The 119,932-nt window shown below is 28.7% G+C and overlaps 5 protein-coding genes and 1 long non-coding RNA gene across 8 annotated transcripts; 4 read left to right on the top strand and 2 right to left on the bottom strand.

The window, feature by feature from the left end:
• The first annotated feature begins 30,106 nt into the window (after positions 1–30,106).
• Positions 30,107–40,195, top strand: LOC135929428 (uncharacterized). Of its 3 annotated transcripts, none has more exons than XM_065466005.1 (9): positions 30,107–30,219; positions 30,440–30,563; positions 31,017–32,871; positions 33,116–33,218; positions 34,367–34,537; positions 35,103–35,279; positions 35,426–35,602; positions 38,587–38,751; positions 39,326–40,195. In XM_065466005.1, exons 1-9 carry the CDS (start codon positions 30,150–30,152, stop codon positions 39,997–39,999), a joined length of 3,516 nt encoding a protein of 1,171 aa, XP_065322077.1. In that variant the 5' UTR covers positions 30,107–30,149; the 3' UTR covers positions 40,000–40,195. The 3 variants fall into 3 exon arrangements, with proteins under 3 accessions (XP_065322077.1, XP_065322078.1, XP_065322076.1); XM_065466006.1 differs by having other exon boundaries at positions 34,367–34,555; positions 38,587–38,706; XM_065466004.1 differs by having other exon boundaries at positions 34,367–34,555.
• An 8,589-nt stretch (positions 40,196–48,784) lies between these two features.
• LOC135930322 (glycine dehydrogenase (decarboxylating)-like) lies at positions 48,785–68,448 on the top strand. Its single transcript, XM_065467104.1, has 25 exons — positions 48,785–48,834; positions 49,062–49,258; positions 50,307–50,442; positions 50,869–51,033; positions 51,231–51,308; positions 52,540–52,696; positions 53,140–53,336; positions 53,483–53,579; positions 56,470–56,575; positions 56,875–57,014; positions 57,230–57,310; positions 57,834–57,922; positions 58,831–58,915; positions 59,767–59,808; positions 59,967–60,109; positions 60,234–60,318; positions 60,770–60,895; positions 62,930–63,009; positions 63,622–63,691; positions 64,517–64,629; positions 64,997–65,268; positions 65,659–65,862; positions 66,668–66,732; positions 67,346–67,426; positions 68,192–68,448. The coding sequence occupies exons 1-25, from the start codon at positions 48,785–48,787 to the stop codon at positions 68,273–68,275; spliced, it is 2,943 nt and encodes a 980-aa protein (XP_065323176.1). The 3' UTR covers positions 68,276–68,448.
• On the bottom strand, positions 68,358–76,404 carry LOC135929288 (BOS complex subunit TMEM147-like). Its single transcript, XM_065465799.1, has 5 exons — positions 76,314–76,404; positions 76,127–76,271; positions 75,855–76,076; positions 75,580–75,701; positions 68,358–68,590 (listed from the first exon to the last, which is right to left on the bottom strand). The coding sequence occupies exons 1-5, from the start codon at positions 76,388–76,390 to the stop codon at positions 68,467–68,469; spliced, it is 690 nt and encodes a 229-aa protein (XP_065321871.1). The 5' UTR covers positions 76,391–76,404; the 3' UTR covers positions 68,358–68,466.
• A 9,447-nt stretch (positions 76,405–85,851) lies between these two features.
• LOC135929488 (uncharacterized) lies at positions 85,852–86,270 on the top strand. The gene is made up of 3 exons (XR_010572599.1): positions 85,852–85,955; positions 86,004–86,136; positions 86,178–86,270. It is a non-coding gene; the product is annotated as an uncharacterized LOC135929488 (long non-coding RNA).
• Positions 86,271–86,449: 179 nt separating this feature from the next.
• LOC135929838 (uncharacterized) lies at positions 86,450–92,438 on the top strand. The gene is made up of 4 exons (XM_065466566.1): positions 86,450–86,606; positions 89,596–89,965; positions 90,768–91,072; positions 92,171–92,438. The coding sequence occupies exons 2-4, from the start codon at positions 89,772–89,774 to the stop codon at positions 92,347–92,349; spliced, it is 678 nt and encodes a 225-aa protein (XP_065322638.1). The 5' UTR covers positions 86,450–86,606; positions 89,596–89,771; the 3' UTR covers positions 92,350–92,438.
• Positions 92,439–93,969: 1,531 nt separating this feature from the next.
• On the bottom strand, positions 93,970–110,541 carry LOC135929562 (aspartyl aminopeptidase-like). The gene is made up of 11 exons (XM_065466206.1): positions 110,383–110,541; positions 110,136–110,338; positions 109,971–110,096; positions 109,802–109,923; positions 104,412–104,640; positions 101,012–101,089; positions 99,839–99,922; positions 97,963–98,159; positions 97,301–97,442; positions 96,331–96,498; positions 93,970–94,365 (listed from the first exon to the last, which is right to left on the bottom strand). Exons 1-11 carry the CDS (start codon positions 110,507–110,509, stop codon positions 94,318–94,320), a joined length of 1,524 nt encoding a protein of 507 aa, XP_065322278.1. The 5' UTR covers positions 110,510–110,541; the 3' UTR covers positions 93,970–94,317.
• Positions 110,542–119,932: the final 9,391 nt, after the last annotated feature.

The raw sequence follows: 119,932 nt of genomic DNA, 5'->3' as shown, positions 1-119,932 counted from the left end.
GTGTTATCGTAATGCTCCAAAGAAGCGATTTAACAACAACCCGGTTCGGGTCTCATAAATTGGCCCATATCCGGGTACGAGTCGAATAAAACCGGAAACAGAATTGGGTGAGCACAAGCGAACACCTCGGGCGGACCGGTTAGGAAATGAGCCAGACCCAGAGTTTTGAGCTCTGTTTAATATTGTAAACAGCGGACCAAGACCCAAAGCCCTGTCGGTAAAAAATTTTTATTAAAAATAATGAAAGCCGGAATAATTAGGGAAAAATTTGGAAAATCGAAATTATATTTTAATTAAATTACAATTTTTTTTTGACTATCAGATGTTAGTGTCGTTAAAAGGCTGGTTGAAGATTTTCTCGTAGAAGGAACAAAGGTGTAGTAGACATATTATTATCGAAATCTCCATACTTGGGCAATATTCTTCTGGCGAAAATATTGAGTTAGCCGTTTTAAAAAATCATCGGCTAAAAAAAATTAGATTTAGCAGAGGGTCTTAGAGGCATTCTTTTCTAAAAAATATTACTGAAATTATTTTGAAATATCTGCCTCCACTACCTGCCGATTATTAATAAAAGATGAGGGAGAAAATAAAGAAATATTAATTGTTAACTTCGCTATTGGTTTCTAATTTTTTTTAAAAAAAAATTAGCACAGATTTAAGCCAAAGTAAATAATATATATATGTATTTTTTTTTTCATGTTTAAAAATAAAATTAATGCAAAATTTTTAATAATTTTCGATATTTTTTAATGAATGATATAAAAATGATAGAATAAAAAGTGTGATTGTATTGAATAAGTTACTTAATAAAATGTGTGATTGTATTGAATAAGTTACGGAAGAATTCACAATATGAAATTATAGTCTTGAAGATTAAATTTGGAACGATTTTTATTCAAGTAATTTACAATATTTTTTATGTATCAAAAAAAAAAGAAAACAAAACAAGTATCTATCATAAAAGAAAAACATGTAATTTCTAAATGAAAATATATCTCAATATATATATATATATATTTAATTGCCTTGAGATATACAAATAAATTTCACTTAACTTTAAATATACAATTGAATTACTTAAGTATACAATGGCGCATATGCAACATTTTTAAATTTTAAAATAATTTTTTTAAATACCTTACCTCAATGCCCCGGTCTGGTTTCGGACCGGGTTAATATACCCGCAGCTGGAACAAATCAGCTGTGGTCGAAATCAAATCAAGGCTAGCCCAAACAAGTATTAGTTTCGGGTTCAAATGGGATAAATAAATAACAACTTCGCGATTCGAATTCACAAGAGCACAGCCGGCTTAGGAACACTCAACAAAGTTTAAGCCGCCATTTTCTTACGACACTTCAATTTCGAGGTTCACACCCTTAACCGTCCGCCCACCCATTAGTTTAACCCGGCCACCCATTATTTATAAAAATTTTTTTAACCCAAGTCCACTTATAAAATTTAAATAATGGGCATTCTTTCAATCTTTTAAGTGTCTAATAAAAAATATTTCAGCATTACACCTCTTCACAAAAAAGTTTATAATTTAGGAAAATTAATTCAAGCGTAAAAAAAATATTCAATTTAAATATATGAAACAATTTTATTTGATCAAAATAAAATATTTATGAAATAAATATAAAATATAAAATATATTATTATATATAAATTATAATGCAAAAATTAATAACGAATCGACATTTTCTGGATTCAAACACGTTCTTCTTTGTTCTAAAAACCTTCCAGCAATGCTAAATCTTCGTTCAGAAGAAGCACTAGTTGCAGGAATTGCCAATATTTTTCTTGCTAATCTTGATAGCTTTGGCAAATCTCTTGTCGTTTCCACCAAAGTAGGATATCCGTCTGAAGTATATCCTCTTCCTCAAGTGAGATCCGGATGTCCTGTATGCAATATATGTAAAACTCTTTGTTGAAGTGAGTACGAAGATTAATCTGCCATTCAAAAATAGAATACCGTGCTATTTTCGTAATCGTTTCATGCTATTCGGAATAGTAACAGAACAAAATACTATACAGTTTTATAAACCAGACCTCGAGTTAATATTAGAAACAGATGCATCTAAGCTGTTGCAAAAATTTGATAAAGGTAACGAATTTCTAATAGCCTACACCTCAAGAACTTTACAAGATGCCGAAAAGAATTATCCTAGAATAGACAAAGAAGCAAAAACAATAATAAACGGCGTAGAAAAATCTCACAACCATTTGTATGGACGTAAATTTAAAATTTGAACAAACCACAAACCTTTAATAAAGATATATGGTAATAACAGAGATTTTAGCTCATTAACAAACCAAAGATTATTGGGCTGGGTTTATAAATTATCTGCATATGATTATAATATAATGTACAAGAATGGCGCTAATAATTGTAATTGCAGATGCCCTATCGCGAAACCCACTAGAGAAAAATGATGATAGAATAACAAGCGAAAATAAAACAGTGAAATACATAAGAAACCTTACTTATGGCACAATGACTCTATCAACAAAAGTAATGGTACAAAATATACAATCATATTTCCAAAGCTTTTAGAACAAGAATAGATGAAATAGAAAATTTTTGGAATTGGCAGATTAATCATTCCGTACTCACTTTCAAAAAAGAGTTTTGCATATATTGCATACGGGACATCCGGGTAATTACTACAATGTAATCCCCTTACGAGACATTATATATGGCGGGGAAAAATTAAATAAACATGTCGAAAAACTAGTAAAGTGTTCTTCACTTAAAGAAAGAAAAAAAACTATTGGTACAATTAAAAAAAAAAGGAAATATTGTTATTGATCATAATTTAATTATGATTTTCTTTACTTTGTTTTTTGAACAAAAATTTTAAATTTCCTTAATCCGCCCGTCCGTCCGCTTACTTAGATGGGTGTGGGCTGGCGGGGACCTCTAGTTCACGCACGCGAAGAGATTTTTAGAAAAATAAAAAATGTGAATTATTATTTCGCAATAAATTTTTCTATTTTAAACTTCTTTTCTTTTCCATATATCAAATTGTTTTTTTTTTTTAATGAAAAGTATTTCTCTATATTTAAAAAAAAAAAGAAAAGATAAAAATAAATATCCATGAATTATGAAGCCTCCTTTTCCCTTTGTCTGTCTCGGTAATTTATGGAGGCTTTTAAAGGGCTTCTCTTCTGGCATGTGCAGAAACAGGTGATTTTGAAATTCAACGAGTTGTTTTTTATTTATCCCATTTGAACCCAAACTAGTACTCATTTGGGCTATCATTGATTCGATTTCGACCACAGCTAATTAAATACGAAACCAGAAAGGGCATCGATGTAAGGTAATTTAGAAGAAAAAAAACTATTTAAAAAAACCACTTTTCGCAAATTCTAACATTTCGTTGTTTTTTTTTGTCACCGCCTCTGGCACTCTCTCTTAATGCCCGAAAAATGATGTATTATGATCTAAAATTTTTTTTTTTTAAAATATAAATAATTATGATTTTTTTAAAAAAACCCTATCCAAGCCGAGACCGGTTTAAAAAAATTTCAAAATTAAAAAAATCTGGACCTGGACAGGGGCTAATTTTTCGGCCCTATAATAAAAAAAAATAAATCATTAAGCCCAGCCGATACAAAAACCTAAATACATTATTTTATATTTTATCTTTCTAATTTCTCCTTTATGTTAATTTATAATTTTAAATATTAATTAAATCAAGTTATATATATATGCAGAGTTGTTAAAAGATACTTTTTAAATGGATCTAGATACAGATACACTGTCTAAAATAATATCTAGATACAGATATTTTAATCAAAAATCTATCTAGATACAGATACCACATTTTTATATCTAGATACTTGTATCTAGATCCTTTAAAAACTCTGTATATATGTATATATATAGAAATGTTAGAAAATAGTTATGATGGAGCATTTAAATCTTCATTTACTGTTAATAATTTAAAAAAATTTTTATTTTAGAACTTATATTTTGCTGAAAAAAATACAGCCAATTTATTAACAATAATAACAAAAATTTTAAGAATTTCCAAGGTGGATGGGAGCTGAAAAATTATGAAATGACAGTGAAAATTTTTTCTAATCTGGTGCTGGACCTAATATTTTGACATCTACAGAGGTCTCTGTATTTAGTTATTTATTATAGTATATCACTATTAATATATGTATATAGATTTTATCTATAGGTAACATATCTTATAGATTATAATTAATAAGAAAATGAATTCAAATATATATATATATACACTACTTAATTTCTTCAACAAAAAAGAAAAAAATTTTTTCTTTAACAACTTGGTTAGAAAAATCATTAAAGTCTATTTTATAATTAAATTTTTTTTCTTTCTCTGGAATGTAAAACTTTATTTGGTATCTAATATTAATATCATTATATAATAATATTAATAATAAGAAGAAAAAAAAGGTATCTGAATTATTTTAATTAATTTTAAATTAAATATTGATTTTTGAAAAATTTAAACCTTTTGCAAGTATTACTCTAATAAATACGTGAACATTTGTATTTATATATAAATATAAATAAATTTCTAATATTGTTAGTATTTTATATACCAATAATCTTCACTATATAATATTTTCACACTTTTTTTTTAAACTTAATGATTATAATTATATCTTTTAAAAAAATCTTTTTAAATTTAACCTACCAAAAGCAGTATTAACCAATCTTTAAAAATCATCAAAATTAAGTTTAATAAAACCAGACTTCATACCTCTCCTTCCAACCCTTCCCCCTAACAATCCTACCATTTCCTCATCTCCATTTCCACTCTTGTATTTTAACGACGAATTTACTTAGTATCCTCCATAGCTATTCCGAGATTTACATTAGACTTTTTGGGGCATTTCTAAGAATAAGTAATTTCAAAATGGTTTTAATAATCTAGAACGATCATGACAAACGTAAACGGTATAAGTGTGTGCCAATATTTAACTGAAAATACAATAAATTTCTGTGCCCCGAGAAATTCTTACTCCACAAATTTGCCATTTTGCCTCTTGTCGTATTACCCCAGGGATTATGAGTTAGTCTAGCTCGACTCTAAAAAAGTCATTTCTCAAGTTTTATTTCGAAAAAAATATATCTTATAAATTTCATAAAAATTCCCAAAGGACATAATTTTGGACTCAAAAAAAAAATGATTTTTCCAACAATATTATTTGAATGCCGAGCTCCCACTACTAATCGAACATATGGTAGAATAATCTCTGTATACGTTAGCTTCCGGCAATGTGTTATATATTTTTTTTTTTCAAATTTAAATCAATTTTTTTGAGCGCTAAAATTTTAAAAAATCGGATCTAACCGGAAATGTAATTCCAGCGGATAACATATCACTCAATATTTCATCTAGAATAATATTAGGCAAGCCTGAAGATTCTGCTCACAGAAGGAGGAACAAAGGTCTTGAAATATATTGAGTTACTCTAGTAGGTGGCAGAGTTGTTAAAAGATACCTTTTTAAATGGATCTTGATACAGATACATCGTCTAAAAATAATATCTAGATACCGATATTTTATTCAAAAAATCTATCTAGATACAGATACCACATTTTTTATATCTAGATACAGGATCTAGATACTTTTATCTAGATCCTTCAAAAACTCTGGTAGGTGGTATTCCAAACATGATAGAAAACATTATGGGTAAGAATCAAAATTTTTATGATTTAAAGTTGAAAAAAAAATAACAAATCACCGGAGCACATTTATAGATAAAAACGTTTATTTTTTTTCAAACCGCCCGCGGCCATCAAGCCCCGGTCTATTTAAAACTCGTATAGGTGTCATTCTAAACTGGAAGTATATAATGTAATCGATTCAAACTTGCAATATTTCCCATGTTCGCGATTTTACTCTAATCTAACGTATCTCATTGTAAATTTAATAAAAATAAAAAAAATGATATGCAACAAATTTTGCATGTAAAATTTAAAATTACAACTTTACAAGTTTAAAATGATACATTTTTAAAACTTGTAATCGCATCACTTCTCTCCAAGATAAAAATGATACATAATAAAAAACGTTATGCGTAATTATTTGTATTTTACATTTATTGAAAAAACATAATATTATAGAATAAATTCAAAAGTTCACGTTAAAATCGTCTTAAAACTCATGGTCTTTTACTCCTAAGTGGAATACATTTCTGGCTTCATGTTTTTTTTATATTTGAGTGATTCCCAATTCCCCATGAATAAGTTTCTTATCCATTTAAAGTAAAAAATTTCTTATATATTTCAAAATTCCTTGCTAATTTTTCAATATAATAATATATATTTTTTTAAAAAAATCTAATATCAGAATCGTTGTATTTAATTCTTAATTCCTTAATTCCTATTTTTAAGCGTTATTTTCGCCATATTATTAAATTCTCCTGATAAATCTTGAAAATTCGCATTCTCAGCTTGGAGTGATACACCCCCATAAGCTATACTCCTAGTAAAAATATATTTCTAAAGCCTGTTAGTCAAAAAACTATGCTAGGCTATCAGGCTAAGATTCTGACGGCTAAATAATACTGACCAGTATTTCTTCCCCTCAAGATCGTGGGATACTTTTTATCAAACTTTACTCTGTAAAAGTTAAGAAATTCATCAGGAAGTTTGTATGGTTTGCCGAAAAGCCAAATTTTCAATTTGCAAATTATCTTAAAAAATATGCACAAAAAAAAATGACAGAATAAATAACCAATGAAAGTTCAAAAATAGTAATTTAATATTTTTATCTTTTTATATTTACGCACTTACACAGTTTAAATGTAAATGTTAAAATATTATATTATAATTTAAAATAAAAAATAAAAATTTAATAAAAAAATGTTTTAAATATAAGCAATTTACTTAAAAATGACAAAATTTTCAACTTTTTAAAATATTTTATTAAATATATTCTTTGAATTTAATTAAATGAAGTATTTTTATGGCCAAGGTGGGAAAATTACTTTCCATATAAATTTAAGATATTTTTCACAAAAAAATATTTTAATTAATTAAAATTATAAATGTGGGTTTATAAATTTATATTGGAGAAATGAGTGATATAGATTGACTGACTGACTATTATTATTACTTACCTATTCAAATTTCAAAAAATTTTTACGAAAAAAAGAAAGAAAGAAAGAAAGAAAGAAAGAAAGAAAGAAAGAAAGAAAGAAAGAAAGAAAGAAAGAAAGAAAGAAAAGAAAGAAAATAAAATCCGTTATAAATTTTAATTTTTTTAAAATATTTAAATATTAGATCAATTTTTAAGTCAAAAGCTTGTTTTAAGCAGCGATAGAGCTGGTAGTAGCTATTGAATTTAATTTTCAAATCGAATCTTGACAAATTCGACAAATTTGACAAATCAAATCGAATAGTATATTTATCATTCCCGCGAAATGGCGAATAAGGAATTATTCGATTCGACATTCACGAATCAAATATTACGAACAAATGAAAAATATTCAATTTTGATTTCGTGTTTTTTGATAGGTGTTAACCTAGAGGAAAGGATGGTGCGAAAAATCTTTCCGAAGAAATTTTCAACGAATGGAATTTAATCCTCCTCTCTTCTTACCCCCCCCCCCCTTACTACCCCTCCCCCAAAGAAATAACAATTTTTTTCTAAAAATAATATAAATATAGGTTTCACTTAAAATGACTTTTGACTGTATCCCTAGCTGAAGCCCTTCTGAATAATATAATTTTTAGATATTAAATAAAAAAAAGAAGAGGAAGAGGTTAGGGGAAGATAGGGGTTATTTTGATCACTATTTTCACACTTTGCAATAAACGAAAAAAATTCCGAAAGATCCTTTATTAGGGTAGATTTTAAAAAAACCGACCCGCTTAAGGTTATAACCGAAAATTAACATCGCGTTAAGCCCTAAAGATTTTGAGAGTAGCTGACAGAAATGCTTGTACATCTTATCTGCCAAACCTCGATGCTTAACATGATATCATTTTAGCTAAAATCTTAATCGGGCCGATTTGGAAAAAATTGACCCAAGTCCTCGTAGTTTAGTTAGTTCTCAATAGGTGAAAGATGTAAAATTTCTCTAAGTGGCCCCTTACCTGTAGTGAGAAGACAGTTAGATCAGGAATGACATATTTCTAGATGAATTTTCTAACAAACTTTTAACATCTATAGCAGTATCAATAAGAGAATCTCCCAGAAAAGTCTTGAAGTTTTTTATGAATTGTTTTTAACAAATAATTAAATTTGAAACGCAAAAATTCTTAACTTCGCTAATAATATCTCTTGGTTTGGGGAAGTTCTGTATCCTGGGTACATGTGGTAAATATCCCTTTCAAACCAAATATGAGTTATTTAGCGCCCCAAAACGGTTAAAATTATTTGATTGACGTTGCGCTTGCGCCCCGGTATACCCTTCACCTATCAGCATATTTCTAAGGCATCACTACCCTTACATTCAAGTCTAACCCCCCCCCCCCCTTCCCCCAAACATAACTGCCCAAGGACTATTCTCTTTACTAGATAGAAAGCTCTATTCAACCAATGGGAGACGAGACAAAAATTCCCGGAAAATCTTTCTCAGGGGAAAAAAAAAATCTTGGTTCCGACAATCGCACCGTAAAACAAAAAAAAAAGTATCGGTAACGAGGAATTCGCTTATAGAAATAAATTGCCAATTTTTTTTATAGGCTAAGCCGAGCCTGGCCCGATCTAATGTTTTAAGTTTTAAAAATAAAATGAAAATAAATTAACGCACCTTTTATAAAGAAGTTATAATAAAGTTACCGAACGTTATCCTATAATTAAAATAGTAAACAAATAACTAATATCGGATATGCATATTTAGCCTTATTATCCTGGGGGGACAAAGAATTTTTGGCAGGACCTTTAAAGATCTACAATCTGGAATTGATAATAACATTTTTTTTTAAAAAATATTCATTTTAAATGGCTCAACTATAATAACGGGACTGCTTCTAATGTGACTTTATTATTTTTTTTCACCGAATAATTACTATTTTTTATATTTAAGTCCTATATATACTTTTAAAATACCATTAAAACTTAAAAAAAAAACAAAAACACGTAGGTTATAATTTTTTTTATTATAATAGGAGATTATAGAAACTACTATTTTTTTTAAAATATATAAGATAATTTAAATCCTAATTATTGCGACAGATTATATAAAAAAAAATTCAACTTGTTCATAATGTATAATATAATAAAGTGGTAATCTGATTTATAAAAAAAAATTTCAAATACGTTTATTCACCTAAGCATAGTGTGTTAATTGGTTGGTTGTGTCAAACCTGGAACCCAGAGTTTGTGTTCTAAAAATCGGCCAGGCCAGATATGAGCGCGAACCCTGAGCACAGACCTTGTATCCAGACCAGGGGTCAAAATAATATTTTACCAAAAATATAGAAACAGCGATTCGGCTTAGAGTTAGAAAAATTTTAATCGGGACCACTTAGGGGCTGAGAATTACCCCAAAAACATAGGATTAAGATGAGTTATTATGTTGGTTAGCCGAACAATTATTTCCAGATATACCATCCTATAGTTCAGAATTAGATGCGAACTTTCTGGCCGGATTATTTTAAATGTATATTAGACAAATCCCTTTGATTACATTAGTTTTCTAAATTCGTCGAGATTAAGCATGAACGGGATATTTAGAATACTTTTGGATCGTTTTTATTTAAGGGGAGGAAGGGTTTTTTTTTTGTCCTGACCTATTCTGAAGTCAAAATATACAAAAAAATTCTTCAATTTACACCTTTTTTTTTTAAAAATAAAGTTAGTGTAATTGAATATAATTGGGTGATGGCTAAATACGAGCTAACTAGAAGGCATTTGCCGAAGAAAATCCGTTAATATCGAGGCGTTTTTATTTATATTATTATCTTTCCAAATTTGAGCCCTCTATCTTTTTAAGATTAACCCCGAAAGGCCTGAGTGAGTGATAGTTTTAGGCTAAAAAGCACTTGGTCTTGCCGAATTTTTTTTAGCCGACTTAAAATGTATTTGGTTTGAAAGAAGTTTAAAATTTAAAATTGGCTTTAACCCTAACCCTAACCCTTTAAAATAAATAATGATGTTTTAAATTATTTTTTTTGTTAAACAAAATAATTTTTATTTAATTAAATTTAATGGTAAAACACGATGCCCTATCGCATTTCAGTGTTGTTGTGAATGTGACGAGGAGATAGCATAAATAAAAGCAAAATTGGGATACACATTGAGGGCGACGCGTAGGCGTAGTTGTTTTCCATCTTCCAGATTCGGAAAATTTGAGTAGAGAATTATTACACGCAAACTGCTAGATTTGGACCGATTTTTTTTTTTTTTAAAAAAATGGCGGCAAACTCAACGTTTTATCGAGAAAAATATTATGCATGTCTAAAGTTCTTGATCATAGATGACACAAGGACATCTGTTAGGGAAATCTCAAGGTCCAGGCAATATTTTTCTGGCTAAAATAGTTTAGCAACACTAGTGTCCATAGCTCGTGCAACCTTTAAAAAAAAATAATACTTACTTTCCCAATTGAAATTTATGCGAACATTTATGGGATAGAAAGATTATTTCGATTAATAGTTGGAATTTAGTATATTAGTGATACTGGGGGGGGGGGGTTTATTTTATTATCATAAGTAGGGAAAATGATATTTGGGACTCTAGATTTATATATATACTTTGAAAATGAAGCATTTTGGAGCCTGTATTTTTATATTATTATTATCTTATAAGAATTGTATAAGAAATTAGGCAAGTAAAAGTATCGGGATGCCATAAACCAATACCAATATAATTTTTTTTATTATATAAATTCTAAATAAAACTAATATATATAAAAAAAAAAATAGTTTAAAAAAAGTTTGTGGTAAATATCTTAAAATTTATGGTGATCTGAATATCTGCAAAATTATGTTAAATTTTCCATCTAAAACCTATCATGATTTTGACTTCAATGCAAGGGGGGGGAGCCTGGGGATACATTTTTATAATAAATTAAAGTGCTAGAAGAACCAAATAAATCTAACATATTTAAGCGTAGTTTTATTCATAATCTCTCTACATTGGAAATTAATATTTTAAGATTCAAAAATGAAATAACATAATTTTGAGAATTATAAATACATTGTCAAACGTGTTACATTTACCAGTTTCAACCATATTGTATATATCAGCCCGAAAAAACTTATTGCGACATTAACGGTCCAAAGATTTACAAAATAATATATATGTCAGTCGTTCGTGAACTATTTTCAATTCTATGCATGATAAAAATACTCCCCCTACTTGATTTATTAGCTAAGAAATGTTGGCGTTAACTTAAAATATACTGCTCACGAACTTGTACCGAAGTGTAATATAGTTATAACCCCGCGAGTCGCGACACCAACCCAAAGTTCGGGTCGGTTTTATTGACCTCCGCCAGAGTCGAAGAACGACCTCGACCCAAAATCTGGGTCGTTTTTTTAAAATAAGATTATATAGTTAGTCGGAACATTATAATTAAAGGAAATGTTTGTTTAACTTTCCCACCCATAATATTAATATCTAACTATTATTTAATATTATATTTATTGAAGTCAGCCCTAGTCGTCGACTTTTGGTCGTATGAAATGACATAGATATCGGTTCGGGTCAAAAAAACGGCCCAAACCTTATGTAGTCTTTAATAAAACACCGACCACAAATATGGGACTTGGGGTCGAAGCCCGTAAAAAAACGACCCGAACTTTGAGTCGGAGTCGAAAAAGAACAATCCATGTTTTGGATCGGAGTCGAGCAATAGCCAAAATTTGGATCAGCTCTGTTTGGACCGACTTGGTTTAGTCCGATTAAAACAACACTACCGGAATGGGAGGGTTTATAAAATCACCGAAATTGAAGAGAGGTAAAGTGTAAAGAAGATGTTGGGTATTTATTTTGATTTTGGTTAGGAGGTAGTTATTAGAGTGTAATATCATCAGTGGCCTTAAATGAAAGACGAGATTTAGGGGCTGGGGACCATTTATTCCACCCCCCCCCCCCCCCCCCCCCAACGAAAAATTGAAACGTTTATCGTCCTTGTCATATACATGGGAGTCAATTTTAATATTACATAAATTATCATTAATATTATATAAATGATGCTTATACTCACATAAATCATTAATATTATTGCCTAATTTAATGCTAATTAGCATATATTTATATTTTATTACCTAATAACCATAGAAATGACAATACCTTCCCCCAGTGATCTCTAATAAATAATTTATGGTTATTTTTTTTATTAGTTTATTATGAATAGCGTTCATATGTGTGCTTGATAAGTATAATAAAATATCAGGACGAAAGTTCTATTCTAGCAAGTTCATAGAAATCATCTGAAACAGCTTTTATTTTTTGGCCAAGGTTTGTTTAACAACTCCACCCTCTTCAACCAGTTCAGAAAGTTCCTTTTGATGGGCGCTGCTACACTAGTCAACATAGGCGTGTCCAGGATTTTACTAAAGGGATGGGGGAAGCACATTAGACCAATTTTTTCCCCATGAATTTTATTGGAAATCTTTAGGTCTACGTATTATAGGTCTTTGTCTATATTAGATTTTTATAAAAACAATTTTGGGTTTTCACTTTTTTTGATTAAAATCCTTTTTTTCCCATTGGTTACCGCCCCTGCATATTAACTATGTTCATTAGGTGATCATACAATTCAAACCTATCTATGTCTCAAAAAGTTTGAGTGATAGATATAACTATATAATCATGTTTTCTTATCAAAATATATTTATTGAAATATAAATATTTTTGAAATGATTTGACGTTAAATTATCACATCTACAATATTTTTGTTTTAAAATTAAAAAGTTTTAAAGTGTGTATATATACATTTTTTGCTTTCTCATTTTATAATGGTGTTTTTTTTATATAAATGAATAAAATCAATTCTCGTTTCCATATCACTTTTAAATCTTCTTACTTTACGTATATGCTCAGCTCAAAAATATAATAAAGGGTTAGGGATAATATTTAAAATTTTAAACCAATATCAATATAAATCGTATAAGAGAAACTTATATTGGGGGTGGGGTACAAATATGACAACATTATTTTTAAAAAGCTGAGTATTTCGATTACACTCTTTCAGGAATCTTTTTTTCTCACAATTTTTTTAAATACGATTCGTGAATAGGGGCCAGCGTAGAATATAAATTGATTAATATTTATAAAATAAAATCTTTATAAAAAAATATATGGAGATTAAAATACAAATATAAAATAAAATAATATATTTAAGTTTGGAAGGCGGGGGCTTAATGACCCATGTATAGATATTCTTTGTTCGTAGATAGAAGTCTTCTTTTGGATAACCTGTAATTAAACGTATAACCTTTTATAAATAAAATATAAATAATTTGTAATAAATGTCAAAATTAGAGAATAATGCCCCCCCCCCCCTGCTTTGTCTAATATAGATGCATATGATAAATTACAATTATCGCGGGCTAGATGTATGTTAGAAGGGCATAAATTGCAAAGAAAAATCAAATTTCTCAAAACTTTACTTTTGGATGGCCAGAAATCCTTTAACCATAAAATGATAAAGTATTTATAGCAATATCATGAAATCGATACCTAATAACAATTGGTATTTCTTGGTTTATTTTAAACACCTTACTGGTCCTTTCTTCTTCTCTTTCATCGGAGACCTCTGGTTTAGGGCCGGGCCGTATTTTAATTTTTTATAATATACGCGGGTCTGGCCAAGCAGGGCCTAAATTTTTTTTTAAAAAAAAAAAATCAAGGTTGGGCCGGCCGGGCCGGTTATTGTAAAATCGAATATTTAAAACCGTCATTATTAGCTATAAAAATCAAAAATAAATATAATATATTCTAAAAAAAAATCCGAGTCCGACCTTGCAAATGGTGCCTCTGCGAATCTAATTTTTGGATTTATTTGCTTAGCAATCGAATTTTTTCTACGAAATTTTGAAAAATATGACAAATATACCCTTATAATTGATTTCGATAAAAAAATTTTTTTATGTCAATTGGATTATTATCCTTTGAATCCTTAATATTTTTAAAATAATAAAAATTGTAAAAATAAATGCAAAAATTAACAGATAAATAAAACAAAATTGGAATTTTCGGAGCGCTGTCAAATATTTAATAAAGGGGTCAAGCTAAAAAAAAAATTCCTCAAATTTTACAGCATTTTATGGCTTAAATATATTTCTTTTTTTCGAAAATTTGCACAAAGTAGCCTCATTAAATTTGCTGTATGTTTAAGTTGGCGTTTCTATCTTTTATTGCTTAGATATATACTTTCACATCTAAGTTGCTTATACAAATTGTATTTGCGATTCTCTAGGGCTTTCTCAGTAAGACTGGTTATGAATGGGAGAGTTCCCAATTATATTCGATATAATAGTCTCCAAATGTTCTTATAAACTCTTTTCATGTTGAATTTTTTTTTCTTCTTCTTTTCTTTCATGCCATTGACAGAGTAAATCTTAGGCTCAAGATCTAGGTGTTCCGGCAAATATAAAAAAGACCAATAAAATGGTCGTAATTTTAGGCCATTATATTTTTTCACCTAATTTAACACATCGTTGTCACAGGTCTAGATTTCATATAATCTTTCTCATCGGAAGGGACTTCACCATTTCACCGATTAAAGCAGAATAAATTTATCTAAAATTCGCTTTACATTTCTACTTTTGAAAAGTTTATACTTTATACATTTATATATATTTTCTATTTTTTTTTATACCAATTAGTATTCGGGAAATTTTTATGAAAGCATTTAAACATGTTAAAATATTAAAAAAAAAAAATTGAATATGCACTTTTAACTCCTCATAAATGAATAGCGAATTTTTGTTTAAAAATATTTATATCATTTTTTTAAAAATGATATCATCACAAAAATATTTTCAAACGATGTTTCAAAATTATTATAAATTATTTATCAAAAGTTTTACACTTTTCATAAATTAATTAATTTAAAATTTTATTTTTAACGTTTTTATTTTAAAAGTTAGCCATAATTTTAATTTTAAAGAGCAGCAAAAGAAGGGATAAAAGTAAGTTTCTCTAAATGATGGGTAGAAGAACTCTATCTGAATATTTCTCGGAGGGAGGGGGGGATAGGATTCTGATAATTTGGTGAGTATAGTAAATATTTTTTTTTAGAATAGGGGATAGACGACTAATAGTTGCCCTTTAAGTTATTATTTTTTCCCGTGAAGTGGCTTGATTCACATGTCGCATTTATCCTTATTCCAAATGACAAATAATGACTACCTACACTGACGATTGCTTCATCAAGATGCTGTTATTTTAAAGTGCCTTTGAACAGCCAGCTGAGGTCAGATTTTGGTTTCCCGCAAAGAATTTATTTGGAAAATTAAAAATGTCGGGTTACTAGATGATTTTTATTTATACAAATGTAAATGAACGATCAGACTGGGTTAATATTTTTATTGATTATCGAGAATAGTTTTAACAAACCTATATGAATTTTTTTAATATTTATTCTAAAAATATTTTAACATATTAGATATATTTACAATAAAGAAATTGAACGTCAAATTATATGTCATTATCTTGTACACTCATATCTACCCTGGTGACGTTATTTGACAAAAAGGTAGAGATTTAATAATATTTTTTTTAAAATACTAAAATATTAAAACATGATTATAAAAATATATAAAATTACTAAATATAAAAAAAAAAATATATATATTATAAGTATCGGAGGATCTAAAAAGAGCTTAATATAATAATGAATATGTGCCCTAAAAAACAAGTATTAAAAAATTTCTAGTTGAAGTTTTTGTTTAAGAAATATGGATTCGCGACTTTCGTTTGTAATGTTAAAAAATTTTTCGCGTTAAAGTTTTTTTTAAAAAAAATAAATATCTAGACTGTAAAAAATTGTCGTTCTTATAGATCTCTAAACATCATTAAACAATTTTTAATTTAAACTAGAATGGTTACTAATGAGGAACCAATATTTCAGGGATGTTCAGATGTAAATGTATTTTTTTTTGTTATATATCATTTTGATTTTTATAATTTTCTGATTGTTGAACGAAAACTGCAAATCATCATATTACAATCTTTTGCGTTAACAATCATTTTCTTTGCTATTTAGTATATATATATATATATTATCTCAACAACAATTTCTTTTATACAATTATGATGAATTAGTGAGAATAGATTGTGAATAAATTAGTTAGGACGAATAATTTCGGTAACAAACAAATAAAACCTTCTTGGGAAGCGGTCTTTTCTCAGATCCATCTTTCTAATTCTCAAAAATTGAACTTGCTATGGAAAAATGTTGTAGTAGAGGATCCGAGTATGAATGTATAAAAGGCATCGACGGAACTTTATGTTTATTTTCCGAGATTAATTGAGCGCATCAACTATACGGTAAGATAGGGTATTATGATGAATGCAGGGAAATTCCTAAATTATAATGAATCTGACACCTTGACCACGGAGTCAAAAATATTAGTTCTCGTCGTTTTACTGGTTTTACAGTGTTCCCATTGTAAGACAAAACATGTATGCAGTTAAGAGATAGTTTAATAGAGATTCTTAGCCTGAATAGATGAGCAAATCGAGATTATTAGATGTGTAGGGATTTTAGCTCAGAATTAGGAATATCGGTAATGTTTTATTTTGGCTAAATTATAAGTAAAACGGGTAAATAATAATATATAATTGTCCAAATATAATTTAGCGTTTTTTTTTATCATAAGAAAAATAATTATGTATGTCGTATATGTCCGCAGAATTAATATATATCTTTTTAATGATATCTCTTTTTCTGTTGTTAAATAAATAAGCATACTAACTATTAAATAAACATATTATATCAAATATATACATGCATCGGTTAAAAAAAATGACCACAAAAAATTTACATTACGCGCAAAAGGGGTAAGATAATTCTAATGATTAATTACATTATATTGGGTAAGGAGATTGATATGTTAGTTGCAATAATGTTGTTTCCTTAAAATAAATTATAGCATCTTTTTGGGGAAAGGGATGGAATTATTGTAATAATGTTGTTTCCTTATAAATGGAATTCAATCAATTAATGCATTATAATGGGAAAGGAAATAGATTATCGTATTTATAATCGTAAGTTATAAAAGGTATACTTATATTACAAAATATCGGTTAATACTCAATAATATCTTATGATTTCTATGCTATAGTAATTGGAAATTATATAAATATCAACGATCTCTAATTTGATTTCCCACATGACATTACTGATCCTCCGAATGACAGTTCACTCATGCCAATCTTGATTTGTGCCCACTTTCACAAAAACATAGTTACCTTTTCTTTTAAATCAGACTCCACATGACAATCATTACTCTCTAACAAACTCCATTTCCAATGCAATTCCCCATCTTGCTACCGAATGCTCAGAATTGCGAAAATTTAACAAAATATCTGTTAACATTAGCTCATCCCAACCCCCCTTAATCTATAAATCACATGTTTTGCTGTGCGTAGAGTCCTTTCCGCCTTTCAATAGGAGGCGAGTGAAGCGCAGTAAAAATATAAATAATACCCTTACCTTGCAAAAAAATTTTTAAATTTATAAGGCCTAAAAGCTGGTCCATTATCTGATACCAATTCTACTGGATAACCGATTCTAGAAAAACACTTTATTTAATATTATAATAGTAACGGTATTAACGTTTTAACCGTGAATCTCCAGCCTCCGAGATTATTCTTCAATAATCACCCTTAAAGGATTTTAATAGGTCCAAAGAAATCAATGAAAGTTCGCTAGAGTATGGCTGCACTCAACGACTTTGCCCAACTCTTGGTAATATAGATGCATTAACCATACAAGTATACACCTAAACACAATTTCTTTAATGCCTTTAATAACTCCTGGCGGTCAAAAAATATCTATTCATCATATCTTACAGCCTTAATACCCCAAAGTACCCTTCATGTAACTCATTAAGCAAATATTTTCTTAGTTCTTGCGTAATAATAATTTTACTTCCTAAAACATTTTTACGTATATACTCCTTAACTTATGAATAATTACCATATTTTTACAATAATATTCTTTAACTTTAATGTGTGTCTACCAATGCTTTTTTTAAAATTATATCCAATTCACTAATGATTATTTGATCATTATATTATCCACATTAAAAAAAAGCAAATGAATTATTAATTAATCTAGATAAACCATCAGGAATTATTTGATCTTTTCCCATTCTATAATTTATATTAAGATCATATCCGACTAAGCCCATTTTTGTGACCTTGGTGACATATCATATAGGTTCACCGGATGTGCCCCAAATAAATTGACAAGTGGTTTATGAACTGTATAAATCTCAAACATCCTACCAACTAAATATTCTCTCCATTTTCTTAACTGCTAAAACTATAGCTCTTTCTTTCACAACAATCGTATATTTTTATTTACAGCACTTCCATACTTTGGACATAAATTCATTCTTCAACATAGAACATCTGATCCCATTCCTATTAGAAGCATCAGAAATGTACAACGTCCTACCTCTTTCATAATGTGCTAAAATAGGCGCATTACACAATCTTCTTCTAATCTCACAAAATCTCTTTCATTAATCCTCCAATAAATTCTTTTCCATTCTTAAGCATATCATATAAATTATATGCCAATTTCGAAAAATCTATGATAAACCTGGAATAATAATTCACCAGTCCCAAACAGGATTGTAACTCATCCTTGTCTTTAGGTTTAGTCATCACTAATCGGTTCATTTTTTAATTTAATTGGCTGTATCCCTTTACTGCTTATCAGAGTTGTTAAAAGATACTTTTTAAATGGATCTAGATATAGATACATCTTCTAAAATAATATCTATATACCGATATCTTAATCAAAAATCTATCTAGAATCAGATACAGATACCACATTTTTATATCTAGATACTTGTATCTAGATCCTTTAACAACTCTGCTGCTTATTAAGTAACCCAAATATTTAATGTTATCTTTATCTAATTACTTTTTTTAATATTTCCTATTAAGCCAAATTCTACCATTCTTTTAAAAACCTTTTTCAATTTGTTGAAGTAATCCTTAGCATCCTTACTAAAAATTAATAAATCATCTAAATAATATATGAATCCAATTATCTCGGAAAATGCTTCATCCATAGTTTTTTTTGGAATTACACAATTGAAACTTTCAGTCCAACAGGTAACCTATTAAATTGAAACAGACCTTTGTTAGTAGATATCGTAAGAAATTTTGATGTTTCTTTAGAAGCCGGTATTTGCAAAGAAGCTGATGAATGTCACTTATCCTTGGCTTATTCATACCTTTCTATTAAATTTACTGTAATTCTAAAATCATATCTTTTTTTTAAACCAAAACCAACGGTCTAGCCCATTGCAAAAATCTGACACAAGTCTAATTATTTTTCCAATTCAAATGACACTCGCCTTAAAAATATTAGGTCTTATAATTACCCTTTAATAGAATGTTTATTATAAAAAAATTTAACTCTTCCTATTTCATCATCGAAAACACTACCGAATTCTTTAATTAAATTATTAATTTTATTTTAGTTTCTAGATTCTCTTTACTACAAATTGGAAGAATTAAAATATTCCCTTTACTGTGGCTTAAAAAAAATTAGCATATTTATTATCTTTATATGTAGAAGGATTGTTAAAAGTTAATAAATTTACTTTATCCACAATTTTTGGTATGTTTATATCAAAATAACATTTGATTAACTTCCTATTCCAATCCTGGTCATATAAGGATGATTCATCCCCATCCAATACATAACAATTGATAAATTTCCCAACGATTGTGATGGGTGAGCCTTCATAAGAGAATACCTATCATAGACAAAAAGTTGAGATTATTTAATTGAATATCAATGAAAATCATTAATATAATTGAATCTCAGTTCGTGGCCTTAAATAATAAGGAGTCTGTATAAATTTATTGTTTCTTACTGTTGTTGCTGCCTTTTGTCAACCCATTTATATATGTTTGTTGTCTCCATTCCATATTTCCTTGCAATTTCGCTCCATTGTCTCTTCAATCCTTCTCTGCACAGATTTTTTTTATCTGCAACTTCCATAGATTGACATTTAACCATTATATCATCAATAATGTGAAAATTCGTCGTATTTTCCTATATAAGTATTACTTCAAATTTCATTACGCAGCCCAGAGCCACAGCCTTTAAGTCTATCAAAATATTCTGGAAGACCCCATTCTATTTGGTTTGAGATTAAAAAGTTCAAATATTTTAGTAATCATATTCTTTTCAACTTTTATTTGAATGAAGTCTTTCATTTGCTAATAGGATAAATTATTCAAAATTGACAAAATACCTACCGCCGTATCTTTTTATCAATTATCTTGTAAAGTTTATATTTTATGGTGGCCTCATGCACAATATTTTTACCTAAGAACTTAAGGTCCATAGACTTTAAGAGCACTTTGATTTTGATGTAATTTCTATCTTCCACCATGTAGGATGAAATATGTAATGGATATGTAAATCGAATAATTCCGAATTATCATGTTTTGCTTTAATCAATTTATTTTAATTTTAAATATCAAATATTCAGCGACAGTTTTATTAAGAATTAATTCTTCCTTTTTATATCAACAATTCATCGTCTTTTATATGAGATAATCATCTAATATGAAATAAAAGAATAATCATTTTACTATGTTAATCATCTTAGCAGCCGCTCGCAGCGTTAATAATATTATATAGCAAACAAATAAGTTAATGAATATAATTTGACAAAAGAAATTAAATCAGTCAACGGTTATATTAAAATTTCTTAATTTTTTTATGTTATTATTTTTTTAATATTATTATCATTTATAGTTTAGAGAAAGAAAAAAACAGTAAATTAATTAAATAGTGGCATAGGCATGGGGGGGGGGGTCTTTTTTAAAAAAATAAAATTATTTTAATTTACTATTTTTATTCCTATTATGAATTAGCAAAACCTTAGAGAAAATTAGACCTTTCTTTATAAATTCAAATCAAAAATAGCAATATGATAATATTAGTTATAAATAAAATTTATTTTTGTAAAATAAATTCTTAGTTATAACATTTATATAATTTTTGTATTAATTCTTAAAATTTATGGAAATACTATTTTAATCAAAGTACAGTGTATTATTTATATATTTTTTTAAATTTATATTTTATGTAATTGTTAAATTACATTTTTTTAAATAGTTTTTATATAATAAAAATTTTAAAATAATCTATATAAAATATCTACATTTTAAAATTTATTTTAAATATTTGCATAATATAAAATATAACAAATAATTAGAAAGTATTTCATTATAGATTTTATTTAATATATAAAAATACTTTAGTAGCATAAATTTCCTTTATTTAATTATTAATATAATTTTTAGAGGTGATTATGACAATGTAATAGAGGATGAAGATGTTATAATGCAATATCTGTATTGGATGTCTTTAAAATTTGCCAAAAATAAATTTACTCAATGGAAAAAGGATTTTCCTAATCAAATAATAAGAACTAGTCAAAAATTTAGTTATTTATCTGCCAGGAGCTCGAGAATATGAGAAAGAGGCACCCTCTATGTTTTGACTTGTTCATAACATCAAAAATGATTAAAGAGAAATAATCAAGCTTTTCCTTTTCTTCCATTAAACTTTTTCAGCAAATATAACTTGTTATGATTTGATATTTGATAATAGGAAATAAAATAAAAAAGTCAAAAAACTATTATTTAATATTTTTAAATGATAATTTGATTTGGAAAATTAAAAGAAATGATATCCACTAGGAAAATTTAATTACTTCTTTTTATTTTACTTGCAATAAAATATTTGCGAATAATTACGGAATATACGAATAATTTTCCTCATTATTCATATTCGATTCGAAATTTCAAATCGAATAATTGTGTTATTCGTATTCGTAAAATACGAATCGAATCGAATATCAAATAACAAATATTTTAGGCCTACTTGAGTTACAGGTTCTATGATGTTTTCTTTGGCCAGAGGTCCAACTCACGAGTTATTGAGTCAATCCTGGCATATGGCACTCTCCTAGGGAGTATGTCTAGGTACAGCGTCATGCTTCAAGTGAATCTTCACTTGCCTGATCCTTTGGGTTTGTTGGAACGTGTTGACTGAAGGCCTTTTTTCATTGTCAAAATCACCTTCTCGGGATCATCGTCTACGTTACCTATAATGAATGTTCTTAATATATTATCGAAGGCGTGGAGCCATACACGTCCTAACAGGGGGCACTTATCACTCTCCACCACTATGGCTTCAAGCGTTTGTGTGTTTCCTTCAAACGTCACGTTAGATAGCGCTGCCGTCATATCCTGTCAGCCTCATATCGTTCTTGCGTGTAGTGGCCATCCCTATAGCCTTAGCGGTAATATCGTGTACCTGGTGCCAATGTCTACTTGCATCAACTTAAGTATACCGTTAATGTTCAACGTGATGTTGTATGCATCATATATGGTGTCATTGACCCCCAGATTGTTCACCTCCAGATTCTGATGACTGTACTCTTCAACGTCGGTGTTTGTGACATCTTCATCGATTTCTTCGATGTTCATACTACTGTTGATGTTCGATTGTAAAGAACGATTTTTATAATCACGAGATCTGTTACTGGTATAGTTGTCATTGTTGTAATGGTTAATCCTATGCAAATATTTTGAAAAATTATTGCTGTTTTGAGGGTTATGTCTAAAATGACTTGAATAGTTGTTTCGATTATATTTCTAAAGTAGTCATCGCGTTCACCATAGCTTTGACAATGGTCACAACGACAGTCATGGTGGTTTTCATAATATTTGCACCCGCGATTGTCGTATCTATCGTCGTTATAATTGTCAAAACGGTTGCGGTTGTAATGACGATTATTGTAGCGTTGATCAAAATAGTTGCCGTTGTGCATATCATAGCTTACATTAAAATGTTTGTCGCGGCAGTAGTCGTAGCGTGTATCGTAACTTCATCAAAATGTTTGTGACGGCAGTTGTCGTATGGGAGCTGAGGTTGTTTGGTGAAAGCATCATATTTCATAAGAGATTTACCAGCATATTATAATCCTGAATAGGTTTTACGGTCTCGTGGCTGTTTTGCCCATAATATTAACCTCTTGTATTTCAGGTGTTCATTAAAATGTATGGCTTCTACTTTCAAATTTGACTCCCTGATATCTTCCTCATATCTTCTATGGACATAAGCTCCAAACTGCTCTTCTGATCTCTTTGGAAATGGTAGCCACTCTGACCTTCTCGATGATGCGTTGAATGCCGCCAAATTTGCATTCTTTCTTAAGTCTAGCTAAGCATGTAACCCATGCCGTGAATGTGTCCTTCTTGCCTTAGGTGGCAGCATAAAATACGGAGAGTTTGGCATTCTCGGTCTTCGCAGGATGTTAACTAGAATTTTCCAAGTAAAGCGATTGGGTCCGGAAGATCTGCCTCCGTACAAATTGCTCCAATGTTGTTAAATTTGTTGTCAAATAAACTTCGAAGAAACAAAGCGGCCTTTTCCTCGATGAAAATCTTGCTTGTATCGATGAAACTTTGAATTTACTTATGTATGCTCTGTCATCGCTACTAAATTAAGGAAAATTCAATCTGACAAATTCGGTCATATATGTGGGAGAAGTCGTCTTGGCCTCCAGGAAATATGTGATGGATATGTAAATCGAATAATTCCGAATATTGATGTTTTGCTGTATTATTCGATGCATCCATTGTTAAGAAATTTTATTTGTAGAGCGTTATATTTACTTCACGCAAGAATGATGATAAATAACAGTAAGCGAATAATAATATATAATTGCCCAAATATAATTTAACGTTTTATTTATCACATAAAAAATAATTATGTATGTCGCATAAATCCGCAGAACAGTAAAAAGTAACTTTGTGATATATTCCCTTTTTGTTGTTGTTAAATAAATAAACATACTATGTATTAAATAAACATATTTTATCAAAGAGGTTATGGTTTCATAACTCTTAACCAATCCCATGGTAAAAAACTATGAGAGCGTTGTCATGAAAGCGCAATTTTCGGTATGCGACGTTGAAGTATCCCGGTCTTACACTAGAAATGTAATAGGTTTTGGGAAAAAAGTAATCGTCTCATATATTCTGGACTTCTGTTAACAAGGGGTATTCTAGACTTCTGCTAACAAGGGGCCAATACTAAGGGAAAACTCGGCTGAGAGACGGTACGTGATTACAGATGACGCTAAGAGCAGATATGTAACGCTTGTAGTCGTGAGTTATGATTTAATGAGCGATGAAGAATTTTTTTGACTTGAGATTTTATGATTTAAAAATTTCATAAAATCAGGAAATTTGAACTTATAGGTGAATAAAATGGCGCAAACAATTTATTTATGTATAGTGAAAAAAAACAAAAAAAATAAGAATATTATTATTAATTCATAATTAGATTAGGTAACTGATAGAAAAATCAAAGACCAGTCATATTGGAGTTGCATTCACTTTTAATTTTATTTCGTTGGAAAACAGTATTAAATATATATTGTGCAATTAGACCATAACAATTCTTTTCGAAACATGCTATATTTGGAGTAATAAGCTATAGTAAGCCTGCCCAATTACTAATCTTTTTGAGTATTATTTTATCTATCAAGAATTTTGTTCTATCGGCTGATGCAGCTTCTCAAAGATCAATGTTTTTCTTAAATTTTTGTATATTGAAAATTTGCGCAATTATGGTTAGACTACCTCGTACAACCAGTCAGCCCGAGTTGCCTATTATCCCGCACCAAGAGCTGACCCCGAAATACTCTTTGGAGGGACCCCCTAGCGACCCTACGATTGCTGCCATAGTTACGGCGATGCAAGCCATATCGACACAGATGGCCTAACTGACTAGGGAAAGTAGAAACAGGGAAAGACGAGACAAGTCTCCGTTTCCCCACATTTCGACACCAAGACGAAGAGAATCGCGCGCACCCCCGCCACCGCCACCGACTCTAGTAGCCATTTTCGTCGTGCCGGCTGAGAAACATGGGAAACTCAGTAAAGTATGGGCGGGATTACATCACGACCTCCTCGAGCCTAAGTGCAAAGCCAGTGTCCGCTATAGACACGAGATAAAGCACATCGCCAATGTGCTGGAAATAATTGATGTCACCACGGATCATAGGCGAAGCCAGGGGGGGGGCAAGGGGAAATTCCCCCCCTTCAGAAATTTATCACTTTTTGTAAATATCATTTTTAACTAATAAAAAATATCCCCCTTAGTCCTCCCCCCACTCCCTGACCCTCAAATATGTATGCATATATCTTAAATAATAATTTAAAAGAAAGAATGTAAAAGTTGATATTTTTTTATAAAACTATTCATCATAATTCATAGATTTTTGGGAAAATAAATTTATAAATATATAAAATGAACCAAAAATATTTTTTAATAAAATGAATATAAGCCAAAGATAAGTCTTAAGACAGAAGTGAAATGTATTATAATTATTAATAATAGATCCATAAAATTACTAAATAATATAATATACCAAATATATTTTTTTATAAAGTGAGTATTTTAATTTATTTATCTTAGTAAAAGTAAAATATAATTATAAAACTATTGATAAAATTAAATCATAAATTAAATAAAAAAAATTAAAGCACAATACAAACAGTGGAATATATTTTATATAAACTAATAAAAATATATTTCATATTTGTTCCAGGCTTATTTTTTTTATTAAAATTTGTAAAAATATTTTATGACCATATATAAACTAAAGTAACCCGGCCGAAGGCCGGGGAAAAGCGGGCCGAAGGCCCGCCCAAAAGGGGGTCTGGGAGCGAAGCCCCCAGTAATTTTTTAATTCCCCCCCCCTTATGAAAATCCTGGCTACGCCTATGCCACGGATCTTAGGCTTATGGAAGAAATGACCAAAAGGATCCGAGTTCTAGCATTAGCCATACATTGGAATTGGCAAACCGCTATAAACAACGATGCGTCATATCAGGAGAAGTTCCTCGGAGGAGAAGAGATTAAGATATACGGCGATTCACGGCCCTTGGCCCCTCTACATCGGGATCCTATAGAAGGACAAAGGAAGGAACCGGCCTCCTCCAGGGGCAAGAAAAGGAAATAGTCCCATACCAGCTATTCCCGTCTCTTCTACTAATTCTCTCCCTTCTTCTTCAAATATTCTATATATTCCTACCTCTTCTATTTATCCAAACATAGCCCCTTCGAAGGAGGTTATGGGCGACGGACTTCCGGCCCAAGTGGGGCGAACAGCTCAACTCTCGCCATGGATAGTGCAAGTGAATAAATTTCTAAGAGAGTTGAGGCATCAGCTGTTCTCGCCCAATGATTACGATTTGGACACGGGCACCAGCGTAGTTTCAATACCCGAAGACAATAATCAAACTCCCCCGCGCAACCGTCCGATCACTAGCGCTGCCGATGAATCGGACACTCTGTCCCTTTTATCCGAAGACTCGGAAATTCCAGAATAGTGGACCCACAGTCCACTTACGGCATTCCTACCTTCAAGCAGCTCGGGAAGCAACAATTCGAGCGCGTCCATCATTTCGGAACTGGAGGAATCCATATTCTCAGATGATTCTGCTATGCCTCAAGTAAGGTCCACAGCTGCTCCGGACTTAGGCGGTATTCTTACGGGTATCGACAGGCCTGGAACTAGGGGATCTTCACGGACAATCAGCTCGAATCGCTCCTGATATTGAACATCAGCAACGCTCGTTTAACCAGCGGTCCGCTAATGTCACCCTTTACAAGAAAAGTAGCAACAAGAGTTCAACCTAGACTGACCACACAAAAATCAACAATAAAAATAACACATTCTTTCGACACAGGGTACAGTCAGGGTCCACAGCAAATATCGAGATATTATCCGACAACATCTCGCAGCAGATATTATAGAGGAATCCGCGGCGCCTAATCAAATCTGTTCCCCTCTTTACATTATCCCGAAATCGGATGGATCGACGCGTGTCATCAGTGACTTTTCGAGGTATCTAAGAACTTTCTTCATTATCCGATCAAACTAAAATCAATACCTCTAATGTCCTCCTGAGCTTCTCATGTTTCTCAGCTGGCGTGAGCGGGACGGCCGGCACGACAAGAGTGGCTACTAGAGTCGGTGGCGGAGGAGTGGGTGCGCGCGATTCTATTCGTCTTGGTGTAGAAGTGTGCGGAGACGAAGACCTGTCTCGTCTTTCCCTGTTTCTACTCACCCTAGTCAGTTCGGCCTGTGTCGATATGGCTTGCACCGCCGTAACTATGGCATAGGATCGCTAGGGGGTCCCTCCAAAGAGTTGTTCGGGGTCAGCTCTTGGTGCGGGATAATAGGTAACTCGGGCTGACTGGTTGTACGAGGTGGTCTAACCATAATTGCGTAGTAGAATTTTCAATAAATTTAAGAAAATCTGATATTTTAGATTTGGATGATAATGATCCTTTTATGAAGATCGTTTCGGATTTGATGATCATAATGTAAATCAAAAATATGATTAGAGAAAAAACATTAAATCTTAAAATTAAATGTGCCTACTAGTTAGCATAATATTTTAATAATGCTGGAAAGTGTAAGTGCCAATAACAATAATCCTATAAATATTCTATTAAATATATTGGAGAAATCGGATCTCAAATTATTACGCTCCGATTGGGACTTGGTGCTTGAACTTTCAAATTTTCTTAAAATCTTCAAAAAAACTGTTGAATTTTATCCGCCCAAAAAGGATTTACTATAAATTTATCCTTATTATTTCGTAGTTTAGATTAAAAATCATATAATCGTAAAAGAAAGGATAATCCTCCCATAGCATCCCTTAAACAAAATATGTTTACTAAATTTGATCATAGATTTCCAATAACCGATCTTCGAGTATTATTTTTCAATACATAAATTAGTTTTTTTAAATATTATTTATCTTTGTTTTATATTTTTACTTATGTTAGGAGTACTTTTGGATCCTCATTTTCAATCTAATAACATAAATGAATATTTAAAGGAAAAAAATATCTCTCCGGTGCAATTTTCGCTCTGTTGCCTTACACGGCCGAAATAACCAAATGTGAAACGACGGAAGTTGCTTCAGAATTCGATTATCTTATTCATTACGTAACATTCATCTATTCATGAAAATAATCTGGAACAAAATAACTATTTAACTACTCTAGAAAAATAGTGTTATTCCCTTATAATTTAAAGATGAAGGGTGTGTTAGATTTTTGGAAAATAAGAGCATTGGATCTTCCTAAACTTTCAATATTAGCTAGAAGGATCCTGTGCCTTTTAGCTACGAGCACACCCAGCGAGCGTGTATTTTCCATAGCCCGGCACTCTGAACTCTAAAAGATCATTATTATGAAATATCGGGAGTATTTTGATGAGGTGTTTCATTTGTGGAATAAATCAGATGGAATAATGTGAGATGTACTACGGCCTATCCGCCTGGCGGCCGGGCAGGAAACCCGACCAATGCAGACCTCTAGTTCAGATAGCGTTTTTTCTCATTAATAAATAAATAAAATTATTTGAGGAAGGAGAAGGATGTCAAATGTACAGTTGAAACTCTCTTAAATACCCCAAAGTTTTGATTCAGATTCCTATCCTTAATTTGTTTTATGAAATCAATTTTTTAGACTAGGTTAAGGTAAGCCCAAAAGTGAATATGGGCTGAAGTAGGAGATAAGTATCTAACACCAGGGGATTTATAGTATTTTTTAAAAATATTATATCTTGTCATTATTATATTTATTATTAGTATCATTTAATACTATTTTTTTTTAAAAAAAAAATAATTATTTGACAAAGAAAATATTTAAAAATAAAAAATATGATATTAACCTAATTTTAGTTCTTTTTGCAGGTTTTTAGGCGATTATATAAAATAAAAATTATTTATCCATGTAAAGAATGATTAAGGTTTTAAAATTAAAAAAAATTAATGGTTGCTATTACGTTTTTGATTCGTAATTATTTTCATTTTTTTAAAAAATTCATTGATAAACTATTAAAACCCCCATACAGTATTTTTATACTCTCGTAATATATGTATTTCTATCCCTTTTTAATACATGTTGTATTGACCTCTTTCTCGTCTTAAAAAAAAATACGAAGGATTGTAAAATATTTTATTTGTTCCTTACACCATATTTTTAATATAAAATATTATATCTTAAAAAAAATACTAGATCATGTAACATAAATCATACATAATATTATTAATGGATTATTTATGTGATCTTGTCCTGGATACAAATACCAAAGAATCAATTTGGTTCATTATAAATATTCTAAAATTAACAATTTTTAGAAGCAAATTTATACTTTATATAAGTAAAAAAAAATACTTCGAAATATAGAAAGCTTATGTATATGCAGGATTTTTGTAGGGAGGAGGAAAATTTTAGGTGTTTTTTTTGCAATATATTTCCTATTTTTCATTCCCTTCTTTGAAGGTTTTTGGCTAGAATACATTATCAAATATATAAATTTTGGTATTTTTTTTATAAAAAAGTGCATTTCTCAAAAATCACAATTATAAAATTTATTAACTTTTACTTGTACTTATTTAAATTTTTTTTAATAACATATCGTACTCATTCATTTATTAGGGGGCGGAGGGGGGATTTTACTAATTCAAAATTATATTTAGGAAAATATTTAGTTAATTGAAAAAATAAATCTATCATATAAAATTTAATATTATATATTTAACTATGATTTTTTTCCTTCTCTATCATTTTTGGCCTTTTCATTTGTATTTTAAATAAAAAAAAATTGCTTATGTTTTATTCATATAAATAATGCATATAATAATAAAGATAAAAATTATTTTACTGTTTTTTTTTAAATATGAAATTTAAAAAAAATTATTTGTCAGAATTGAAATATAATTTATTAATTTCTAAGATTATTCACTATAAGATGTGAGGAAATGGAAAGAACTTTATTCTCCACAAACAACAATTCTTATAATATTATAGATATATGGAGTTTTTAAAAGAATTCACAATTAAGAGCCATCGAGACACAAATAGTATAATTAAAAATAATTGTTAAATGATCTTAATAATGAAGGCAAATCAAATGTTCTGGATCCTTATCAGCTTACTATTGAACATTTACTTTGGTATATTTATATATATATATAAATGATTCGATATTTAACAAATGTTTAATTACAACTGCAGTATAATTATACAAGCGACTCCTAAATGTGAAAATATTATTTTAAAAAAAAAGCCAAATGGATACCACTCGTTTATATTTTTTCTTGTATTAAATAATTGATAATATTTAACAAAAAATAAAATTTATTTATACTTATATATAACTATATTTCAAATTAGTTTACACTCAATCAAAAGTAAAAATATACAACACCTTACAACACAAACAAATCCAATGCAAAAGTTACTTCGGAAAATATTCAGAATGTTTGGTTGGAGGTCCTATTAAATTTATATATTTTAGGTTTGTAAAAAAAAGTTTTGTTTATTAAAGAATAAAATAAATAAGTCTCATAATACTTTTTACAATATTTTATTCAGTAGAAAGCAATATAGGCTTGGGGGGGAGGGGCAAAGATCTTTTCCATTTCTCATAAATATTATGCCCTTTAATATTTAGTATTAACTTTTAGTTTATTTGAATAACATTTCTATTGATAAAATACTTATATCTTTAGACAATATTTTTAAAGAAAGTTTATTAACCTATAGTGTTTATTTTATTCAATTTTTTACTGATCCACTATATTTTAATTTTGATAAGAAAAATTTCCCATCCATTTTTAGATTCTCTTTAATAGTAAAAAAAATGTTTGCATCCCTTTGCCCTCCTTTGATTTTGGTCTATTATGCCAGTGATTTAATTACTTATTCTTCACAACACACACACATATGTATATACATATATATGGTAAAGAAAACAAATGAATCGGAATGAATGCAAAGTCAATCAAACTTATGGCTCAATTCAAGACCGAGGTATAGTATGGGTTAATAAAGACTGTTCCGCTGTTTTTGATGTGTACTATCAAACACCCAACCACGAATCTCCTTTCGGTTTTATCGATAAATTTTCAGCAAATGCTGATTCAATCCAATCATTGCTTACAAGTCCTAGGATTCCTACATCACAAACTTTTTCGAACGAATACAAGAGTGCTACTTGTGAAAGTGCCGGCGCTCTAAACGAATGCGAATTTTTTCGAAATCTTTCCTCTATTCGCTTGCTAAAACAACTATCCTTCGCCGAATGTTCTCGCAAAAGACGCTCTTACGGGTATGTCAATAACAGAATATGGGTCGACAAAGGGTGTAAGGCCACATTCGAGGTCAAATTTAAACAGGAAGAGGAACAGTACAACTATCTACATTCTCTTTTGGCTGGAAAGCTTTTAGGAACATATCCGGAAAGAAGACCCTTTGATGATTTTATGTTCTGCGCTAGTCCACCGGCTACCAAAACATACTGGGAATGTCCATTGGGTGTTAATTTTGGGGTTTCCCCAAAAGTGGAAAATTCAACTTTCAAAGTTTTGGAACCATATGATTCCGATGGTTTTGCCACAAATCTTTATAGACATTACTCTAAAAATTATGGAAGAGATTTCAGATTTAGAAATCATGAAAAGAAGAAGAACGTTGGCAATTCTAAAATGATAGTTGTGGAAAAGTTTAAGCTACTTAAATCAATAGATGAGAATAAATTTCCTTGCAAATTTAACAAAACCTATGGTATTGACATTAGAAGTGTTGACCCTGAAGACGAAGTCATTTATGAGACATTGATGAAAAAGGTTCATAATCCTGAAGCCCTTCCTGTACCAATTAAATCCGCTTCCTACATATGGGTGGACAAAGGATGCGCTGGTATATTTCAGATTCGAATTAAAATCATGAGCTCATTAGGATTTTTGGCCTCTGATTTTCCGTATTCTCGTTATATACCACAGAATAGTAAATATCATTATCAAGGAAGAGACGATTTAATCAACGAAAATGAACGACCGCATAGTATACTTGAAAGGCAACATCACCAAAATAATATTCAATATACAACTTTTTCATCCGAAATTCATAAATTACAAGAGATTTTAAGTACAACAATCAAAAGCAGAACGACAATAAAAGGTAAGGGAATCTATCGAGATATACATAAGCCTAACATTTACACTTCTAGGTACATTCCGCATAGAACATTCACGGCTATTGCGGGGGTATACGGTCGATGGAGTGTGCTTAATAACACAGAACAATATTCATTGGTAAACCCCATTAACAGTAGTATTACTACATCGCTACCAAATACATCCAATTACACTCAACTATGGCCTCATAAATACTTAAATGAAGTCAATAATCTTTTCACATTAAATGAATTTCACACTATTCCAGGCGTAAATAACGAAGAAAATGAACATTTTAGAACTAAAGAGCCCGTCTTGCTTAGGGAATATGTGACATTCTGTGGCAGTGGCTGGTCTGAATATAGAGAATGTAATATAGGTAAGCCCATTCATGGAATTCAATTACAACGGCAAATGGCACACGATTTTGAACCTAACTATAAGGAACTCAATTATAATAATGATACTAGGATAGGTAGTGAAACAGAGGCTGATTCTAATAAATGCCAATATCAAAAGACGTTTGGATATAGGGATCAAAATATATGGGTGTCAAATGGGTGTCAAGCTATTTTCACTGTTTTCCTGCCAGATTATAACCAGACTTCAAGTCCCGTAGAGACTGATAATCGCGAAGAGACGGCAGAAGTTATTTTTTTTATCACAATATTTAAATTAACTTAATTAACCCTTAATGATAAAAGTATATTAAAACATTTAGCATACTAATACTACAGCAACTACCTAGCTCTTAACTACTTTAAACAATAAATTTCTTTATAGTGATTATTTTTTAATAGCCCATGGAAGAACTTGGTGATAATTTCACCTTATCTTCATTAGCGAAATATTTGATATTTTTGATAAAATAATAATATTTAATATATTATAGTTAGCCTGTCAAAGTCTAAAAGGACGAAACCAATGTCAGGCTCCGGGGAATATAACTAACATTGCTTTGTTGGAAGAATTTTCGAAAAATAAATGTGTATTTGGTAAGTTCTTCTATTAAATATATACACGAAAGTTAACAGAAAATAAATAACAAATATAAAATTAAATTAGCAAATATTCGTTTATTGTCCATGATATTCATTAGGAAAATATATTTAAAACACTTACCACTCCAACCTAAGTCTTAAATAAATTTTTCTAAAGTGCTTACAAATTTTGTTAAAATATACTGTAACTTGTTACATTTTTTGAGTTATCTTGCATAAATATAACGGCAACTAGTTATGTTTGGCAAATATAACTAGTTACATTTTATGGGCAAAAGTAACAAATTTTCTGGTTAATTTTTTGCTAACTAATATATTCAATACAAATGCATTTATTATCTTTATATAATGATTTGCGAAATTTTAAATAACTAATTATTAAATATCTCTCACTTGCATCAAGCGCTCCAGTCGAGCGGTTGTTTAGTTTAGAAAAACTTATTTCTGGAAAAAACATACATACCTTTTATGAATATTATATATTTTTCAGTGTAATTATTTCCTATTTTAATTTTATTTTCATTTAAAATATCTTTGATTAAAATTTTTAAATGGCAAAATTATTTGAATAATAAATAAATTATATTAAAAATAATTGGTTAGATATATATTTTATAAAGAAATTGTTTTTAAAAATAATATAATTATAAACAATTATTTACCTTTTCAATAATATATAGCTATTAACTTTGATAGTTACTTTTTTAGAAGTAACTTTTAAAAATACTATTGTGTACTTACTAGCCAATATGATAATTTTCCGACGGTAATATAACAAGCATTCAAATAATCTCTATAAAGTCTTATATTTATTTTAACTAACCTAAAGCATAAATTGAATCCTATAACTATAATTACAAATTAATTTTCTCCCATTATTTTTAAAATTTTTTATCTCTGAACTAAAATCTTGCATTGACCTATTGAATAATCCAATCCGAGTTTATTTTTGAAGATGTGAATTCCGATCCAAAATTATATTTTAAGTATAGGTCTGAGTATACGATTCGATCAAAAATTTCCTCGATTGAACTGTTGAAAAATCGACCCTAATATGTTCGGATAAGATTCGACTCTTATTGTAACAATAGAACTTAAAACTAAACTATAATTACATTTTATCTTACAATTTTATTCTGCAGGAGAATCGTACGGGCATGCGTATAATTACGTTTGGGTCGATGATGGTTGCAAAGCTGGATTTTTGGTTACTTATCTCGAAATTTTTAACACGTTCCCACATTCCACTTACAATGTAAAACGCACTTTATACGCCGAGCCTGACAAAAATTTCTATTCAGAAACAGAAACTGGTATTGATCATCGTTGGGGTTTTTATCAAAAAATATTTTTTGTGCTTTCATTTTGTTTTGCATTTTATAAATATATTTATTTTTAAAAAACAAAAGGATTCGCCAATGTATATGTATATTTTTTTAAAATAGGGTCAGTCAGATGTTAGGTTAAGATTGAATCGGTATAAGCATGGGCGTCACTATCCTTTACAATCTCAGGGAGCTCGAAAAATTTTTTTAAATACTTTTTTTTAAGTTAACAATATTCAAAATTATCTTCCTTTTTTTTATAGCAAATATTCTTAAAATTACCTTCTTTTTTTTAGCTAACATTATCAAAATTACCATAATTATCTTTTTTTTAGCTATCATTATTCTACTTTTAGTGGTATAAAAAAAATTCAAAATTTTGAAAGGGGCTCTTCAAATTTTCAGAGGGCTCAACCCCCCCCCCCCCTTTTCGCCCCCACTTCCACCAATGACCCTACTGGATATAAGCATTAAATAATTCAATATTTTTAATTTTACAAAAGCTAATTAAAATATGCAATACATTATATTTGAATTTCTTTTAATATCTAAGCCAAGCTGCCATACATTTGTAATCTGCCATTATCGATAGGGAACTGTATTCAAAACTTAACTCGTTATTTTTTCGATAGTTCTAAAGGAAAATGTTTAGGGTTTTACTATACCGGTTGCAACGGGAATGCCAACAACTTTTTATACAATGATCACTGTGAGAGGACTTGTCGAACAGGTTATGGTTAGAGGAAGGAAGGAAGGAAGGAAGGAAGGAAGGAAGGAAGGAAGGAAGGAAGGAAGGAAGGAAGGAAGGAAGGAAGGAAGGAAGGAAAAAATGAAATGATGACCGGTTTAGATTATAATAAATTTATAAATATAAAGACTCTTTCTTTCCATGCCTTTTGCCCGTGGAAATTGGTAATTGTTCCCACTATGAGACCAAATATTTTTTTAGTCCCATAACTTCAAGATGCGAAGGTTTTATATATTCTGGTTGCTCTGGAAATGCCAATAGATTTTCAACGCTCGAAGAATGTGCCTCACTTTGTGACGTTTTAGGTAGATAAATTTAAACATTTTATAATTTAATTATATTTATATATATATATTAAAATTTAACAAAAAAGTTTCTATTTTCAAATAACTCTTTTATAATAATATAAATTAATATAAACTAATCATCTTTCTTTATTGAAATTTTACATTTATTAAGGATTTTTGACATATCCAATTCTCCTTAATTTTATTAATAGAATATTTTTATATGACGATTAATAACATATTTCATCTCACAATAAATTATAAGATGTGAAAGGCACGTAGAGTTCGGTTGGGGTAGGGGGAAAATCCCCCCCACCCCTCACCTCCTCCCCTCTAAAGTCAAAAAATTTAGATGTCGGTTAAAATTTTTAAAAATATTATTTCTGTTTCTACCTCATTATTTACCACATTCACAGCAGGAAATAAATAAGCTACTGATGTGTTCTATCAATTATTATTGATTATAATCCTACTAAACTATTTATAATTAATTTTACTGCAAAACTAAAGTGAAATACTTCAAAAATGAAATCGATTTATTTGATTGAGACGATGAGATGGCTGAAAAGGATTCTTAAGGAAATTAGGGAAAATGTAGATGATGGATGAATTGCATAAATTATACGTCATTGTTGAGTCAAAGGTAGAGCTCTTTGAATTTAATATTTGTTTACTTAGATTCGCAGCATGGCAAGATACTATATAAATCTCTATCTTCCTTTTGGAAATTTTTATAACGGTTCCACGTCAATTCGGCGCGCTACAATTCGGCACGGCGGCAATTCGGCGAAGCGTCAATTCGGCGCGTATCTATTACAGTTGCAATTTATTATAAATTACTTAGTATAAAAATATAAGGATGATTAAATAGAAGTCATTTTGAATTTTGGTATTGTTAATTATTTCTTCACATTTATTTTTTTCAAAAATCTCAATTTTATTTACTAAATGTGTAATATCGAGACAAATTAACTATACCTATTACTTTAATGGACCGATTTACCACATTATAAGGTATGATGATTAGTAGCCAATATTATGTAAGCCTGGATATTTTGCGCATAGAAGGAAGAAAGAAAAAGAAAGATTTGACCTCTATCTCTAATCTTATTTATTATTTTGGCTACAATCTTAATCAACCGTTTTTAAAAATAGACCTAAAATACCCCCCGATAAGTACTATAATGTTAAATCTTACCCCTGATAAGTAATATGCCCAAAATCTCGGCTCACATAACATTGGCTACTAATCCACATACCTTATGTGGCAAATTGGTCAACCAAAGAAATAGGTATAAACATTGGTTATTAATTTTTTTTGAAATTACACATTTAATTTTTGATTTATATAATTTAAAAAATTAGCCTAAGCATAATATATTTTTTTTAAAAGGATTAATAGAATTTAAGGATTTTTAAAGTCAGTCTAAATTTGATTTTATTTGGATCATGGCTGGGTCTATTTTTAAAAACGATCGATTTAAATTCTAACCAAAATAATATGTAAGATTCGAGATATAGGTCCAAACCTTTCCTTTTCTTTCTTTCTTCTATGCCCAAAATCTCGGCTCACATAACATTGACTACTAATCAACATACCTTATGTGGTAAATTGGTGACCCAAAGAAATAGGTATAAATATTGGTTGTTAATTTTTTTTGGATATTACACATTTAGTAAATAAATTGAGATTTTTGTAAAAATAAATATGAAGAAATGATTAATAGGACCAACATTCAAAATGATTTCTATTTAATCATCCTTATTTTTTTATACTAAGTAATATTAAATTGCAACTGTAATATATACGCGCTGAATTGTCGCCGAGCCGAATTGTCACCGCGTCGAATATTCCGCACCGAATTGACGTTATACCTTTTATAACTGAAATGAATAAAAGGTTTTAATTAATCAGGCAGCACATCAAATTCGCAAACATTATTATCGCAGAATCTTTCCTAATCTATTTCAAATCTTGAAGATAAAAAATTAAATATTTGACAGATTTTTATTGTTGAGGATATTAAAGTATCCCATTTTTTATTACTAGTTATACAAACTATGGTATAAAACGTTAAAAATGGTTGATAATATCTCAAAACATTTTATAGATGCTTCGCATAATTTCAAACACATTTTAGACTATTTTCCTACTATACATAAAATTATATATTTTGGCAAGTTTACCCATTAGTACTTCAATGAAGAACATTTTATCTTTATAACAAAATATGTGAGAGTGAGAGAGAGAGAGACGAAAAGTACTAAGTCTGAAAATAGATTGAGTGGGCGTTAGCTATTCTTAATATACACAATGACTTGACCCCAATCACTGTTAAAATCATTGACAATCACAAAGAAGATTAAATTTTACTTTATAAATTTATAATATATATCTTAATTATATTAATACAACACAGTAAGTTTATCTATGTGCACTAATTCTCAAAAATATTTCTGTGTATTACTATATTCCCAATTTTTTTTTAAGAAAAATCAAATTCTTAAAAAAAAATTTTTAAATTTATTTTTAATTATTATAAAATTAATATTTTCATTTAATTTATAATTGAATTTGTGTATAAGAAATTGTCAATAATTTAAAATCACTAGGCCTAATTGATTTCTGAATATATTTATAAATAATTTCTAGAAAAATTTCCCTTTTTAATTTAGTTATCCCCCCCCCCTTAGCGTATTCCTGCGTAGGTGACTGAGATGATCTTGTAATGCTACCTTATCAGACATTTTTATTTAAATTATTATAGAGTTATATACATATACTATATATTATTAGCCTTTTCTAACTGATATTAATAAGGTACATAAAAATTATAAGCTTTAATTTTACAATATTTCTCTAGCTCGTTTTTCTTCTGCAAATCTCTCAATAAAATATCAATCTCTTGCTAAATATAAATATAAACTGCCGAAAGAGTTGGTGTATGCTCTATTATATAATATTTGTAATAAAATTACATCATTAAAATGCCTAATATAAGAAAGTGTCTGCACATTACCTCCCGACCCTGGTAACGGAAGTTCAATTCACATCCGATACTTTTACAATCCAGCAACCAAAAGGTGTCAACAATTTATTTATACCGGTGATAATGGGAATGGTAACAAATTCAAATCTGAGATTGAATGCATGAAAAGATGCTCAAGCAAGACTATTTTTGTTTTGTCGCATTTATTATAAAAGTGGTTGAATCTTAATTATGTTAATTTGTAGTGCTAATTTGGCATAAAGTAACGTGAAAATAATATAAAAAGTTGGTGATATGCTATGAAGCAAATTTGATAAAATATCTTTGATTACCATTTTTTTTTTATAAGTGCCAAAAAACAATAAATTAAAATACGAACTCGTTACAAAGAGAATCAAGGCTTCTTTAATATACATGAAATAGGTAAGGAAATTTAGGTAACATGAACTGAATTACATAAATATTTTTTTTTAATTTCAACAATTAATATTTTAAAAAAAATTTTTAACCATAAAACGGATATAAAAGATAAATAAAAACTTCAAAAAAGTTCAACAAACCAAATATTTTTAAAAATTGCCATTTTTGCTGCTCATCAAATAATTTTATAAAAATCTTTATTAAAGAAGGCAAAAAATATTAACCCTAAAAAATTAAGATTTTCTCGCTTTTAATATTTATAATTTTTTATAAATGCTCTAATATTTTTTTTTGAAATGAAAAATTAATTTTTACAAATACTATGATCTAGGCAACTTGGCCCAGCATGGTGAAATTTCGATCATTTGTGCTAGCTATGATTTCACTCACAAGGAATGCGATTTAGGTATACCTGTAGTTGATTTACTAGTCGAAAAACAATTATCAATCTTTCCTTGTAAAATGGACTCTACATATGGTATGATAGGTAGCAAGGTGTGGGTCTTTCAAGGTTGCACTGCCAGATTCAAGGTTAAGACTTTAGGTATAATGCCGCTTTACAACCCATCCTTTAGTCATTTTCAATACGAAATTAGCTGGAAAGATAAAAATGATGACTCTTCCCCAAATCACTTACATGTTAACGATACGTATAATACAGATACATATATCCAAACAGGCAATGATATAACCACAGATTATTATTCGAAAAATAGTTATAAAAAATCTTCAACATGGCCCTCTCAACCGAATGATGTATTGTGGTACAATGGAATCGGTTTTAATCCTGATCCAATTCCTACTAGTTACGAGTTAGTGACTTGCTCCAGTTCTGGCAATGATCAGCTACAAATATGTCCCCTTACTGGATCTGTGGTCAAAATTTCTCTGTATTCAGAAATTTCAAAAGATGTATGTGTCGAAGGGAAAACATATGGAAGACAAACCTCGAATTTATGGGTCTTTAATGGATGTCAAGCTCAATTCTTGGTGTGGAAACAATAAAACATGTTTTAAATTAAAAGCATATTGTCAATTTGATTCCAAAATATTATATCTATAAAAAATTTATCATAAGTTAATTATATTCATATCGAAAATTATTTAAAGTAATCATAGAATATAATTTGTACCTATCTTCATTGTACATTTTTACCTTAAATGATATTAAAAAAATGTTCCCCAATACATTATTTATTGTATAAAGGCAATAATTATATAAACTGAAAATATGATTATAAAATTATTTTAATATAAAGAAAATATTTGCAGAATAATCATACAAGTTATTTTATATATAATTATAAATAACTAATCACAAAAAATGTTCCTTTCAATATATTCCTTAAAAAAAAAGGAAATTATGTGCATAAAAAGCTACACATGTATCAATTCCCTAAAATTTTATATGCAACCAAATGATATACAAGTTAGGCCGGGGAACATGCGAGCCCTAAAGATAAACCTCAATAAAAATAAACAACTTGATAATATTAAATAAATAATATCTCATTTTATTCCACTTATTTACTTTTATGCTATAAATAAAAATAATTTTGTAAAAAATATAGTTTCTTATCAGTATTAATTTTTCCGAAAAAAAATTCGGGAAAGTATGAGCTACTGCCGGGAAAGCTTTCCCCGCTATTGAACTGCATAATATTGATCATTTTTAAATATTGAAACAATATATATTGCAATACTTTTTTGTAAAAATATGCCATAATAAATAAATAAATATAAAAAATTAGTGAAATTTATTGACAATTTAAACAAATAGAATGGATTAAAAATGCATAAGATCCAAGTGCCCCAAAAAAGATTTCAAATGGGATAAACCACAAACATTTTAGATTCATTTATTAGATAATGGATTTCTTGATGACTTGATGTAAATAATTTAAAATCTTGTGTTCAATTAATCTTGATTTATATCTTTTTACTGTTGCATAACCTAAATGTGTTTCACCATAGCGACTAGCAAGGATGGATATTCATTAAATATATACATGATTTTATCATTTGTTAATTGTTTCTTTTTTTCTCGAATTATAATTACCATACTTAAATTTCAATAATAAAAATAACTAATGACTCAAAAACCTCGTATGAACCTCTAAGTATAATAGCCCCAGCCACTATCAATAGCTTTAAAATTTAATTATATGATAGTTTAATCATATCTTTTGTTCAAATAAGGAATAATTTTATGCAGGGTTTAATCATTTATATAAGAGAATTGTTGGATAACTGAAATTTTTATTATTTTTTTTGATAAATTGCAGTGCATTTAAAAAAGTAACTCTTGAGGGGATAAATTATATATTATGTTATTAAAATTTTTATATGTGATCCGTTATTAAAAGAATTATAGTCGCTTATGAATATTGAGGCTATATGCATTGGGTTAAAAAATTAACCAATTACTCTAAAAAAAATCCCAAAGTTCGCAAGAATCTCGTACTCATCAGATCCCCGGTCTCCCCTACTATATATAAATATTCGATTTATGTAGAATCACCAAATACTATAAATACTATATATGCATGCTATTAAGAAATTGCAGACATTAACATATTTATTATAAAAATGAATATGATATAAAAATTGATTGATTCCATATAAAAAAAGAGGGAAATATTTTGTCAACGAGTTTCACTCTATTAGTAAGTTATCTATATATATATACATATACTTATTTTAATACTCAAATAATGTATTGAATGATCAAAATCTAAAATTTGCTCGAGTAGTCTTTCACTGAGGAGAAGAGTAAGAGAAGAATGATCATTCATATTGGTTTTTGTTAGTTAAAGTCTAAATATTTTGTTTTGGAATCTTTAAAATATACATTTAATCTCAGCATCTCTAGTGTTCTTAAACACCGCGTTTTTAGCCAATTTTTAAAAACGGTTAATTAAATAATCTAGCCTGAAAATATTGCCTAAAAATCATTTTTAAGAGAATTATCTTATATTTAAAAATATTTTTTATATAATAGTTATATTTTTTAAAAAATTTTATTAATTTGAAGTACATATAAAAATAATAAATATATTTAGCATGTAATTCGGAAAAATTTTATATTTAATATGTGATAGATAGGTTTTAGTCAAAGTTATTATGTTATTTAACCTTGAAGGAATTTTAAGGATCGAGTTAGACAAGAATTAAAGTTATTTATTTAAGTAATAAAATAATTATTATTTTCACAATTTATCAATATATTTTTTTTTGGTAAAAGTTAATTGTATATGATATGTAATGTATTAAATTGTTCTTAGTGTTATTTTTTGTAAAATGTTTAATTTTATTATTATATAATTTGATATGAATTTGAATAATAAATTATGATGATTATTTTGGATATTAAATAAAAAAATGAAAGAATTCTATTACTACTAAAAATACATTACAAAAATGTCGCAATCTATAAAAAGTCTAACGGTTTCAAACCTGTGTTACAAAGATTGGTACAACTTATTTTAAGAATTTATAAGCACACAACCAAGTTTAACATCATCACAAGAAAAATCTCTGTTATTAACAACAATAAAGTGTTATACTTGCAAAATACTGGTAAATTTATGTGCACCTGATACTCCGGGAAACAAAGAGGTATTAGAAATACATAATATTTTAATCAAACATTTTCATCTCAAACCTAATATATTAGTAGTGAGATATAATTTTTATCAATATAATCAACAAAATGATGAAAAACTAATAGACTATATATAAAATGTACGGAAATTAGCAACGACTTGTGATTTTGGGGAATATTTACATACTGCATTAAGAGATAAATTTATATTCGGAATAAAATATCCAAAATTTTTACAAAGATTACTATCCGAAGACGATATAGACATAAATAAAGCTATTCAGATAGCTACTGCAGTAGAGACAGCAATAAAAAATAAAAAATTAATACAAAATGATGAAACTAAAATCGATCATATAGAAGAGGAACATAATGATAATGTAAATAAAATTAAAAAAGTTAATAATGATAATGACAAACAATCAAAATCATATAATAATGCGAGCTACAAAAAACCAAATCCATGAAACACCTGTGACGGAAACCATAGAAGGGAAAATTGTCTTTTCAAGAATGTCACGTGTTATACAACAAAATTGGGCACATTGATCCAGTCTGTAGAAAAAAAATTGTGAATTTTATTAATAATAAAACAAACGAATATAATCCAGAATTTTGGGTGGATGTCAAAATTAACAACAGTGATATCAGAATGGAATTAGATACTGGAGCTGGGGTAAGCATAATTAACGAAATAGATTGGAAAAATAAATTTAATCGACCTGAAATAACAAATTGCTTGCTAAAACTTAAAAACTATACAGGAATCGATATACAACTATTAGGTCAGACTGTAGTAAAAGTACAATATAAAGGGCGAACATTAGAACTACCTCTCATAATTACAAAAGGATATACAAAAATCTTATTGGAAAATTTCCCAAAATGACTGAATTACCTGAAAGGACCATACAAATAAATAATATTAATATACAAAATGAATCTCCTCAATTATTTACCGAAGAATTAGGCTGCTTGAAAGATTTTAAGGCACAAATATATATGAAAAATGAGAAACCAATTTTCTGTAAATCACGTCCCGTACCATACGCTCTAAAAGATAAAGTTGAAGAAGATTTAGATAGATTGCAAAAAAATAGGAGTAATAGAGAAAATTAATCATTCACTTTATGCATCACCCATAGTAATTGTTCAAAAGAAAGATAAAACATTAAGAATTTACGGGGATTTTAAAAGAACTATAAATCAAAATATTAATTGATTCATATCCAATACCAAGAATCCAAGATTTATTAGCCAATTAGGGAAAAGGAGAGGAATTTTCAGATCTCTCAGATGCCTATTTTCAAATTAAAGTGGGGAAGAGTCTCAAAAATATCTTGTAATCAATACGCATAAAGGATTATTTAAATATACAAGACTACCTTTTATAATGTCTTCTCCAGCAATATTTCAACGAGCCATCGAGAATTTATTATAAGGTTTTGAAGGAGTAGCTTGTTATTTAGATGATATTATAATAACCGGGAAAAATAGAGAGAAACACGAAACAAATTTAAATAAGGTACGTAAATGTCTAGACAAAAATGGAATCAAGCTATAAATAGGAAAATGTAAATTGGACAACAACATTTAATATAAACGGAATCACAACTACCGAAAAAATACTGAGGCAGTTAAAAAAGCACCAGAACCAACGAATTTGAAACAATTACAGTCATTTCTAGGGTCAGTAACATACTATTCAAAATTTATTTCAAACTTAGCAGTCAGAGCCAAACCATTATACAAATTATTATAAAAGGCAGTTGTTTGGAGATGGACTAATGAATGCAAAGACGCGTATAAAAAAAAAGCAAGAAATTAGTAGTACTTCAATATTACAACATCATGATCCAAAATTACCCATTATATTAGCAACAAATGCATCAGCCATAGGAATTGGGGCAGTAATATCACATATAGAAGGGGGTAAGGAGAGACCAATTTTATTCGCCTCAAGAACGCTAAATGCAGCTGAAAAAATTATAGCCAAATAGAAAGAGAAGCTCTTGCCATCATAATTGGGGTTACAAAATTCAAAGAATTTATATATGGAAAAAAGTTCACATTACAAACAGACCACAAGCCATTAATGAGTTTATTTTATCCAAGAAAAGATATACCAATAACATCTACTGCCAGAATACAGAGATGTGCTTTATTATTAGCAGGTTACCAATATGAAATAGAAGTCAAAAGTAGTAAACAAATAGCAAATGCTGACATGCTATCTAGATTACCTATAAAGGGAACTCCAATTTCAAAAGAAGAAACGCTATATCAAATACAGGTGGGAGAAGCACCTTTAAATGCAAGTGAAATTGAAAGAGAAACAATGCGAGATGATATAATTTCTAAAGTATACAGATATACAATAGATTGATGGCCAATAAACTATGATGCATGTTTAAAGGAGTATAGCCAAAGGAGAGAACAGAGAGAGGTTGTTTATTATGGAGAACTAAAATGATAATACCACAACAATACCGAAACAACGTGTTTGACATGATACATCAAGGACATATCGGAATGGTAAAAATGAAGATGAGAGCATGACAATACGCGTGGTGGGCTAATTTAAATCAAGATATAAAAACATGGGTAGAAAAACGTAGAGAATGCCAGGAACAACACGATATGCCTCAAAAGACAGCAATTTAAAATTGGCCAAAACCACCAAAACATGGCACCGAGTACATAATAATTATGCTGAACCATTTCAAAATCATTATGGTTGGTAGAGATAGATGCCAGCAGTCGCTGGCCAGAAATAGTTCCCATGATTAACACTACAACCGAAAGCACAATAAAAATATTTAGAAATATTTTTGCAAGATTCGGATTTCCCGAGATAATCGTTTCTGATTACGGACCCCAATTCAGCAGCAAAGATTTCAATAATTTTTGTGAAAAAACGGGATTCAATTAGTGCATGGAAGTCCTTACTATACTCAGACAAACGGCATGGCTGAACGTTTAGTTCGAACTTTTAAACAGGGTATGAATAAAAGAAACGAGAGGGATTTAGAAACCAGTCTAGCTATTTTTCTCTACAATTACAGAAATACACCAGGGACAGAAACTGAACAAAGTCCCACTGAAATACTACCTATATTTAAAGAATATAGGATTGTCAAATATTCGAACGGGGGAACAAAAAGGAGAAGTTAGAATATCACAATCAAAAATTCCAGATAAATGAAAAAGTTTGATCACGCCTTTACAATAATAAAGAAATAAAATGGGAAGAAGCCATTATTAAAGGCATACTCGGATCACAACGTTATGAAGTAAGTATAGCGGGTAATACGATTATACGTCCTACTGACCAATTAAGAAAAACCGAAAATATATTGATTGAAGAATACGAATTAGAAGAGAGAACTGAAGTAGAGAAAACCGAAGAGATAGTAAACAAAGAGAATGTAATAAAAAATAACGAAGAAATGAATCAAAAGAGAGGGAGGAAGAAGATACAAGTCAAGATCGATATCCCAAAAGGATACGATCGAAACACCAGATAGATTAAGGATAAATGATATGTATTAAATTGTTGTTTTTGTTATTTTTTGTAAAATGTTTATTTTTCTTATTATATTTATTTGATATGAATTTGAATAATAAATTATGATGATTATTTTGGATACTTAATAAAAAAAAATGAAAGATTTCTATTACTACTAAAAATACAATAAAAAAAGAAAAACATTTGAATATTATTTTTAACAAGAAAATAAATTATATTAAATCAATTTAATATATATTATATACGTTAGCGGCAATGTGTTACTTTTTCAACTTTAAAAAAATTTTTTAGCGCGTTTTTTTAAATTTAAAAATCTGATTTTACCGCAAATGTATTCTATCATTGGAATACCTACCCTAAGATAATTTTATCATGAGCTTTTGAACCTAATATAATTTATATTATTTCTTCCATAGATTTTTCATATAAATTATAATTAACTCAAAATTTAAAGGTAAAATTATCTACAATTCATAAGATGGGTATTGCAAACATGCTGGAATTCATTTCCGGTAAAATCAGATTTTTAAATTTAAAAAAACGCGCTAAAAAATTGTTTTAAAGTTGAAAAGGTAACACATTGCCGGAAAAAAACACATTGCCGCTAACATATATATTATTATTTAACCAAAAGAAAGTTAATATAAAAATTTCCCCCTTATGTTAACATATAGCCGTAACACGAGGGATGAGAACGGCGAAATTTTTCCAGGGTTCGGTTTAAGGTTAAAAAATAGGTTGGTTCGGGTTCGGTTTAGGGAAATATTTGTGAACCCGGGGTTGGTACCGGGTTTAGTTCGGGTTTAAGAATTTTTGAATTGATAAAAAAAAATATCCCATATTTAAATCATAATTAAAAAAACTAGACATAAATTTAGTATAAAAAATAGATTTTTTTATTCTATTTATAGGCAAAATATAGTTAAAAATACAAAGCATAGTCATGTATAGATTTAATAATTTTTTTATTTAGACATATTTTTTTAAATTAACAATATCTAATATAATAATTTTTTACTTTGACTTGTTCACTTTCATTTTCCTCTAATGAATAATCTTTGAGAATAAGTTAAAAATTAAAAATAAATGGCGTAAATGAATTTAATTGTTTAAAATTTATTAACAATCTAATAGGAATCTTTGAGAATAAATTTAAAAAAAATTTAAAAAATGGCGTAAATGAATTTAGTCGTTTAAAATTTATTAACACTTCACCTAAATGAAAATCTAAAAATATTCTAAAATGTCGAGTAAATTATTTGTATTTGTATTTACAACTATACAAATATCTTATATTAATTTAAACAATGCACTGAACCCGGACTCAAATAAAATTCTCATGTTCGGTTCGGGTTCAAATTTTTTCCCCAAAAACCTAGATTTTCTTTTCCGGGTTCGGGGTTGGTTCGAACCCCTGCGAAAAATAATATACAAAAAGATAAATATGTACTTCAAATGTATAAAGCTTCATTTTAAACTTCATATCGTAACCAGGATTTTGTTATGAGGGCACTATTATCCGGCGGTTTTCCCCGCAAATTTTATTGGAGTTCTTTAAGTCCATTTATTGTAGGCCTTTGGCCATATTAGATTTTTATAAAAATAATGATGAGTTTAACCTTTTTTTATTATAAAAATGCTTTTTAAATTTTTTTAAAATATTATAACTGTTATTCATTGGAGAGTTATCTCTTAAATTATTAGATGTGCTGCAAAAAAATTATTCAATACTTCTATTATAGGCTTATCGTAATAATACAATGATATTTGTTACAATTCCTTATTAAATTGTAATCAAGTTGTCGAAGAGCTCGTGGGAGAGACTTTAATGAACTTAATGGAACCTAGTATTAATAAAAAAGAATATATAAAAAATTAAATAATTCTGTGAATAAAACTTACGACTCCTGTTTTTCACTAAACCAAATTTTATATCTTAAATTTTTTACAACAATACTAATTTTCTTCAAATTATAAAACCAGATAACTAACTTTTATTTTAAAAATTTTTTCATTTATATACATTTTTTTAAATATGCAAAAAAAATTACAAGTACATTAGAAATTCATAAAAAATAATAAAAATTACAAGTATATTAAAGTTCATAAAAAAAAAAATTCCTAGACTGCATATTCAAATTAATACTTAACAATCGTCGATAGCATATTCACCAACTAACTAATTATATAAAAATATAATTTATATTATTCAAATGATTTACGTGAATATAATACCAACCACCCAAGACTAACCTTCCACTGCATCTTTCGTTGGTTCCCCATTCTCCCGCACCGAAAAAGCTGTATTGTTACTTGAGGTCTCTACTGCTATTGGACAGAACCTCAACTTGCGCATCTCTCCGCACGACCAACATTCTAGACGGTTTTTCTTAACCCAATATGGTTGTTCAATTCTTCGTTCGAATCGTTGTCTTTTGGGTATTTCCTGCAGGAGTTCTCCATATCTTTATTGCGCTTCCGTTCTCGCAGCTTCCATCTATCTGTTAGATTCTACTGATACGTTCACCTCTCTAATTTCCATCTTTATAATCTTAATTCCTAAGCGGAAGTATGACGCCATCTACAAAAGTTATTATAAAAATATATACATATTCCATAATCTTCTAATGATCTACAATACATTGTATTCTATTCACATGAAAATTCTCTTAACCGTTTTAACCCTTATAAATTATGATTCTCATAAGTAGTCTATCATCAATTTTATTTCACCAAGAATTATAATTCTCCTAATCAAGTCTATCATCAATTTATCTCTTTATAAATTATGATTCTCACCATTATGTTTATCATCAATATGATTCTCATAATAATATTGTAAGCGGCCTGATGGTATGATTCCTTTAAAGAGGGGGGAATTCCTAACCTGGATTTTTTATGCATCGATTTTCTTGCCCCTTCCAATATAAATAGAGATGCTCTAATAGACAGCGAGAAGAATAAACTAGCTAAATATTCGCCATCGATTCTTGCCAACTTTACATTCCTACCATTAGTCGCCACGACTCTAACTTTGTGTGGCCCACATACCCTGGCCTTCTTTAAAGGCTGGGAAAAAGGATATCTGCTAGGACCGAGGATCCCAATGAGGGATTCTACCTACGTCAAAGGTTAGCCCTTAAACATAATAAAATGCTACTATCACATCTTTATATTCTCAATGACGAAAACCCCCTAATTGAATATCCTATTTATAAGATAGAATTAGGGTATTTTGCACCCAATAATAACGTTGACGCTAAAAGGAAACTTGGATCTCGGTCAATAAAAGACAGCAAAATTAAAAACTTTATATAATTATGATTTACTTACTAATATTATATATTTTTCCCAATAATCTTAAAATTATAACTTATTTTGTAATTTTATAATATTTTTGACTTTATTTACTAAGTTTTTCTATTAATTTGAATAAATATTGTGTAAAAGCGAAAAATTATTTTACAAAATAACCCTTTTTTTATAAACTAATATTTTCAAAATGCTTCTTTTCTAAGGGTATATAAAAACTTTCAGGAGGCTCCTTAGAGCCAAGCCCCTATTTTCCCACTCTAGTGACGGTACTGTTTATTTTATCCAATTTCATAAAAAATTTATGCTGTATATTTTTAATTTTAAATAAGTAAAATTCAGGAGAATTATTCTACTAATCATAAGATAAATAAAATTTATAATATGTTGCTAATTAAATACTTAAAATTTTTTTTACAAATCTTGAGTAAGACCAATTTTTAAAAATTTATGTTTTCAATTATTTCTGCGGATTATAAGGCTGCTATTAAAAACATATGTTTACACCCGCCGATTTCAAAAAGAAAGAACATGGGAAAATTCAATATTTCAAAATTTGTTAATAAACACATAGGCCCTAGCCAAAATGAGATTTCAGTAATGTTGAATTATCTAGGAATTAAAGTAATGTATGGCTTTATAATTTTATCATTAATTTTCCATTCCCTTTATTATAAATCCCACTTTTTATATTTTAATAATGAGATGTTAACATTTATATTTAATCATAACATGTAGAATTTAAACCAATTGATTGATCAAATAATTCCTAAAAATATACAATTAAATAGAGATCTAAATTTATCTGATGCTATTGGTAAGTAAAACAAAAATACCTTTGACCATATTATTTTAAATTTTACAAAGGAGAACATAAAATATTAAAAAAATGTTTGGAGATTGGAAATTTGAATAAAATATGGAGAAATTATATAGGACTTGGATTTTACAATTGCCTGATACCTGCTCCGATTGTTCGTAATGTCTTTGAGAATCCAGGATGGTTATGACTTCTATTATTTAAAATATTTTAAAACTAAAAATTTAGATAGTTTTATGTCAGACTTTGGAATAAATTATTCCCATAGTGCATTTGTTTATAGTTGTTAAGTTACATTTGAGCCAATTTTTAAAAATGGCAACTCTATATTTTATCCAGAAATATATTAAACAAGCTTGAAGGTTTTGCTCTTAGATTGCAAAAAGGTTTGGACATCTATTAGTGAAATCTTGAGGCTTGGGCAATATTTTTCAGGGTAACATACTGAGTTAGCTATTTATAAAATTGACTCAAATTGAGCTGTTTAACAACATTACATTTGTTATTTTATTTTATTGTTTAATGCTAAACTTAATAAGATGCTTTTATTTATATTATATTGTGGTGTGATTTAAATTTTAGTTTTTTTAAAAAAATCATAAATATTAGGTACACATCTTATACTCCATACCAATCTGAAATATCACAAGGAAGATTGGAATGCCTGTTTAATTTTCAAACCTTGATCAGTGAACTGACTGGTTTGCCAATCGCTAATGCCTCCCTTTTAGATGAAGCATCAGCTGGGGCTGAAGCCCTAACAATGTCATATAGGTATTTATTATACAATTGTAATTTTTTTTAAAAAATTACAAATTATTATCCATGAAATTGATTTTTATATTTCATTGATAAAATTTAGGTTTTGTTATAATTTTTAAACCTGTTATTTATAATAAATTCATTTCATGATATTATTTTTTTATCAATTTATAATATATAAATTTCTTATACCTTTCCTTTATTTAAAGAATAAATAAAAGGAAAAAATATGTCATTTACGCAAAATGTCATCCCCAAACTCTGGCAGTCGTTAAAACGCGGGCCAAGTAATAAAAAATCATAGTTTAATTAATTTATTAAATTACTCAATTTTTTAATATAAAATGAGAAAACAAATATTTGTATTCTAATTTTTTTTTTAAGTTAGAAATAGTTGAAGGTTGATTTTATGATTTTTTTTTTTATAAAAATAAAATATAATTGGTTAACAAATAATTCAAGGTCTTCATTTAAATAGCAAAATTTATCATCTTTAAATCACAACTATATATTTCGAAAAAGAAAAAATAAATATTTTTTTTGAGATAATGGAGACACGTGGACCTTTGATCTTAATCATCAATGCCGAATTGTCTGTTTATTTTATCTTATTTTACTTTGCTAAGCGCACATCTTACTTTTCTTTTGATATAAATCAATTTTTTTTAGCTACCAATTTAATCCATGTCAACAAATAAAATATATGTTGAAATATAATTTAGAATAATCTATCTTGAACTTTCAGCCACCTTGGCGCTTTAGGCAAATCCTTAAATTTGGGACTTCACGTTCATCTCTTACTATTTCGACAAAAAATATTTATTAAAATTCAAATCCCAGTGTTGATATTTCCAAGAGATCAAACTTATGACTAATCATGTTTTTGAACCAATCGTTTTCAGTGGCTATGAACCCTCTCTCAAAATGATTGGGTTTGGGTTCGGTGAAAATCTCTGAACCCTGATGGGGTTGGGTTCAGGGTTCGGAGACCAGAGAAATGGAATGTCGATATAGACTTGTTGTAAGGCTGTGTCCCCAAAATATCGAAAAATTAGATTGGCAAACTTCTGAAATCTTATCGAAAGAGAATAAATAATCTTCTTTTTAAAAAAATATAAAAATAAAAAACATGTCTAGAAATATAATTTTAGAAAATTTTTAAAACTTAACACACACGAATTCATTAAAATTTTAAAACTTCAAAAGTTTTAGAACTTTTTGCAAACGTAGCTTAAGGTTAAATTATTATAAGGATACGTTAGAACCGCTCTAAAAAATTTAAAAACGCAGCGAATCGCTAGAATAGAACAGCGTCTAAAACCGATCCAAAACATAGACCGGTTTTATTTGACGATAATGATCCCTTCTAAATTTTTGTTGTTATTGTTTGGATATAACTAATTATAAAGTTTTTGTTAACATTTCCACCAGTATGAAATTAAATACCAGAAAAAAATAAAGGAAATGTGTAAAATTATATATTTAATAATCAGTTTTTTAAACAATAAAAACTTAAAGATTTTTAGACATCGAAATATTGGAAGTGGAAAACAACATGGACCTCGCCAAGCGCTTGAACGAAACCGTCAGCGGAATCATGTTTCAATACCCTAACACGGAGGGAGAAATCATTCCTAACATGGCCGAACTATCCGAAATCGCTCATAAAAATGGGGTTTTTTTATTTTTACTTCCGTTCCTCGCGAAAATATTTTTTTTTACTTCCGTTTATCGTAAGAAAATTTTTTCTTAAATCTCTGAGGAATTTGAAAAAGGAATGGCAAAATAAGGACGCATAATTTTAAAAATATAAATTTTTTATGATGACTTGAGTTCCTTTTTAAAAGATAATATTATACCATAATTTGGGTGAATTTTAGTAACTGTAAAATTACCGTTGTAGAAAGTAACACCACTCACGACTACGTTATTTGGGAGACCAAGTTAGGGCAGGTAACGCGATACTTTTTAGTAAATCGCGGAATAACTTGTCGCGTTACTTTTTTTGACAAATCAACCAACTTGTAACGCGTTATTTCTTTTTAAAGTAATGTTTATTACATCCATACATATACTATGTTTATAATTAAAATCATTCTATATATATATACAAAAAAGTGTGTAGTTTCTGTTGCCACCGATCTTTTATCACTCTGTTCCTTGGCTCCACCTTCCCATTTTGACTGCGATATCACTTTCGGTTCTTGCCAAAGACTGGGAACCTTCATGGCATTCGGGGGCCCTCATGCTGCGTTTTTTGCCGCCAAATCAGCATACCTGAGGCTCATGCCGGGAAGGATAGTAGGATTGACAAAGTTAAATTTCACCATTTCTCTTTTGAAAGGGAATGTTGGGATTTTGAAAATCAGATTAGAAACACTTGATTATTAAATACTCATATAAACGTTTTGGATATAAGATATCAAAATTAGCATTTCCTTTTATTTACGATTTTTTTTAGAGACTCTTCTGGAAATCGAGCTTTTAGACTAATGCTACAGACCAGGGAACAGCACATTAAAAGGGAAAAGGCCACCAGTAATATCTGCACTGCTCAAGTTTTTCTTTTTTTTATAAAAAAATATAAAATAAATTTATGAATAAAGAAAGAAAGACTAAAGTAACGGGGAGTGAGCATGTTTGAGATAAGTACGCAGTGCTAAACAATCCTCCTGCAAAATATAACCAAATAAAATGTTTAATCTTAAGAAAAGGGTTAAATATGTATATATATATCAGTGTTGTTAAAATAGCGCGCTTTTTTCAGTAGCGGTAGCTTTAGCGGACTACTTTTTTTTAGAAAATAGCGATAGCTGTAGCTCGCTACTAATTTAGAAAGTAGCGAAGTAGCCAATTTTACATAATAAATACATCTAAAAATTATTAAAATATATTTTTTATTAAATCTAGAACTATAATCCTTTTATTTAATTTTGAAATTTAAATTTATGTTTAAAAATATATATTATAAATCTAGTTAGCATTATAAATCTAGTTATTAAAAATGTGTGAGATTGTTGAAGATAGCGAAATTTCTTTGGAAAATGAGAAAAATATAGATTATCCTTTCTATAATATTAATATATAGTATTAATACAAAATTCAATATTAATATATTAATTACCTTGTGTATAATAATTATATTTTTAAAATCTTTATTTACCATAATTTAATGCTATTTTAATATTTTTTTATGAATGAATCTAAATCTCAGATAAATTTAAATTTTGAAAATTAAAAAGGTATTCTTCTTTTTTTATAATAAATACAATCACTTTATATAAATTAGATTTCCAGATCTGTATGAGGATGATAATGTAATAGCTGCTATCGTTCATCCTAGTTTCCAGTTAAATTGGCCATACATTAATTTGACTGAATCTAAAGGGCAACTTGATAGGCTGATGGTAACGTTAAAAAATGTCATGCCTAACCACGATACTAATACTATAGCAAGATCGAAACCGCGGCCTTCCATAGACGATTTTTTTGAAATAAATAATAATAATAATATTATTTATTGAACCTCTAGATGCTTTTTTTAAATCTAAAAATACTCATTTACATATTTTTGATGATTTTTTTCATATAAAAAGTGTGTTTGTTAAATTTAATACTGCGTTGCCCTCAAGTGCTAGTGCTGAACGATTATTTAGTATGGCAAAGCTTATACTTTCTGATCGTCGTTCTAGACTTGGGTTGGGGGTGACAGTACCGAAATGTTATTATTATTAAAGTGCAATAATAAATAAATTATATATATGGTGAATTCCATATGAAATCAACAAAAAAAAGTCGATTTTCAACCCGAACCACTTCAATTTTTCTTAAATTTTGTATACTGGTAGTTTATACTATAACTAAGAAAAAATGAAATTTTACCTTCCAACACTGTTTACCCGCTAAGATATGGCCGTTTAAAGCGCGGAAAAATGGTACATTTTTGACAAATTGCACCTCATTTATTTTCAAATATCTCGAGAAATAATTATGTTAGAATAATAATTTAAATTTTATTTTGTAGCTTAATAAAAGTTCTTTAAAATGACATAAAAATAAATATGATAGACATTTGATTTATCGAAAACCGGATGTGTAAAACCAGAAAGTAGATAGATATCACACTGCTTTATATTTGTACAAAATCCTAGACTGGGATGAACATTTTTTGAAACCGCACAAAATAAAAGTCCATGCGACATTTTAGGGGCCGTTACTAAACAGTTAGCAGCTCGAGCAAGCTTGCAACGTCCATATGAACATCACTTATTGACAACAATAGATTTATTTAACTATGCAAGAAATAATATCTATGGGATAAATTATATATTTCTGAGTAATAATGAATATATGGACATAGAAAGTCTAAAAACAGATTTTTGAGAGCAAAGAGAATTTCTGGAACACAAAGTTCCAAGCTTTTATTCCCCTAGACGAAAGCAAAAGTCATAAGTTATTAAAATTCCTTGGATGATTTTAATATATGATATATTTTAATTATAAATTTTTGATTGTATTATATGTAATGCAATTTGAGGCAAATAAAGTTATAAATATGTTTAGAATTATTTTGTCAAGTAACTTCTAGACAAAATTTAACTAAAGTGTTAAACAAAGCTCATTATTCCAGCCACTTCTCAAAAATTTTGATAAAGATAAAAAAAAAAAGTAAGGGCCTGTCATTTAGACATAATTTTTAAATTAACATTATTTCCTAACTATTCATTAAATTAAAATATGATGATATTAATGTTAAATTTGTTCAATTTTAGCAATATAAAGAGTGATAACTCCTAAACCCATGTTCATCCCAGTCTAGGATTTTGTACAAATATAAAGCAGTGTGATGGTTTTACACATTCGATTTCCAATATTAATCAAATGTCTATTATATTTATTTTCATGTCATTTGAAAGAACTTTTATTAAGCTACAAAATAAAATTTAAATTATTTTTCTAACTTAATTATTTCTCGAGATATTTGAAAATAAATGAAGTGCGTTATGTCAAAAATGTACCCTTTTTCCGCGCTTTAAACGGCCATATCTTAGCGGGTAAACAGTGATGGAAGGTAAAATTTCATTTTTTCTTAGTTATAGTATATACTACCAGTATACAAAATTTAAGAAAAATTGAAGGGGTCGGGTTGAAACCTTGCTTGATTTGATATGGAATTCACCATATATATGTAACAAATTATAGTCATGTTTTTATACCAATATTTTATTTGTGGAAATAAAGTTACGTAAAAAATATTTTTAAAAAAAATCAGCGCGCTACTCATTTGAAAACGATAGCAGTAGCGGTAACGATAGCGCACTACTTTTAAAAGTAGCGTTTAACAACATGATATATATATAAGGTTTTCATTCGACTTGTTATACATATTTATGTTATTGTATGAATCAAATTTATTCTTATTTTCTTTCTTTTACATACGAATTGAAGGCTTTGTTAGCCAACATGACAGCCCTTTACGCCATATACCATGGACCTGATGATCTGAGGGGCATATCGGCCACGGTTCATCAAAACGCGGATATTCTGAGACACTGTAAGAGTTGGAAAATAAATGCCTTGATATTTTATGTTTCAACACAATGGTGGATCGATTTTCTTCTTTTTTTTAAAAAAAACACGTGGTGCTCTAAGCACCACTTGAGTTTGGGGGGGGGGTGTACGGCCATATTGGAACCTCGCTTTTGAATGAAAACAATCTATTCGGGCTTCAACCGTTTAACAACGCAGCCAGTTGGTCTTCACTAAATTTGGTGATAATTCTATGGAAATCTGTTTTATGATATATATATATAATATACATTAGTGGAATTATTAATGATTTCCACTTTGAAGGTCTTATCAGCGCTGGCCACACTGTCAAGCATTCTAAGTATTTCGATACCCTCAAAATTTATCCCAAGATCGGAATGGATTTAGTGAAGGCCAGAGCAGCTCACGCTAAAATCAATCTCAGATATTTCGCCGATAATTCTGTAAAATTTAGAAACGTTTTTGCATATATATTTTTTTTTGTTCTGTCTAAGTGTGTATACTAGATTATACAGAGTTTCAGGGATCACTGAGAGTCACGATCGACTTGACATGATGATAGCCTTAGAAAAAAATGCTTAATCGCTTTTTATTAAAATTGTTGGAACTCAAATTAAACTCTAATAATCTGTTATATTACATTAATTATATTGAAAAGGTCGGTATATCGTTGGACGAAACAGCGGGAACGGATGATGTTCGGGATATTTTAAAAATTTTCGACGAAAAGCCGATTCCAGTTTTACTTCATTTGAAATATTATTATTTTTCTTTTTCTTTTTTAATACTTATAGGAAATAAGAAAAGTATAATAAAAAGTTAAAATTACAAGCATTTTTTTTTATCCTTATAAATGAATGAGGATTTAGCCAGAATTTTGACGAATAAATCTTTAGGGTTAGCCATTTTGTTTTCGATATTTTATTTTCGCAAATTACACTGCCATCAGCGTCTTCCGGGCGTAAGGCTGAGCGAAATCGAATAATCCTCAGCCCCAGATTTTCGTGCCTTCTTTTGTTAGGTCGCCATTTTAGACGTTTAATTTTACAATTTTCAAAACGTGGCTATTGATCTAAATTAAATATAACTGTCGTTCCTTTTTTTTAAAAAACTCAAACATCATATGGTTTGAATCTAGGGCGGAACTTTAATTCGTTCTGCCCCTATTCGGCAAGCTTTGAAAGAGCCGGGGTAATTCGGGCCTACATTTCTATTATTATAATTTAATCTAAATTTACAAAAAAAAATATATAAATAAAAAGTTGGATAAAATTGGAACGGACTTGGAAACACAAAATAGTCTATTGTACCCCAGATCAACACCTTTCCTTGCCCAGTCCGTCTTTAACGAGTAACAATATAATTTCCTAACTTAGCTCAACTTGACCCCCCCCCCCCCTCTCCCAACATAATTTACTATGATTTCTAAAATGTCCATTTGTATTTATTTGAACTCATAAATCATAAGTAAATCGACTTTTAAAATATGAATAATCTATGAATTTATCGGTATATATATATATAAGAGACCTCTAGGCCCAGCCATACGCCCGACCCGGGTAAAATCCGGGCCGTACCCGAAAATATAAAACCCGGGCCGTACCCGAAAATATAAAACCCGGGCCCGGTCGTGCAAATGGTTACCTCTGTATCTATATATTTATAGCGAGGTTAAAATCACATAAATTATTTAAATAATAATAATGTTGAAACTTATTTAATTTTTTTTATCTACAATTTAATTTGCATAATATTTTATAATCAAAGATATCTTATCCATTTTTTTTACACAAATAAAAAAGAAAGAACAATTTTTACTTAAAGCGTTACAATCAGCTGATTTTGCGTAATTTCTTATTTGTTTTAAGCAATAACTCGTACTCAATTTTATTTTTTTTAAAAAATGCGTTATAATCAGCTGATTTTGAGTAATTCCTATTGTTTCTTCGCAATAATTAATTAATGCCAACCCCCATAAAATGTTAGTTTTGAATAAAATATTATTTTTGGTTTTGAACTCAAAAGACATTGTTAAATTTAAAAATAAATATTTATATATATATATATGAATCACAATTTATATTTTAAATAAGTAACTCTTAAAATTAACGCCGTTACTAATCTCGTTTACTTTCTTTGACGTTACTTTTATACTTTACAGCGCCACACTTATTTAATTACAACAATTTAATTTGAAAAGTTTTTCCACCTCTTTTTTTTAAAAAAATTTTAAACTATTTTATTTTATTTTATGACAAGCTATCATTCCGAAACCGAATTTGTGAGATATTTAAAAAGGCTCGAAAACAAGGACTTATCGCTCACGAATTCCATGATTCCTTTGGTAAATTAGATAAATTGACTCAATCTTTAATCTCAATCCTCAATCTCAACTTAGAAAATTTAAGTCAATTCTATAGGCTAAAAAGCTTAGCTAAGACATATTGGAAGTGGACAAATTTAGGCTTTTTTAACTATAAAAATTAATTTAAAAAAAGTAGTGTTATTAAACGGCTCGATTTAAAAAAAGGATGAATCCAACATTTTAGCCTAAATGACTCAGTCTTTTAAGCTCAGTCTCAACTTAGAAATCTTAAGTCAATTCTACAGGCTAAAGAAGCTTAGCTAAGACATATTGGTCAAATTGAGGCCTTTTTAACTATAAAAATTAAGTGAAAAAAAAGTAATTTCTTAAAAAGAGTCCAAAATTTTAGCCTAGATAAATAGACTCAGTCTTTTAAGCTCAGTCTCAACTTAGAAAATTCAAGTCAATTTTATAGGCTAAAAAAGCTTAGCTAAGACATATTGGAAGTGGGCAAATTTAGGCCTTTTTAAATATAAGAAAGTAATGAAAGAAGGGAAGAAAGAAAAAGTTAGTGTTGCTTAAACGGCTCGTGAATCCAACATTTTAGCCAATAATATCAACGCAAGCCTGGAGATTTTGCTCACAGATGAGCAGAAAGCTTCGGATATCTGTTAACGAAATCTTGAGATCTGCATAATATTAGTTTTGTATAAAATCAATCCTTATTTTAAAAATCGGATAATTCTAGTCATTTAACAACACTAAAATAAAGAAAGAAAGAAAGAAAGAAAGAAAGAAAGAAAGAGGGAAATAAAGAAAGAAAGAAAGAAAGAGGGAAATAAATAAATGTAATTAAAAATTAAATATTCAAAAAATGTAATTTTTTTTAGGGATCCTGTACCATGAAACTGAACGCCACCACAGAATTAATGGTAACAATCGCGTAACTTATATATTTTTTTAAGGATTTTTATCACGTGACTAGATATTTTATATATGTTTATTAAATTTAAAATTTATAACTTTTATCAATTTTACATTATTAAAAAAAATTTGATTTTAATTTAAAATATACATTTAATATGAAAAGCCTTTATCTTGGCCCAATTTTGCGGACATTCACCCATACGCCCCTAGGGAGCAGACGATAGGTTATGACAAGATTATAAAAGAACTAGAATTCGATTTATGCGAAATAACCGGGATGGATGCGGTTTCCTTCCAATCTAATAGGTAAAAAAAAAACTCGAATTATGGAAGAAAGAAAGAAAGGAGGAAAGAAAAGAAAAGAAAGAAAATAATTAAATGAATGAAACGAATACAATAATAAATGAAAAAAATGTATATATATCAAAAGCGGAGCGCAAGGCGAATATTCTGGATTATGTACCATACTCGCTTACCTCAAAAACGAAGCAGGCGGAAACGACGCTGATAGAAATGTTAGCTTTATTTTTTTTTAATTTATAAGTTTTTAACTATAAAATAACCACTTTTATGATGTTTCCTTTAAATAAAAAAAACAATTTTAAAATAACGCGCGGTGAGTCGCCCATTTTTTCATTTCCCTAGCGTGTACGGAAAACGTTTTACGCGAGAGTGTTTTTTTTTACCAAAAAGAATCAACGAAGCGGTACTCTTTCGATAAGCGATTTTAATAAAACTTAAACAAATTAATTAAACCATCTATAAATAAATGGCGCACCCAATATACTAAAAATTAGCAAATCCTTCTTGTTAGAACTTGTTTCCAGTTACAGGATATATTTTAATAACAAAATGGATTCCAAGTTAGATTTTTGTTTACGATTCTGGAACTTTAATAACAAAAATTTAACATATGATTTTACACAACCATTTTGTTTTTTGATTTTGTTTGGGCTGACATTTTAGATTTGTCTCATTCCTAACTCGTCTCACGGCACCAATTTTTCCAGCGCGTCCTTAGCCGGAATGAGAATCGTTCCTGTGAACACCGACAAAAACGGTTACATCATCTACGAACATTTCGAACAATGCGTGAGTAAATTCTTCCCCTTTTTAACTACCCACACGCACATATTTATGGGAAGATTATCGGCCCGACCTTTAAATTCGATTTGGTTTTTAAAAATCGGTATTCATTCCGGTTCTTAAAAATGGGTATTTGGTCCGGTCGGTTTCATTCAAAGAAGACTAACTCTTCTTTTTGAAAAATTAGTGTTAACTTATTTGACGGTTTATTATATATAATATATTTTTTTTTATTAAGGTTGTCTCCTGAATCTGGTTTGAAAATTCGCGATAAAAGAAAAAAACTTTTAAAATTTTTTAAAATCATATATTTGAAAAACTTGATAATTTATAAATAAAATTCCTAAAATTATGTTTAATATAATGTTATTATTTTTATAATTAAAAAAGAATTCTTCTTTTTTTTAATCGTTTTGAAGTTTCGAAAGTATACGAATTTATTTAGGACACAACCTTAAAATAAGGTTATGTAATCTTCAATTTTTTCTGGTCTCTCTTTTCTTCCGTTTAAATTTCTCTAATTTTGAAAAGTATTCTTTTGGGATTGAAGAGCAATCAATCAATTAATATTTTAAATTTTTAAATATCCATATGTTAGGAAAATCCGGGTCTAAGTTTAAAATATGTTTTGGCCAACTCCCCGATACCTTGTTTTTTTAAGCCAATTTGGGCTGAAAAAATTTATAAAATTAATCTGAAATGAGAAATTAAAAAATATACGAGAACACAAATCTTATGTTTTCTTTTATTATATGATTTTCAACTGGTTTTATTTAAATTGACCCTGATTTTTGGTATATTTTGTTCTGAAATATACATATATTATTCTAATGGATCATTCATCCCGAGCCCAGGATTGCGTCATTGACGTTTCGTGGAAGGGGGGAAGTTCCTATTGGTCAAAATATTTACGTATTTCGGTTATCCATTTATAATTAAATTCCAGGAATTAAGAGGGCTCTGACCCAAACCCCCAGGTCTCGGATAACGTGTCGCATAATTTATTCCTTTCCAAGTTGAAACCTTTTTGGCCAAACCGATCACGAGCCTAAAAAAAATGTTAAAGGTTCTTCGAAAGAAATTTCAAAGATTTTTAATCTCCAAAGTTTTAACAATGGAGGATCGAAATCTTTTATAATTTTTATGCATAAAAAATCTTTCATGATTGTTAAAAATCTTGATGCTTCTTTAATAGTTCGCACAAATTTAGCGTTTACGTGTTGCCGTAATTTTTTAATAAAAATAAACGTTGAGGTTGTCATTTTATTAATATCCGTCATTTTAAAAATTTTAAACAAGTTTCTTCAAAAAAAAAGGATTTGTCTTTCAAAATTATATTATCGCCTGCGTTCTTATTTCTTTAATCTGAGGTTGTCTTTTTTATTAATATCCGTCGATTTTTAAATTTTAAACAAGTTTCTACAAAAAAAAAGGATTTGTCTTTCAAAATTATATTATCGTCTGCCTTCTTATTTCTTCAAATTTTCTAAATATTCCTTTTTTTAGGATTATAAGTAAGGTATTTATATAATATTACAAAGCGAAATAATAAGAAAAAGTAACGAGAAAACAAAACCTATTTGCGTTTTTTTAAATAGTTTGCTAACGCCTAACTCATAATTTTTACCAATTGGTGGACATTTGAAATGCGTTATTTGCGCTTGCAAAGCGGCGTTTGAAACGCTCAATTTGTGCGTACTATAAGGCTATGTCCAAACCCTGTAAACTTTTGCAAATTTTATATTTTAATGAAAATCGTATATTTATTTCTTTTTTTAAAAAAGGACATGTTTACATTTATATCGATTAAAATAGCTTATTTATTTTATTTTAATTAAAGTTTTTTAAAGTTTGTGAATTTATATATTCTTTTAATATTTTGGACAGTGCATTAAAAACATGATCTTCTGAAGATTTTTCTGCTCAAAATTTTGAGAGCATGCGGGGAAAATCTTTCGGAGAATTTTTTTTCGAGACACTTCGCAAAAATAAAATGGACGATTATTTGTAAATTTGGTAATTATAACATTTTTTTTTAAGATTCAAGAAAATGGCAAAGAATTGGCCTGCCTCATGATAACGTACCCCTCAACTCACGGCTGCTTTGATCCAAATATTAGGTATATTTTTTTAAAAAAAATTTCGTTATTCCCAATCCATTTTTATAGGAACTGTCCTACGAACAATTCTGGAAAAAACATAATATTGCATATTTTTTTTAATAAGTTTAAAAAGTATTGGTATAATAAAAAATAAAATAAATTAATAAACTACCAAATCAATCAATCAAAAAATGTTTAAACATTCGGCGGGTGAGGCTAAACATGTTTTTTTAAAAATAATAAACCATTAGCAAAAAGGTTTTTTTTTAAAAATTTTTTAATCAATGAACGGGGTAAAAAAGACCGGCACCCATCGCGACCTAAGGACAGATTATCAAAAATAGATTAACCCCCTCATTCACAGTTAGCGCGAGTTTGCGACGAAGTACATTAAAATACACAAAAAAAATACAGCACATATTAATTCGTGCTAACTCGTAAATTCAAGGGTAAGGCTAACGAAAATTAAACGGTTTAGAATAAAAAAAAAACATATTAAGTTTTTATATTAAAAATATATTCAAATTATCTCCACCTACCCCCCATCCCACCCTACCCCGCTAAAGAAGCAATAATAAATTATTTTATTTTTTTTCATCCCCCCCCCCCAAAAAAAATAAAAATTTTGAGAAAAATTTGCGACAAGATACACGAAAGTGGAGGCTTAGTTTATATGGACGGTGCTAACATGAATGCCCAGGTAATTAAATCATATGTTTTATAATATCAAAATATATTATCAAAGTGTTTGTTTATTTATATCCGTAGCGTTTGTTAATCGGCTCGATTTGATCCGGCTTTTAAAAAACGGCTAACTCAATATTTTATCCGAAAATAAAATATCATGCGGCCCCGCAAATTTTTTCCTAACGATGGCATAAAAAGGTTTAGACATCTATTAGCGAAATCTCGACATTTTTTTTCAGGCTAAAATATTGAGTTAGTAATTTTTATGGCTTGCTTGTTTTTCTCCAAAAATAAGTTCTTTCTTATACTAAACAAACGTTCTACTAGAAGGCTTGATGTAAATGAGTGTTATTTATATCCGAAGCGTTGTTATTGTAGCAATGTTTTTACAATCGGATGCCCTTCCTGACATTTAACCCCCCTTTAGGTGGTTTTTACGCTCCGCCGAGGAAACGAGGATCTTATTCTAAACTCAGACCACAGGGAACCTTTTAGACCTCGATTAGCCGCCAAAAGACGTTGCTACTCCCCCGCCACTATGAGGCTGAAGGTAGGATTTTGGGAGAGGGCTAACTCAATATTTTTATCCGAAATATAAATATTATGCGACCCTGAAAATTTTTGCCCAACCATGGCATAAAAGGCTTGAACATCTAGTAGCGAAAGCTCGAGGCTTAGACGACATTTTTCTGGCAAAAATATTGAGTATGGCCTAAAAATCGGCTCAAATCGAGCCATTTAACAACACTATTATATCACTTTGTTAATTCGATGCTATTAAACATTTAAATAAGATGATTCGTTTAAAAATAAATATAATTAAAAACATTTAAATCAGATAGGACTTTGTAGACCTGGCGATTTTGGGGCGGATGTTTGTCATTTGAATCTCCATAAAACGTTTTGCATTCCCCACGGTGGTGGCGGTCCCGGCATGGGACCTATAGCAGTGTTAATTTTTTTTTCTTATAAATTTGATTGTATTTTATTATTCTCATCTCTTTAACCGCAATTTGGGTTTTATTAACACCCCCCCCTTCCAAACCCATCTATGTGGTCTTTTAATTCAAACCGCGTCTAATTTATTTATTTCAAAAATATCGTTTCACTAGGAAAATGAACCATTTTTAAAAAAAAATATTGTTTCCGCCGGAAACTGAAACATTTTTTAAAAAAATATTGTTTCCGCCGGAAACTGAAACATTTTTTAAAAAAATATTGTTTCCGCCGGAAACTGAACCTTTTTTTAAAATATTGTTTCCGCCGGAAACTCGATTATTTTTAAAAATAAAAATAAAATTTAATATTATATCAAAAGGAAATCCAAATTAGCACCGTATCTTCCAAACCTAAACATTCGGTCCACCTTGCAGGAGCGCGAAAATCTTTCGGATAAATCATTTGGCGCCATTTCAGCTTCCCAATATGGATCTGCAATCTTGTTGTTGATCTCCTGGATGTACATCAAGCTGATGGGACCCCAAGGGATCAAATTGGCCTCCCAAATCGCCATTTTGAATGCCAACTATATATGTAAAAGGCTCGAGGGTCATTACGATATCCATAGGAACGACGCCAACGCCAAAGATTGTAAATTTTAATAAATTTCCCTGCCCCCTCCCCCTAACCATTTTTTAAAATATAATTTCGTTACAATTACCTTTGCCTAAATGTGATAATCACCTATCCCCCAATTTTATATATTTAAAACTTGATTGATTGGGTACACTAAAATAAATGGATAATAATAATATAGCTATAAAACAGAAATTTTTAAAATATTTTATGGGTAATCTCAGCTGATTAGATGATAAAGTTTACTTCAGTTTTATAATTTGTAGTGGGGAAAACAGAATTTTTTACAATTTGATCGAAAATTTATGATTTTTTAAAATCAACCAAGTTCTAAAAAAGTGCGTCTAGAGTAATAATTCCAATTTCTAAAAATACGATCTGATTCTAAGTTTAATTTTTTTTTAGTTAGGTGCGGTCACGAGTTTTTGTTAGACCTGAGGACTCTGAAGCAAAGTCATGGTATCGAGCCCATGGATATCGCGAAACGCCTACAAGACTTCAATTACCACGCCCCTACAGTTTCGTTTCCGGTTTCCACTTGCCTCATGATAGAACCGACGGAAAGCGAAAATAAACGCGAATTAGATAACTTTTGCGAGGCTATGATAAGTTAATTTATTAAATTTTTATACATGGAACGTTTTATGACAACATATTTTGTTACAGCTGTTCTAAATTTTTCAATATTACCAATGATGGGTGGACAAATTTTATGTATATTACCTTAAATATATATTTATTAAACATGGGCGGCTGGATCTAGTTTTTAGCCGGAAACAATCACCTTTCATTGAAAATACACCCTAAACTTTCTAGAAAGCGCAAATAAAATAATTCGCGGCCCATAGATTAAGCCGAATTAGCTATATATTTAACCATTTACGATCAGGGTTATGAACCCTAGTATTTTTTAAAAAATATATTTTATAAGCTAATTGCGATATCCTCCAAAAATCTATGTTTAAAATTGAAATGTCAATTTTTTTATGCCAACTTTGACAGTGCTTTATACCGTGTGATTTTTGTTCAGTTTTTTGGTCTTACTTTTTAACAATTCAATAAACAAGGCTCGATTTGAGCTGATTTTTAAAAACGGTTAACTCAATATTTTAGCCAGAAAAATTATTATATTTTTAGTGAGCTAAACCAAGTTTTTAGCCAAAGACTATCACTTAGCTCTCACAGTTTTTTTCTTAAAAAGATAGGAGAATAAACTAATATAAATTAAAATGCCATAGTGTTAACATATTTTTTAGATCCTGAAGATTGAGCCGAATTAGCCGACATTTAACCATTACCCAACTATAATTAGGGCACATATCCTTTTCTTAGATACATTATTACTTTTTTTAAAATAAAAAGGTTTAACGAATTTACGAAGAAACGATTAATTACTTAATGTTTTTCTTTTTAGCCATCAGGGAAGAAATCAATGACATTGCTAAAGGAGTTTACACCAAATTTAACAATCCATTGAAGGTAATTTATCATTTATTTTATCCATTTTGTAAAGAATTTAGGCATATAATATAAGTAAATATTACAATACATATAATATTCTTTCAAACGTTTTTTTATAAAAATATATAATTGTAGTCTTGCATGGGTTTGTCCAATCAAACAACCGGGCGTAGACCCGACTAACTGTAGATTTAAAATTATTGGACCGAACTTGGATTTTCGAAAAAATTTTGATATTTGTTTTCCTTGAAACCCGAATATTTTCTTTTTCGGATAAATTACAGTTTGAATCGGACTCTTAATCTTTCAAAAAGTGTCAAATATTTTCTATCAGATCATGCTAAACCTATAAAAAAAATATTTATATAAAGAATTCTAGTATTATTTTTTTTGTAACCCGTTTTCTTTTTAATTAATAAAGATTAAATAAGTATAAGAGAGTTAATAAATATTTTGACCTGGCTGGATACCGGTTCAAAATTGAATCGATCCGGTAATTCATAAGTAACGAGTGGTACGTTATTTGTATATGGATACTTTAAAAAAAAGTCTTATGGGTTGTGTGGAAAATATTTTAAGTCCTTGAGATTCATTCGGCAAACAATAAAAGTAAAAATTTAATTTTTTTAAGAATGCGCCTCATACGCAAAACACGTTGGTATCCGATGATTGGAAGCTTCCTTACTCCAGGAGAAAAGCTGCTTTTCCTATGGTATTAATTTAAAAAAATTTTTTTATCATTTAAAAAATTAATTATAATATTAAAGGGGTAAATCTATATCCTGGAGGTAAGTGTTGTTAAACGTCTCGATTTTTTTTTAAAAAAACGGTTAATTCAATATTTTAGCCAAATAAATTACGCAAGCTTCGAGATTTCATTTCGTTAATAGATGGATTTCCAGGCTTGGGTTAGCCGTCTAACAACATCAACTGGAGGCCATTTTCTTTTCTTAAAATTTTGTAAAAAGACAAAAGTTAACGTCATTTAAATTGCAGAAAGCTTAAGAAAACAACTTCAGTACTAATGACAGCACATAACACAACTTTTAAATAATATATTCAGCCATATATAAATTTAATATAACATTTCATTTAAAAACACAGTGATCAGAATTTCACATTTAAAAGCCTTTTTTTATAGACATCATTAGACATTTTTTTTAAGGTAATGCATTATCATTGCTATTTTTTTTAGCAAACTATTTACACTACCAATGATGTATATAAATTATTAGATTGGCGATTCATTGATTAAAAGTGTACACATACATAGGAGTCAGCTGTAGAGCCATTTTTGTGATTATTTATCATTTATATCAATGTCATTTAATAGACGTGCCAAACCACAAAATGGCGATAACAGCTGACATGTATGTACACTTCTTTTTTTTAAAGCACGAATCAGTCATTAGTGCGTATCAATGTACACACTTACATATATAAAAATAATATCATTTCAAATTTTTGTATGTATAAGGAAATGAATTTCAAAGTCTGGCCGAGTGTCTCGCGAGTAAACGAAGTGTTGGGTGATAAAAATCCGAAATGCAAATACGATTAAAAAGAAAAAATGCGATAGTTTTCAATTTATTATAATTAATAATGCAAATATTTATTTTTTTACAACATATTAGAGCACATTTATTAACAATATATAAATACATTAAAATATATTCTATATAAAAAAATATAATTGTAATAATATATACAAAAAAAGATTAATAAAAAAATGCTTTCGAAAATATAAATGAATTATTGACGAGATAAGTAGTACCCAACGTATAGCTGAAAGCTGGTCAGCGCAATGAGAGAAGTGTACAAAGCTTTCGAGCCTAGAATCATCCAGGAATCCATGAGAAAATATCTTTGCATTATTCTGTAACAAATGTTTATTTTTTTAAAAAAAATATATATAATAAAATCATTTTAAAATACTTAAAACTTTAGAAATAATGCAAAAATATATCCGGATCCGGCCCAAACAGGCTTAAAGTTGGACTGGGTGGGTCTTAGAATGATTAAGAACTTTATTTTATTCAATGTAAAACTATTGAAAAAAAATCATTCTATATGTAAATATATTCGGCCAGACCAGGCTAACCCATTGATATATTGCTTAAAAACTTTGACAGAGGCTTAAAAAAATTTTCCCTCTATCTTCCATTTTATCCTATGGGCTGTATCTTTTTTCTTCAAAAAGATTTCATTTTACCCGCCATTATTTATTTTCCATATTTTAAATCAATCACCCGACCATATCAGATTTTGCTGAAATTTGGTATATAAGTTAATGAAGTGTTGTAATCGACGAATCCAAAATATTAGCCCCTTAACTCTACTAGAACCGGAGATATAGGGTCTCAAAGTAACTCTGCGAGGTCATTTTTCAAAAAATGATTTTTTTAAATCGGGATAACTTTAATATTAAATTAGTATATTTATCTATCATGGCTCATTTTATAGACCTAAGAAAACTCTTCCACATCCACATATTTTAAATGGAATTAATTTTTAATTTCTAAATTTTTTTAAATGTTAGTATAAATTTTTTTTCTAATTTTCAGATATTTTGTAAAGAGTATCAAAAACTGTTCATATAAAAATTTTGAAAGTCGTAAAAGAAGAAGTAGCAAAAATCCAAAAAATATAAAAACCGCTGATGGCGTTAATAATTAGTTTAAAAATTAAATTTTTGAAGATATAAGTCAATCTACCTTTTATTTATATCCTATAATATAATATTTGTTAAATAAAATCGCATTTTGGCACAAAAATAAAATTTCCGCTAGATAGGGCAAGTTTTTAAAACTCTGATGTAGAAATAAAAGTATCCACTGGGAAAATAAATTTTTTTTAAAAAAATTTTCAGATTTATAGTCGAAAGCTCATCTCATCATTTGATTTAAATCTATGACCAGACTCTTTTAATTGCTTTACGTCAAATCACGCTTACTAGGTTCTTAGTCTAATTTTCATTTAGAATATATGGGAAATAATTTTTTTTAAATAAATAATTTTATTTCAAATAAGTAATTTATTCTCGTTTGAAAAGTTATCCATTACTTTTAGCTGCACGACGCTTTCTAGAAAATTTAAAAATTGTTTAGGAATTTTTACATTTTTAAATAAAAGTAAAATTTCTTAATCGAACTACATTTGTAACTATTTACCCACATACACCGTCTTCATGAGGGGGGGGGTTAGGAGCGATTAGACACCAATTCTTTTGGAGGGGACAGGGATCCAAATGGTGTTTAGGATATAATAATCATAAACACTATTTGTAGATAATAATAATAAGTGATAAAAAAATTTAAATTTATTAATAAATATATTTCTCATTCGTTCACATTATAACATTTCGAGTTTAAAGTTATACGCACTCGTAGCTAAAATTTTGAATACAGTTTAGTAGAAACTAGTTGATTATCACCAACTGATGATTAATTGTAATTCCTGGTCAAAATAATCACGAGATCTGAAAAAGTTTGTTTTGAGGTTATAAATGGTGGCTCACAATATATTTTTAAATTAATATCGTGGGGTTGTTAGAGCATAATTGATAGGGGGGGGGGGGGTTAAAGGTAGATTTCTGAGTGGGTTTGCCTTCAATAAATTTTCTGTCATGTAGATGCTGCCTACATAATTTTAGCCAATAAAAAATCAATATTTTAAATATAATTATATTTAATTAAATTTGATCACAATAAACCTTTAATATAAAGGAATTACAATATATATATATATATATTAATACTTAATCTCAATTTTTTGACATAATTGTTAATCGTATAATTCTAATCTCACAATGTAGTGAGAAATTATTTAGTATTCTAAAAAAATAAATAAATTAGTTTGTTAAATTCAGGGTGAATCTTCCTTCTAAAAAAGGGTTCTAGAAACTCAATATTTTAGCCAGAAAAATATTGTCTAAGCCTCGAGATTTTTATAATATATGTGGAGGCCATATGTTTCCTTCTATGAACAAAATTTCCGGGCTTGCGTAATATATTTCCTGGATAAAATATTGAGTAGGCCGTTTTTAAAAACCGGCTCAAAACGAGCCATTTAACAACACCACCGGTAACCCGGTTCGAGTTTACAGTCCAGAAAAAATAAGGAATTAAAAAATTTATTTTTTTAACTATATTTAGCATTTACCATAAAAATAATTTTACCATTACAAAAAAAAGAATAATAATATAATACAAATTTAAAAAAATTATGTTCTATTTGTTATTTTTAAATAAATTTTTTATAAGAGAATAATCATGATATTTTTTACAAAATCTAGATTTTAAAAATTTTTTAAAAAAATCTATGCCTATCTTTGATAGCGCATTGCAACATTTCATACAATATAATGTAAGTAGAATAAAAAAATTTTTATTGAAAATACTAATTTTAGAAAATAATTTTAACTTCTTATCTGTTATAAGTAATTGTTCATTTTTTTATATATTATTTAAAATGTGTATTTTTTTTTGTTGTTTAATCGGGAAAAAAGAAATTATTATTATATAACATATATTAATAATTGCGATAATTGTAATAATATTTTTAAGTTTGAAAAAGTAAGAAATAAAATAATTGTTTAAATATAACATAAAAAGTCTAAGTATAACATTAAAAGGTCAATAAATACAATAAAGGTGGTGCGTGAAAAAAAGACACTAATAATTAATTCGGCACAACCACTTATTACCATCTATACATTTTAAAAAAAAGGAAAATTCATAATCAAAGGTAAAATATATTTTTTATTATAAAGATTATTATAATAAAATTTTTAATAAGCTTGCTATAAATATACAAAAATTAAATCCTTGAAATAATTTGTAAGGTATAAGTTAAAATATAAAAATCATCGATATGGATAATGCCGTATCTAGTTGGATATCCAAAAATGCGATATTTAAACCAAATTTGGACTTCACGGGTGCAGAAATTCGTGACATGTTTAAGTACGTTTTTTCAAGAGAGTTTTTGGCCGAAACTCACCTTGACTTTATCTATCTACCCAGAGATAAAAAGCGCATATCCAGCAAACAGCTGGCCGGAGACTAAAAAAAAATCATTGGGGACCATCCCATTTTACTCACATACCATTTGATAAAACACTGGATTTCGAATATCATATTGACATAGCAGATTTGTTGGCGGATAAAGTGATTATGCCATCTAAAAGTGAGTGGATACACGAATATGATCACCAGGTCATAGAAGCATGTACGGTTATTTTCCTGTAGGTCCCAAATATTCAAACCGAAGTGCTTTAATAAAATTTATCATTAGAGATAAATTTTGCTCCAAGGTTATAATTGATATGATAGATAGTAACATAATACCAGACTCTCTTATATTTCTAGTGGCTATAGTAAAAACAATAACTTAAAATTAGCAGGAAGGTTTTACGGGAAGATGACACCTGAAATGAGGATTTATCAAGTGTGTACTGAAAAGAATCTCGCAGATTTTATATTACCTTATATCGCTGGGCAAACCATGACTATGTCAGAAGAAAAATTTCAAGGTATCTGTCAGATGACACGAAGATCTCCTAGAATTAGAGATAACTCAAATAGACTACTTAAAAATGTTTATGGATAATTTAGCTGCCAATATCAGCGCAAGCAGGACTGTCCTAGAAAGGTTGGTGTCACAAACTCCGAACGAAAGTTGGTGCCCCATGATGAAAAATCTTTAACGATAAAATGTTTGTTTATGCTGTTATGATCATAAGGAGCTGTCATCTGACAGATTGTACCTTGTAATTTTTCTTCTGACATAGTCATGGTTTGCCCAGCGATATACGGTAATATAAAATCTGCTAGATTCTTTTCAGTACACACCTGATATATCCTCATTTCAGGTGTCATCTTCCCGTAAAACCTTCCTACTAATTTTAACTCGTTGTTTTTTACGATAGCCACTAGAAATTTAAGAGAGTCTGGTATTATGTTACTATCTATCATATCAATTATAACCTTGGCGCAAAATTCATATCTAATGATAAAGTTTATTAAAGCACTTCGATTTGAATATTTGGGACCTACAGGAAAATAACCATACATGCTTCTATGAGCCTGGTGATCAAACTCGTGTATCCACTCACTTTTCGATGGTATAATAGCTTTATCCGCTAACAAATCTGCTATGTGAATGTGATAGTCAAAATCCAGTGTTTTATCAAATGATATGTGAGTAAAATGGGATGGTCCCCAATGATTTTTTTAGTCTCCGGTCAGCTGTTTGCTAGATATGCGCTTTTATCTCTGGGTGGGTAGATGAAGTCAAGGTGAGATTCGGCCACTTTCTATTTTTCTTATAAATCTCTCTTGAAAAAACGTACATCCCGGATAAAAACCCTAAAATTTGTTTTCGAATTTACTTAAGATCTAATAATATCGGAATATTTTCATTTGGATTTAATAAGGTATAGTAAATTAGTATTTTAGAAAAAAATATTATAAAAATATAATTTAATAATAAATTTTTTTAGGCCCCAATTCATTACTTAAAGATTACTCATATTTTTTTCCAGTACCAATTTGAACAGAAGCATTTTTTTTCTTTTTTAAGCACTGCGATTTTGTTTTCGGTGTCCAACTACCTACACGCCATCGTTCAAGTTTGGTTACATCGGCAGCCACTTCGCATTTTATTTTTTTAATCAATAACCCAGATTAATGGGTGTTTATTCCCAACCAGATTAAAACGATGATTCCAACCTTCGCATTGATTAAACGAGCGTTCTTCGTCGGATAGAGTGCTCTCATTCACGTTTCAAGTTTCTGGAGGAAATCGAGGCCCAATTTGAAGTGTCTGGGATTGAGAATTGCTTCTTGTGACCTATCTTGATACTCCATTGATGTAATTTTTATCAGAAATATTCAAAAATATCTTTACCATTGTATCACATTAAGGAACATATGCTAAGCCGTCCATCATGCCACAAAAGAAGCTTAGGGCTTCATCGGTTCTGTATAGTGTTGTTAAACGGCTCATTTTAAGCTGATTTTTAAAAACGGCTAACTTAATATTTTAGCCAAAGAAATATTGTCTAAGGCTCCAGATTTCGCTAATAGATGTCTAGACCTTTGTGCCGACTATGAGCAAAATCTTCAGGCTTGAGTAATATTTTTCTGGATAAAATATTGAGTTAGCCGTTTAATCGATCTGTTTAACAACACTAGTTCTGTATTGGCTTTCCAGACCTAGCTTTTTGAATTTTTCTATGGGTACTTTGACACAAATGGTAAAAGCATCCTCTGGTTATGATGTGATGCTTTAATTGAAAAAATAAATATTAATAATTTAACATATTAATAATCATACCAATGACAGTTTTAACCGTGCTCATAGCAGACTTTTAGAAAAATGACAGTTTTAACCGCGCTCATAGCAGACTTTTAGAAATCCATGTATATATATAATGGATCAGGAAATAAATTGTGTTCTTGACATTTAGACATTATTACTTAGAATATTTTTCCATAAGTATTTTGTGTTTTTTTAGAATTTAATAGCTGTTGATGATTGTGGCATTCGCTTATAAAATTATTTATCATTAATTATTGCTAGGTTACATTAAAAAAAATAAGAAAAATTGAGAAGAAAAAAATTGAGAAAAGATCAGAAAAATAAAGATTAACAATGACTTAAAGCAAAAATGGGAAGAAAAATATAAATTGAGAAAACAATTTAAGAAAAATTGACAAGAAAATTTTTTTAAAAAATAACGATTTTCTTTTTTTTGAATTTTTTTCCGTGAGGTTTTTTTCTGCTGATTTTTTTCCTATTACCACTTATACATGTCACGCTGCACCCATGAAGTCCAAATTTGGTTTAAATATCGACCTTTGGACATCCAACTAGATACAGCATTATCTATATCGATGATTTTTATATCTTAACTTATACCTTATAAATTATTTCAAGGATTTAATTTTTGTATATTTATAGCAAGCTTATCAAAAATTTTATTATAATAATCTTTATAATAAAAAAAATATTTCCCTTGATTATGAATTTTCCTTTTTATTTTAAATTTTAGATTAGCCGTCGTATAGATGGTAATAAGTGGTTATGCTGAATACTCTATTGAAGGCAGGGAAAAAGCTAGCAGGAGGCCAGTTAATGGGGCGTTTGGGGTTAAGCCCCCAAAAATTTCCACCCCCACTCTATAGAAAAATCCAATATATGCCACTAAATCATAACATATAATTCCTCATGTAGGGCACATTTTTTTTAATTTTTGATGATGGGCTTCTGGTTTATTCATTGATATAGTTCGATTTAAAACACCTGACCACTTTGGATATTTAAAAAAAATGGTAAATTTTGGATTTAATGGCTAAAAAAGATATATTTATTTTATATTAAAAGTTAAAATATCCATGACATTGCATATAAAAGGTAAAGCACGTAAATTTGTGTGAGGGTCTCCCCTCTCACTGACAAACTGTAAAAATTCTTCTAATATGTGTATATCCCTATGATATATTTTTTATTATCAATAAAATTTATTTCTAATTGGAAAATTGGTATTCAAATATTTGCAAAATTTTCACTCGAGAGGGGGGAGGGTTAAAATTTTTATTTAGTTAAAAATTATATTTATGAAAACAGTCAAATTTGTGAGCCCCCTCCCCCCCCCCATTTTATGCACTTGTTAAGCTTTTCTTGTTATTGAGACAAATAAAAAAAAATTCTTTTAAGATTGCACTTTGATATCTATAAAGAAAAATTGGGATTCAAAAACAATTTTGCAATGAAATTGCTCATATTAATTATATGTATTTAGTTCATCTTGCATGAATTAATAATTGTTATGGTCAAATATATTAATAATTAATTCTTTACTCCACAATTAATTGCTTGTAGCAGCTGAGCATTATGAGGGCACCTATGACTGATAGAACTGCAACACGGTCTTTGTTTCGCATGGCTAACCATATAAGCATAGCAATTGATATAGCTTGGAGCTAAAATGTATAAAAAAATTAAAATTTTAAATAAAAAATCATAGAGATTTATCTTTATTAAATTTACAAATTTATATCAAAATAATATGGCACTTTAAATAATTAATTCATGTTTAAAGAATATTTTTTTAATAAAGATTTAAATAAATTTACTAAATTTATATTTGATTCTAGACTCATTTGAATATATTTCCAGTCAAATTCAATTCCTTTGGCACCTAACCAAAAGGGCAAAGCTCTTGTCATTATCAATTCAGCTTGGGCCCATCCAATGCTAGTACATAAAAACTTGTATTCTCCCTTGATACTTATCTTAGACATTATCATGTACATACCTAAAAAATCAGCTATATCAATGCTACATTTGATTATTTCCTAAATTCGTTTTTGTCAGAATATAATTGTCTATAATCTAATAGAAATACTTGTTTTATATCAAATTCCGTTTTATTTGATGTAGAATATTCAATTGAAGGGAGAAATGTGGCAATTATTAACATTTTTATTAATTGTGTGAGAATATATGCAACCCCGGCTTGAATACATTTCCAAAATCCGCGATATTCTGATCTAATTAAATATGTAAATATATTCTATAAGAAAAAACTTTACAATCCAGATATTTTATAAGTTAAAAAATAAGGAACATAAGCTAATGCGATACAATTTGCAAAATAAAAAAAAGTCATTTTGGGTAGATTGAACTGACAATGTTAGGTAGATTTAAAACTAAAATAAAATTCTATATATCAATTAGAGTTTATTCGATTTATTCATAGTTTATTATATTTATATCAAACAATGATAAAATTATTTTAGACCTGTATTTATCAACTTTAAATTTTGAATTAAAATATTTTAAAGGTTTTTAAAAATTAGGTAGCTGCGTAGCCAAGCAGGGACCAGGTTTCCCTAAAACTTATTTTAGCTCACCAAGATTGGCCTCCAAATTTTTTTATAGAAAATAAGTCAGCATCCATTAGTTGATAATTGGATGAGAATATGAAATTAATGACATTTTTATCTATGCCTGATCAGATTGATTTAAATGTACCACTTATATTTCTGTTTTCATTTAAATATCGTATATTCCAACAGTCCAATCAAAAAAATTGATGACTATGATTTCAGAGTTAAAAAAATATTTAGATTAGATTGGTCAAATTTTTTTATATATTATCATAAATAAGGTCAGACGTTATTTGGAGAAGAGAAGGCAAGGGCTCTCGTTTAAGAATGTTAAATGTAATTGTAATAAATTAGTAAAGTATTATTTATAGATATTATATATAAAAATAGAATAGAATATTCGAAAATTAATATTATAAATTTGATGTTAAAAATAAATTGAAATATAAATTAGTAGTCGTATTGTTTATAAATTAGTAATTGGTATTACTACAAATGGCGACGAGGATGGGATAAAATAATTCCTTAAATGGAGATAATAATTCCTTAAATGGAGAAAATAATTCCTTAAATGGAGATTCAAAAAAAATAGCGGATTTATCTACGATTAAATTTGATAAATTCGAGTTGGACACTTCAATCCACAGATATTTTTCTCAATGGGAAGCCAGTTTTCGGTTAAAAATGGTAAGCCTATCTGAATGTCAATATATATTTTTTTAACATTTTTTGGCAATAAGAATATTGAGTTGGTGGACCGTTTTTGTTATCCTGATTCGATCGAAACTTTATCTTTTAAGGAAATTAAGTCAATATGTTTTAAACTATTTAAACCGACGTCAACAGCTTTTGCTTCTAGATTTGATTTCGTTAGATTACGGAGAACAACTGAAACCATAACTGAATTTGCAGATAAAATTAGAACAATTGGCAAGCGTTGTCATTATCTTAATGATATAGACGAGCGTTTACGTGATCAGTTTATGGTTGGCATGGAAATACCAGGATTGGAAAGAGATCTTAGAGCTCTATATCCCGACGGTCTTGATAGAGATAATAATGTACTGACTTTTCAATTTATTCTTGATCTGGCATTAGCTTCTGAGCGAGCAGATAAAGAGATGGCAAATAAAAATATGCCTGTTATTAATAAGATAAATGATAATAACAAAAGAAATGATAATGATTATTATAATAATTATAAACATCCAATTAAAACGACGACTACATTTGATAAAGGCTATAATAAAGTCAAGTATAATAATACATTTGATAAAGAGAATAATAAATACAAATATAATAATGATAAAGATTATAATAAACTTAAATGTTATAAATGTGGTTTTATTCATAACCGAGAAGTGAGATGTCCAGCTACAAATGCGGCATGTAATAAATGTAAAAAAATTGGTCATTTTGCAGTTTGCTGTAAATCAAAAATTTAAATTATATAAGAGTGTCATCAAGTGATTATATTCATAATATTTGGAAGATTCAACAAAATCGAGAGAATCGAGCAAAACTAACTGCAGAGATAAATGGGTTAGATGTTGAATTTGATTTTGACACAGGTTCACAAGCGTCATTGATAGGAATTGATATATGGACAAGTATTGGGCGACCAAAAATTAGGTCAACCAGTCCATTGACTGCATATGGTGATCATCCGTTAGACGTTAAGGGCGAGACCCAAGTCAATGTTAGGATTGGATCACAGACAAGGACTCTAACAGTGGTAATAATGAATACAACTGGGGTGCCTCTTTTCGGATTACCATGGATTATAGCATTCAATTTAGAAATGCCTCGTCAGGTTATGATTAAACAAGTACGCAATTTGGTCAACAATATTGAAAAAGAAAAATGTTGCATAACACTAGATTCTAGAATTCAAGATTTGATTAATAAAAAACAAGAAATTTCGGAAGAGAATCAAGATTCTAAACATGCTTTGGATATTCGAAGTATTAATTTGGATGATATACAATTGTCAGAAAATATTCTACGAAGAGAGTCGAAGCAAGATTTAATATTAAAAAAAGTAGAAATACATATTCAGCAAAGTTGGCGAAACTTTGATCGCCATGAAGATAAAGAAATAGTTAATTTTTATAATCGACGGGAAGAGCTTTCTGTCAATCGTAATATTATAGAATGGAATGGGAGATTGGTTATTCCTAATAAATTAAGAAATGCAGTGTTAGGAATGATTCACTAGGGACATCCTGGGGAAAATGTAATGAAATCTATTTTTAGATTGTATTGTTGGTGGCCCAGATGTGATGTTGATATAGAAAATTTTATCAAAATATGTTCTGGATGCCAGAAAAATAGACCATGGTTAGAAGTTGATCTAATGCAGAATACCTCTGCTGATGCTATGATAAAACGACTAAATAAATGGTTTGCTAGGTTTGGAATACCCAAGTCCAGTGTGTCAGACAAAGGACCACAATTCTTATCAGGGGAATTCCGTAGGTATTGTGATTTAAATAATATACGTCATATACGTTCAGCACCCTATCATCCAAAAACTAATGGATTAGCTGAACGTACAGTACGAACTTTAAAAGGTCATGCGACGAGAGATTCAATAAGCGATCCCGAAGAAGCTATGACACAGGTTTTAACAACCTACCGATTGGGAGAGCATAGTTCCACAGGGAGATCTCCTGTTAAAATTATGTTTGGGAGGCAATTGAAAACAAGTCTGGATTGGATCCGACCAAATGCCGAACACGAAATAGTAAGGGCCATTGATAAACAAAGCCTTCATCATGATTTACATTCAAAGGAAAGAGAATTTGAAATCTCACAACCTATATGGTTAAATAATAAAAATACCAATGGTTGGAAGGGGAGTAATTAAAGAAAGAATAGGACTTTATTCTTATATTGTTGAATCTTCCGGGAAAACATTACGGAAGCATGCAGATAAGTTAAAAAATCGTTTAGAGGTTTATTGAAGAAATATAAATTTAAAATGTTTGAAGGAAATGTAATAAATTAGTAAAATATTATTTATAGATATTATATATAAAAATAGAATAGAATATTCGAAAATTAATAATATAAATTTGATGTTAAAAATAAATTGAAATATAAATTAGTAGTCATATTGTTTATAAATTAGTAGTTGGTATTACTACAGTAATATTATGACACAAGTTATCAAATAATAATATTTAACAACAAATACAAAATTACTTCAATTTAATTTTATTTAGACAAAGAAAAGGTAATAATAATTAAATTATGAAATTAACAAAACATTAACAAAGTAAAATATATAACTGAAAAATATTACATTTCAGCCTGTCACCAATAAACAGATTTGGTGTAATGAGCAACTAGATTAGGCAATATTGTACCATAAATTATTATCAATTTATATTTTTTTGTTAAATAATAACGAATTACAAAACTAAAATATTATTGTTATCTTAAAAAAATGTTGTTCTGTATATTTATATAAAATAAGTTATAATAAATAAATTATATTGATATATATTATATTTCCCCGAAATTAAAATAAATCATTTGTCAATTACTATTTTTGGTGTATATGATCAAGGTTGCATTTTAATAATTTCACCGTAGTTTTCTTCGACTACATTCGCGCATTTAAAATATGCAATATTTTATATAATCAAATACTTTTCTATAAATTTTTTATGTACATAAAATGATTTTACGATCATAATTAGGCAATTCTTTTATGCTATCTCTGCTAAATTATAAATGTATTAAACCAGATTATCGAATCACATATTTTATAATTGGCATATTTAATACTTTAGAATCAAAACTTAAATATTAAAAAAGATACTTAAACTTTGAGAATAATTATTCAAAATACTGAATTTTCAAAATATTTCTTAATACTAATATAAGTATTGCCCAACAAATGGATACACAGATTAAAAGATAAATCGCTTAGAAAAAAATATATGAAACAAGAAATATATTTTTCTTAATGCCAAAAATTTAAAGAAAATATTTATTACTAGTCATTATCGCGGTATTGCTTTAGATCGCCGCGGTGGCTTAGTGGTGTATGATGTATGCTTGTAAGAAGGTCGCAGGTTCAATCCTGGTAAGTAACAAAAATTGTGGTTTTTCTTCGGTGACCGATATGTCCAGACATATGTAAAGAAAATTTTCTGTGCTGAGAAATGCCACCCTGGTCATCGACAGGCTTGGACAGCCGGGTGCTAGGATATTTGTCCAATAAACCAAATAAGATGGCCAGATGAACTCGTGGGTAATTCAAGGATGATAACGATCTCTTGGCCAGTGTTAGGATTGTGACCTCGGGGGCCGTTCCGATAGTTCACCGGTGGGATATCTGTCGATATTGATACTTTGGTGTGAGGAAAACGTGAGATATCTGTCGATATTGATACTTCAGTGTAAGACCAAGATACAATGGCCTCGATAGCTATATTCCGTTAGGAGACCCAAATGGAATCGATCAGAAATATAAAAATAGATAGTGCGGGCAGCGTCTACATGAGCGGGAGGGGTAGGAACAGTTTGCATCCTATTTTTTTGAGGGGGTATGGGGTAAGCTGCTTTAATGGGGGTAGGATAATTTTTTTTTTTTTTGGGGGGGGGGGGGGTTATTTATTAAATTTTGAGATGAATTAGGACAAAATTTATTGCTGTAAAAATTAATATTTTTATTATAGTAGTATTATAATACAATTCATCGACCAAATCTATATATTGCAAACAATCATACACATTGTTTTCCAAATAAACTATCCTTTTAAATGTAATTTAAAAGGTTTAGATATTTCAGCAAGCTCATAATGCCAGAATAATAAATTCATTGTAAATAATGGAGGTTTTAATTGAATTTATTATCTAAAAATAAATTCTTTATATTCATAAAATATCGATAGTTGGTAGTAGAGATAGATTAATTTAAGTTATCCTTTATAAATTCTTTAAAAAGAGTATTAATTAATAAATAGGTGAAAATAATAATAAAAAGACACCACCGCCGAAGGCGACGGGAATTTTTAGGGGTGTAGGCAAAGGTTTTTGAAGGAGGTTTGAATCCAGTCAAAATCCTGTCATGTAGACTCTGAGTATGGATGATAAAGTGGAAAGAGATTGAAGGAACTTACCATAAGAAATGGTGATAGCTAAAAAGGGGGAATAAAATCGAGGTATTGTTTTAACACTATTTCCCAATATTGATTATGTTAATTTATACGCTATATATAATTCGAAAATTAGCTTTCTCTATATTGTATTGTCTAACTTCCACGATAATGACAGACGATAAAATTTTAATAATAATATATTCACGATAAAAGTTTCGTTGTATGTATTCGCTCATGAGTTCGCGGTAAAGATTTTGCTATAAAAATTTGCAATATAATCTTCGCTGAATAGTATTTGCTACAAAATCTTTCCGGAAATATTTACGAATGTGGATTTGGGACAAAGGTTTAATTTAAAATTAATTTGCAAAAGGTTCGAATTAGTTAAATTTAAAACTATATTGAGTTGAGTTCAAAGAATATTGTTATTTTATCATAGATAATTTTTTACAAGAATTATTAAAGATTTACTTATTATATGAAAAGATCTTTTACAAAAAATATTCAAAATTTCTATATAAAATTTGATCAAAAATCTTTCTTATTTAAAAAATATATTCAAAGATATTTGCAATCTTATGTAGTGTTGTTAGCTCCATTTGACCAATTAGTAAAAGAGTCTACATCAAGATTTAAAAAATTTTATTATCTAACCTTGAAATTTCGCGAATAGAAACCTAAATATTTATGGTATATTTTCCGGCAAAAAATAAGCTTAATTAATTTACTAACGGCTAAATTCTTGAGTTAACCTTCTTTAAAATTAGCTAAATTGAGCCGTTTAACAACACTAGCTGAATATGACTTAAATATTTTAAAATAATTTTCTTGTTGCAGATTATATAACAAAATGTGGTGTAATATTATTAACTATTTTTTTAAACATTGCAACAAATAAGTTTTTATATTTCATTTTACTTTAAGAAGTCATTCTAAAATTGATGTTTATTATTTTACCTACAAAAACAATTTAAATAAAAATATTTCAAATATTATTATTTTTTATTTTGTATATCAGAAAAGTTATTTTTGCATTAGATTATCATTTTTAATCATTCGATTTATTTTTATTTTACCAATTAACTTATTGTGTTCAAATTGTGTATCTTTATATATTTCATGACTATTATATAATGATTCATCCAGGGGAGTCGCTAGCCTTTACCATTTCAGGGGGCTCAACTAAAAAATTTTTATGGGGGGCGAAGCCCTTCATACTATTTTGCGAGCCTTCGGCCCGTTTTTACCTGGGCGTCGGTCGGGTTTTATATTAATATATTATACTTTTTCCTAAACAATTATTCTGAATTTCATATTTTGTCATTTATTATATTATGCATACAAAATAAACTAACATATAAATAATTAAAACAATACAAGATATTTCTAAAAATAATATTTTTTAATACAAAATCTATTTATTACAGTATAAAATATTTTCGATGGTTGATATAAAAAAACTTTGCGTCTAAAGAATTACAAGTGATAAAAAATGTAAATTAATTCATACATATGCCTCAATTGATTATGGTTTTTAAAAACCACATAGTATATATATATAATTCTTAGCAACTTACATTGACATAAGGCGATGAAACTAATATAACTTTCTGTTACCATTTTAGAATGTTTTATAGAATGGACTGATAAGAAAAAATTTATAGGCCTTACCAAATTAACAATTCTTGAAAGAAGAGAATATAAACGACCAATCCAATCATAAAACTATATGGTAGTTAGAGCTTCCTCTTAGATAACATGGTGGAAGCTAGATAAGTAATCGAGAAAATTATTGTGAGATATTAAATTTCTAAAAGATTATCTTCCATTTTTAATGATATACAAACGACTACACAGTTTACCATGATTTCATATTTTATTGCATATCTAAAATATGAAATCATATGCTCTGAGCAGCTGTAGTAATATTCTTAAATTACATAGCCACACAAATAATAGATGCTGGTTAATTTACAGTCATAGCCATGACACTCACGATGGTAACCCATATCAGAATTTATTATGCTAGAAATGAAACAAAAACAATAAAATTCTATAGAAGAAATTATGCAAATATATTGAAGCCTTGAGTTATTTATACGGCAAGGATGACCAATTAGAAATGAAACATTTTGTAACTGTAAAATAAGAACAGAGTGATATCTTCAAAGCAATTAAAATTTTATATATTATTGTCGCACCATCTCTAGTTGGTATATTATATCTTAAAATTAGTAGTTTGAAATAATATCAAAAATATACTTGTATTTTAAATTTAACACAAAACTGTTTTTCGAAAAATAAAAAAAAATAGCTTTCCTAAAAACACGTAAAATTTATTACCTTTATTGAAAGATGAATAATAAAATGTTTAATTTTTAAAATTATTAATAACTAAATAGATGGCGTTAATTATTTGTATACAAATTGTTACTATATTTAGTATTAAAAGCATTTATTGGTAAAATATATTAGCTGTAATATATTATATAACTGTCAAATACGTCAATAAAAGTGTCATTTTAACTAATATTTTATAAACAACTGCATATAATATAGGATAATAAACTATATGTCTACTTACTTACTTTTTATATAGAAATCTCTTATACTTATTTGGATCTTGAAAATATTTTTAGGAATAGGTATGATAATAAAATTTAGAAATAAATATACAGTAGTTAGTCATTTTAAACTCGGTTAATTACAATATTAAATATTTAGTTTTCAATTAATAATTATATTTATTTAATTAGGGTTATATAAAAATTTAAATAATAAAAGTCAATTAAGATTCAACTGTTAATGCTAAATTAATATTTAGTGAGTGATATTGATATATTTTTAACACAGAATTTGATCGCAAGCTGACATAGTGAAAATATAATATATATGTATTAATCTAATTTAATAATTAAAATAGTATTCATTTAATAAAAATTTTGATGGTCTTATTAATTTTTAAATAATAAAATTAAATCTATAAATTATTCAATAGAATTATAAAAGAAATTGTTCAGGGAGCCATTAAAAAAATTTATTTTTAGTTCAAAGGGATATTAAGGAGTCATTAAAAAAATATTTTACCTCAGGTGGCTATTCAAATTTTTCAGGGGCTCGAGCCCCTTGGCGCCCACTCCCCACCTCCATAGCGACGCCACTGGCTTCATCATCCAAAACATCAATGTGAATGTCCGCGAAAACTATAGTTTAAAAGAAAAAGAGATAATAAATAAGATTTATTAAAATACCAATAATAATTTAATACAATATGATATGATATAAAATAACAGCACATTGGCAATAAATTATTTCACAAATTAAAATTACATTTCATATTATTTAATTAATAACGTTCATTTAATAAAGAAAAGTTGAATAATGTATCAATTTAATCATCAACCGAACCTTGAAATCCTCAAATATTCCCTCCACCCTGGAACCATCCGGCCTCAGCCCTGACAATCAAACCAGACTAGATGGTATGACGCTAGTCGCTTGGAACCAAGGTCTACCTCTCGCTTGGGATTATACTTGCGTGGATCGTTTTGCCCGATCTTTTTCTTCCAACTCTATCACGAAAGCCGAAAACACAAAAACAAACAAATATAGCAAGCTTAATAATGTTTTGTTTGTTCCGGTAGTTTCAGATATCTGTGGATCATTTGGACCCCAAGCCCTAAAATTATTCAAAACAATGCTTAATCACAGATGACCCAAAAGAAGGCTTCTACCTTCGACAGATAATATCAACTGAAATCTGCCATTCTAACTGCATGTCCATACATGAGTCTATAATCCCCGTTGATTATACCTAATTAAATGTATAATTATTATTTTATTTAATATAGTTTTTATATCAATTTTATTTTACAAATAGTTTGCAACTTATTTTAAATATATATAATTTTTAAAAAATAAAAGAAATGAGTTTTTATATGTTTTATCGTATACTGCCATCTATTATTTATTAATTAAATCATATGTTTTTTTAAAAGCATGTCTATTTCAAAATCTTACCTGTATGAAGGTATGCTTTTGCTTGCATTTATAGTAAATATTTTTATTATTAAACCTATATAATGAAATATGTTAATAGGATCATTTCAATATAAGTTTAATAATTCCACTTTTAAATAACTATTTTTATAAATGCGGCATATCAAATTTTTACATTGGAATTTTGTGGTCAATATATGGAATATTTCAAATGATTAGCAGTCCTATAATTGTAAGTGTAACTAATGATACATGACAATGACCGATTTATTAAATTTAGGGAAAGCTTAGTGATATTATGCCAAGGCTCTTAATTTTATCCATTTGCCTATTTGGAGCAGGAATATCTTATTGGATGTTGAGCCTTTCATTTAATAACTTTTATATAATTTTAATTTCAAGAATTTTGTCTGGTAAATAACTAGATCTTTAAACTATTTATATTAAAATATAGGTATTTTTAAACATTCAAGAAGCTTGTGTAAGTCAATTATAGCAACAAATATAAAAGATATCAATCAAAAACCACAGCTTTATAATGATAAAGTGAAAGTTTAATCTTTTTTATTGTGCCTAGATAAATACTGCTATATCATTTCAATTTTACTTACATTCAGATAAAAATAGAATTTATTAAATTAAATATGAATATATTGACTAATGAAATCTTATAGTTTTAGTAATATTTATTTTAAAAAATGATAATTTTATTTATGTTAAAAGATTGAAAACACCTCAATATTGAATCAATTAGCAACACTAAATGTAGTATCTAATTTAGGATTTGTGTTAGGGCCTATTTTGGCTGGTTACATATACCAGCTATACAATGACTTTATTTATGTGCTATACATTGCATGTTCAGGATATTTTATCAATTGTGGTAAATTCTTATGAGATTATTTAATTTTTACAATGCAATATGTTATTCCATCTACATTTAAAGAAGGGAGAAAGAGTTTAGATGAGAAACATGGTTATGGGCATAGCTTACCCCTCCCCTATAAATATTTGCCTGTTCTCATAAATATCATATTAAGCTTATAAAATCCAGCCCATACTCCATCTTACCAAGACATTTATCAAAAGAAAAACAAGAAAATAATTTTTCAAAATAATGATTTTAAAAATTTCCAAAAAATGTGATGACACGCCAAAATTATTTATAAAAATGTAACATAACCCTACCATAGACCCCCAATAAAATGTATGAGAAAAACCCCACCTATAAAACCCCCTCCCCTCCCCAGCAAGATCTTGACAAAGTTATGGCGTGTTGGCAAAAAACGTAAATTGCATTGCCAATTCTAGGTACATGGTATAGGCACTAACTTCATGGGAGGGGCAGAGGGGCTTTTGCCCCTATTGATAAATTTTATTGGGGTTGATAAATTAATCAAAGATAGATATTCTTTAATCTTAAAAAAATGCAAGGCCAATGTTATGATGGTAACGTTATTGGTAGGATATCTGATTTACAAATGCTATTCTTAATGAAGAATTTAGAGCAATCTATGATCCAAGATTCATTTAATATTATTGCGAAAATTCCGTGAATTGTGTAAATAAAATATTTGTTATCCTTTGTTCGAGATATTTCTTACCATCCAAGATGAAAATGAGAGGTTCAACTTCTTTAGGATCATCGTTGTATATCAAATAATATCACTAAAATCAATATGAAGGAATTATTAAATGCTCATAAAATTTTCATTAGAAATTAAATTTTAGATGCAATTGCAACAAGATGATAGTTTTGAAGTGAAGTTAAATTAAAGGCAAAGGAATTAAATTTAAAGGATCCCATTGACGCCTTTTAAGATTGGAAGAAGGCTCGAATTTATCATATCAAATATTTTGGGCCAATTAATGAATATTATATATATAGACAAATCTATTATGAAGTTTTAGATAAAAACAAACCAGTAATGGATCATTTTTTAAAATTAATATGGAGAATTTGCGTTTTCAAAAACTTGTGATGGAAATCATGTTTCAATATTCTATTGAGATGATTTTGAAATGGATCGTCTAATTCTTCATAGAGATATGTTTTTTGGACTACTCAAAGTTGGGAAAATATACATTAAATTGTTTAGAGGATCTCGTGATGTAACCATATGGGAGAACAAAAGTGGGAAAGGAAATTATTTCCAATTTTATTCAGATGCTATTAATTAACAATTTTCCAGTTCTGCTTAACGATCCTTTTCAGGACTAACACATCTTAAATTTTATTTACGTCTACTATGAAACAGCAATAACTAAATCATCTCACAATTTTTAAATATTAATAAAAGAAAAAAAATTAAAGAACTTGATTTTAAATGTGATTATGAACAAAAAAAAATGTTAATATTTAATTATATTATAACATTCACAAATAAAAATGTATTAAATATTATTTAGTCATTTATATTATAAATAAAAACAAGATTTAAAAAAATGATATTTTCTATACGCATTTGCCCTTTTCTTAAATTAATTAGTTAAATTTGATTTATTTCAAGTTTTAAACATATTATTTTTTTAAAAAAATATTCCAGCCCCCATAATAGACATTTGTTATATAAAATGACATACTTTTGCATATTAAGGTAAGATATATAAAATGTTTAAAATTTCTGTCTTTTCATTCTAATTTAAACCATGTATACAATCGTATATATCTTTCTATATATTAAAAAAAATTTTTAAGCATTGGCTTCTTCATTAAAAAGTAGGGTTCTCACAAATCTTGACAGAATTACTTTTATTACCTCAATCCAAGTATCCTAAAACATACCTAAAGGATGGAAAAATTTGATAAATTTTTTTTAAAAAACTTATTTAAAAAAAGAATAAAATGATTAACTGCCTAACACCTAGTAGATTAGCTCGGAAACATATATATATTTCTAAACTCAACATTTTTTTTTTAAAAAAAAGAAAGAAATCACCTAACAAAAAAGAAAACGTTTAAATGTTCTCAAATTTTTTTAAATAATCATTTCCATCTTATGGAAGGTGGTAAAAATAATATTGAATTATATAACAAATTTTTTGAATATTAAAAGTTGCCCTTCCTTTTTAAACTACCCCTCTCAGAAAATATAATACCCCCATATCCCATTCCAGAGCCAATGTTTTTAAGAGATTATTTTATCTATTTCAAAGGATGTTTCTGGCGAAAAAAAATATAGATGTTATTTTGCTGGGTAAAAACTTTGAGAGAGACATCTTCTCTTTAAAAGCAAATACAAAATATATTAAAATTATTACGTTTATTAAGATTCGTGTCTAACTATAATATATTGTTAATTTAAGTTAGCTAAAACTGTATAATAATATAACTAATTTAAGTTAAGCCACATATTTTTTTTAGATGAATTTTAGTAAAATAAAGAAATTAATTTTTATAATTACTCAAAATAAGAGACATATTTTATATGTCGTTTAATTTCACTAAATAAAATCAAATATTTTTATTTTACATAAAAAATTCAATATAAAATTGATAAATTTAAAATATATTTTAAAAAAATTTCCAAGGTCCACCCGACCAGGCCCGAATTTTTTAAAAAATATTAGGCTCGGCTCGGCCCGAAAGATTAGTTTAAATAGAATTAGGCCGTTCGGGCCGGGCCTAACTTTGCAGATCTCTAGCTGCAATATTTATTAATTCGTTTTTGTAGGTAAGGAAAAAAAGACACAATTTTTTTAAAGTAACTTACATTTAAAATATAATAACTATAGCGGCTTATTTTTTTTTGAAAAGTATTTGTAGCTATAGCGCGCTATTATTTTAAAGTAACGTTAACAGTATCGATAATTATCATTTATTTATAAATCTTCTCTTCTTTTTTATATTTAAAATAATTTTAAAAAAATAGCATTAGCTCTTTATTTATACAGTGGCTCTGTGAGTTCTTTCAGTCCTGCCATTCATTCCTTCCACATCAATCTTTATAGCCTACTGGAGACATTTAAAAGCTTGATAAAGTTAACGAGCCAAATATACCGAAACCTGTTACCCAACCTGAGTTTCAATACCAGTTTCAGGAGTCTCATGACCGTTCGTTTAGCTCTCGTGTCAGCCGTATTGGTCTTTAGGCACGACTTGTACAGACAACTAGATATATCCGATTTTTCGCGCTTCGAGATAGGTCTGATATTTTCCGCGTCGTCGGCCTTTTCCACACTAGCCTCCTTACTGGCCGTTCTTTTGACGAGCCAGATCATGGGTGATTATCTCGTTTTAGGGTTTATGAAATGGCATCCTTTTTATATTTTAATTCTTCTTTAATATATTTTATTATATATATAAAATTTGCATTTCCGGTTTTCGGGCCATAAATTTTTTCTATTCCAATTTTTTTATAAATTAATTTTTACGGCATTTTAATCATTATTTTGCGAGGGTGATCTTGGTTGAATATCAGTGTGGAAAATCACTTAAAATGGCTACCTACATAATTGCCTATATAGAAATTAAGACAATTTTTTTTTCTAAATATAAGATAAGACGTCATTTCGGCTCGTGACAATTCCACGGGCGACAATTTTTTTTGTCGCGTCGAAATGACCCGCTCTCTGTTTTAATGCGTAATTTATTTTTTTTATAATATTATAACTGACCAGATCCAAATAAATGTGCAATGTAGGATCCGTCATATTTCAAAAATAATATTTTCTAATTTTTCATAATTTATTTTTTCGGAACTGTATACAAGCACATTTCCGGAATCCCTTTCCCTAAGTTTACATTCCAGGATCCTGAATTTCTTTATAAAGATGATTAGTAATTTCGTTACGAAAAAAAATTGATTTGCACTTGATAACGGCCCGATGATTATATCCAAAATAACCTTACGTAAGCCTAAAGATTTTGCACATAGCTAGCAGAAATGCTTAGACATCTCAATACTTACATAATATTATTTCCGCTAAAATCTTAATCGGCCTCCCTTTTGAAAAATCGATGCCAAATCAGACTTTTTTAAACAACACGTGTTCACTTTCCATATTTTAAAATTGTTTATAAAATTGGCGTAAATATATTTAGACGAAATTCGATAAAATTCTCAACCCAATCCATTTACAAAATCACCGCCTCGGCTTACACCATATCGATGTTATATACCTCTTTCTGGTTTCTGGCCCCGTCGTTCGATTTACCGGAAAAAATACCCTTAGGATACGTCCAATTTTTATGGTCATCATTCAATTACCCGCTTATTTGGAAGGCGTGCATCGTTACGGGCATATTGGCGAATAGTTTGTGCAATTCTTGGTGCCGTACCCTGCTAGACGAGATGAGTATAAGATACGTGAATCAGCACCAGAAAAAGTGTCCGAAAGAAAATTCGAGTAAGTTTTTGTTTTTTTATTTTTAAAATTGTTAACCTTGTCGTTAAAAATTTATTCCGATTTATAAACTGCGTTTTTAAAAAGTTTTGTTTCATGTAATATTTTATTTTACTGAATAATATTTATGAAAATAAACATTTTTTGGAGGTAAAAATTAATATTATTTGTCGCTCTTTTTTTTTTGGAAAAATTTTGAAAATACGAGGCGGTAAATGGATCTTGAAAGCTCAATTATAAGATTTATGTTGTTGAACTGCTCGATTTGGGTCGATTGGTAATAACGGCTAACTCGATATTTTATCTCGAAAAATATTAATCAAGCCTAACCTTGAATTCATAGTGGCGCGATTGCGATTTAACAGCTGATTGATTTTTAAAATCTGTTTATGAGATCAATTATTCTTTATTAAAATCATTATTTCTTAGATCATTATTAAAATTTGAATTAAAGATAAAATTAATATTAACAAATAAAAATTGATCTCATAAACAGATTTTAAAAATCAATCAGCTGTTAAATCGCGATCGCAATCGCGCCACTATGAATTCGAGGTAAAGATTTTGCTCAAAGATGGAACACATGTTTGGACATTTATTGGTGGAATTTCAAGGCTTAGGCATCATATTTCTGGCCAAAAATATTGAGTGCTCAAATCGAGCCGTAAACACCGATAAGATTTACTCACTGATTAAATTGATATAATTATTTTAAACCCGGTCCGCCGGATTTTTTAAATCTTTTTACCAGTTTAGGCCCTGCTCATATTTTTAAAAAAATTCATATCATTTTTTTGGATCCATTTCTATGGTCCCGGGTCTGCAGATCTCCGTTTTCGACATTCTGACGAAAATTCTCGTAGATCTCTTATTTTAATATATTAAATCTTTTGAATTTATAATTAATTTTTAAGATTAACGATGTCGAAAATAAGAAATTTGAATGAGATACGACAGTTTTTAAAATGCGGAGGGGGGGGGGGGGCCTTTTGCCCACCCAACCGCGTTATTTTTTCCCACTTTTTGACTCACGAGTTATATTTTGGTCCAAAAATCATCCGATTTTTATCCCATTATATATTTAATGTTATTTAAATTAAGATTCGCAAATGGATATGGGAGAACTTATAGGCATAGGTCAAAGTGTATCCTCTTTGTCGAGGGTTTTATCACCTTTTATTGCCGGAAGTGCACAGTCTTTGATCTCCTTCCATTCCCCGCTGTACATTGGTGGGCTTTTAGCCATGTTAGGAACTTACACGTTGATCAAGGAATTCTAGAATAAAAAAATATGGAATCTTATTTATTTTAAAAAAAAATGTTATTTGTAATAGTCATTGTTCGATGTGTTTGTGATACCCTTAATATTAATATATACTAAACAATATTTATATCAACTTTAATATTTATATGTTAAAAAATAGTAGATAATGTATTATATTTCATTTAATATACATCATTTATTTCGTAATAATAAAATCGATTGAAGAAAGATAACGGCAGAATATAGGAATTATTATTTCTTTAATTAAAGATTATAAGGGCTAAAAATATGAAAAAAGGAGGATAATTAATAATGAGAAAAAGAAATAAATAAGGAAAAATTAAAAGGGAGATATAACAAAAGTTATAAATAAAAAGAAATAAAATTAAAAATAACCAGAAATGACGTTTAAATATTATTTTTAAAAAATATACTAACTTACTATTTTTTATTTTCGTGCTGACTTCATTTTCGATCGGTCATTTTCTCGAGGCTTTAGAATTCTCTTTTCCTTTTGATAGGAATTATTTTTTTTTTCGGAAACACAGTATTTCCTTCCTTATTGTCAGTTTAAGCCTTAAATAAATCCTTTTAGTTTGTTGCATGTCAATTAAAAATTTAAATTAAAATATATATCGATACTCATCAGTAGCGTTGTTAAACGACTAGATTTGATCCTATTTTTTTGAAAAAACGGCTATTTTAATATTTTACCCAGAAAAGTATGAAGGCAAGCCTGAAAATTTTTTGCTCATAGGTGGCACAATGGCTTGGACATCTATAGGGCAAGTGAGGTTTAGACAACATTTTTTCTTGCTAAAATATTGATTTAGCCGTTTATAAAAAATAGACTTAAATCTTGCCGTTTTTCAAAATTTAATAATCAATTCATGGCCTAAATGTTTGCCTGATTTTTTTATGAGAATTAATCATATTTTGGGTATAGTGTTAAATCTGCTAATTCTAGCGAATCTTGGAAAATAATCTCCCCGAAAAAAATCCCCGTTTTTTTAAGATATTAAAAATTGCAAAATTAATAAAATAGAAGAAAAAAAAATTCCCTATAAATATATCCATGGAATAAAAATCCTCAAATAATTTAGTTTAAAATTTTGAGAAAATTATTTCCGGAGAAATATTTTTTTTCTAAGAATTATTATTGGGGATTTTTTTTTCCGAGGAATTATTTTCCGTTACCAATTTTAGCCAACTTTAGAACTGATGCTAATCTAGAGGTTCATATCAAAATTAGGATGATTTAACAACAATATTTTTTGGGCATCGGATAAATAAATTGAATGTATGGAACGACATCGAATATTAAATGTCGATTGCATCTTGGTTATGTAATGCAATGCCTAAAAATAGGCGAATTCATATTGATTCTTTTCATTAAATAACATGTCTTAGTTATATTTTTGATAATTTATTAATAAATAATAATAATATAATTTATTTAAAATTAAATATCTATAATATGAATTCTTTAAAGTTAAATATATAGCTATAAATTTAAACATATATAAATAAATATATTTAAATATATTGGTAAAAATTATAAATATTTAATGATATTAATAATGCCAATAAATAATTGTAAAAATTTTTTTAAAATTGCAATGTGAAGATATCGTAAAGTAAACAAGTTATGAGGTACATAATTAATGTTAACACATTACCTCCTATAAAATGGAGTCAGTATTGAATATTTTTTTTTAAAAAAAAGGTTACAAATTGTAAAAACGTTGTTTTAAAAACTTAAATTATTAAATAATTCTTTATAAATCGATATTTTGCATGATTGAATCAAAATATTTTTACTTTTTTAAAAAAAAATTATTGACATAATCTTTAAAAAAATAAATAATATTTTTGTAGACTTTAAAATTGATATTTATTATTAAATATAATTTTATTTTAAAAAGCATTAAAAAATTCTAAAAAAAAAATCGAAGCGGAGATAAGTTAATCGAAACACTCCATCTCAGCGAATTTCGGACAAATTCAGTTTGGAATAATTCTCGTAAAATTCCTAGCATATATAAATATAATATATTAAATTTTTACAAGTGTTTATATAAAAAAAATGTAATTAATGCCGACTTTAGCCTTACCACCAAAAAATGTTACAATGTCAATGAAATGATTTGTAATTAAAAATGGCGGCTTTTAAAGATGTAATCGTACCTCGTAAAGAATCTTATGAACTCCTTCAGATAAACGCTTATAATATTTAGGAAATTTAAATCGAACCTCAGAACTTTAATCTTACATGGAAAAATTTATTTTGATAAAAAAAAACCGAATTTTTCTAGAATATAGTGTGGCCTAAGAAAGGAAAATTTTCAATTCTGATTCCTTTATATTATTATAGGAAAATGGTGGCGTTGTTACGTCATTTAAGAAAAAGTATTACCCATTGTGGCAAATTATTAATTAAGAAGCATTTTTTTAATATTGTGCTGAAAAGTAACGTCCTTACTAATGGAATTATCCATTTTGAGGGAAAGGAAGGTCATCCGTTCCTTGTTTCAAAAAGTAACGATTTTTGAGTTACAGTAATGTAAAACGTTACTTTAAAATATTTTTATTAAAAAATATGGGATAAAATATATTTTATTATATATTATATTTTTTTAAATAATATAAGCCAAGTTTTTAATTTCTTCATATATTTTTATTTAATTTATTATATTTGTTATAGTCAAGATTGTTAATTTCATTAATAGTGAATCAATCAAATGTTAATTAATATTCTCTAATATTTATAATTTACTTTATAAAATATTTGTCAATATCGATAGTACTTATTTTTTCAGATGAAAATTATTTAACTCTGTCCTGGTCCCAGTGTGAAATATTTTTATAAAGAAAACTTTGTAAGTGTAGAGTGTGTCCTAATTCAAATTTTTACCTAAAAAACATATGAAAGCAAAAATATAAATTCGAATTTAATTCTGATAAAGCTAAAAACAAAATTTGATGAGGATTTGAAGGAATATTCTTGAGAAGATGATCTAATATGTATTTTTTTTAAATTTCCCCCAATTAAAATTATTATTTATTAAATATGATACAAACTCTCCCATCCTCTGCACAACATGAGTTTAGCACAGTGAAAGCTGTATTGAGTATAAGCGGCTCTTGTGTATCTGATCAAAATTTTTTAAAATCTACATCAGCAGCTGGGTGTGCCCCTTGCAAGGAACTATTCCTGTATCGTTATATTAGCTAGATCTAATAATAATAATCACCATTCTGCAGAAACCGCAAAAAAATCTAATAAAATAGTCAAATACACCTTTCTCAAATTTATCAATGTCAATTAGTGCCATTCTTATTAAATTAGGGGACACATTAAGTTTCTAAAAAAATACTTTGAAGGGAAATTTCCTACAATACTAGGATAGCTGTGGGCAACTTTAATATCCCACAAAAAATCTGATTAGAAATATGTCGGTCAAATGTAATCTCAATACACGCGTGCATGCCAATTAGATATAAATTTTCTTATAGTTTTATATGTATTATTCTTAATGTTGTGAAAATTCTTATATCAGATAAAAATTAAAGGCGAGTAATAGAAGGAAAATTTCCCACAATACTAGGACAGCTGCGGAAATCTTCTATTATTCGACAAAAAAAAATCTCATTAGAAATATGTCGGCCAAATGTAATCTCAATACATGCATGCGTGGAGATATATATTTTTCATAGTTTTATATGTATTATAATGTTGTGAAAATTCTTATATAGATAAAAATTAAAGGTGTACAATTTTTTTTGTAAAAATTTTTTTAAATATATATTATTTAAATAATTTTTTACGTAACAAGTAATGCGTTACATTTTGTGAAGTAACGATTATAGCTCTAGTTATTCATAAATTGCATTATAAGATGAAGGATATTTTCGCCAACAATTATTTTATTTTTACGATACAAATACTGAAAAGTAGTTTTTAACAATCCAAATATATATATTTTTTTTAAAAAACTTTGTAAAGTCTAATGGCTTGGCTGACGCTAACAGTAGCGCAGGTTTCTCGGATAGAGTGCATCGATAATTGCGGGGCTCCGACATCAATAGTTCTAACTCCTAAGAGTGAAGATAGAATGGGACCTATAGTTGATCCGCCCCTTTCATCGTTGCGATTTATGAAAGCCTATTTGGGAAAAAAAGAAAATTTTCCTTTGATGAAAAAATGATAAGTGATTTCATTTTATTGAGGTGTGCGGAGGATTGAGGAACAATGGCAAAATTTATTTTAAATTGAGTATAAATATTCTAAAAAAACAAGTGGCCGTGTATCATATCGATTCGCGGTTCTAATCCTTTAGAGTAATGCTGCGCCATCAGCTGATTTTAGCCGACTAAAACGGCTCAGCCGTTTTTAGGGTAACATAATTATCGGCTAAAACCTAATTAGTCAAAAATTAGGTATCAGTCAAGAAGGTCGCCTAATCGGCCCGTCAGGGTTACGTAATAAATAAAATAATTATTAACAAATCAAAATAAATCATTAAGGCTAGGCTTATTTTAACGTAACGCTGAGGGACTATTAGGCGAGCTCCTTAACCTTGAATTCATAGTGGCGCGATTGCGATTTAACAGCTGATTGATTTTTAAAATATATTTATGAGATCAATTATTCTTTATTAAAATCATTATTTCTTAGATTACTATTAAAATTTGAATTAAAGATAAAATTAATATTAACAAATAAAAATTGATCTCATAAACAGATTTTAAAAATCAATCAGCTGTTAAATCGTTATCGCAATCGCGCCACTATGAATTCAAGGTAATAGATGCCTAATTAGTTTTAGCCGATTCTTAGGCTAATCCAAATTATTCTTGGCCAAGATTTTTTTAGCGGATTACGGGACACTATTTCAATTTATAATAACCATTTATATTATACACTTTTTGTAAATTATCATATTTATATTTTTTTCCCCATTAACTTGAAGCGGTATATTTTTGGCCTGGGCTATGAGTCTCAGTACAGAAGCCGTCAAAGCTGTAGTAGAGTATCTTTGGTCACCGTCATATTTAATAACCAAGCCTTCATCCAATTTCACCTGATGATTAGATTCGTGGGCCTCTCTTAATTTTTTATTGCAAAGGTATTAAAGTATTAAAATATCTTTACTCATGGATAAAATCTCAATATAACCGACATTTTTTTTTTATAAAGGTCGGGCAAAATATCGAAAAATTGGAAATTTTAATTCGCATAAAATGTTTTGGATCAGGCACATCGATTCACACATCTAAAAAGTGTACGTACATCGAAAATCAGGCATTTAGACGAAGTATTCAATGACGCACATTACACCCAATAATAAAATCGACTACAGCTGACTTCAATGTACGTACACCTTTAAATAAATTAATCGTCTGTTTGGGTTATGTCGTAATACGTAATAAGGCCTCTTTATAGTAAGCGCGAAATATGGCGATAAGAGAAGCGTAATTCATGGTTAAACGATAGCATAGCCGTATAATTTAACATTTCATTTTGATGAGCAACATTGCGGTATCGGCGTTTACTACATACAAGGGCCATACAAAAATTTTTAAGAGTATTTCAGCCCTCATTCCAAATTATTTTATTTAAATGTACACGTAGTTAGGGTGCACAGCGTGGGCTTGGTCCGAGCTTATCAAAAACGATTTCTCTATGGCCCGTTCGAAGGCATCGTCATAACCCCCGTCAGAATTTGTTTCGTCACCCAGCGAAGATAAGGGCGAGGTAGCCAATCTTCTCAGTACCGACTTCGTAAAGGAGGATCCCGCCCCTTGGTTACTCCTCGATCCTACCTTTTATAATGCCAAAAAATAAGAAGTGCATATTTTTTATTGCGCCTTTTTTAAAAAAATACTAAATAAGAAATTGTTCTTGGTGACTTTTATAGGACATATATCAAATAATCTTCTATTGTTACATTTGAATGTTTAATATATATTTTAAAAGGTTACTTAATTATATATTATTATAACTTTCTTATATTTAATATTATATTATGGAGGTCAATGTAATTGCATATTAGTAGAAGTTAAATGACATAATTATAAAAGACTATATATAGGAAACAATTTTATAATAAAGAATCTATTGTTTTGACTATAAAAAATGGCGACGAAATAAAAAAAAATATAAGTCGCGCGGTTTTCGGTCAAGTTTAATAATATATAGAATTATAAAAAAAAATTTCTGTTTGTAAAAAAAATTATATATATATTTAGAAATTATGGATAAAATTATTCTACTTTGAAAAAGAAGATTGTTCCATCGAGGACTACGTTGATTATATCAAATATATACTAAATGTGAAAAATATTCCTCAAAGTGACGCCACTTTAAAAAAAATTATTTATAGCTTATGGAGTAATAAACATAAGATATCAAAAAATACTCTATCCTAGGAATATAGAGGAGGTCTGCTAAAATGGTATACAAAATCAAAGAGCCGAATAAACATGATAATAATAATCGGATAAATCAACATGATAAAAATAATCGGCAGTATAATAATAATGATAAAAGGCACTATCAAAAGGATAATAAAGCATATGTAAAAAGAGAACTAGTGCCCGGCTATAATAACTACCATACAAATAATAATGGTAATTGGAGAAAACCATGCTATTTCTGTAATCGGTTTCATGCTATTAAAAATTGTCCCTCCTACGGAAAATTGTGCAGCAAATGTAGGAAACCAAACCACTTCGCCGTATGTTGTACTAAAGAAAAGATTTACGGAAATTACAACAATAAAGAAGACGATTCGGATGTCTCAATAAGAAAAATATACAAATATGGGCAACATGCAACAATTGAGGTATTAATAAACAACCAAAAAATTAAAATGAGGCCAAAACTAGAAGTTGCACTTCAGGTGAACTACGATTATGTGGAGATTTCAAAGTAAGATTAAATAAATTTCTACTAAAAAACTATCACATTTTACCAACGTTTGAAGAATTAATACCGCTATTTATGATTACCTTTTGGTATAGCTACAGCACCAATAATATTTCAACGATATATGGACGATTTACTGGCTGATTGTAAAGATACAGCAGTTTATTTAGATGATGTTATAATCACAGGGAAAAATAAGTTCTTAATTAACAAGAAAAGAACTTAGAGATGAAACTGCGAAAGATCCAATTGTAAAAATATTATTAAATGGTACAAATATACAAAATCAAGCATCAGAATTACAAGCTTTTAGAACAACAGACAGTTTCTTGAGAAATCTAGAAAAATGTCATAAAATAAGATATACAAAAAAATTATATTAATTGAACAGTAAAACTTAAATAATGAGGTCCGGACCGTAAAAAATAAAAAGACCGGTCCGGACCACGGTCCTCAAAAAGATCGGTCAGACAATCGATCCGGCCCGGTCCCGGTCTAAGATCGATAGGACTGGACCGTTGACCTTCACTAATAACTATACATTTAAATCACAACGAAAGAGAAAGGTTATAACTTCTTCGTGGTCGAATAGCGCTAAGACGCGTACATTGGTTTCGTGCTTCAGTGAGGAAGAGCCTTTCAAAGATTCCAAAAACCCCTTTATTTTTTTAAAAATTCAAGTATTTTTAAAATTTAAAAAAAAATAAGGTTTCAAGGAAATTATATATCAAAAATTAACCAAAATTTTTGGTAAAGAGGTCTAATTTGATTCTCGACATACCCCCCTATTCCCATTTTAGTTTTTCTTTAAAAATAAATATATTAATCTTACACTAGTGATCGGGATAAAGGAATTTTTCTTCTTCTAGAATATTCAAGAGCGTGGGTGTAATTCTCATATTAATTATTATTCAAAATTAGTCAGAGGTAAAGGGCCATAAGGTCTCATTTTCAAGCGTTGCTTTATTTAAAGCTCTCGAAATCACAGCTGATTTATCATGAGCATTAATAATTTTTGAAATCGTCGCAACATATATTTTTCAGCGCTAATGTGAATACAGGGCAACGTTATGACAAAAAAAAATATGCGATAAGATTATAAAAATAGTTAGCGAAATAACATTATAAGTTTTTATTAACATTTTTTATTTAAAAGCAGAAGATAATTTTTATTAAATATATTTGTTATAAAGCAGAAGATATGTATTATCTAAATATTATCGCTATCAAGATATAGCTTTGATTTTGATAGGGTTAAATAACGCAACGCTTAAACATAACGCGTTTACTAAAAAACACAGCGTAACTGATCGCGTCTAGTATCAAATCATCAAAAAAAAATTGACCCGAACATGGCTTGATTTTATACTTTTAGAAGACGTTTTAAAATTTTCTTGTGGAATAATAACTAAAGTTGTTCACTCAGTATTTACCCAATTTAAGATGGATATAAAAGTAATTTAAAATTAAAATGGGTCCTACCTTGCCTTATAAAGTAATTAAAATACATATGCAATTTAAGGGTGAGGACGGTATTCTCTTTTTAATCAGAGCAGATGTTTAAGTAATAGTCCTAGTACGATTGCGCGTACAAATACCCGGAAAGTCTCCTCATTTTTTCGCCTTATATTAAACATCCCGTTTGACTGTTGCAATCCGCAACTAGAGGACGAAACGTTTTTATAGCGTATCACGTGTTTTACTTTAAAAATACATTTAAAATCATTTTTTAAAAAAAAATTAATACTTTGAACGCTGTGAAACTTCCAAACAAGTTGTCTAATCTGGGAGCAAAGATAAATTCGTCGTTGAGTCCTCCCAAAGTCTAAAATTTAAAATTATATAATGCATTCTAAAATAATTTAAGGTGAAGATTAAGATTTGGGTTCGGTTAGAAAAAGGTTGGATTTTTTTTAAGTATCGCGCGATTATTTTTTGGTAACTTTTAGAGATAACGGGCTATTTCTTTTGAAGAGTAGCGGCAAGGCGTTTTTTTTAAAAAAAAAGGTAATAGCTTATAAAAACTTTGAGATTTAAAATATTCTACTTCTCAAACTTTACGCCATTTTAAATTGTATCGCCGTTAAAATAAAATAATCGAAATGAAATTTCCTTCTCGAAGAATTTATATAATATATCGGAATTTTAAGTTTTTTTTATTTAAAAAAAAACAAAATAAAAAACAAATTATTATATTAAAATAAAATCATGACTTGTTTTTAGGGGAGGGGGGGGGTAGAGGGGGAACTTGTATTTCCCACTTATTTATAGAATGACGTATTTTGTATTATATATATATTTTTTAAATATAATCCATGATGCTATAAAAGTGTGCTTTAAAGATAAAGCTTTTATCCCTACATGAAATATTTTATATCTGTCAAAAAAAAATACATTTAAAAAATAAAAGATAAAATAAAGAGATCTTTATCGCCGTTTTAACTATCTTTTCTAATTTTATAAAATAAAATAAAAACTCAGTTGGAGTTACATGGATCATGAAACAATTACAACTTAAAGTATTTCTATACTCGATTTTAAATCGATACATCAGTTGAGGCAAACACATACACATATATAATAACTTTATTCATTTTTATATTTTCTTGATAAATTAAGATGTTAAGTCAAGTAAATGCTGACAATTTAACCGTCTTATATACGCAAATCGCGGAATACTCTGATTTTTTAAGGAACGATATAACGCGCACATTTTCAGGGACATGATTACGTTCAACCTAACATTGGGATGGTTAGGTAACTTTATATAATTCGTGACCAGTTTTAGATTGAAACGGAAAAGCCATTATTACATTTACATGTACTACGTCTTGATTTTTGACGTGGTGTCATGCATCAACTATATATTCTGGCCCGTTTTGGAGTTCAAAAATCTTGGATTAACACGCGAATACATTTTATATGGTAAAATTTTTATTGGCAATCGACGAGATGTGCTCTTTTAACGTCAATTACATGACAATCGTTCAAGTGATCGATAGAACTATGGCTATATGCAAACCATTCTTGTATAACACATATTTTACTTTTAAACACGTGATGATTATTACTATAGCTCTCACCATTTGCAACATTTTAATAGCTATACCGTATACAGATACCTCCAAGATACTTTTAGTCTGTCGGGATTACATCCATTTTGATAGTCGATTACGTTTAGCAAACCGAAACGATTCTATTAAAGTCTGATAGAATGCAAGAGAAGAATATATTATCTCTCGCCAATAAGGAATTGGAGGAAAAACTACGATATAATTTTAATGTTTTTTTATGTATTTATTGATGATAGTTATTGTCATTGCAGGCAACATCGGTGTGGTAGCGGTTCTGCATAATGAAATAAAAGGATCCGACCTAACTGTAACGGTCTTGCGACATCAGCTCGAGGTATAAGGAAAGAAACGGCAAAAACACAAGAAAACCCGGATACATCTATAATAAGGATCGGTACAAATGGAAACCGGTCTAAAATCTCCTCCTTTAAATTTTACAAATTGATAATAGCGCAATGCGTCGCCATAATATGTTTTAATCTACCCTACATCTCGTATTTCTTCTCTGCTGGATCCCAAACATCTCTAAAAAATAGATCTCTGAACTCGAAGCGCGCACTATTAATCGTAGCGACCATAAAATTTAGTTACCCTTTATTGGGTGTTTATGTCCATCTGTTCTTCGATCCCGATATAATCATGATCTTTAGCAAAGGATTAGATAGATGCAGGAAACAAAAAATGAGAGTTTATAAGGTAAATTAACATTTTCTAGATTGAATTTTGATAAAATTATTGTACTTTTGTATAAATTTCTAAAATAATTTTTTTTAGTCGCTTAAAAGCTGTTGAACTGCAAGTTATTTTTTCCTATTCCTCGATTTAAGGTATGCAACGGAGTTGTCAACTAGAGGTTATCCCAATCCTTCTGTAGTGCCGACGATGGAGGATCGACTAATGAGAGGGGCTTCCATAGATCAATTGCCTGTAGGGGTAAGGGGTCAGGATGTTTTGTGAGTGTGTGTATGATGGGCTCGCTATATCGTCGTATGAGTATTATAATGGTCTATATAAAAAATTTCAGCAAAGCATTCGGTAAAATATATATTTATTGTACATTAATTTTAAGTAGAAGTTTATGGTGTTGTAATTTAATGCATCTAACTATTATTTTTTTTTGCTTTATTCTATAAATTGTAATTTTTTAATCTTATTTTTAACTTTTCCAATTCCCCCCCCCCCCATATTTTGAGTGCAAGTAAGATATAATTTCTGCTTCATATTGACGGTCCTATCCTATTATCTTATTTAATCAAGTTAGTGATCTGCATCGGTCGTAATTTTTCATGCCCGGCCCTGCCCGAAATTTTTTTTACAAAGATTTGCCGGCCCGGCCCTAATTTATTTAAATATAGAAATTAATTTTTATAATTACTTCAAAATAAAAGACAGCTGTTATATGTCGTTTAGTTTCAATAAATAAAATCAAATATTTTTTATTTTACATAAAAAATTCAATATAAAATCGATAAATTTAAGATATATTTAAAAAAATTTCCAAGGTCCGACCAGACCCAGCCCGAATTTTTTTAAGTATTAGGCCCAGCCCGGCCCGAGTATTTTAAATAGAATTAGACCCGAGTCCGGGCCGGGCCTAACTTTGCAGATCAACTTTTTTATTAAAAACTTTTTTGCTCTCCATATTGAATCTGTATTGTCAAGGGGGTATAAAAGGAATATGTATAGCTCATTTTCCCCTCCCTCCTCCGGCATTAGTTTTTCTAAGCTTAATCTGAATGTGGCCGACATTTTCCCGAATGTTTTACGGATTTTGAAGGGGAACTGATTTTGGTTGACCTTCCACTAGTCTCATTAAAATTAGGAGGCAAATAAATTTTAAAAAGTTGAATAATCATAGGGGGGGGGCAAAGATCAACTAATCAATCGGAACCGATTAAAATACCCAAGAACCAAGAATAATAATGTATAGATTGTCTGTCGACCATAATATACATATAAGGGCAAAAAGGCAAAAATTTTATGAAACACTAAGGTCACGATTATAGTTATAACTGAACCGAAAGCAAGTTATCTTTAGGTTATGATAGATCTTAAGAATATAATTCCTTGTACCGCGGGCTGAGTATCGGCTAAGCATAGATCCATGTCCAATATTTGGTGGGGCGAAGTCAAATTCAGGGTGTTCGCGATAAACTCCATGAGGTTCCGATCGTGACCGTCGGAAAAATATTTTTGATTCAAAGTTTTTTTGATAGAGTCGGAACTGGAAGTTAATGAATTTTGATGATTGGATGTCTCATTGGTCTCCTTGTCCTCCAGCTTGAGAGATAGAATGGGTACTCTTATCAAATTCGTTTTAAAAATTATATTTACATTTATCGGTATATTCATCATTTATACACTATTATATCTTAAATATTTCCTAACCTAATTAAGGCCTGACCAATGACATATAATAATACCTAGACTGACGATTTCATTAAAAGTGTACATCAAAAAACAGCTGAAAACGCCATTTGTCTGACACAAACTTTATTAAAGAATTGCCTGATCATCGAGATAATTAAGGAAGCAAGTTACCAATTTTATAGTAGTTGTTTTTAAGATGATAATTACTATATAGGTTAAAAATGGATCCAGCTGATTTGCATTTAACGACGCTTTCTAATGAATTATTATAAAAACATCGTCGGTCTAGGTATTATTATATGTCATTGGGCCTGACCCCCAAAATAAACGAACACCATATTTTTACAACAGCCGTGAAGAATTCAAATCTATTTTTTTAAGCTTGTTTGGGTTAGGCCTTTTAACCAATGTGGCATATCAATATTTACCTGAAACAAAAGGAAATTCAAAGAAGTCACTAGTAGAGGTCCGCATTGGGCGGATTTTTAACCCGCCCGCCCATATTTGTAGCGGGCGTGGTCGGGTTTTTTAAGTGGCGGGCGGGTTAAATAAAATTGTAAAATAATGGGCGGTAGGGTGGGTAAAATTAAAAATGGATGAGCGGGCGGATTAAAACAATTTTAAAACCACGATTGGGCTGGCATCTTTGCTGAAAATCCGCTCATTGCAGACTTCTAGTCTCTAGCATGTAAGATTCTATTTTTCTAATGTAAATGTAATAAGAAGCTGAATCAAATCGAAAACAAAAATAGTTTTGAGATTAAAACTAAAAAAATTTTAAAACAACGATTGGGCTGGCATCTTTGCTGAAAATCCGCTCATTGCAGACTTCTAGTCTCTAGCATGTAAGATTCTATTTTTCTAATGTAAATGTAATAAGAAGTTGAATCAAATCGAAAACAAAAATAGTTTTGAGATTAAAATTTTAAAAAAAATTTTTTTTTCGAATTAGAAATTTATTTAATTCAACTTAAAAAAATGATTACATTCGAAAAAAACAATATTTTTTTTGTTTTAAATGTTTTTTTTTACGTATCAAAATATGTAATTTAAGGAATAGAGTTTTTGTCAAATGATGGTTGAGAATAAACTTCCCAAAATCGGGGGAAGGGGAATAGTAACTCCCTTTTGATAGTGCTTGCTTGCTTATTTTTTTTATTATCCTAGTGGATATAATTTTTGTCAAAAATATAATTCTTACTTTATATAAGAGGGTGCCTTGATTTTTCAAATTTTTATAAATAAATGTATATATTTGTTTTAATCTAAAATATTTAATAATCCATTTTATTTAGACCCGGCTTATAAATTATTCTTTTGGCCAACCCATAAAATCATTATTTTGTAGCATCTTTTCGGCCCGCCATGCAAATCCGCTTAAATTTTTCGACCCGATCCGGAAAAACGCGGTTACCCAACCCGACGCAAAAAGTCTTTTCGCGTCGACCTGTAATTTTATAGTCATTCCTTGAGGGGAAAAAAAATTTAAGATTTAATAAATGATTTAATTTTTTTATACCTTTTCTATTAGAAATGAAAATCCAAAAAAAGATATGTAATTTTTAATTTTTTAATATTTTATAGAAATTAAATAATAGGTCTATTTTTACTTTAACCAATTAGAGGAAATTAAAATAGGAAAATATTTTAATTTTGCGACCTTCAAATTTAAAGGGATGATGAATAGCAATAATTTTTTTTTATTATATTTTGAATTAGTTATATTATTTCAACCCGTTATTTATAGATTTTAAATTTTAAACCCCATTATAATAATAATGAGCCACCATTTTTCCATTTATATAAATGAATGCGTGAATTTAATATCGATTTTCGTTTTTTTAAATTGTTTTTTATAAATTAGGAAATTTTGGTTAATGATTTTTATTTATATGTAAGCCTCGAGATTTGACAAATAGAGGTTCAAAATCTTTCTACCATCTATGAGCGTTACATAATATTATTTTGGCTAAAATCTTTATCAGCTGGTGTCGCTAAGGCCGTGGCTACCCTATAAATCGACCTGTAATTAGCGTTCGATGTCACCATGTCACAACCTAGAGGTAAACCAATGGCGACTCTCGGTTATTCGTCTGATAAGAATTACCAAGGTTACTACTAAGGGAGTGATTTTTAGCCATTCATGACCATCAAGTATGTCAGTTGATTCAAGGAGTTGAATGCAATCTAAAGGTGGATTGACTGATATATCGGTATTTTTTGTGTGTGATTGATGATTGAAGGTAAATGAGTGTTAATGGGTATCTTAGCCTTCCCATTTGTTAGTTACGTCAAATAATAAGCGATCGGTGTAGCATATGAAAACTGAGTGTGTTAAATCTGGACGAATAAAAAATGAAGATAAGGAAGATTGAATGGCAAAAAAATGGTCTAAACCGCCACATTTAGAAGGTAACTGGGCGAGTGACCAATGGAATGGGTTCAAGTATAGGCTTATAATAAAACAATTTTTAAAATTATTCAGAAATAACAAAAAAAATTTAGGCTGTAAAATGATCAAAAATTATGCAGGTTCTCTACAATAAATCATGGAAATTTTTTTTTAAAAATCTTTTGTTTTTTAAAGATTACCTCTTTTCTTTTCTTCTATATAAAATGTTATTTGTTATATATAAAAAATCATATCAACTAACATTCCAGTTGCTATTTGTAACATAAATAATAATAAAATGAATGGCTAATTGGTTGGTATTTGGTAGATTTTTTTGAATATATTTATAAAAAAAAATATATTCTTTTGTGTTTTTATTCTAAAAAAAATAATATATTTTTTGATTTTATTTAAATATTTTAACCTTACGTACAAAAGGCACGTAGTGGAATGTAGAATTAGATAATTTAACATTACACCTTGTAAAGTATGATTTCAATTCAAAATGAGTAAAATATCATTTTTTTAAAAAACTTAAATTTATAGTAAACGGCATTAATTTTATTTTGAGTAACAGGTAAAAATATGGAAAAAGTGATATAGCTTTAGGTACCGATGTTAACATTTATTATGCAGCATAAATTTTTTACCATTTTGGATAGAAATGCATATTTTTTTTCCTATCTAATAATGATGGACTTTAAAATAAAATCCACAGAAAATCATTGCTCAATTTTTTTATTGCAATTTGGAATGCCATTTTTATATTAATAATAGAAATTTTATCAATATTTGATGTCATTTTTTTTCAGGTTTTTTGCTTGTGGTAATAATTTTATATTGCAGGCCCAACCAAAGCCGGACCCAAATATATGGGTCAGGCCATTAAAAAAATTTTTGAAACTAAACCCTGGTCATGCCTAATTTTTTTTTTAACCCCTTTGTGCCCAAAATATTTCCCATGAACAAAAATACTTGTACTTTGATAATAAAATAATGATTTTGACATTTTGATATAATAAAATAATAATTTTGACAGGTTAATGATAAAATACGAAATAATAAATTTTGTTTTATAAATTAGTACCAATCATTAATTCTTTAAATATAAAAATTAATTGATTAAAAATTTTGATGACAAATGATCTTGCTGGGGCGCGAAAGGATTTTAATCAAGATAAGGCTAGGCAAAAATTTTTCATAAACCTGGAGCAGGTTAGGCTAAAAGATAAAATCATGGCCAGCCAGATATTTAATAAAAAATTTTTAAAAATTATATCAAAAAATGATAAAATATCACATTCATTACTTCTCATATGTTCATTTTCTATTTCCAAAACATTTATATAACTAGTTAGAAAATACTTAAGTAGTTCATAAAAGAAAATTAAAATGGTTTTTAAATTATTCACTGAGTATAATATAATTAATTAATCCTTTATCCACCCCTCCACATATTATACCTGAATGATATCTTCTTTTTGCCTATGGGATCCTACAAAGAGTGCCAAATAAATTGGGAGGGGTTATTGCTTTATATATTGGTTTATATAGTTATAAATATAAATATTATAACCATTGTCCTTATATATATTCTGTTAGGTAAATAAAATAGTTATTAATTTAAGAAAACTAATTTGTAAATTTTAGTAAAAAATTATATAAACCATAGGTGATATATATAGCTATTATTAAAACAATTTTTCAAAATTTTCAGGGTACTCAAGCCCCTGTGCACCTCTTCCCTAGTGACAACCATATCAAACTAATATTAATTACAGGCAATTTTTTTATATAAATCATTAAATTTTAAAATTATTAGAAAATAACTAACCAACCACTAGTGTTGTTAAACGGCTCGTTTTGAGCCGATTTTTAAAAACGGCTAACTCAATATTTTAGGCAGAAAAATATTGCATAAGCCTAGAGATTTCGCTAATAGATGTCCAAACCATTGTTACTTCTACAAACAAAATCTTCAGGCTTGCGTAATATTATTCTAGATGAAATATTGAGTTAGCCGTTTTTAAAAATCGGCTCAAAACAAGCCGTTTAACAACACTACCAACCACATCATTTTAATTAGCCCTTATATACTTTATTGTGCTAGGTAAATTAAATAGTTATTAATTTAGAGACAAATTATCATATATTTTTATTTTTAGTTCAATCAAGCATACATAACAAAATAAAATACATTTTATCAAAAGTGAACAGAAATGTAGTTCTTCTCTCTTGTACTTAATGTAATCTTCATCTTAGAATAAAAGAAGAAAATATTGAAATTTAAAAAAGTGGACTGGAAAAAAATCATAAACTCCTTTTTTTAAACATTATATTCTAAATGTTGAATGAAATGCTTCATTTTAAAAGTTGAGGATTGAAACTGTACACCAGTTCTCAAAAATTAATTATAAATCTAAATAGATCCTAAATTTACTTATTTTTTAAAATGGGTTGGGTCATACCCAAAAATTAATCTTTTAAAAAATGATGTTTTTACTTCTTATGATAATTAAAATTAAGATAGGAAAAAGTTTAGAGATTTTTATTTTATTTAAAAGTACGTAATTTATATTTTTTTAAATTAAGAATAGGCTGGGATCAAGCCTAACATAAAAATTTTGGGTCGAATTTGCAGTAATTGCAAATAATAAATATGTGCTAAATGACATATAAAAATAAATTTGTAAATATTTACAGATGAAACTCATTATTTATAGAGAACTCTTTTTGATATGAATGCAAATGTGTAGCTATTGTGGGGATTTTAAGTATTGGTTTATTTGCATTGAATAGATTAAACTGTATAGAAGAATTTTTCTAGAAAATTTTTTTAGTAATTTTTAAAAAAAATAATGATTATTTACTTGAGATGTTATTATACCAGCAAGAGTAAGATCTCTATCAAACCATGAATACCACATTCCAGAACCATATGTTTGAATTCCCAGTTGAACATAATTTTTATTTGTTTTCTTTGATATAGGTTTAACCTACATTTATAAGATATATAATTAGGCTTAAAAACTAACTCTCAAGGAAGGACTGTCAGTATGAGCTGCAATGATTGAAAACCCATTTCCATTTATATACTTTCCTCCGATTATAAAGGCTAAAAGTGTTGATTTACTTTTAGTCAAAAAATATTTCCCTTGTCTTCTTAATTGCCAAATTTGATCTAATTTTAGTTCAACAAATCCTGATTTTTTTAAGGCATTAATTGTTGCATCAACAGCTAATATAAAATAATTATAATTATGATAATATATTTTTATATACCATGCCAAGGTGATGGACTTTTATTTATATAATTGATAAACTCTTCTGCAATTAATACATCGCCCTTCTCAATCTGATAGGTAACAATAAATTTTAAAATTATCACATATAAGAGATAAGATTTCATAATGTATAAATTTTATATAATCATTTAATTAATTTATAATAAATATAAGCTATAAAGTGGGAAAAATTGAAAATTTTGAAATTTAAAATTATGAATGCATTTTTATTTTGTTACATGATCAATAATTCTAGGTAAAATTATTCAATTTAGTTGATTTTCGTAATTATTTTTGAGGTCTTTGCCCCCAAACTCATCTTCAGTTAACTAATTTATAGTTTATAAAATACTAATTACGGATATATTTTCCAAATATTTATAAAATTAATATGGGGATTTATTCTTAAACCAAGTTTTTAACAGCGATGTAAACCCTTTGACAAAAAAAAAGGGTCCAGGTTCGGGTTCGGGTTAAGGAATAAAATTTAAAAAGAACCAGGGTCCAGGGCTCGGGACCGGGTTTAGGCAACATAAAAATAATAACTCAAAATAAGATTTTTTTTCATTCATTTATTTTTTACATATTTATAATTTACAAATGAATAATTTAAAAATAAAATAATTTATATTTTAAATGTTTTATTCAATCGCACAATCATAATTTCTTCTAAAATATCATCCTTGATATTTCCACGAATAGTAGACAAAGACAATATATATTTCAAAGATGAAAATTTACATTCTACCTATACCTATCTTTATAAAATTATTGTACTTGTGTCGCCGGTACAGCCATGAAGATTGTAGATAAGATATATAATTCTGGGTATATTAAAGAATTTTTTTCACAGAATTTTAAAATATTTATATCCTTATTTATTCTCTTAACTTCTGAGAATTTTACTAATAAAGATGCAATAGGCATTTTTTTTTGATCCTCCTTTCTATCTGATGACAATTTGATTTTTTTTCTCTATTCTCTATCTAAAAGTAAAATTTCAAGATCACCAATGTTGCTATCATTATTATTATTATCACTATAACCAGTAGGTATTGTCGTAGCCTCCAATATATTATAAATAATGGAGTCTTGCATATGCCATAATTCCTTAAGATGGTCTTAAGCCATTTCTTTATGCTCAATACTCAATAAAACTTGATATCGAGGGTCTAAATATCTAGAAGTGTATATAACACTATTTTGCAAATATTGTTGCTCTCGAATTTTCATGTTTTCTAATATTCGTATAAAAATGATTGTAAATTTTTCTAAATCTAATCGGTATCTAATCCATATGCCATAAAAATCAAATAAACATAATTGTTCTGATTGTCTTAATATTATCATTTTTAAAGGAACTATACACTAGTAAGGTCCTTTATTTGGCACCAACCATCTTCCGACAAAATGACTTCACATACTCTTATAATAAGAAATCTTTCAGACTTAAGAATCGTTCTAACATCATAAAATTGAGGACCAACGTATTGTGCATTATCATTTAAATTAGAATATTATTACACAATTCACCTTAAAAATAATCAACGTATTTCTATAACTTAGCATATTAAAAAATTTAGATAATAAAATATTATTACCTACACTAATGATATTAATCTCTAAATAAAATGGAAGTCCAGGAAGAAAATTGAAAAAAAAACGCGAAGATAAAATAAGGGATTCCACAAAAAAAATGAAAAAAATTTATATTATTTTTTAAAATTTTTTTTTATTTATGAAAATTGACACCTAGAACCAGTGGCGTAGCTACGTGGATGGTTTTCGGGTTTGGACCCCTCCCAGAGCAAAAATTTATTTTTAGATTATAAGTTCAAAAGACTTATAAGTGGTGACTTTATAACAAATAATTACCAATAATATTTTTATTTTTCTGGTTTTGTTGTTTGTGGAAGGATTTTATATTACTATTAAAATTATTCTGGATAGTATTATTATAAAGATTGAGAATAATCTACTAAATTATAAAACAAATTATTGATGCCTTTAAAAAAATATATTTATTATATATTATCGAAGATATGGTTATGATTTGTAAGATAAACCCGGCCGAAGGCCAAAAGGGCCGAAGGCCCGTTAAAGGGGGGTCTGGGGGGTTTTATATGTATGGACCCCCTCTAAGGAAAATTCCTAGCTACGCCACTGCCTAGAACCCTTGGCCCTCCACTTTTAAAAATGGTCCGGGTCCGGGTTCAGCCAAAATACGAGGGTTCAGGAGGGTTCAGGGTCCGGGTTCCAATTCACATCCCTAATTTTTAAGGTTAAAGATGCTTACTACCAAGTGAATGTATGGAAATATTCTAAATACCAACCTTATTTGCTAAATACCGACCAAAATTTATTAAAATGTAATAAGATCATTATTATTAAATATATTATATGGAATCACGTGGTCCAGTCCGGCCTCCTATATATTATCCCCCCAAGGATGGAACCATCAAGTTAGAATAAGAAAAAAAACATGATCATTTTCGGGATTCGAACCCGGGACCATGGAATAAGTAAACCAAGCTCTTGTATACTAGGCCATAGAGGCATTCCAAAAACCACGATTTTTCATATTATAAATATATTTGGTAGTGCCTATCCAAATAAAAAATGAACAAAATTCAAATTTGATAGATGGTACCTTAAGGTACCAAGCATCATTAACCAATTTTTAATGATGATTATTGTCATAAACACAGGTTCTAATATTAATTAAGATAAAAAATTATATAAGTGTTTAGCAGCTAATGACCATACACTTCAGGGGCATCGCTAGCCTTTACAATCTCATAGGGCTCAACTAAATAAAATTTATGAGGGGCTTGGGGGGGGGGGTCGGCCTGGATTTATATTAATATATTATACTTTTTAAAATTTGTTAACTCTGAACAATTATTCTGAATTTCATATATTTTGTCATTTATTATATTATGCATACAAAATAGCATATAAATAATTAAAACAATACAAGACATTGGCGTACGGAGCGGGGGGGGGGCAGGGGGGCAAATCCCCACCCCCAAAGCCAAAAAATGCAGATGCCGGATATATTTTTCAAAAATATTATTGTTTATATTAATTTATATTTGTTAATATTTATTCGTATCTCATATTAAATATATATTTTATTACATTTATTATCTCGTTCATAAGTTATTTTATCAATTAATTTCGATTTCACGTTTTCCGGTGTAATATTTACTTATTATTTTCAAATTTTTAGTGCCGTAATATTTATCAACCATTTTCAAATTTCTAGTCAAATAATAATTATTTCTGAAACTTCTGGTCCAACAGGGAAAAAGAAATTGCAACCTTGTCCAACGAGATAGAGCCTTTTCCATCAAGCACTAACAACTATTAAGGAGTTAGGCCAATTATTTGTTATTACTGAAATATCACAATGGCCTGAAAGAAATATTTCCTCAGAAGCAAGAAAATTATTGGATTCAATGCTTATTCCAAATTTTATTTCTCATTAGAATGTATTATTTAATTATACAACTATTTTAAGTATTACTTTTCAAAAACATGACATTGATTTGATTAAGAAGATGATAATAGCGGAAAGCATTTTATCAGTCAAGAAAATAAGGGCGTTGATGAAGAATTCATATTTTATATTTTATTGTTGAGTCAAAAGCAGAGTTATACGTGTTTAATATTTGTTTCCCTCGACTTGTAGCAAGGCAAGCTCATCGTTAAAACATTAATATAGGATCAGTAGAAGAGTATATCTTAGATGCAGATACATTTATAACCCAAATAAATGAATTTTTAATTCATCATGCAGCACTTACATCTGCAAATAATACTTCCACAAAAGCCTTCCCAACCTTTTTCAGATGGTGATAGAAAAAAAATATTTATTAAATTTTTATTATGAAGATGTAAAAGTATCTTATGATGCCTTACTAGCTGAATAACTATGTTTATAAGATTAACTATAGTTGATATAGTCCCAAAAAATGATATGGATGCTCTGCATTATTTCAAACACATTTTAGATTAAATTCCCAATGTATTAAAAGGGTTTATAAACTCTTCCCATTAGTAAACTAATGAGAAAACACTCTCTTTTTTAAGAAGAAAAACAGAGGCTTGCAGAAGTAACATTTGCAGGGCACGGCCCGGAATTTTTTTAAAGATTTTTTAAGGCCCGGCCTGGGTTTTTTTTAAAAAATTTTCAGGCCCGGCCCGGTTATTTTAAAAATAAATTATATTTATTTTTGATTTTTATAGCTAATAATAACGATTTATAATATAGGCTGTTTTAAAAAATACAGCCCGGTCTGGGTGTTTTTTTTAAAATAATTCAGGCCCGGCTTGGGTGTTTTTTTAAAAAAATTCAAGTCCGGCCCGGGTGTTTTTTTAAAAAAAATTCGGGCCCGGCCCGGGTATATTTAAAAAAATTAAAATATTGTCCGGCAAGGGGCCGGGCCAGCAGGTCTCTGAAAAACATACCAAGAAGTACAACATGTGAAAGTAGATTGAAAGGTTTGGATCTTTTGAATATTCATAGGCATTTGGCGACAAGCAAGGATGAGATAATTGAAAAATTAGCTCAATCCCAACGAAGATTGGATTTTACATTGTAAATATATAACATACAAAATACAATTATTCCTAAGAAACATTTTGTGCAAAGGCTCAAAAAATCCAAATTTCTATTTTGGGTCATTTGTGATTCTTTACATATAATTTTTTTATAATTCACATTAATTTAAATTTGTGTATTAGGAATAGTTATTAGTCCTAATAAATTTATGCTTGATATTTTTAAAAAACAATAATATTTCTTAAAAAAATTTCTTATCCCCCCCCCCCCCCCCCAGATCAAATTCCTGCATACGCGCCTGATACAAGACATTTCTAAAAATAATATTTTTTATTACAAAATCTATTTATTACAGTGTAAAATATTTTCGATTTCTGTTGTGCGCCATAAGAATTAAAAGTGATAAAAATGTTAATTAATTCATACATATGCTTCAAATGATAATGTTTTCTTAAAAACCATATAAGGCTATATAATTCTTAACAACTTACTTTGACAAAAAGTCATGAAACTAATATAACTCCCTGTTACCATTTTAGACAATGTTTTATAGAATGGACTAATAAGGAAAAATTTATAGGCCTAACCAAATCTACAATTCTTGAAGAAGAGAATATAAACGACTAATCCAAATCACTAAACTAAATGGTGATTAGAGCTTCCTCTAAGATAACATGTTGGAAGCTAGATAAGTATTCGATAAAATTATTGTGAGATATTAAATTTCTAAAAGATTATCTTCCATTTTTAATGATATATAAACGACTACACAGTAATCATATGCTCTCAACAGTTGTAGTAATAATCTTAAATTAAAATTACATAGCCACACAAATAATAGATGTTGGTTAATTTGTCATAGCCATGACACTCACGATGTTAACCCATATCAAAATTTATTATGTTAGATAAATTGATAAAACAAAAACACTAAAAATCTCTAGAAGAAATTATGCAAATATATTTAAGTCTTGAGTTATTTACACGGCAAGGATGCCATATTAGAAATGATACAATTTGTAACTATAAAATAAGAACCAAAGTGATATCATGAAAGCAACTAAGATTTTATATATTATTATCACACTACCTCTAGGTAGTATATTATATCTTAAATAATAGTAGTTTGTAATAATATCAACAATATATTCGTATTAAAAATTTAACTCAAAAATGTTTTTCAAAGAAGAAAAAATAGCTTTCCTAGAAACATTAAAAAAGAGAAGAAAAGATATTTAATTTATTACATCCATTGTGGAATGAATAATTAGACGCTTAATTTTTAATAATATTTTAAATAAATAGACAGCGTAAAATATTTGAATGCAAATGGTTTTTTATTATCAAAAAAAATTTATTAGTAAAATTTATTAAAATATTAACTGTAATATATTATATAACTGTCAAATACTCTGTAAAAGTGACATTTTACCTAATATTTTATAACCAACCATACATATTTGGATTTGGACCTTGAAAATAATTTAAGAAGAGGTATGAATTAAATTTAAAAATCAATAATATAGTTGATTAGTGATTTTGAACTGGGCTAATTACAATATTAAATTTGCTAATTTTCAATTAATAAATGTTTATATTTATTTAATTAGGGTTATATAATAATTTAAATAAAAATCAATTAAGCTTCAACTCTTAATGCTAAATTAATATTAATGCGTTATATTGATATATTATTAATCCAGAATTTGATTGCAAGCTGACATAGTGAAAATATAATTTATATATGTTAATCTAATCTAATAATTAAAATAGTATTCATTTAATAAAAATTTAGATAGTTTATTAATTTTTAAATAATAAAATTAAATCTATATATTACTCATAAAGTTATTATCAGGGGGCAATTAAAAAAATTTATTTTTAGTTCAAGGGGATATTAAGGAGCCATTAAAAAAAAACTTTGCTTCAGGGGATTATTCAAATTTTTATGGGGCTCGAGCCCCTGCCCCCTTTAGTAACGCCACTTATACACTGGATTTAGAATCTAAATCATTTTGAGTATATTTTATTTATTTCAAGTCAATTTCTAATCTAGAATAATATAATAATGAATAAAATTTTCAATATCTAATGTGCTTTTGCAACAATTAAATTTATAGTATTTTACTATTATTTTAATATTTGTGTTGAAGGTTATGGGCTTTCAACAGCGATTATTTTTATAATCTTATATTTAATGGCTCATGTTATTGTGATCATTATTTTCTCTAATTTATTGTGTTTTTGTTTACTTAAAATAATTTACTAATTTCTGCAACTATTAAATATATAGTATTTTATTATTATTTTAAATTTTGTGTTAGGCTTTCAACGGTGATTATCTTATATTATATATTCAATGGTGCGTGTTATTGTCATCGTTATTTTCTTTAATTTACTAATTGCATTTTTGTTTAATTAAAAAAATTTACTACATTAAAATCCCTTATCCCTTGGATATCTTCTAAATCCTGATTTACTAAAATTATTCAAAATTCCTGTCAAATTTCAAATTGAAATCAATACGCTTTTCTTTCTCATCCTAAACATTCGCTAGCTTTCATCCTACTTATTATTATAGAAGCCCAGATGTGACAATTTCTTAGTCCCAAACACTCAACGACCTACCTCGTACTAGTATGTTTCAATCAACAAAGACCTCTTCTCATACCTAAAATCGAGCCTTCATGATGACGATCTCATAATTTTTCTCTATGGTAACCAAAGGTCTGGTTACGAGTTCCTGGAAACCATATCCTCTAATAATTCCAATTTTCTCCTTTCCACAGATAAGTTTAAATTTGCTATTGGAAAACGGCTTGACTGCAAAATCGTTTGGTCATATCAATAAAAACATAGTGAAACCAATGTTGACAGCAAGGGTAGGCATTTTCTTCACTTTCCACTTTGCTCTAGTAGTTTCCCGCGGCATACCCAAATGCATGCAAGCATTTATATCACCTATCGGCATCTTGAAACGTCCAAGCAAAATGTCTTTTATTCAATAATCAAAATTTTGGTATAGGGATTCACCTGCAATGCCAGATCTAATCAAAACATCGATGCCATCGCATTTTTTAAGATTCAAGTTCAACGTTATTTTAGAAAATCAAGGGGATACAGCGTCTACGTGAAAGGGATATGGGGGATTAGGAACATCTTCCCATTATTTTGAAGGTGGGTAGAGCGTAGCCATCTAAGGTGGGGCAGGCTAAGGTAGGGTAAATTTATTGTGGGGTTATTAATTAATATACTGATGTAAAGATTTATTCAATATCTTTATAAAAAACCCAATATAATATACATATATTGCTAAACATCATATCTATATATTAATTACATATAAATATCATTAATAAAACTTATCTCTGGGTAATTTTCTGCTTTATTTTTCAATGTTTTATAAGGGTTAGATATTCTATCAGCAAACTCACATTCATGCCAAACAATATACTATAATGATGCATTCGCCTTAAATTTTATGATAGTTGATAGTAGAGTATTGAGATGAGTTATTCTTTTTTAAATATATGAAGGGAATACCATTATAATTAAAAACGTGTAATTAATAATGTAGAAATTTATCCGCCATATATTTAGATGCAAGATACAAAAATTTGATGTTTGTACTAGATACACCAATTAAAAGGTAACCCGTATCTGGATTATTTTGTATTTGTATTTAGATAAATTTTGATACAATTTATTTTTACGATTCTCTATACTAAAAAAATGATAATAATTTGAATGTAATTAATAAATATGATGTCCGAGTTTATTTCATTACATAGAAAAACCAGATAAATACTATTAAAGTTTCTCGCAGATTATAAACAGATTAAACCTCTTAAAAAAAATTTCCGATTTTTTCAGCACAATTAGAGGGTCTGAATAATGATTAATTTAAATTTTGAATAATTTTTTTTAAAAAAATGGGCATCGATAATTTGGTATATTTGTTTTCACAATAAAAGTTTGTTATTTATGAAATATAACACCACTAAGCAGTCAAGCGCCATAGTATAGTGTGGCTATAAATCTTTGCAGATAAACATGGATGCCTTAAGATTTCATAATATTATATAAGTCTGGATATTTTGCTCATAGGTGAGTTGGACTTCTATTTGTCAAATCTCGAGGTTTACATAATATGATTTTCGCTAAAATTCGGGCCTTTTTTAAAATCGACTTAAATTACCATTATTTTGTAATCATTTAATTTTTCTATTTTGCTTATGATTGTTAAAATTTTAATAATCATTATTTTTATCATTCAATAATATGTTTTGTATTATATATAGATAAGATCAACTCAATAAATTTATTTTTAGCTCACTTCAAAATTTTAATTTCAACAATAAAATCTTAAACTAGGCACTATGCACACCTTAACATAATTGTGGTAAAAATATATTAAATTGTATTATGTATCTATATCTGTTGCAATTTAAAAGTATCTTTTTAACAAATTTGATGTTTATAGCAAGATTGTCTGCTGCTGAAATTTATTTCCGGTCAAATTAGATTCTTAAAAGTTAAAAATTGCTCTCAAGTAAAAAATTATTTAAATCCAATTTTGCGAAAATTTATATTTTTGTAGTGAAAATAACCCTTAATAAATTTTTTTCCCCATATAAATTTAAACAAAAATGCAAAATGTTTATTGCTAAAATTTATATGGTAGATTAGTATTCGGTTTTCCAAATTTAATAATTGTTCTCATTCAGTGGCGTAGCTAAGAATTTTCCTTAGAGGGGGTCCATACATATAAAAGCCTGGGGGGCTTCTCCCCCAGACCCCCTTTAACGGGTCTTCGGCCCTTTTGCCCGGCCTTCGGCCGGGTTTATCTTACAAATCATAACCATATCTTCGATAATATATAATAAATATATTTTTTTAAAGGCATCAATAATTTGTTTTATAATTTAGTAGATTATTCTCAATCTTTATAATAATACTATCCAGAATAATTTTAAAAGTA

Source organism: Gordionus sp. m RMFG-2023, chromosome 5, assembly GCF_954871325.1.
Source record: "Gordionus sp. m RMFG-2023 chromosome 5, tfGorSpeb1-WG-v2, whole genome shotgun sequence".
Taxonomy (NCBI): Eukaryota; Metazoa; Nematomorpha; class Gordioida; order Chordodea; family Parachordodidae; genus Gordionus; species Gordionus sp. m RMFG-2023.
This window is presented reverse-complemented; position numbering and strand designations above follow the sequence as displayed.

Bases quoted from the DNA above. Each gene is read 5' to 3' on its own strand.
- LOC135929428 (XM_065466004.1), top strand. From the start codon at position 30,150: ATGATCTTAATAATGAAGGCAAATCAAATGTTCTGGATCCTTATCAGC. The intron at 30,220-30,439 runs GTATATTTATAT...ATTTCAAATTAG, and splicing joins ACTATTGAACATTTACTTTG to TTTACACTCAATCAAAAGTA. The intron at 32,872-33,115 runs GTTATTTTTTTT...AATATATTATAG, and splicing joins ATCGCGAAGAGACGGCAGAA to TTAGCCTGTCAAAGTCTAAA.
- LOC135930322 (XM_065467104.1), top strand. From the start codon at position 48,785: ATGAAAATTCTCTTAACCGTTTTAACCCTTATAAATTATGATTCTCAT. The intron at 57,015-57,229 runs GTAAAATTTAGA...TATATTGAAAAG, and splicing joins GATATTTCGCCGATAATTCT to GTCGGTATATCGTTGGACGA. The intron at 66,733-67,345 runs GTAATTTATCAT...AATTTTTTTAAG, and splicing joins AATTTAACAATCCATTGAAG to AATGCGCCTCATACGCAAAA.
- LOC135929288 (XM_065465799.1), bottom strand. From the start codon at position 76,390: ATGACTTTTTTTTATTTTGCAAATTGTATCGCATTAGCTTATGTTCCT. The intron at 76,077-76,126 runs GTATTTCTATTA...AAACGAATTTAG, and splicing joins CGGAATTTGATATAAAACAA to GAAATAATCAAATGTAGCAT. The intron at 75,702-75,854 runs GTAAATTTATTT...TATACATTTTAG, and splicing joins TAGAATCAAATATAAATTTA to CTCCAAGCTATATCAATTGC.
- LOC135929838 (XM_065466566.1), top strand. From the start codon at position 89,772: ATGACCGTTCGTTTAGCTCTCGTGTCAGCCGTATTGGTCTTTAGGCAC. The intron at 89,966-90,767 runs GTTTATGAAATG...AAATATATTTAG, and splicing joins GGTGATTATCTCGTTTTAGG to ACGAAATTCGATAAAATTCT. The intron at 91,073-92,170 runs GTAAGTTTTTGT...ATTTAAATTAAG, and splicing joins GTGTCCGAAAGAAAATTCGA to ATTCGCAAATGGATATGGGA.
- LOC135929562 (XM_065466206.1), bottom strand. From the start codon at position 110,509: ATGAAATCTTATCTCTTATATGTGATAATTTTAAAATTTATTGTTACC. The intron at 101,090-104,411 runs GTACAAGGAATT...TTTAAATTTTAG, and splicing joins TAGCCGATACTCAGCCCGCG to ACTTTGGGAGGACTCAACGA. The intron at 99,923-101,011 runs GTATTAATTTTT...AAAAAAATAAAG, and splicing joins GAAGTTTCACAGCGTTCAAA to GGGTTTTTGGAATCTTTGAA.